Raw genomic sequence first — 103,387 nt, 5'->3', positions numbered from 1 at the left:
GTGTAATCACATCTTCCTATCAAATAATTGTTTGAATCAAAACTACACTCACGAAATGTTTTCCGAAAGTAAATGAGGGCGGTATTGAAGCAAGCATGCCAGAGCCGTATCTCTATATACGGCTCTGTATACGGCTCTGAAGCATGCCAGAGCCGTATATACGGCTCTTAAGCATGCATATACTCCGGATGTGTGACCTGATTAATTCGTACCGCGTAAGATTTGTCACAGGGGTTCTATCACATAAATTTATCTATAAACTCCTGTGGGTTCCACTCGTTATGCCAAGGTTCGCATGTAATATTCATTTTTGATAAGTCGGATGAAAACCTTATTTTCAGAATGCATAAAAAATACCCGTGTGCCTTATACGTCTTCTGTCATGCAAGCAGTTATTTTCGTTATAGATAAATGACCATTTTTGTTATTCTTTAAAGCCAACTTACGTGAATCCCTATATAAATATGGTACTCACCAAAGCTTCCATACATGGACTGTTGTAAAAAAGAGGTAAAAATTCTGTATCAAACACGACATATTTTATCATTTAAATATACATGTTAAGTACATTATATTATAAACATTGACTAATAGTACCAAGTACAATTTTAATGTTTCTTTGATAATTTTATTCTACCTACTATATACTAGCTACTCTGCACAGATGACTATACGCTGTATCAGAAGACAGCGGTAATGGCCAATGTGTATCTTTGTTAATGTTCAATTTTAATTCATATCTGGTTTAAAAGTCTCGATACAGACTATGATAAGCAAATCCTTATTGTAATTGTCTCGCTGTTAAATTCACGGGAATGCTTTCTGCATGTATAATGGGACCTTTTTCCCCCTAAGAATAAATGTTTTGTTATTGTTTGTATTCATAAGGTTATGTGCCTATACGCAAAGGTTGTAAACTGTCGACCCCCAGTCGCTCCTTGGTCGTATGTATCTTTTGAGTGGTTGTTACAAGTCCAAAAGTCCGAACACACGCACTCCAAACTTTCTAACCAATTACAGCCCCTCATCAAATCGACAGGATGAAGATATCGTCCAACAGAGCGTGACTTGAAGTGCGTCAATTTATTGTTTCAAACTGCATTCTTCCCTCTATCGGTCTCTAATGAATATTATTGCAACGTGACCATTCACGGTCGTTTGTTGCGTCGAGGTTATTGAAACAGTCTATTTTGGTACGGCAGACTTTGTTTAAGAAAAGAACCAAAGAGTAAAATTGACTTGACTTCCAGTTTATGAAGTTAAATTGCAAGTCTTCCATTTTTGGTTTATAAGACATATGACAGAGGAGTAAACATATATGTTTGTATGAAGTTAAAAGAACATTTTTTACTTCTTGTATTATAATTAATAAAACAATGGATTAAATTAAATTCATGCCTGCAATCAGTAGCCGACGTCGCCATCAATGTAGTCTTAATGGGGTGTTCTATAGAAACTGATCATATGTTAAAACTGAATAATTTGAATAATGGGATATAACTATAAAGTATTACTATCACTCTTTATTTTTTCTCTCTTTTCCCCCCTCTTTCTTTGGAAACATCAAAGATGAGGCCTGGCACTATTGTAACCTTACTGTAAATCAGGGGTTCCCTAACTGGGGTGCATGAACCCCCAGGGGGTGCGTGAGTCCATCCCAGGGGGTTCGTGAGACGTTTGTGAAAGTCAAAACTAGAGTACTTTTTGTTGAACTAAAATCTGATATATCATATACAGGCGCGTATCCAGGATTTTCAAACCCGGGGGGCGCGAATTACTATCTAAGCGGAGCGCCACCATCGGTTGGCGCGCAGCGTACAAGAAAATTTCTTTTTTTGAAACCCCCCCAGATCACCGGAAACGGCACTTCTCGGGCTTGAAATGACCAACCAGATGTACACTTTTTGCCTGAGAACCAGGTATTTCCTAATAGTTTTTTTTTCTCCATCCATAACCTTTTTGAAGTTTGTCAACCCGGCACACATCATGTTCGACCTGATGGCATCTCCTGTGGGTCTTTGCTTTTGTAGGTGATTCTACGTCGCGGCCCACAATACCCGTCAGCCCCACTTTTCAAGGTTTTAAGCCCCATATTTGTTCAGAATTTGAAAATTCACATTTCTCGTGAATAAACTCACTTGAAAACATACCCATAATGTTGTACAAAATTTCATCTATGGACAACCAATATAGAAAAACTTCCTTCAACCCCTAACAGACCGGTCAAAATTGCACGAGTAGAGGGAAGTGTGATGCAGAATGTTGGTCAGAAATTTTCGAAAATTCAGACACAATTAATTTATCGGTGTACAAACATTAAAACCTCTTATAACGGCTATTATAAAACTTGGTTGAAGGAAATGAAAAAATAGCAGATATTTCCGAAAGCGAACACTACACACATAGGCGTAGGAGGCGCGGCGGCAGTGGCGGAGCTAGGGGTATTGGTCAGGAGGGGCGAGAATGGTCTGTAGGAGCGCTTTCGACACTAAGCGGAGCGCCACCACTGGTTGGCGCGTAGCGTACAGAAAATTTTTGAATAAAGATACTCCCTAGATTGCCGGAAATGACCCTTTCCGGGCCTGGCTAATTTGCAGATAAACGAAGAATAAGGTGTCATCGCCAAATTACAGCAACTAAATGTGACAAATGTCAATAAGTAGATGAGAGCGCAATAAAAAAGTCAATAATCTAGAATAAGTAAAAAGTGATAAAGAGCTGAAAAAGGCGCCAGCAGTCCATTTGAGTCCGTCAGGGGGGGCATCCACCCCCCGACCGTATGGACGCTCCGCCACTGCGCGGCGGGGGTGCAGCCCCTACTTCGCCATTACTAATGTAAAAGAGAGTTTTGACATAATTGGACCTCCATGCTTTTTATACATTTACATGAGACATGTCGTTGTTTACATTAGCATCCCTCGAAATACTGCGCAATTTGAACGGACCGTACGGTACATGATGGCATGCGATGTAATAACCGATGCTTGCTTATATGATATTGACATGGACACGTTGAACGCGCGCTTCGCGCGCGAAAAATTTTTGTTATTTTTTTCAGTTTTGAGGCTTTTCATCCTGGAACGCCATTTTCATGCTCACTGATTATGATGTGATATCTGCTGTTTGCGTTACAAATTCGAACAGGCGCGTAGCGAGGAATTTGCCAAGGGAGGGGCAAAGCCTGTAGGCAAATTATCTAAGCGTAGCGCCACCATAGGTTGGCGCGAAGCGTACAAGAAAATTTTGGCCGAAAATGCCTCCCAGATCGCTGGAAATGGCACTACCCAGGACCATTTGTTAGCGCGAAGCGTACAAGCAAATTTTTGCCGAAAATGTCTCCCAGATCGCTGGAAATGACACTTCCCAGGCCTTGTAAGTTGCCTCTAAGCACTTTCTATTTTGAAATTACTTAGCGATATCATTTAAAAAAAATGCTGAAAGGGGGGGGGGGCGGGCGGTCGCCACCATCCCAAAATGCGTCATGTTCCCCGACGACACGGTCGAGTTCGAGACCAGCCACAGTTGGTTTCATAGCACAATTCTACACACGCGTTATGATAGACCATATATAGTACATATATAGATCATTAGTGAGAGAGGAAAATGGAAACGTCAAAAAATGGAGTTGTCGGTGTAAGGGGTAGGGTGAGTCACACTTTTACGAAATCATTGATCCGTCACTGGCTACCCTTCAGCGCTGTAATGATGTCACTGTTCCTCTTTCTCTCCCCGGTGTCTTCGCGTTTTTCTTTTACTCCCTCCTTTTCTCCTTTTTCTCTCTTTCTTCTTTTTCTTTTCCCTTCCTTCCTCTCCTCCTCCTCTTTTTTCCCCTCTTTTTTCCTTTTTTCTTCTCTTTTTTTTCTCTCCTCTTTTTCTTACCCGGGGGGCGCGCGCCCCCAACGCCCCCCCCCCCTGGATACGCACCTGATATAATTTAGTAATGTACAAAAGTTGGTCGTCATGAAAACAAAGCTGCGGGCACGCCTTGACGTCGGCTCCGACATGAGGGTGGCCCTCTCCAGGACAGCTCTGTGGATCAGACGGCTCGGGGAGGAAAAACAGGAGCATCCGTCTCATCGTGTGTGATCGGTGATCGATGAGTGATACAATTCATGATCTGATCTAAAAGTTTCCAAATAAATATTTGTTCATCTCTTGTTTATTTTTCCCATTACAATATTACACTATGAACTTGATCTTTTACGAAGCACTGTTACGCGTATTATAGTATAATAATAACTCATATCCTGTCTCGAAAAGTTGGGTGTTCGTGGACAACTCTGACATCCACAGGGGGTTCGTGGGGGATAAAGTTAGGGAAACCCTGCTGTAAACGTACCTTACGCAGGACCAGAGTGATGAGTTTTTGCCCTTTTTGCGTTCCATGAACAGTAGATTTAGCCCTACCATGGCCGAATCCATGGACGCGAATGTTGAAAGTGCATCGGTGCTAAAAGATCTCCAAAACCAGATAAAAACAGCAAAAATCAATCTACCCGAGTTGTCAACAATAGCTAAAAAGGGTGAAGAGAAGGTGAGGGTATTGATTTTATGTTCAAATTTATACTGATTGACCTTTCCAAAGAAAATATGTTGCTAGGCTAGGTTGGCTAGCCTAGTAGTAATAAGTTAGGGCTAGGCCTGCAGTATAACAGATAACATAAGGCTTAGGATAGGCCTAGCCTAGGTCTACACTCTGTAGGCTTGAGGTAGCATACGCCCATTAAAAGCCCCATTGACTTACACACTAAATCACAAAAGTAATGTCTTCTCTAAGCCTAGATAGAAGTTTTCACTTGCTAAACGCTACCCATCACTGGATAGCTGACAAGTTGGCCTTTCATGGCACCTTCAATTTTCCGTACCATGACCATGTAGATTTTTTGCTACGAGAGCCGGAACTTTTCGTCACTTGTAAACAAACCTCTCCACTCAATGGTAAACAAATTTCCTACGCTGCTCCTTGGAGGCCTAAAGGGGTCTAAAATTGCCTCAATTGACCCAATTTTTTAACCACATGTGCTTCCATTCATGTTCTTTAACATCAAAGCCACAAAAAAGCACATCCTAATTGATAACATAGCAAAAAATTTGTTCTCCTGTTCCTAATTGGCACTTTTCCTGAAGGAGAACATTTGCTGCGGATTGATATAGAGGCTAATAGGAGTATGCCACCTTAAGTAAAAGTTGAAATTTTTAAACTCTACTTTAAACCTCTTTTAATGACAGTTTGAGAAGTCTGGAAAACCAGAAAATACATAACTTAGACAATTTGTGTTTATATCTGTCTATTTGGTGTCTCTTCATATTGTGCCTCATACAAATTGTATAGGCCAAATGCACAGTGAAATACTGAATATTAAGGAAGCAAGTCTCCACTGGTTAGCATGTTCCCTGGTCTTATAAAAAGCCATCCATAAGCATGAATGTTGTGTACTGCATGTCTAAGGTGCTTTATGGTTTATAGAATGTGTTTTAAGCACAGTAACTCAGTTTGGTGCTACTTAACCCGCCAGGCGGGAGAAATGTTCCTGTGGGACAGGAAACTTGACAAAACTTTGCTTTCCAACCTCTCTTCTTCCCTCTGAAATCTTCATCAATCCCAGCATCCAGTAAACTTTAGAACATAGCTGTGGCCCAGAGATAAAAGAGAAAAATGTACTTGTTACTTTGGCACTATTTTTAAAAGGAATTTTAGCAGATTTTGGGGCCATAAAAGCTCAGTAAAACAGTGTACTGTGCACAGATCTGAAGTGAGGGCGCTGTTCAAACAACGTTCCAAATACGTTGTAGTCGATCATATTGACTAGTTTCTCAGTGTAAATCTTGTTTGATACCAGTCTATGCACAGCTATTCAACTGCTTAGACTTTCACTAATTGCTAACCAACAAAACTATTGAATTAGCCACTGGAAACTATTTATTTTTAAAGGAGTAAATAGGAATACTACTTAAAAGAATGGGTAGAAGGAAAGGCATGTATCGTAGGCGTGCAACAACCTTTAAACCAGGTCACAGGTTCGGTTTTACAGCTTGTACAGCTGATGAAACTGATGCCAATTGCACTGGTAATATGCCTAGCCCTTCTAATACAGATGTGGCAACTATATCCTCTTGCAAACCTGCATATAAAAGGCTCAGCAAGGAAGAGTATGAGAGGGTAGTTAACTCTCCTGTCAAGGGACCTGAGATATTTTCATCTCAGTCCCAACAAACAATGTTACTAAGGCCTACTAAGCACCATGTTGGCCAGCTTAATAACATGGCTCCTGCTAGTGTTGCAGAATCTACAGGCAACAGGGTAGTGAATTTGCAAGTCATAGTAAGAGCCTATCATAGTGCTATGATGGCTCACATGGAGGCAAGCAATGGATGTGCAGGGCTCCTCATATCTGTTTCTGATATGGAGGAATTTGTGGGACTTGGCTCAAAGGTTGTGTTTGGATGCACTCTCTGTAGCTACAGAAGTGAGCTCTTGCCCCTCTATAAAGTTTTAAACCAAAGTAGCAAACCTGGCAGGAATCCCTCAGAGCTAAACATTGCATTGCAGTTAGGCTTGCATCAGACTTCCATCAGTTCAACAGCAGCTCGTAGATTGCTCAGCAGCATCTCTCTTCCCTGTCCTGCTATCAGTACACTGCAAAAGTCAGCCAATCAGTTTGGACCTGTAATGAAAGAAATAAATGTAAATGATATGGCTGAAAAGAGGGGTATAATAAAGAAGACACTGCAACTGCGTGGCCTCTCAAGAGATTCTCCCATTTTTGCAGAATATGATCGGCAGTATAATAACCCTCTGCGTAACTCCAGGAGTAAGACTCCATTTGCTCCTGCAAGCCAATGCAGAGATGTCATTGTAGAGAATGTCACCATGGACAAATTCGTTATTGGTTACCATCACAGTAACAAATTGTGCCTAATGGGTGAAATGAAAAGAAGAAGGGGTCAAAAGGTACAATGCCCAGGCCATAAGGGCTGTTCTGCAAATTTAAGGCAAGATGCCAATATCGGAGATGAACAGAATGGTGGAAAGATTTGTGCTTCAAAATTACTAGCAGGTAAAAACCCAGTAAAGGTCAAGTGCCTCACAACTGATGCTGATGGCAAGGCATGTAAAGGGTTTAATAGTATCATGTCTGCAGCTATTCAGTCTGAAACAGAGAACCTTTTAGACCAGGTGCATCTAAACAGATCTCTACGCAGAGCACTCACTGGAGCAGAATTCTCCTCTGACATGTTTCCTGCAAAGACTGTGACGAAGAAGAGGTTGATACAAAAGCGATTTGCTGAGGACTTGACCTACCGTGTACAGGCAGAGGTGACTGCTTGCAGGAAAGTGCACCAATATGACCACTGCAAAGTTGCAAAAGCTTTGTCAACATGTATGGACTGCCTTACTAAGTGCTACAGTGGAGATCATTCAGATTGCCCAAAGCAGTCATTTGTATGTAAGAGGGGCAGAATCTACAAATTTCCATTTATGCCAAATGCTGCAAAGGGTTCTCTGATAATATCAAACAGTGACAATGCAAAACTTATCGAATTACTTAAAACACGCACCTGCTACAAACGATTATGGTCCACTCGTTTTGAGACTTCCACTCAAAAAGCAGAAGCAGTCAATAACGCTTTCAAGGTGACTAATCCAAAACATAGCACCACATTTGCACGTAACAGTCAGTACAGGGACCACAGTGCCATACACCTCACAAATAATGGGCCTGGTGAATCCATAGCCAGTAAGATGGAAGCTGCTGGGTTAAAGTTAAGCAAAAATAGTCCATGTATCCAGACTCTGAAACAGATGCAGAGAAAACAAGAGTATGATAAATTACGGAAGAGAGGCAGAGCCTACCGAAGGAGGAGAGCACAACTAAGAGAGAGAAAGTACAAGATACATGGCAGAATGAAATACATAAACCAGCACAGTTGTTATAAAAGAGATCAACTGATACATGACCACAGTTATTCTAAGGGGGGATGTGACACTGATGATGATGACAATAATTATCAGTGATGCAAGTTATCATCAAACCAAGTGATAATCCAAAACAGTATCACTCACTCACTCATTCACTCAGGGAACCCTAAGCAATCAGGGTGATGACCATGACCCTGGCAAGCACCATCAAACTTGCAGGACCTTCTGCTGTTGTTGATACTGCGGGATTCTGCAGAGAGGTGTGACACCTCCACACATAGGCTATTGTGGCAAATGTGGGAGATGTCAAATGATTTACTAGTTATAACAAGTTTTCTCTGCAAAATATTCTGAAGAGCATATGCCAGAATGTGGACTCTGATGGCTCTTCTCTTAGCTGCCAGGGGTAGCATTGTGCGGATAATGCCATATGCTGGGGCCCCTGGCTTACTGATGGTGTAGGCACCTGTCCACATTCTGCATCCCCTTGTGCCACTTGCTGTATGTTTGGCCATCTTTTCATTAATGCCATCAGCCCATGCCATCCAATCTTGGTCTGTCATTGTAGAGAAGTTAGGATATTGCCAGTACTGTATACAGGGCCTATGTTTAATCTCAATGCAGCCTAAGCACAGTGCAGCTGATTCTTAAGCCACATGGAAGACTAGTGTATATGCTGTTCAAATTCTGAATGTCACTTTTGCTCTGCTTGTTACACTGTTTAAAAGTATATGCTACTCACCGTATGTACAACTTCAGTCCGTCAGGTTTTAGTTGTTCTCTATTGCCTAACATCGAAATTAGTGGCTCCTTATACCAGCCTTTACTTTAACTACTATACACATCTCAGTAGCAGACAGCTCATAACAACATGCACAGGTGGTACAGTAGCCTATACAAGCCTTGCAGATGTTCTTCAAGTCTAACCATTACTCACCAGTGCATTTTGGAGCACATTGATGTACCAATTTATTATTTCCTCGGCAATCTCATGCCATTTTTCGATATTTTGATGACATTTCGCAAAATTGGACCCAGAAATCGCTCAAGCGTAAAATTTTTAGACGTTTTGTCATATTTCATCGTTACACATCATACCCGACCCCTTCAGCTATAAATAACGCTCATAGAGTCTGAAACGGCAATTTTCACATTTTTGCTTAAGGTAGCATACGCCCATTAAAAGCCCCATTGACTTACACACTAAATCACAAAAGTAATGTCTTCTCTAAGCCTAGATAGAAGTTTTCACTTGCTAAACGCTACCCATCACTGGATAGCTGACAAGTTGGCCTTTCATGGCACCTTCAATTTTCCGTACCATGACCATGTAGATTTTTTGCTACGAGAGCCGGAACTTTTCGTCACTTGTAAACAAACCTCTCCACTCAATGGTAAACAAATTTCCTACGCTGCTCCTTGGAGGCCTAAAGGGGTCTAAAATTGCCTCAATTGACCCAATTTTTTAACCACATGTGCTTCCATTCATGTTCTTTAACATCAAAGCCACAAAAAAGCACATCCTAATTGATAACATAGCAAAAAATTTGTTCTCCTGTTCCTAATTGGCACTTTTCCTGAAGGAGAACATTTGCTGCGGATTGATATAGAGGCTAATAGGAGTATGCCACCTTGATGTAGGGGTGGGCGGTAGGCTGGATGAAGTGCTAGACTGGATGGAGGGATGGATTTATAAAAAAAAAGTTTCAGAAGCATAAAGAGAAACGTTGAAATTCATTAGCCATAAAAATCTAAGTTGATACTACTGTAGGCATAATGCAATCTTCCCGCCAAACAAAGTCATAGGCCTAGCTCCATCAAAGTTAGAACTAGGAGAACTAGCCTATCATTTATAGGTCAGGATGTAAAAGCATACAGTAGAGGGATGGAGATGAATGGGCTGAGGAAATAAACTGCACAGAGGTGTAACATGAAAGTTCAATACTGTAGTAATAGAGGTGAATGAGAAATATGAATGCAAAGGGTAACGAGGAAGGAAAATCTGGTGAGTGTGGATAGTCATCAGTGTAGTGTCCACCGTCCACTCCACCCTGGAGCAAAATATACCCCCAAAAAAATGATATAGGCTGTTTATATTGCAGGTGTGTCTGCTAAGATTATGTATGGCATAAATATCCATTCCAAAAAGCCTTATCTGTAGTAAGATAACCTAGTTGAGAAAATTACGAGGATACTGCATTTGACTAAAGCTAAGTTTTGCTCCAGTTCATATCCCATATATACATTTACTTTCTTTTCTTGCAGTTGGTGGAAAAATTCTTAACTGAAACTGTTGAGGTCAAAGGAAATCCATCCGAAGTGTTACAGAGTCAGCTCTACATAGGTATGTCGGTCATCAGGAGAGGTGAAGCTAACCGTCATGATTAACCTACTTGTGATAACTCTAGATAGGTGGTCCAGGGTATGATTTAACCAGTATCGCATCACAAAATGTGATACAAAATGTTCACACAAACAGCTTAAGAAATGACCTTCTTCCCCTTTGTAGACGTTTCAAGTATTCCTCCATATATGCTAAACCGTAGAATTCATCATATCAAAGTTGCTGCTAAAAAAAGTGAAGTTCGCAATCATATCTAGATCATCCAAAAAGTCATCAGACCACATTCTGATGACATGTTTCATTTTGCTCATGAAGCTTACCTTGCTCTTCAAAGCTGCAGAATTTTAAGGTGACACCTCATAAGCACTTAAAAGATAGCATGACTATCGCTTACTCATGATCCCACCTTTAATATTTCTTGTTTTACTTTACTTTTTTTTTAATTCAGCATCATTTTGGGGATTTCCAGATGTAGTGAAAACATTGCTACAGAATGAGTCATTGGATATCAATTACCAGAATAAAAATACATTGTGGACTCCACTACATGCAGCTGCATTTCAAGAACATGGCAAGGTACACTCCAATCTTTTTGTATATTTAATATTTCAGTCTTAACCATCTGATGAGATTAGATACACATGCATCATCGTTAAAACTCTCAAACTTTTTGGTATTGTAGTGAAGTGAAATTTTGTTGTATGCACCCGTTCAGTATTTACGTGTATTATGTAATAGTTCGTAACGTCAGTTTTTAGCGTTAGTTGTTGCACGTGTGTATTTCTTCAGTTCTGTATACGTCGTTTTAATGGCAGCATCGTCCCTGCAGAGCTCCGGGGTTCGCCTTGTTATCCCTTTCATATCTTCATAATATTCCTTAATCTCGGGTCGTCAATAGCCCAAATTTACCTACATCTTTACTATCTGGAGTCCGTGAGGAGATGTCACCCTTCTTAGAGGCAGGATGTCTCAGGTTTTTGGATGGTTCGGCTTCTGGCTTGAAGCCACTGGTTTCTCAAGATGGCAGACCTACTACAGTATATAGCGAGCTAGCGTTGATGGAGTCTCGATGTCCGCGATCTCCTTTACCGCGAGTGTAGAGTCTTCTTCTTCCTTATCGCGAGCGAGTTGACTTCAGTGTAGTAAGAGATTAAGTAATACATATTATTATTGTTAAATGCCGTACGTACCCTTATTGTTAATTAATAGAATCAGATTTTAAGTGTTTGGCTAGGTTGTACTTGACCGTACAGAGTACACATGTTAGGTTGTGTATTTGGACCTTGGTCCTACGGGTTAATAGCGTGTCTTGTGTATCGTGAAGCACGTGTGTAGTATTGCGTACTTTTATACTGTAGAATTGACAGTTCAGTTGTATTGAAAGATTATTTATTGTACCCGTATTTCAGTATTGTACTGCTCGCAGTGTAAACAGCGTATACTGTATTTTGTATTTTGAACATATTGTTACTGTTTGTTACTTATAGAGTTGTCTCAGAGCTTGTCCTTTAATCTTAGCCTTTTTGGATAGCTATAGAGTGACAAGTCTCTTGAGAGTTTGTGGGTTCAGGAGGTGAAAATTCCTGCTGTCTAGGAACAGTTTAGGTGAAAAGGCCTATAATGTGTTGCAGCTGGCATGTGTTGCCCTAGGCTGACCATTACGAAGGTGTTAAAATTCCTCGCCTGTTGGCAAACATATTGTATTATTCATATGCAGATTATTTCATAATGTTCATTTTACATTATTATTTATACATTTTTATACAATATTGTACGAGTACAGAGCCATTCCACTGTTGTGTTGTATTAATATTACTCTTCTGTGAAGTAATATTATTCATTCTTTAATTGTAATGCGAGATGGATATTTCGTAGTTTCAAGCATAGATTCTTCCTCAAGTCAGGATAGTTTTATTAAGAGTTAAGAGTCCTTTAAGCCATTTAAGTTTATTGAGCCATTTAATACTGTCATGTAACATGATTTGTTCATTTGTATATTTTCATTTTGTAAGAGTCATATTGTTAGAGTTTTGCAATAAATCGTCAGCCGTTGTTTCAACGCAAGAACACTCTTGCATCCTCATTGATAACTTATGAGTTCGAAGCGAAGGACCCCAAATCCAGCAATTTCCCCCGCCATCCGCGGTTCGCTTCAGTATGTTTGTGATGTAACATCTCTCTCTCTCTCCCTCCATCCATCCCCTCCCCATTCAACATACAGTTACACAAATAACAAGCAAGAAAGAAATGGTTAGTTACTTGCAATGTTGTCAGAATGAGCGCTTTATCCAGTCGTCTGCAGAGTTGTATCAACGAGTCATTTCTATTTGCGGTCGAGTCAAGGCACTGCCAGTGATTTTCTGGTTTATCTGTACAGAGGCAAAACTTCTCCATGCCACTTTATGTTTGAAATTTAGTGACCTCGAATCTTGACTCATTCCAAACTGGCTGCTTTTATAACTTACTTCCATCCGAATAACAAGAATTAAATCTTTACATGATTGCATTCATGAATTTCATGTCATGGAGATGTTTACAATTTAACATTTACAAGTTTTTTTTTATTAATACCTTAAGAAATTCCCTAATTTAATTTCCAACTAATTTCAATTATATAATATAGACACTTACTGTGAGGTCTTGTACAATTTGATTGGAGATATATATTTTTTTCCAGTGTCAGCCTGCTTTGTATAGAGAAATGTGGACACTAGTTGATGTGTGCCTCACAAACGGTCACCTAATTGGCATGTGTCATAGCTTTCCTACATTGCCTAGTTTAAGGTCATCAGTATTAGCGTCAAAGTTATGCACGCTAGATATTGCTAGAAGTTTATCAATAGTATTTTTGCTTATAGGCTCTGGTCCTGCACATTATTCCCAGCCAATTGAGTATTAAAATAAAGATGATCAAAGGTCTCAGTGTACATAACTAGTTCCAGAATGGTAGTAAAATGTTTCCTGCAGTGTGACCATTGGTGACCATTATCTGGCTTTTATCTGGCTCTTCAGTCAAACTGACCAGTGGCAAGTGGAATTTGTTAGTATGGACAAAAATTGCAATCAACCGTTTCATTACAGTTGCTGTATTTCTCCTTCTTCCCACAGACAATTTCACTCTAGCATGTGCGCTTGCTCCTTCAGTATACAATTTGTAAAGATAGAAAAAAACAAAAAACATTTTGTGTACATTCTGTGTGTTTTTTTTTAAACAATCCTTTGCAGGTGGTGATGATGCTTTTGCAAAGTGGTGCCCAGCCCGAGCTCCCAGATGCAGAAGGAAGGTAGGCCTGAGTCCAACACGTTAGAACCTCAGGATTATAGAACGTACATGACAGTGTTTTTAGAAACTGGTCGGCCAAAGTGTAAGCGTCATACAGTGAACGGTTAACAATGAGAGTCTGGTTTTACATTTTACAATTCAGAGAAGACCATCAAAGCCAATTCACACAAATTTTTAGCACTCAAATATTTCCTGATGAACTTCTACTTGTTACCACTCTGGATATTTTTAGCAGATTTAATTGCTAGTACTGAAAACCAAGAACTTTTGAACCTTCACTGTTAGAGTTACAGATTTTCCAGTTTCTATTTAATTTTAAATGATGATGAGAATAATGAAATGACACTCTTATCATTTTTGGTTACGATGCGGAAGGCTCAGTAACCTTGGCAAATTGTGATGGCGTGTGAGTGTGTGTGCGTGTAATACTCAGCTGTGATGGCTAGCTTCTAAACACTATATCTCAAGAAGCTCAAGTTGAGTTAGGTCATGGTAGGTAGATGTCCCATGTGTGTAGATGTGCTCTAATGTTTGTGGTTCCCATCTCATGCATATTGATGAGATGGCGCGGCATAATGTAAAAAATTTTTAATGGCTATATCTCTTCAATTGTATATCCTATTTTAGTTCATACTTGGTATGGTGATGTCAGTTGATGATATGTACATTGTCATTAATAAAAAAATTCCTTCTCGTTATTATTTATGAATGGGCGTGGCTAGAGTGTTATATCAGTGAAAAGATTGTAAACATGATATCTCGAGATCAACAAGCTGTTTCAATGTCATACTGCGAATCTCTAAAATTAAAGCTACAATAAATCTGTCAATTATCAAATGCTATGATTTTCTTTTGGTGAACATAGTTTTGTCAAATTCATTTCCGTTAAGTTTGTGAAGAGGCTCTATATGTCTTTAACAGAACATACAGTCTTCCAGGAAAATTGCAGGAAAGTTGATATGTAGTGTTAGTTAAGCACAAGTGGCAGTTATCCAGTTTCACCCTCTGAGCTTCAAGGGGTCAACATGTTATCTCAAACTTGGCTCATGGGTCTAAAGGTATATAAGTCTCAATTGCTCTCAAATAGGCAATTTTGTTTTGTGATTTATACCATATGACTTGTAGGTTGTCAAAATATTTCACAGTGCATTTGCAAAAGTCATGTAGAGCTCTCAGTCTAAAATAACAAATCTTGAAGGGATTTGCAAGCTCAAATTGGTAACAGCAAATTCATACAATCTATGTTTCCACATTAATTTTCACATAGGAATTGACATAAAAAATTCTATACTGTCAAATCCTTATCAGTGAATTAAATGTTGATGCTTTGTCAACATAATAACTGATTCCTGATACCTTACTTTATATGTTGCTGCATTAGTCAATAGATAATCCTCTTCATTTAGTTTGTGCACAAGTTCATGAACATATTAACATGTATAGTTTACCACACTATGAATATGTTTATAAGCATCGCATAATCACTAAATGTTTCGTTTTCTGGTTGTTTCCTTTAATAGGACAGCTACAGACTTTGCATCTGCTTCAGACAAAATATGGGCTCATTTTGCCGCAATGGGTTGTCCAAGGACAACTAAAGAAACCATGATTAGAAAGGACATTATTAAAAAGGTAAGTGGGTGAACAAATACAAGTAAAATGTTCAATTTGAGGATCTCTAAGGTCATGGGAGATGGAGAAGGGAGGTGGGAGGGGAGGGGGGTAAGGTGGGAGGGGGGAGAGGTGGGAGGGGGAGAGAGGTAGGTTTGCTGACATATTCTGTCGCATCCTTTATCACTTTCCGTTTCCGTTGTTTTAGACCTGACCTGACCTAAGTTTCCAATGGTTGGAAAGATCCTTAGTACTTAATACAACAGCCCCCTGCAACTGATTATCTCACACAATGGCTATTTCCTGTTGACAACTGGTTTTTGTTTCCTTGCTGAAAGTATGCAGTGTAGTATGTGTGTGTGACACTTTGCTTGTAAACATGAAACTCAATATTCTAAAGTTGGATGTACTTCAAACTTTGTATGTAGATGCACCATATTGATATCTCTGTTGCTATTGTTTTTGGCTGAGATCAAAGGTCAAACTAGATCTCCAGCGGTCACACTGTGGAAACATTGCAAACTTGATATCTCTATTACAGAAGCTTTGATAAATGTCATACTTGGTATGTTGATGTCCCATATCTAGTAGAGGAACCCGTTTCAAATTGGTGGAGGTCAAAGTTCATTTGAGGTCAACATTTATGTCAAAAGTCTGAAAATGTTGTTAAAACGATAACTCAAGAAGTAATTCTTTCATGAGTTTCATACTTAGTATGGAGATCCAGCTTGGTGAGTGCAAGAACCCTTGTGAAATGTCAAAGGTCAAATGAGGTCAGCAGGTGTCAAAGTCTGAAACCTTTTAAACATGATAACTTCAAATTAAGGCTTCCATTAATCTGTGAATTCTCCATTGCTATGATTTTGTTTTGGTGAACATAGTTGAGTTAAATTCAAGTCAGTTTAGTTTTGTGAAGGGGCTCAACAAGTCTTCAACAAGATAAAACAGTCATACAGGAAATGAAATCTGCTTTAAAGAATCAATAGTCTTGCTTTAACACACTCACACACAGACCCTTCAAGGGGTCAACAGGTTATCCCAAATAGTCACAAAATTGGCCATTTGCTGTATGATAAATACTAGATGATTTTGCTTTGGCAGTATTAAGTTGTGCAATATTTCACAGTCTCTAAACAATGACCTCACCTTCATTAATAACAATGATTAAATGGATGGTTGCAATGTGGCAGAGATGATTGGCTAGCTGCAAAATTGGTAAAAGAATTGTCCTTTAATTCATACATCTGTGTGGTCTATATTTCACATCAAGGAAGCCTGGTCTTTCTGGATATTGAAGCCTTTTGGGATAAACATTCTATACTGTAAAATCCTTACCAGTGAATGAAATGGTCAATGCCCACAAGAGGGTGCTACAAATAAAAGTGGGAAATCTTATTATCTTTTCTAGTTCTCACTTAATTCTTGGACAAATTGAACTCACTTGCTCTACAGTAGTCAGATAGTTTATGTGTAATTTTGAGCAAATTGTGTGGCAAGGAATGTACTATCCACTATGTAGGTTCACTGGTTCAGACTGAAATATCTTTCCTTCTTGTACCATAAACAACTGTTAATTTTGCATGTTTTGATTTCATTGCCAAAAGCTGGTTTTGTATTCTTACTGAGGGCTTGATCAGGGGAATTCCCAGTCCTCAGGCATCACTTGAAAAGAATTACCAGCCCCGCACTAGAATTCTAATTTTACGGTGTAATATTGTTATAAGGTTTGGGAACTTGGAAATTGAACAATGGAAAAGCTAATTGGGTCCTCAGTCCGCGTGGTTAAACACACCTTTGTGTGGGTGGGTGTATATGACACCGTTTGCAAATACAATAACTCTAAAATTGAATTATGACTGGAATTGTTCTTTAGTATGTGGGTTGGTACAAGAACCTTATCGAAATTGGTGGAGATCAATGATCAAGGTCGATAGAGGTCAGACTCCAAAACCATGTAAACAAGATAGCTCAAGAAGGACTACTTGCTTGAACTTCATATTTGATATGTAGATGTTTGTAGTGAGTACAAGAACGCTGTTGAATTTGGTGGAGTTCAAAGGTCATGTAATGTCAACATATTCTCCAAAAGCCAAGTCAAGTGTACTTAACACTAGGTACGTGGATCTCTCCCTGTCCTTCAACTCTTGTGCAACATTTCCATCCTAGTTTTGCTTCCTGTCACTAAATTTTGTCTTCCACTCATTCTGCAGATTTCAAACTTAATGTAGTAGTGAATAAACATGGTATCTGTATTGTTCTGCCATTCTAACTTGTATCTTAACACAGGTATCAGCTCCATCTACCACACGTACGGAAAGACCAACGTCTTCTACCAGGGCAAATATGAGAATGGTACGTAGACATTTTGTGGATGGACAAAAGTAAGCACAATGGTTTCATATCAGGTAAAAAATGAAATTATGGTTACTGTAGTGTTGGTTCCAGGGCAACGTTACTTAAACCACAAAACTCCTGAGTCGAAACAGGAACACAAAGATAAACTGTTCTTATTCGAAGGCTAACGTAATATATTCTGGTAACTCGATGCATGTATACATAAACGAAACCTCGGTTGGCCCAGGGGGTGGCCGCATAACATTCAAATCAAGGTATGCATGTATTATCATTAAAACGTAAACAAACCAAATAAGGTACCTCAGTATTTCAGAGTCCTCTATTGGTGAAATTGGAAGAGTTTTGTTCGACTGGATTAATTTATCTTAGATTTATGTATACCTGGGGTGGGCAACCTTTTCAATGAATGGGCTAGATATAAGGAGTGTAAAATTGACTGGGCCGCACCTATCCAACGACCTGCTGTTGATTTCAAACCTTTGATTTCGAGGACTTTCAAGCAATTGGTGTGTGTACTTACATCTGTATTCACAAAATCATATTGTCAATACAGTACAGTTGATAATTAATGGGGATAATAGGCCTACCTGACACCATCATTAATGCCGATAAATTCTAAGCAGCTAGCTTGCTTTTTGTGATGATGTAAAATAGATTGATTTTTTTCTTTTTCTTGAGACATCTCACAGGCTGCAAAAAAATCTTTGGCGGGCCGCATGTGGCCTGCGAGCCGTAAGTTGCCCACCCCTGATGTATACATACCTATGCCTGTTGTTATATTTATTACACAATTAATTTTCTACTGATACTCTGTTACTTTCTATCACAGGCAGCGTATTCCAGACCTGATTCTGCCTATGTTATCAGACCAGATGCCGGCTTCTCTAAAAGCAAAACTAATAATTGTAAGTTGACATTTTAGGTTTATTGTGAAGAATCTCAGTTGAGATGTAAAAATTATAGAACTGATAAATCATTGTGCAAATTCCCCCCCAACCCCCTCCCCACCCAAAAAACTAGTTTTGGATGCAATTTAACGCTTTGTATATGCACAGCAAAATGGAACATCGTTCAAGATGATTTCTTTGTAGGTGGAATAGGAAACTGCATTTCAAGTGTGGCTAACCTTACCATAAATATCCTAGGGTCTCTACCGTAGAGCAAAAATGGTATTGCTTGTGTCTTATATTTACATCTTTGCCATACTTGTAATAAACCTTACAAAAGTTAACTCTCATAGGGGAAAAAAAAATCAAATTGTCTCACACTTTCTTGGTTGATGTACCTATGGGCAGCGGCATAACTATAGGTCTACTGGAGCCCATGCACAGGGGGGAGGCCTAGTGATGAGGACCATGCTGGAGCCAGCCACTGGGCCCCATGTACTATTTCAGGCATGAGAGTGCCATTTCTAGAGTCACCAAATGTTAATAATTATTTACCCAAGCCCAACTATGGTTTGTGGAATGTGAACTCTCCTGTTGGAGAGGGGGGGGGGGAGAGGGGGGGGCATTTCTATTGCTGTTGCCTCTTGCTGGGCTACTGCCTGCAGGCCTAGCCTAGTTTGCATATAAGGATTTGGGCTGACCTTATTTTTATTATAAACTAGCAATGATAATTACGATCTAACTGGACCTATTTGTGAAGTAATCCTTTATGATGTTCCTATTACAAAAACTCTTTAATAATTCTTTTGTGTGAATCTTGTTTAAGGTTGAACTTAAGTCATGACTTGCCCTGACATGTCCTCCCACCCCCATCCCTCCTCTTTTTGTGTTTTTTATATGATTATTACGGTGCATTTACAAAATGTCCAGGTTTTAACTACAAATGTAAAGTTAAGAAACCCAACATATAAGCTATCTGCTTGAGGTTTTATGAGGATTTTACTTTCATCTTTCATCATCTGTAAAGCGTCCCAGATGTCAGCCCTTCTCGGTGGAGATGTGTTAGCCGGAGAAAACGAAAGTCGCCATCAAGCTCTTAACTCGTCCCAACAGCCAAGCTTCTCTATCTGGAGGACGTGAAGATAGCAGTTTCCTCTCTTCATGATCGTAGTTGTGTGGATCACAGATGGTATTGCTCTCCATGGAACAAATATTCATGCCACTCGCTGGGACCTGCATAGCATTAACCCAAATCATTACTGTCTTGAACATGCTTCAGAAAGCTCACATGACACATAACATGTCGCCAAATGTGGTCAATACCTCATGATAAGTATGGAATTTGGCATACGTACAGGACTAAAGTGACCAGACCTCCAGTGTGATACCTGGCTAGCTTGATCTCTCTTCAGAGAGGTCCTACAAGTCGCAAACTTCAGGAATACTGATTCCTACGGTGGTCCTGAAGGGACGTGCCAGATGTTTAGTTACTGTGTTGCAATTAGATTTAAACACAAAGTTGTGCTAATTAATACTTTTTAATTTGTGAAGATAGTACCCCGACTGATTGTTTCCACCCCTCGACTGAATGCTTTTCACCTGGCGTTGGGGGTGTGTGGGGCTCTGCACTAGCCATTGCTTTGGTAAAGTAGTAATCATGTTTACCAAGTTGGATTACAAACTGTTAGGTTGATTTATGAGCCAACACTCAATTTTGAGGTGGTTGTCATTGTGTGAGGCTGTGAGCAGCATTATTTATTTTCAAGTTTGTTTTCCTTTAAAGACAAAACCTTGAGTGGTTTAGTGCATTTCTCTATTTCCGTTTTCACTGCCAAGGTTTGTAAGTGTGGTTGTGGTAAGCATGTTAGAGATACTTTCTGTACTAATAAGCAAAGATATATGATGTTGCTTGTGATTGATTTATTTTGTGCCAAACTATAAGTTGCGTACAGCCAGTTAGGTTATTAGCACACTCCAGATGCGTTACATTTTGATTACAAAGAAAAGCTACCACATTGTAATGGCAAACCAGATATTTGATTTTGTGTATGTTGCAGTCGGGTGGAGTCTTCAATTATTCATGCAAAAGCCGCTTTGTGATAAAACCATCTAATATGGGCATTATAAATACAAAATTAAATTAAGAAAAAAAAGAAGCATGCTTTAGTTTGTTGTCAAATGTGCCTTGCTTATCATGTGCGAACTGTCATCCAAACGGCAAAAACATCCATCAAAATATAAGAGTTAGGAGGGACAGAAGAAGCTGAGGAATGAAAGACCTGTCACGCTGTCACACTTTGTCAGTGTCAGACCTGTCAGACTTTGTCAGACCTGTCACGCTGTATGTCAGACTTTGTCAGTGTTATAACTTGGCTGTCTTAATTATAGCCAAACCTATTTTAAAGCCTGAATTTTACCAGACATAATTTACTCCTTTTATATTCTTTTTCATTCATTAAGTTTCCTCTTTATTGATGGTTTCAGTAGAGTCAGACCTTCATTTGACAACCAGGACTTCCAAAATATTGCTAATAAGTTCAATGTGTACTACGTATTGTTCTATAATACATGCAAGAGCAGCACGAGTCTATGATTGGACCTTCGTCGACACCTTGTCGCCATTATATATATATATTTTCTTTTCTGTGTAAATAAGAATTTGATCATATGAATGCTAATCCTTATTACTTTATGGCACGATTATGTACAGCTAAACTGCATGCTAAATGACGGTCTGAAATTACTTTAAGAGAGTTACTCGTGGAACTAATGCTATTGACGTGTATATGTGCATTTTTATTTTGTTTAGAATATTTATTTATTTCTTCAGAGTATTATCAATAAATATCTTGGAAATTTGAACTTTTACTGTCTTGTGGATTTTTGACCTGTTTTTTGACATATGCTTTGAAGTGATCTTTCTATGTAATACATTCTAGATGCGTGTTGAACAGAACACATTTTAATACAACAGATGGTTATTTGAGATACACTTTGAAGTGATATTTCTATGTAATACATTCTAGATGTGTCTTGAACAAAACTCATTTTAATATGACAATTCTTTTATCAATTGTATCAAATGACACAGGTGTGAATTTGGTTAAACATCATAAAATGTTACGTGGCTTGTGCCATGAGACCCCCCCCCCCCACCTTTGGTGACAAAGCAACTGTTGCAGGCTGGATAACTCCTGGTTAGTCTCCTGGATAACTCCTGGTAACAGTCCAGCATTTTCTTCATCTGTCAGAACTTGCTGTTCTCCAATTTGTAAGTTTGTTTGGAAGGTCACTATGAGGGATTCCTCATTAGGCCATACACCTAGCTCACCCTTAAATATTCTTGCTAGAATGAAAGTTCACATAGGAAACACGGGCCTCCAAAAGCCACTTTACCAGCATAATTCTAACAAACCTGTAAACAAGAAAGTCCACAGAGAAAAATGGTAAATTCTGTCCCCTTTTTATTGGCTTCATCTCTCAAGCATCACAAAACCTGTAAGCAACTGCAAGCTTTGCTTAATAGTACAGGATTAAATAAGAGGTTATATCAGTTGACTTTCGTTTACGAGAGATATGTAAATCTCTAAACATTATCATCAACAGTTGCAACCAAATGGGGGGGGGGTGGGGAAATAAATATCACTTCAATAATTTCTCACCACATGTAATACACTACCTCCAAAACTGCAGCATAAAGTGAACAAACATGTTGTAACACACAATTGGAAATGTGGAGTAGCAAATTTGTCTACCCAAAAGCCTACCTCTTTGACATGGATATGAAACAAGCTAACCGAGAATGGAACATAATGAACAAGATTTGTATCTTTCCTTTTATATTGGCAAACTCAAAAGATATTGATTTGCATTTCACACAAAGTAGCTGATTAAAACAATATATGACCCCGACCCCCCTCCCCTTAAACAGCTACAAATTACAGCACTTCAGTGTATTGCTTTACCATCATTTGGACACACACAGGTAAGCTCAATAAATTGAATCATCATAACATTTTTTAGTGCAGTGACCTACATTGTCTGAATATCATTCTCAAAGTCATTTCAACTCTCAAAGGACATATTTCATTATTGAATTTGACGAAATATCAACTTTTAGGAAATCATTTTAAGGACCCCTTTATAGGTTAGACATTTTCACGTTGAACCATTTTTGTTGTCAATATTGAACTTTACTTTATTTCTTAAAGGGAATTTCAAATGCAAGACCTACCTGTAAGCATCAATACATTATTACACAATACCTCACACAGTAAGCATCCCAGCAAGGTACCTGGGCTATCAATTAATCGCTATGTTTTTTAAAGATTGACACATTTCTTCAGAGTTGAAACTTCAAGAAGAAGATATTTACACACAACCTTTTCCTTCACAATGAACCAAAAATGATTAATATTGAATTCATGCAGCTATTAACATGAGTTACTGATGAATGTCTGACAGGAGTTGCCCTGTGGGCAGGCCATCCCATTACTGATGACCAAGCAATACTGTAAATACCATCAATATTTCGGAATGATATCTCAGATTTGTGGGCTTTCTCAATGTTTATGTACTATATAATCACAAAAAAGTAGTGGGAAATGTAATAAAAACCAACAAAATATGGTTGTCGCTGATATAAGATATAGACAAGGAAACCATCATTAAATGAATACATTGACCGACTTACAGACACATTATCACTGCAGATCTGCTACAGAAAACATTTCTTTTTTATAAAAAAAATTTGAAAATCAGTAATAACCCCAAACTTGATTTAACAGGGCATGGGATCAAAAGTTCACCTGGGGGACCTAGCACACCACAAAGTCACATGATACTTACTTACTTAGATACAATAATGACAACGCTATTGACAACAGTTGTCTTGGTTACAAATGACATGAAAGAAACATTTAAAAATGAAACAGCTTCACATGAAATGAAACAAGATGTCATCATTCCCATATTTGTCACCTTCCTGTGTTGTTAAAGAAATGTTGACTTTTGCTCAAAAGAAGAACCAGAAGAAATATTTCCAGACTTTTCCTGTAGAAACCAAGTTTTCTTAAAATATATGTACGGTAGATATCATAACGCTGTACCTTGCTCATAATGAAAGAAGATGTTTTTTTTCATCACTTTTGTGACTGCATCTTTTCAAGTCCTTTGTAAGATCAACTGTTTTACATTACAAGAATAATCCAGAGGCAATATTTTTATTTTTAACTGATAAAAATACAAAGCAGTCCTTAGGTTTCTAATGAAATTTGCATGAAATTTCTGCTGTTTTTGTAGTATTGACAAGCTCGTTACAGCTTTTACCACAAAGTGAATTTGAAGCATATTGGTGTGATAAGACAACCTACACACTGACTACAAAATATTTGTGGCTTGCTGTATCTTATAATTATTGCAAGTAATGAGGTGAAAATAAAACTATTTCTTTCAGCAAGCATCTATGACATTAAAACACATCATCTGCCTTAACTTCACTCCAGGCAAGGTTGGTGAACTGTACAGAATTTCGTATTTGCTAATTCTGACGATTTCTCGCCATTTTTTGGGAGAAAAATAGACCAACATGCACTCCTGATACATACACATTGGGTACTTCACAATGAAAGGTAAAGTTCACTCTGCTAAGGTTTGTTATTTTACATCTATTTTAAAAACTCTTGACCCTTTTACATTTGTAGACACTTTAATCTATTTCTTTGTTTTTTTAATATGTGTTTCATTTATCTATATCTTTCTTTTTGTTTGTGCGATGGAACCTGGTTAAGTTTTCCAATCACGACAGAAGGTGTGTTTTCATCTCAAGACGGCCGTCAGAATTAAGAGCATATTTCACTAGGATGATCATCGCCCTGGTTTTAGCAGTCAAACATTAATTAATTCTGGACTGTTTGTTTACAATGGGGGCTCTCCAGCAACACCCCAATTATAGAGGGCGCCACCCCAAATCAATAGAGGGCGCTGTCATATTTGTTCCTATCTAGTTCCACGACCCTTGACCTGCTTCAGTCTCCGGCTACAGATCACTAGTAGCATCTACCAATTTCGATCGTACTTTATGAAGCAGAGATCTTTTTAAACTTATTTTAATAATAGTTTGGAGTCAAGCTAGCTAACTAGCAAGATTTTCTTTTCAAAACAACAGGAGTGGAACCATGAATGAGTCAACCACCCAGCGTGTTCATCAGCTGTATTTGCAACTTAAAGAGTGCTTTCACGCAATTGTGGTTACTTTAATGCATAGATTGGTAAACAGTGCAGATTATGCAGGTTAGAACCGATATGACACCGCCCTCTGTTGACAATCCTAACAATAATAATGGTCTTTTATGTACATAAACCATTTAATACCTGAGAAATGTATTGAATGTTCAGAAATTCCTTTCTAATTGGAGACGAATTAAAACCGGACAAGATGTCAACTTCATTCCTTCATCGATTGTGTGTGACCTTGCCTCTCTGCTGCTGACACATCAAGCTAACTACACCACTCAAAACAGCACAAAAAGAAAGCGAAAAAGCCTTCTACAACCATAGATTTCAGTTACAAACAAAGAATATTGCTCATATCTTTATGAAGTGTTTGTTATTTCTGAGAGCTGAGAGATGAAACAGGCGCTAAACACTCTCCAGTGTATGGACACGATACAGAATGTTGAGAAGACGACCTCTTGACCCGTAGATCACACAGCAAAGGCTTTTTTTCCTTCCTCATTGATGACGCAAATATGCTGCAAGGAAAATGGAGGGAAAGTTTAAGAAAACAGTGGAGCAGCAAGATCAATGTGCTTCTGCTTGCTATTAAATTTATCCAGATTAACTTGGTATTGGTCAAATATCATTGCTGTAACTATTGAAACGCATAACCGTATTTGATCCCTCATCCCCTTGTATGACCTTTATATATATAACATCGATGAAAACATGAGGCAGGGCTGAAATTACATGGTTGTCCGAGACGACTAAAATTTCTTTTGGACAACCAAAATTGCATTAGAGGTTGTCCGAAGGACGACTAAATTATATGTGGAACGTACTATCACATTTATTTCAACTCGACAAAAGCACACAATCAAAATAAACACCCCTTAAAGATCTGATAGTTCATGTTGGTATAACCCTCCATTCATGGTGTGGACAATAAAATAATTAACTAAATAATTTGGTACGTTCCTTGACAGGGCAAATTTTTCTCTCCTTTTTGCAAGTTTATGGTTGGTACAAAGTTGTTATTCTTTTGAAAAAACATACCCCCTGCTACCACAGAGGTAGCCAGTACATTCGATCAACATGCAACTGAACGTCCCATTGTAAATTGCATACATACAATGCATACAGCCATAAGTTAGGCCTAGCCAACATTTTAAAGTCGCATGATAGTGGCATGGCCTACTTAAAGTTGATGACAATATATGTATCATACGTAACAATGTTGGGAGATATGGTTACAATAAATACAAGAAATTTACCGATCTCACCTTGTTAAAATCATTTGATACGAACAGTGAACAGCCCAGCTAGCTTTATTTTGAAATCCACAGAGGTTGTAATTGTAACACAAGCCTCTGCTAACATTACTATGGCCCAAAGTTGACTTCACTGACATGTGAATTACCTGCACGTAAAACCCATCTTATTGGTCCTGTTTTTAAGCCTGCAGCTTTTAATATCCGATTAAGTCATTAAGCAGGTGGCTTTGCAATTTTGGTGTTTTCGTAGTTAACAAAAAAATACATTCTAAAGGCAAAGTAACTTGGTTTTTGATCGTTAGATGTATGGAAGTGCGCAAACTTACCTCTAAATCTCTGTAATACTCGTTATAATCTAATGCATAGCCAACCAGGAATTTGTCAGGAACTTCAAAACCAAAATCTGCAAAAGAGGGGAAGAATAAACAGCACTTACAAAATGAAAGTTTATTTGCCAAATACAGACATATCAAGTTACTCTAATGTCAGTAATAGGTCTGGCCCACATCTGATACACTGACCCCCCAAACAACTAACACCCCCCCCCACCAATCTGGTATTATGCAATACAGTAAATGGAAGGCTGTAAGTGGTCAGGTGGAAAGTCACTTGATCCATAAAATTTCACATCATGTATCAAAAATTAACATATTGACTCTCATTAGCTCAGATTATTGAAATAATATGAAGAATCCTTCAATCACAACAAGAACAGTCGATAAAGATGAAATTTGACTAGACATTTGAACTATATATATGTAACACTCTAAACAACCTACTGCCAGTCCTCAGTTTACTAGAGTTGTTCAACTTTAAGGAGGAGAGTCATTCAGTTTTAAGGAGAGTCATTCAATGAGCAAATTTCACATTGATCTGTCTGTCTGTCAAACTTACTATGTCTACCCATGGAGCTATAAACAGCTCCATGGTCTACCCTAGCTCTTACTTGAAATATATATACATGGTGTTTTGTAGAATATTAACAGTTTGTCAACATTTTTGTTTTTATTTTTACAGATGATATACTGATACTAGTAAGGAAAGAATATAACTACTAACAATCTGGTTTGTAATTGTTACTCCTAGACGTCCTCTTGACTAGCAGACTACAGACTTTTACACTCTTGGGATTATGGTCGCTAACGATCTTCAATAGTTTCATCATGGTGTTACCAGTATCTATAATATCCTGAAATATAGAAAAGGCAAAAAAGTGAGATAACATGATGTGGATTTATTATGTACAATCCTGGGGTGAGTAGGTTCACTGTTCATATTGAGAGAGCATAAAAGAAATGTTAATATATAGTAAATTATGCTTATTAATATTTAACCAAATTAATTTCTGGCACAGGCATTTTATAACCATCCTCTCACATGATGAGACCATTGCTTTCGAAAATTACCTTGTCAATTCTGTTTACATCACACCACCACATATTTCTATACATATACAGTATCATACATGTCATGTAGTACAAGGTAATAAGCTATACGTAGTAGCCCATTCAGGAACAAGGAAAGACAGCGCATCACATAAAAATGAACACAATATTTACAGCTAAGCGTGTGAATGCAATTTACTTAAAACTTCAATGTTTTACAGTGTTTATTCTAACTGATCATAAAACGGAAAAGTCAATCTGATCAAACTACTTTTCCTAATAAATAGTCTACTCCGTTTATTTTTGAGGTCGGGGTCATAGTTTCCCAGACAGATAGCATAGTTGACAACTCAAGGTGTCAATGCAAGCAGCTGATGTGTCTCACTTAATACACAGAATGACATAACTATAACTAAGTGACTGATGTAAGTGACATTGTAGACCAGACAGATGTAACAGTGCAAAAGTATAAACAAGATAGGTAAGAAGGTGGCACAATGGGCTTACGTAACCATAGTTACAAACCTGAACACTTTCTACCTCTTCCATGATCAGAAATAATTTCTTACCTTCATAAAGAATACATAGCTACTTTAATTAAGCAAACAACTGTAGTGAAATTTAGCTATGACCAGAAGTGTATTATCTCTAATGGCTATATTTAATTAGCTTCAAAAGCCATCAGTTTTGGTCCCAATTTTGTAGCATGTTAAAATTGCTGAAATTTAAAAGGTTTGAAAAACATTTTTTCAGGATGTTATGACCATCTAAATAATTTCCAGTCACTGAGGAGACCTCAATTAGACAATTAACTGTGTTGGTTATATAAAGCACTTTACTTTGTTTCGTGAGAGAGGTGGTGGAGAGACTTTCTGGAATATTTGGTGGCAATACTGATCTCCTCTCCTTATATGCAGATCTATAGATTATGAATATTCATTTGGGAATTCCATCCTCACCTCAACAATTAGAATATTTTTATCTTCCAAGGATTGTAAGTTGTCACCACCAATGACCTTGATCTCACCGGTGGACCTGTCATTCTGAAAAATGGAAAGACGGAAACGATGTGACATGTCAACGTGCATTTAACAGCATTACTTAATATGAAAGACTTCAACAACACACTAGAATTAAACAAGGAAACGATTACATTACACAGTGCACAGTGAAACAAACCACCTACACTGCTAACACAGAGTCTATCTGTGTGAACAAACGTCAGTGAATAACAAATTCTGTGTAGCAGTTTTGAAGGATTTAGACTTCCTCTTATAATATACGGTGGTTCCTTTGTACAAAATAAACACTGCTGTACCTATTTGGATTTGTATAGCAATCTGCCACTTTTGCATAGGGGTTTTGCAGTGTTATACCATATGAATTATTCCCTGAATTTTCCTGCAAAATATATATGCTATTGTGAAAGACCTTAACATAGATTAGTTTGCTCTACAACTAGTGATATATAATATATCAGAGTGTTACAGTGTATGGAAAACAAATGTACAGGATGTCTGTACATTCTTGTACATAGAGGAAAAAAATCAACATTTGCTTATTGATTTCAGTCTACAGAGCTCTTCTGTAACATTAAACATGATGTTAACTGCATATATATCATTTTGACAAAGCTGTAAGGAAACGACTACACCATCTTTAATACCCTTATTTTTTGTATTTCTTTAGTATGATACTAATTTACTGCTTGTGATGCCATAGATCTATCAGATCTAGGTCCATCAATGGCAAGGTGTTGTCTACTTCGAAATCACTTTTAGGAGGTGGATGAAGTGCAGAGCAATAATAAGTTCGACTTGACCACACAGAACTACAGCCCTACATCATCATCGATATTGCCTTTCTGGTTTTGCAATGACCCCTAAGACCCTTCTGCTAAGTACAACACTGAGGAGCTAACCAGTTCCACTTGACCACACAGAACTACAGCCTACATCGTCATCGATGTTGCCTTTCTGGTTTTGCAATGACCCCTAAGACCCGAACTGCTAAGTACAACACTGAGGAGCTAACCTAGCTTATAACTGATATTCCTGTTAGGCTCAGGTGCTAGTGCTGTTGCAATATTACCATATTGGTAATGTACAGTACTTATTAATATGAATTTTACATCTCAATATCATTTCCAAATCTAGCCTAAACGTTAATACGATACTTAAACTGACAATCAGAAACAACAACAAGTAAAATCAAATCAGAACAATGCTTGTCAACCATGTTGGCAACCAATCAAAAGTAATTATTTTTGTTTTGCTGGTATCACTACGATGGCATCCTAAGTTGGTGTTTACTAATTGTTGTTGAACTGTTTCCTGTAAGTTGGTTGTAAAAGTGGATTGTCAGATCTAAGAAACTGAGGTCAAAACTTGTGTCTTACTGGCAACGATAGTTTTCCTAACTTAGGTTACATTGTGTGTGCACTGCCCATTGCGACCGAGGAGCACATGCCGTTTTGTAATTTTACATTAAGAATTAAAGATATCGTTTTTTTGTGTGGGAGAACAAGAACTACAACACATCGATATGAAAAATCTCATATCGAAGTAACACCATCAGACACAGGCCCATCTCTTTTAAGCATTCATATAATTAAGGCCACTCTGAGAGCAGAAATTTTGAACATTGTCAAAGTAGTCTGTAGCTGGCTTACCTCATAGCTCTTTAACCTGATAAAATCCACCCTCATTGGTACCGACTTTGAGGCATGACGGTTAAAAGCCTTGATGTAATCCATCAGATCCGAGCAGAACTGATAACCACCCTTCAGGACACAGAGGACCACGATTGGTCTGCCATCTCCTAGGGCATCCCAAATATCCTTAGCCAGTCTCTCTGTTCTGATGATTTAAATAATATTATAATATAATATAATTATTATGATTAATTATCATATTTATTATTTTTATTATTATAAATATATATAATTATTATTATTTATTATCATATAATATTGAGGATTTATAAAGCGCAGACATATCCAACAATAGCAGTGTTTTTTTTTATACTTCTACAGCCCATCCATTACTTGTATGCCCCTACCTAACTCCTTGGGGGGGTGATTACAATTTGGCCCACCCACCTTTTTAAGTCCTGTGCACATCACTGAAGAGCTACAAGTTTACACAAATGATAAAGTTAAATCCAGAATAACAGCAAAGGAAATTTATGTCACATGATAACCAGAGAAAAGGAAGGAAATCCTGAAACGGATGTTTTACCTAAATCAGACTAAAAATCTGATTCATTATGTGTGAGTCGTAGTTCATACCATGACTTTGACTTTGAAAGCACTACAGCTTACCACATCAGACGAAGAACTTGGCAATTTTTGTTGTTGCTATGACTACCCCTCAGGAGGATTATTGCCCAAGATCATATTAAGTATAAATATGAACCATTCCAGTGATGTGGATAGGATGGGAGAATGGGTGGGAGGGGGTTGGCTGGAGAGGCAAGGTAAACTCACCTGTCTGCAATCACACCCCGTGGTATCAAGATGTTTTCAACATAGTTGTAGTAATGTTTAGGAACACAAAACATATCGATTGGATAACCTTCAAAGTCATCATCTATCTGGAAATAAAAGCAAAAAAATTAGAAACCAGTTTTATATTAACATAAAGATTACAGACATGGTACGCCATTGGTACAGCAATTTCTCAACCAAGGTTCAAAATACAAGTACAGTATAAGTATGGGTGTACGGATGCAATTATAGGTAAGTGGCATATGATAGGTAAATAAAATAGGTAGACCTTCACAGCCTACTGTTTGGACTAGTGTTGATAGTCGACTCTTTCTTTTGTAGTCGATGAATCACGATTACTGTACTCGGTTACAGTTATTGCGTCATCACTGTCATTTTTACATTGCAGAAATACAGTCAAAACAAATCTCTCTCCATGGTGCACCGTCTTTATTTGTTCTTTCATGTCTTAACGTGTGGTGTCTAAATCATGTTAATACATCTACCAAACAGAAACTGTTGAACAACTTTCAATAAACAACGTTTCTTAAAATCCTTCATAGTTAATCTAGAACTTTTGAAATTTGAATGAATCTACGAGGCTAATACACTACTAGCACTAATGAAGGCAAACAATGATAGATGTAACACCTTGTAGCGGTGTGATTAGTATGCAAGAGTTTTCTGTAGGATGTTCAACATTCTAGGTTAGGCTCTAGCCTACACGATGGGCTGGCAGGCACATATTTTGCACAATTAAACTACACTGCAATCGACACACTAGATTAGACATTCAATAAATGTGAACCAGGCCAGTAATGAAGTAACTGTAAACATGTTTGAAGAAATGACAAATACTTTGGCAATTATAACTTACAAATTTGCGACTATGCACAATAATCAAACATTGCTTGGACTGAATGTTGCACTGCAGACCTAGCGTATTACTGACAAGCAAACGCATGAATCTAACCGGAGCAGGTGCTTGTCGATTTTTAACACAGCAGTGCTAGTGCAGCATTGTGAGAACCTGTTCTTTTGCCATATTTGCTGACAAACTGCTTTAGTGCTGTCTTTGATAGGTTAGGCTATTTTTCAAAAGCAGATTATGTTTAGTGCTAGCTTGTAGTCCACTTATCGCAATTTAGGGTGTGAGCTGGCCATCAATCGAACTTCCAAAGTGTAATCGCGACTACTGAGGTAAATCGATTATGACTATCAGCACTTGTTTGGACCATATTTATTGAGAGGTAACAATCGTCTAGGCGTATACATCAGGCAAACCCCAAATTCCTAGTTACCTTGGTTCCATTCGTAGAAATTAGTTGGCCAGCTGCAACACATTTATAGATGCTACTGTAGACCACAAACATTCTAAAGCCAGTGGATGAATTTAGCAGCAATCAAATGAACGCTGTAGTTTCACATATAACTCAATGCCTTCTAATCAAATTACAGTAGTTGTTCCATCATCTAATATTCCACTTCCCTTCAGTTTATGCTGAGTTTACCACAATACGATGGTAGCCTCCTTTACCATGGAATTGGAAGGTGGTCAGATACCTGAACAAAGGTACATTAATACCTACAAGAAATATAATTGGTTACTTTTTAAGCCCATCCACCTCATCTATTTTGAGTAGCAATATTTACAAGGTATGGCAACCTACACAAACATTGGTACACAGATCCATACACACATCCCATTCAGCATTGATTCTGTGGTGACGCAACACTATTACGATAGATTTAGCTATTTTAATAGTATGACCTCACTATTTTGGAGTTCTTCCGGTGTACCCCTCTGGGTCATGCATGACCCAGCCTTGTAGTTTTGGTTTAGGATTTCGGAGAAAGGGAATTCATTTAACACTTTTCCATGTGGCTCTGCGAGATAAAGACACTTATTTAACATCATCTTGTCTTTGTTTTATATCCTACTGGAAAAATGCATTTTTCCTTGCAACTTTCACTCGCCACTTATCTTTCCTTAACTGGAGAGTCAAGATCATTACTTTCTCTCATCATTATATTTTGTTATAATTATTTATTTCTTTCCTTATTCTTATTCCTTTTGATGTTTGGACTTTCGCAGATCTGTTGTGAATAGTCAAGAGGCCGTCTAAATAATTGTAATTAGGTGAGTTGCAGTTTAATGACTTAGTATTATTTTTATCCACTAATAGTACCTACAGCCCCTATCACTTAAAATTACATTTGCCTCTGACAAGTACAAACAGACAGCAGTTTTAGTTTTACTTTTGAGAAAGCAAATTTAGAGGGTTTGACTTATGGTGCAAACATCAAACAAACTAGTTGTATCATCACTGCAACTAATACTCTACAACAGGATGGAGGCTCTGTGGACTGTTTCATAGTTGCAACATTACATCTTAAAATGACTGAGACTGTTTTACTAGTGAAACTTGCTTCAACACTTCTGACACATCTTGTGTTCAGAGAGCTTATTTCCGAAATTGGCAAGGTATTCTATAGTGCTCCTGGTACATAACTTCTAGTTACAATTAAAATATGCTTAGACTGGCCTAGGTGCTGTTTATTTCTGCAAATGATTAAAATATCTGTACTCTAGCCTCGGCCTAACCAAGTACTCAGAAGCATGTTATTTAGCATAGGCCATACACTTACCCTAGACCAAAGTAACAGTTACGCTATTTAACATTATAACACTAGTTAACCTAGCTCATTTTAAGGAGGTCTAGCCTATAATAAGAACGGCCAGGCAAGTTAAATTAGGATACTCACTGCAATAAAATTTTTGGCCATTTTCTGTGATAAGCATCGAGCTCGAAGCCTCAATCCAAACAGAAGTGCAGGTAGGAATGTCAAACAATGCTACCGATGAACACAAGTCTTTGTAAAACTGCATATAATCCAGTAATGCGCTTAAGCTGCTCCTAGTCCTAAGTTAAGCTTGGTATGTGAATTGCAATGCACGCCGAGAAGCTTATCCTAATTAACAATCGGCAAGCCAGCTCAACAATGGATACAGGTGCAGAGCATTGCTTTCGGTACCATATGTATTTCTGTAATGTAAGCCCAGCCTAGCCTAGTATTTCAACGGGCTAAAGAACGTGAGTGAGACAGTGGTAGATGTCTATTTACCACAGGTTCCATGCGATGTTACGTGAATTCATAGCTCTTCTCCCGCCAGTACAAATCCCGCGAACTAAGTTGCAATGATTATTCATTATTGCAGGGCGCCCTCAAAAATGTCACCATGGTTACAATACAAGGGATGTTGTGTGTAGAGATGGATTTCGTGGATCCAGTTTATTTCTCTGCAACACGTCTACGTACTGAGATCACTTCAGTTCATCATAACCGTAAAAAAGTTAAAGCTAATGGTATTTGTTTAGTAAAAATAAATAGAAGAAGAAAAAAAAGAAACATTTCGTTTAATATCAACCAATAATACGATGTCTGAGAGCATATACAATCTCATTCCAAGGGAGCAAGTCGCCCCGCCAAAGGAAAAAAGGTAAGTCGTACTGTCGTAGGCCTAGCCTAGGCCCCAAAGTTTAGGCTAGCCTATGCCTTAGCCAAATCAACTCTGTTACTGAACTGAATAACCCTTGTTACATATATGGAAGACTACGACCAGTGAGAGATGGTCTGGATCATCAGTACCGTGTTAATGAAAAGGCATATCAAGAAAAAAAAAGGAACACCTCGTTTGTCTAAACAAGTTATTCTACTGCATAACTCAAGGCTTTTTGCCTGACTGACTCATATTCAATTTCAATTGTACAGTTGAACACTTCTCAATATCTGGAAATAATTAAAATGCTGGAATTGCCCCCACAATAAAGGAACATTTGAAAACTTCAAGCATCCTTAATGGGGTTAATTAAAAGGTTAGGCTCATGCAAGGCTAGTCTACATCATACAGTACTGATTTCGCTTAACTCCCGTTGAAAAAACATCAACGATCGATAACAAAAGTTAAAAATCGATATAAAAAGTTGAAATTCGGTTAATTTCGTTGACAAGATTTAGACTACTGCGGGCACGGTTGTCAACGAAGTTTCAACGAAATTTCCACGAAAGTTATCGCGATCAAAAACCGCAAACGCAATTCTAGACATATCAAGGTTGTGACTTGCGTTGAATCCTTAGTGTAACTACAGCCGTTTTCAGACTCTACCAGAAGTTGCCGAGGAATATTACAAACGTTGCAAAAGTGTGATTGTATATAAGACGGAGTAAAGTTCTGTACTAGGTGTTTGAAAAATGATTTGGCTAGGATAATAAAAACTAGTCTTGGTCGATCGTAGCAAGCACATTCTATGACTCTTAAGTTATAGGCTAGTATTAAACTAGGATAAGTTTAAGTTAACTCACCAAGGAACGCAGTGTCAGAAAAAACAAGAAAAAAATATCAACAATGAAACAGTCGTAGCTGGATATCAAAGAGATCTTTATTTCCAAAAAATTCCTGTGTTACTTGACGTACTACGGTACCGTTTACTACAGAACCGCACTCACTTTCAAACTTTTCTGAGAGCGCATTCCGTCCAAAAAATCTCCCCCGACTTCAATGCACGCAAAAAAAAAAAAAAAAAAAAAAAAAAAAAAAAAAATATTTCCCCCTAACCCGTTACTGTAAGTTGCCCGCGAAAGCAGATGGACTGCCCTGGTAAGGTCGCAGCCTGGGTCTGGGCCACCTGTAGTATGCTGCTTACATGTGCATTCCCTACCCTGGATATCCCCACCACCAAACTTTTTTGAAAGGCTTAGTCCAATCATAAACTTGGCTTTGTCAAATTCACGCCTACCTTATGTTAATTAGCATAGTATTTATCTTCGTGGGGGGTTTAGCACCGCAGAACCTTCATGGCTGGCTGCCTCTAGAAGCAAACATTATTTTACCCCTACTGTTCGTAATGGAATGGATGTTATCTGTTACTTAGTTAATTGAAAACCAAATATTCATTCATATATATATATATAAGTAGAACAATCCAGCAGGGATAGAAAGTTTATCTTGAATGAACCAATCAAAAGTCGTGCTATTAATAAAACTTGAAAACACCTGGCCAGCAAGAGAGTTGCAAACAATTGTTTCCATGACTACTAAGAAAATAAAGCAGTGACTTGGGGCCCACGTTGGGTAGATTTCTGTGGAAAATGAATATATTTTCATTGCTTATTTGAGTATTGTATATTGGGAAGAGCTGATCAAACATTACTGGGGAGGGCTTTCAACTGGCCTGACGGCTTTCAACTGGCCTGACGGCATGTATAAGTTTATTTTAATGAGTAGGGGGAGTTTTTATGAGTCTCCCGGTATGCGTCACATGAGAAGTAAATGTTTTGTTTTTCGGTTTTATCATCGTTTTTCAAGTGGAACAACTCATAAAATCATGTCAAATGAAAATAATATATATTTGAATATCCTTCCTTAGTTTTACTAATCAGGAATGCTTGATAAGGCATGCAATGCATCGTTCGAAAATGTAATTTTAAAGTAGAATTGAAAATGAACGACATAAAACAATATCTGTGAAGCGTGTGGAGCACAACTTTGAATATTCGTTGTGAAAGAAAACATAATGAACGATGTTTACTGCGTAAATAAATTTCGCGGAACTGGTATGGAGAAATTACGTACTGCAGCTTACGTCAGAGAAGCTCATAAATGACACAGGTGGATAGAGCGCATCAAAATTCGGTTTAGGAAATCCCTATACAGCCGACAAAAGTCGATGTCTCCTTCCGTTTTCGAGTTATAAGCGATTTTGTGTTTTTGCGATATGGTTTTCAGTATATTTTCATTGAATAAGGGCGTTTTGTTGTGTGTGTTTAAATAAGGGTGTGACCTATCAGATATTTCGCTAACCGTTTCACTGTATCCCCTGCCGGTCGGTTAAACGTTTAAACGCCGTTTCCCGCCGTCCCCCTCCCCTTAGACCCCTCCCCCATTTCAGTCACCACTTCCAGATCCGTCGGCAAGTCAAATTTGACTTAAATATGCACCAGATTGCATCTAAGGACGTTTCAAAACTAAAAATTTTCCAAAGGCGAGGGGGACACCCCCTCCCCTTAGACCCCTCCCCCATTTCAGTCACCACTTCCAGATCCGTCGGCAAATCAAATTCTCCACACCCCCCCCCCCAACAACAAAAAAACCTTCGCTACGCCCCTGGTCACATACATGATACAGTACCTTACATTTGATACAAAAGTTACTTCAAACAACAGCTTCCAAAAATTTGTGTCGCAATAGGTTAAGATTTAACCACGCTGCGCAGTACCATTCATAATTTGCATATTACACTCGGCGTCCAGATGGCGGGAGAATATAACATCATGTTCAATGTGTTGTGTCGTTCCCATGGTGCGATGAACTTGGGCAAGTTGCCAAGTTCGAATGTCAATGACCTACTTATGTTCTGTGACCAATGTCAGTTGGAATTATGTGTGTAAAAACTCGGGTTTTTCCATTTGTTATATATATAGAAGTTTTTCCGTAAGCGGAGCTAATTTTAGGGCGGCTCGTTGATTGTGAGGAAGCAATTATCTAAGCATCAATATTTGTGAAAAAATATCGTAAGTTTTTCAGTTTCATTCATTTTCTTTTATGTTTGCCGCAATCGCGCCCGCAATGCATGCACAGCATAATATCATGTGTGAAAAAATGGCTGTACACGTGCGGACCTGAGAGAGCAAACTGGCCTTGTGTTGTTAATGTTATGACGGTACTTTCTAGAACGGCCATTTGCGTCTTTTGGAGTCAACATATTTTCACACGGGTTTTCACCATGCCATTGATCGATGTACACGGGTGATATGTCGCAAATATAAACTGAGAAAACGAATTGACGACACTATCATCATGAGCTCATGACGATTGGCCTACTACTTTAGTTATATTAAACACATTATTCATGCCTAAAACATCGTTTTTTTGTTTTTATAGTTTGCAGTACATTACTAAGTTCTTTACATATTTTAAAATAATTTTCATGTTTAAAAGTAAACAAAATAGAAAAAATAAAAAGAGAAAACGCCTTTTCGAAAAATGGAAGCGTCCTCGCAGAATGGGCGGGGCATCTTTATTTTGCTTCAAGTTACATGTTTTCGCTCAGAAACAAAGTTTCATACTCCAACTCTAATAAAAAACCAATTTACATCTCTAAAAAATAACTATTTTTCGTAATCTGCAAGTAAACCAAGTTTATATGTCCATTCATTGTTATTTAAATGGTTAAACAGCACTCATAATTTATCTGGAAGGGTGCCTCGTGGTACATAGCTTTGACTGCAACCTCTCTTACGTCCTGGCGAAGTTAAGACTTATGTCACTGTGTTTGGGGTTCACAGTTAGAAAACGTCCCCCGTCAGTTTCACTACATGTTTCTTTGAGTGTCACTACTCAGTAAGTACAGGAATGTTCTTGAGAAAATTCCTGCCTTCAAACGACTGTTCCAAAGTCTAATCAATACTAATAAACGAAGTTGCTCGTTTTCCGACGTTTCTCGTAACCACACATTGACCTTCTATTTCGTTTAAAAAAGAATTTCAACGTATCGTTGAAAATTCCACGAAGGAAATGACCGAAATAACCAATCGTTAAAATTCGTGGAATTTCGATGACAAAACGTGGAAATTCGGTTATTTTCCTTTTAACGAATTTTAACGGGAGTTAAGCGAAATCAGTACTGTATATGTACTTAACTGTTATGCATGGCTACAAACACACATTTAGAGACAAGCTTGCTCTTTAAAAGTTTGACAGTAGGAAAACTGGCTTTGTGTCTTTAACTGATGTTTCAAACAATTTTACCAATCCTTCTGATCATTCTCAAAGTAAACAACTGCTTGTGACATTGTGGTAGCATGACATAAGTTGGGTCACTCACTTAGTTTAAGGTATGTTGTTAGGCCTGTAAAATATCACTTATATCAATAAGTAAAGTCTTTTGAAATATATGTCAAAAGGTCAACCCAAGCAGTTTTGACACCTTAGCATGTGTCTCTTTAAACCTATATTTTGCACAGCAATATTGTATTTGAGTGGTAGCTTGTGTTAATTATTTGTTTTCATTGTCTCCATGCAATCCTCCAAGCATGTTCACAATGCTCAGTGAGAACTTACACTTGTTCATGTCAATGATTTTCTGAATGAGTGCAGCCTTCAACTTGCAATATTACTTTCAAACAGTACTTAATGGCGATTGATATTGGCAGCAAAATTGGAATAATGTGGACACACATTTCAAACTTGTCTAGATTTTACAAGCATATATTTCCATATTTTTTGTTCTAATGTATTTTTTACAGGTATCAATCCAAATTCAAATCATCTGTAAAAGATGAGTTGAAGACAAATAAGAGTCCAAACAAAACTATGGGACCTGCTAAGGTCAACCTTAGGTCATCGGGTGAATTTCTTACAAAACATTCCAAAGAACCTCAGCTTCCAGAAAAGACCAAGTTTCAGTTTCCAGATGAAGAGACAAGGAAGCCAGGGGTGCCAAGACAAACAGAAAAACCCCTTATGGGATTGAAATCTAATAAAGACTTTGTACAGACAAACGCTGTTGAAAATATCATGTCCGTTCCAAAGAAGCCAGCAGCCAATTTTGTTGATACGCCTTTTGGTTCCACTCATCCACTGGAGCCATCTGGCTTGATGCCAAAGTATATGAAGAAGAAGGTAACGCAAACTGTTATTAATTATTTTGTTATTTTTGTATCATAACTCTATGGCCTCATAGTGATGCATCTACATCATAGAGATGATTTTTTTTGGAGGGGGGGGGGGGGCACAATGGAGGTTGTATGTAATGTTAAATACCATCTTAAGTCTGTAAATCTTGCATCTGGAACGATAGACTCTTGCTTAAAATTGGCTGTGGGTAATTAATCATTGCTATATGTAGAAACAAAAGGTGGAGTGTAGAAATAGCCCCCCCCCCCCCAAAAAAAAACAAAAAAAATTAACCTTTCAGTGTTGGTACAGTAAGATACATCAACAGCTTTCTTAAGCTCTCAAGATCCAAATTTAGTACAATCCTATGTATATACAGGTAAATTGCAGGAATGAACATGTCTAAAGACTTCTAGATTGCCATGGTCAGATTAAGGTTAAGGTAATAAACGATATTTAATTTTTTTGCCACGGTTAGTATTAAATTAACCAGCCACTTTAGGTAATAAACGATATTCAAATTAAGAGAATTGAAAATTTGTGGAAATTTTAAATCATTTTAAATGTACAATTTCCACAAACAATTTAAAGGTATTATTCATTGAACAAATCCTCACTGTTTGTAACCAAAACTTTTGTGGTCCTTGTTCTATGGTTCATTTATAATGTGCATGTTTATTTAATGTGCATGCATGTATTAAACAAAAAATGATGGGCAACAGAGTATAAGTCAGTCAGGTATGGTGATATTCAAGTTAAAAAGGCAAGCACAATACCCAATTACCAGTATAAGGAAAAGATTATTTGACCCTTGTATCTTCAACTCAATGCATTGATCAATTTGGGTTAAAATAGGAAAATATGAAAACTTCATGATTGCGTACTTTTATGTTACTACTCAGAATGAGACTGGACTAGTCAATGGAATGAAATGTTGCATTGAATAGGATCAAGAAAACTGATTTAGTTTAAGTAAGACATTGATCCCAAATAGTTCTGCTTTAAAGTAGATAAAAATATATCAACTCTTTTTTATTTGACCTTGATATGATGATAGGGGTATGGTGAGACTCCGCAGTACCTTCAGAAGCGTAAAGATGAAACGGTGAGGGCGCAGGAAGAGTACAACGAATACGTGCGGGAACACTACAGACGAGGAGCCATGAAGCAACTGACCGAGGCCGAGAGACAGACCATACTAGATGGTCTGAAGAAAAACTGGGAAGAGATCCACCACCAATACCAGGGACTCTCGGTAGTCACGGATACAGCTCCAAAGAAGATGAGGAAAGAACGAATGGAAGCCGAGATGAAACAACTGGAACGAGACATTGAACTCTTGGAGAAACATAAGGCTATCTATATCGGAAACTATTGAGAATATTATATGGCTAGTGGGAGGAGGGATGTATTGAGTCTGGGGAAAATAAAGATAAATAAGGGCGAACTAACAATAATGTTGAGTCTTTACTTTCTAGTTGAATCTACATGTACTGTATGTAAGGATGATGGGCTTTGCGTTGTATCTTGAAGATTCAATGTTGAGGTACTCTACGTTCAGGTTTGTTTTATGTAAGGAGGATGAATACAGGTTTTATAGTCGTGATATAGACTTAAAGGTCAGGAAAGTGAATGAGGGAACTTGCAGCTAAGTTTACAAAGCTGCCATAATCTTCATCTTAGTATTTAATCCCTCCTCCAGTGTGATACCACTGAATTTGTTTTGACAGAAACACAAAAGTTGCTCCTGTGATTTAACTGTGAACACAGGGAGACTTGTAATTTGCTCTTTCACAAGAGTTGGAGAAAGTATCCTGCCCTTCAAGTTTATATGATTTACTTACTCACCACTTCCAATTTTCTGAAATCCCCTCCCTTCAACAAATACTCAAGCCAAATCTTTTCAAATACTGGGAAATAATTTTTGGCTTCACGGTTGTATATATCTACTGGCACGTAGATGGATTATTGTCATACTCTGTGCTACGGTTTTGTGACAGTTGCCTTACATGCTTTCGAAAATATCAAAACGAATGCCGTTAAATTAAGCAGTCCCTTTTAACAATTAAGGAAGGGTTTTATTTTTCAATAATCAAGCTGTTGGAATGAAATGAAGACAGAAACTTAGCGAAATGTACAGTTGTCACTTTACATGGCTTGAATAAAATAAAGTTAATGTAACTTGTTAATGTAACAGGTTTTCATTGAAAGAGCACTTACAACACCAGACACTGGCCGTACAAATATAAAAACTATCTGTGGTATGTTTTTGTTAAGGTATATAGTAAGATGTAATATATGCCAATTACAATGATATCAACATATCTGTATGGATGTTATTTGAAATCGTTAACTAGATTGCCAGTTCCTTCAATGACTTTTCCTTGTAATTATTTTTTAAATTATTCATTTACAAATCCATATTAACCATCCAATAAATTCACCAAAGAAAAGTCCATCCTGTCACATCAGTATTTCAAGTTGACAACTTGAAATAAATTTGAATTCCTAGCATTTATGTTTATAGTGCAAAAGTAACTGTAATATTACTTAATAAAACAGTCATGAAAGTGCTCTTAACATGTATACATACCGAAAAGACATATACATACCGAAAAGACAGAGCAATATATTAAGTTAAGTGTGAAAACATTTCTTTGTCATGCATACAAGATGTATTTTTCTGTCGATAAACTCAAATTAATGTTGTTTTATATTTTAATAATCCTACCTACTGTACAACAAAATGTTTGAATGTGGATGTAATTTGCATTAGCAACAGATGTCTATGACATCATAGCTGAATTTTATGACATTGCAATACATTGCTATGACATCATGATACATTGCTATGACATCGAAGATAAATAGTAAGTCATAAATATGTAGTATTGTTAATGGTTTACAAACTGTAATTTCAGGTCATACTTCAAAGCCCTTGTTGTACTTACAGTATGAATAACCTGTTTCTATTAGATAAAGGTTAAGAACAGTTCATGCTGCTTTCAAGTGGGATAAAAGTAGTGTAGTGTTTGAAACTTGTCTATTATGGCAACTGAAGGTTTGATTCCTCTTCAGCTGGTATTTCTGCTTTAAGAAGGGAATTGTACGATGAAAACAAATCGTTGATGAAATGACCAAAACTTGAGGAAATTAGATTCATTTTCAAGTTTTCAGTCTATCATTTAAATCACAACATTTAACCGACCTTCGTTATTTCTCTTTATGCTTCAAGGTATACATACCAGTGAGTAAATTTTCATTAAAGTTGATGTTACTACTTTTACAATTAACAAATCCGATAGTTCTCTCAAATTCACCTTGATGTTGGCAATATTTGAGTCCATTATTCATTCTGTTACACTGTACGTCCTCGTAATTCGGTAATTAATATAATTAATTAAAATATAAGCTTGTAATTTTTCGAGCCATTTAATTCTTTTTCCTTATGGAGATTAAGTGTTAAATGTGAATTATTATGAAATTTGCCAGTGTATTTGTTCCGACCATTTCCAGCAGTCCATTTTTCTTCAACCAAAAACTTTAAAATGTCATATTTGTAATATAGGAAAACTTTAATTGATAAGGTTCTGTTCAAACAATGAGAATTTGCAAATAAAAATGTAAATATGTGTTACGCTAAAGATCTGACGTTTCTTTTTTTCTCTCCATGCGCTGCATTCATGAATTGGTTGTCTGTCTTTTACGCGGTAGGTCACTATCATCAGTCTTTATGTAAATCTGGTCGACTACGTCAATTAGGAGATGCGCAACAAAAAAACATGTAGCAACCATTGTAGCACTCAGCTATTTTAGTACTCCTTTAATATTCATTCTGCAACAACTAATGTCATGATCTCATAGCCACTTCTATATTCCTTGAGAAGTTACGCGAATAACAGAGTCCAGTAAAGTAAGTTTACCGCAAATTTCACTCTTAATTGTTACTTTGAATAGTTACTTTCAACAAAGTGGCTATTCTTACGACTGTTTGTAAGAATAATTTCCGATTACGCATGCGCAGTTGCTATTTTTATGACAGGAGTACTATTTTTTACGACCAGGAGTAACAATAATTTCCGGTTAGGGTTAGGATTGGGGTTTAGGGTTAAAGTTAGGGTTAGGGTTACCCCTACTACATGCGCAGTTGCTTTATTTACTTTACTGTGCTTGAATTCGCCTTTGTCGTAAGAATAGTTTATAAATAATTGTTACGGCTAGTTGTAAGAATAGCCACGGCCTACTTTCAAACCATCTGTTGCTGGGTATCATGCCACTCATCAGGACTGTACCCAGCGTATGTAAACACGAGAAGCAGACGACAGGATTCGTTGTTCCTTAGCAACACAAGTCTCCATGCCTTTTTGCGCATAAAATTTACAGCGACCACTACATCACATGATCCTCCATAATTGGTACGTTTCTTATCGTGGAGCGAGCCTTCCAGATCATATAAACTTCGATGATCACAATTACACGCACACCTAAATATTAAAGTGAAGATGTGAAGAAATATTGTATACCGAAGTCTTGATCAAAGTTTGTTGTTATTATTATTGTTTGAATCAAATGATTGATTTACGGACGTTTGTATGTTCAATCATAAGCATTAAGTTAAGGCAAATTACATTGTGTGTTACTCCAAACTACAACTGCCCTTAGTACAGACCACTAACGAGAGCGACAACAATGTTGCTCCCTTTTTGTTGTATTGCTTGTTTTCTTTTCAATTGTTGATTGGGGGGGGGGGGGGTGGTTGTGCATGTGTCTTTGTGGCTGGTTGTGGGTCGGTGGGTTATACAATTGACGTAATAATCAGTACATGCCATTCAGAGTCAGACAACTTGTCGTTAGTTTTCGAATATCCGACGAATTTGGCACAGGGCAAATGGATTTGGACATAACCCTCTATATGGGTGCATATATCACCACCACAAGCTTTAACCGTATAAGTTACCGGTTTTCGTGACCAGGCTCATATCTTCACGGGGGACTTTACTTAGAAAGTAACACAGACTCACGATCACATCTTACTGTGAAGGGTGACTTGAGTTGAGAGTGCATTAGTGTGGTGAACTTGGTTTGGTTTTTCGTGTCCAAAGTCTAGCTACCAAGGGCGGCGGAAGCACTTTTAATCTGGGGGGCACCGACGTCGAAGGGCACTTTGCAAAAATTCGATTGGACTGATGCAGCCTGATATTTATTACCCTTTATAACTCGTATTGTATTATCTTATATGCATATACACACCACTCCATCAACGCTCCCCCCCCCCCTCAGTGGCGGAGCTAGGGGTAATGGTCAGGGGGCGAGAATGGTCTGTAGGCCGGGGGCACTTTCGACACTATCTAAGCGGAGCGCCACCACAGGTTGGCGCGGAGCGTACAGAATTTTTTGAGTAAAGATACTCCCTAGATCGCCGGAAATGACCCTTTCCGGGCCTTGCTAATTTGCAGATAAACGAAGAATAAATAGGTGTCATCGCCATTTTGTCAGAAAATTACACCAACAAAATGTGACAAATGTCAATAGGTATTTGAGAGCGCAATGAAATAGTCAATAATCGCGAATAAGTAAAAAGTGGTAAAAAGCTGAAAATGACGCCAGCAGTCATTTTGAGTCCGTCAGGGGGGCATCCGCCCCTCTGACTGTATGGACGCTCCGCCACTGCCCCCTCCCCTCAACTTGAAGGAAAAAATGCATACTAGCACTGCAATATCCACTGTGCAAATTGGAAACAAGTTTTCTTTCGAGACAAAATGAGGTGAAATCATTATAAAGTCCAAGTCCCTGCACACGCGATCGATACATGCATGAAAGCAAATGAAATATATCAAAATACGAAAGGATGGGGTAGGTTATGGGATATTAAAACTAAACTCATTATTCATAGTAGGCTATAAATGGCTTCTGCTTATTACAAAGTCACAATGTAATATAGCGATGTATTTTTGGAAATGTATTAGGATTTTTTTGACAAATTGAATATGCATAATGGCACTCACCAGAATGTTAGAAGCCTTGTGGTAGTAAACATTTGAGTTTGACCCACATAAATTCATTAATACTTCTAAATTAGGATTAGATCTCTTACTGAAATATCGCTGACCTAATAAGGTGATCAAGAGTACAATGTTTTATGTAGAAAAAGGGCACATTTTTATCCTGAGGAAAAGTGGGGGGGGCACGTGCCCCCTGTGCCCCCGGTTCCACCGCCCTTGCTAGCCACAGTTACTTAAATACCATAGATACTCTAAGAAATGTCACCCATGATAGAACCTGGAACCGAATGTCAAACAACTTGATTCACTCTCAACATCCAGTCCTCTAACATCGACATCGCACCGTTATGATCATGTCGACCATAGAAGTACCGTATATCTACCTGTACTAACAGCAAAACCTTGCATGTTAACATAACGCAATATGTTCCACTGGCAGGACATATGTTGACGTCATGCTTGAGAAGGTCTTTTCATCGATTCTATAGTGTGGTGATGGTAGGTAATCGTCACGTGACCATTCGTCCTATTGTATCGTGATGGTTAACAATCGTCACGTGACCAAAGATTATGGATTAGCGTCTGCTTAGTAAGTCCTCTTGTAAATGGAGAAGGAAACTAAAGATAGGTCTCCTGGTAGTATAGAGAAACGACGAACTAGTAAGTGTAAGAATCGTTGTCGGTGGCATTACTTTACTGGAAGAGGTAAGATTTCAATTTATCTAATTCTATATAGATATAATATAGGCTAGTATACTCTTTAGTTTAGTTAGCGTTCTACGTAGCATCCCAGAACGGAAAAGAAGTCCCCAATCGAAAAAAATCTCTACCAAAGTAGACAACAAACAAGAGAGAAGAAACCTAACTTCGTATCGCATTGCTTGAAGCGCTCGTAAAAAAATAATACATCAAACACAGAAGTGACAGAAGGGTGGGGATTGGTAGGAGATCAGGCTGAGTTCTGCTAGTAGCTAGGCCAATACATATGTAGGTCCCTGGAAGTGCCTAATGTAGCACACGACTTCAAGGGCCCGTGGTGGTACGTGAAATTAAACGGAACCGATTTCTCGCTATGATCGAGATATGTAGGTTTCGTCTCATCGCATCCTCTTATACAGTCCTTGGCAAAGTTCTGATAAATTTGTGATCTTCGGTAAAGTTTAATGTGAATCTCAAACACAATTATATGATTGGCTCATTGAATTGCGTTTAATATTTGGACCCTTCTGTGAGAGCTTCAAAAATATTAAACGCAGTATGGACGTTTAACCTCGAATCATTGTTGCCATTTTGAAAGCATTTTGTCAATCGGTATAGTTTTGCTTTATAAACATTCTCAGGGTAGCAGTAGCAAGAAAACAATTATGTTGGCGACCGAAGCCGGCGACAATTCGTCATTACTTGCTTCCCTAGCACACCCAGCTACTGTACCTGTATATATATATATATATGTGTGTGTGTAACTATATACAGTATGTTACCAGTGGCGGAGCTAGGGGTATTGGTCAGGAGGGGCGAGAATGGTCGTTAGGGGCGCTTTCGACACTATCTAACGGAGCGCCACCACTGGTTGGCGCGTATACGCGTACAGAAATTTTTTGAGTAAAGATACTCCCTAGATCGCCGGAAATGACCCTTACCGGGCCTGGCTAATTTGCAGATAAACGAAGAATAAATAGGTGTCACCACCAAATTACACCCAACAAAATGTGACAAATGTCAATAAGGAGATGAGAGCGCAATAAAAAAGTCAATAATCTAGAATAAGTAAAAAGTGGTAAAGAGCTGAAAAGGGCGCCAGCAGTCCATTTGAGTCCATCAGGGGGGGGGGTATCCGCCCCCTGACTGTATGGACGCTCCGCCACTGTTTGTTACATTGTTTTGTCTCTGTACTACCTATATTCAGTGACGATTGTAGCGTCAGGTCGGTCCCATATTAACTGAAAACATCCAGTTTAATCCGATCATACGATACTCACAGATCTAGCTCGTAGTATGAAATTAATTCTCCTAAATGTGCTGAAACTGAAACCTGATTAAACGATCACTGAAACCAGCTCCCTGCTGAAAAAATTTCACATCTCTGGTCACACTTTACTCGGTCTCTTATTTTGCTTGCCAAAGCGATTTAGTCAATGAGACATAGGCGTATGAGTCGGGGGGCTGGGGGGGGGGGGGGCTGCAGCCCCCAACCAAAAGTTGTTGTGAAAATTCGGGCAATATGCTGATAATTTTTCGGGCACCTACTGAAAGAAAAACAAGCAATGTGTTTTTCCATGGTTAAACTGATATTATTATTATTATCATTATTATTGTAACGACTTCCCCAATAATTATAACCAATATGGAAGTGTAATAACTCGGCAAATGATTGTATGTTATTTGCGATGTAATAACCGATGCATGCCTATATGATATGCACATTAAGATTTTTGGTTATATTTTTCGGGCAAATCTTTACAGCCCCCCCCCCCCCCCCTCCCAATCAAAATCTATGCAAGGAGATACCGTTTTAAAGTAATTGCTGATCGTTTTCGAATAATTTAAAGAACTATGACATTTTGATCCCACCAACTGATTTGTTGATGACATTGATTGATTGATATTTTCTACATTTGTTTAACTTTAATCTAGCAATGGACGTCGCGATGTCGTGAAGTCATTATTTCCGCTAAATCTGATGAGTTCGGAAGAGGGTCACGACCTTTGACACAATAACACAATGAATTTCGTCCGTCGAGTAATTTCAACGCTGACAAGTCTATTCTTGTTTATTTTGTTACTACTGGTTTGCGATAAGAAACTCACAAATAAAGCTACATGGAAGAGAAGCAACAAGCAAGAATTTGTTGAGGACTACAGCGACAGCATTGTTGTGACGAAATTTATGGCGCCCGTGTAAGTATATATATAGTATATATACGCGAACCCCCACAGCTCCACTTCCCCTTGTGGGTGCTTCCGGTCTCTTTCTCTTAGTGTAATGCATTAAATAACTTTATTAGTTTGGAAAAGAAGAGCACAGTGATATGTTTCCAACTATTTCTCCCTGCTACCTCTACCTCTCCTCCCTCTCTCCTGCTCATACCCCACCCCCTTTTTCTTCACATCTCGCCCCCCCCCCTCTTTTTTGTTTGGTTGACATTCCCAACGTGACTTTGGTAACCGATGTAATGCCAGTTTTAAGTTACTTGTTTAACAGTTTAAAGTCGTAAAAAGAAACCTATTATTTTCCATACCACAGACTTCCGCTCGATGCTTTTGAAGAAAATCTGACAGATGACGTTAACAATGGTTACGTCATCAAACAATCTGCGCATGAGAACGATAATGACACACGACTCATTTCAAGAGCTGCAAACGACACAGAGAATACTCAACCAGACCAGAAAACTTGTAACCCAAAGAGAAATGTAGTGTTCCTTCGTACCCATAAGACGGGCAGCTCTACCTTACAGGCCATACTATACAGATACGGAGAGCTGAACAATCTAACCTTTGCGTTGCCTGAGATAGGTTCTAACCTTGGAGCTCCTAAATTATTCCATCCTCGTTTTGTTCGTGCTAATTCCAAAAACAAGAGATACAATATGCTGGTTGGACATGCAAGATACGACAAATGGGGTGAGTAAATCAATATTTAATTTACAGTAAGTGATGTATACCCTTTCCATCCCGCTACCACCCTTTTCACCACCCCCGTTCCACCCACCCCTTCCTCCCACTACCACCATTTTCTCCCAACCCTTCCAAACACCCATTCATCACATGCACCCCTTCCTCCGTGTGGGATGACGGTGTGGGATTAAAAGGTTGAAAGCAATCCTCACTATTTGGCATCCCAAAGCACTCAGATATTCTTCAGTGATGGAGATCGACCTAGGGGCCGTGCGCAAAGCATTGGATCTAGCAAACATGTTGCTGCCTCATGAAAAAGATTCAACTGCAAGAATATAAGTTTAAAGCGTAATTACCGATCCAAGTTAAATGCCAGCTTAGAACTGATTTCAAGATAGACTAATCGATTTTTTTTTACTGGTCTGTTTCCTAGCTTTCTCGGTTACCATGCCACCGGATACGGTTTACGTCACCATCCTTAGGGAACCAGGAGATCAGTTTCAAAGTCTTTACAAGTACTACAATTGGTTCAACCGCTTTGGAGTTTCTTTACCGGAGTTTCTCATCAACCCGTTTTTGTACTACAATAAGTTGGAGCGAGACAGTGCGATTGAAAGTGCACTAAATCCTAACTTATTTGATCTAGGATTGGAGAGAAAATATTTGAATGACAGACATAAAATCAGCCAACATATAAATAAAATTGAAAATAACTTTAATTTGGTGATGATTATGGAGTATTTTGAAGAATCTTTAATTTTACTTAAAGATTTACTATGTTGGGATTTGGAAGCAGTGACATTCTTGGTTAAGAATGCTCGGTCCATGGAAGGCCGTCCGCTTAATGACGAAGATTTGGATCGAATTAAATTATGGAACGCCGGGGACGACCTCCTGTATCATCACTTTAATGTCACTCTATGGCAAAAACTTAATCAGTATGACCGAAGGCAGCTAAACGAGGAAATTAATACTTTACGAGAAAGAAATGAACATTTAAAAGAAGATTGTGTAAAGGGTTCCAAAAGTAAAACGAATGGGATAAGTGCATCTAGAGTAAGGAGTTATACGATCAAAGAAACCAAAGCTAAAAACGACACATGCATTCTTCTGGCGTTATCGAATGATGCATTTCAAATCAGAGCAGCTAAACGACAATTTGGAAAACACAAATAACATTGTTGTGCAAGCTTCATACTTGATCGATTTTCTGTTTCTATATATCTAACATCAAGTATCGTCGTGCTGACAAGTAACCATGCGTAGATTTAGAGAAGATGTCATCAAGCAAGAATACTCTCAGGCTCTCAGCTCAAAGTTGATGCTTTACTAAAGCCTTCATATCTACTAAGTCTCGAACTAATTTTGATATGATAAGTAGTATATTTGTGCAGTCTCGACTTGCATTATGTCTGTCATATACGATGATTTACACCGGAACTTTCACAATAGCCCCACCGATCTGCTGAACCACCAGCTACCTTAGAAATAATGTGAATCGCCATTAAAACCCAAGGAGAACAACTTAAGGGGATAACACGTGACGGAATTTAGACTGACAATAAAACTGTAGATACCACATCAACCTGCCACTTTCCTAGCTTTTTTGGTTTCTAAATTAACTTTATTGTATGACATGTATATCTTGACACTATATGAACTATTTATCACAAAAACAAAATCCATTCCGTGTGACAATGCCACGTTAATTTGAAAATAAACTTTGTTACTTTCTTATTGCTTAACCGAGATTCATTAATTTTAATATAAAGGCAATAAAAATTGATTAAATATCAAATATATCCGATAATTAAAATAAGTATAAGTGAAGTGATTATATTCTTATATTCAGTCAGATGATTCTGCCTGCCATCTCATCCAAACAACTCCTTGTATTGACAGGAATCTGTTCACTTACATTTTGATATTGATAAGATACTGTAATTGATTTTATATGGTCCAGTATACCCACCCCCTCCCCACACCCGAAAAACACACCCACACACAAAATACTCACACAAACACACAGACAGGTCATATTTACATTCAAACCAAGTACCACCATTGTTTCTTCCAGTTTCAAATCCACGTATCGAAACACATGTACTTACAGAGAGAGAGAGAGAGAGGGGGGGGGGTAGGTGAAAGGGTCGACGGGTGGAGAGAGGTGGCGGTGGAGAGAGATGGATACACACACTAGTTAGCTTAAGTTGGGAGCATTTTAGCCGTGACCATGAACGTTTGTTTTTATCACTGTAATCAATATTGATAAAGTTATGGGAACATATTGCAGTAAAGATTTATATTTAAAAAAAAGTCCCCCATAATTGTCTGTGTTATGATAACTCAACAAACTTCGTACATTTAGAACTTAACAATTATCTTGAATGACACATGGAAACTTTAAACCAATACCAAACAACCCCTTTTGCATCTCTCCAGCAACAGTTGTCGTGTGTTCCCCGTCTAAGGCGATATATTCCTTTAATTCTGTTGATATTTCTAGAATCTCGAACGAGGCTTCACAGCTGACGGCGTCGCTTGCATGTGTCCAATACTGACACACGTTCGATCCAGCCTCTGTTAATTCTACCCGATATCGGTCCCACACGCTACAGAAGTCGATATCGCAGATACATTCATGTAAGTTTTCACACACCGAAAAATCAGGCGGTGTTTGCGATAAACTTAATTCCTGAGTGTAATCTTCAAACGCTCGAAGATTGTAGTCATTCGGCTCGTGACAACCATCCGATATCTGTCCCTCCATTTTGAGCTTAAAGTCGCCGTGTTGAAAATCGATGGAAACATGCGTTTCATTTCTGTTGTGTACAAGTCTCTCTGCTTGTATTTTGTTAGTTATGGCAACATTTGGGTCGAAATAGACGCCCTCTGTTGACGTGTATCGAGGTAGAACCAATGACAGCTGACCTGGTTGATCAGGTTCAGAACTTAAGAAAGGAAACATGAAAGAGAATGCATCAGAATCTAATGCAACGTCACAATCAGGATCTGAGGATGACTCAGCACGAAGAATGGCCGACACTGTCCCGTAAGCAATCACAACGACAAACTGGTCCTCACATACGAGGTCCTTACAAGAATGATAAGATGGCAGGAAAAACTTCACGTCTAAAAGGATGATAAGAGTTGATTCCATTCTGATTTACAATTTTTACATATGAATGTTACAGACCACTTGCAAACAAAGTCCGACGATGCATGTTGTTCTTTGATAACACATTAATTTGCCGAAAAAATGGGCCCTTGAACAAAAGAGGCTAAAACGTGAAAACGGCTGGGTTACACAGTCTAGAACACATATAATTAGATCAACTCTTAAAGAAGCAAAATCTATTAATAAATTTGGGGTTAAGCCTTCACTTATAAACTACCGTACTTACCACTTTTCTCTGAATTGATCTCATCAATCCTGGATTGAAGTTTGCTTCGATTTACAGGAATAAATGTGATCCAGCCATCGAACACATCCTCAGACAGGTCAACAGTTATAACTTCAGCCTCGTCACCCCATTCCACCACAGCTAAGAGGCAACAGAGTAGATACAACTTTGGAGACATGTTGCGACTAGGAACGGAGAAGGCCAGTACAATAATGTCATCCTCTTACTTTGCGTTGTATTTGATTTCACGGGTAACTTGATGTTTAGTTAGATTTGGAAAATATTTGCTGGTATATGAGACTAATATGACTAATATTAAGTTTGAAGATGTAACCAACTAATTCTCATAAAACTTTCAAAGATTCGAAATGGACGGTCACAGTTAAAACGCACGTTGCTACTTTTTTTTTTTTTTGAATTTGCCGAGATTCATTAAGTTTAATGTAAGGAAACAGTAAAATTTATTTAGATATTTAAGTATATTCGATAATTAAAACAGGCAAACAATGTTATTATCTTCTAATATGCAATGAGACTCCAGTCCATACCGACGCATGTAGTTAACTATTTTGTATTCGATTAATCACATTGTCCATATCCAAGTAACTTGATATTGAAAAAATTACTTGCTTTTCTAATGTCCAGAATGGGCTTGGAAGCCCAATTTGATTGGGCGGGGGAGGGGGGGGGGGATGAGGGCTATTACGACTTGCCCGAAAAACGTATCTAAATATGGAATGGCGTACTGGTGAGATCCCCCTCACCTTTGAAATTCGAATTCGTTATAAGGAATGCCAACAGTGATACATATCACAAAATCGTCTTGGACAAAGAAGGAAAGCATGGAGTAGGAACTGTTGCGCCGCAAAATATAATAATTGAAGCAAAATGTAATCTTAACCAGATAAGTAATAACTTTCGCCAAATATGTTTAATCTTAACGTAAAATGTGATAGCTTTGACGTTAAATGTAATAATCCTTCAACGATTTAAGTAATGACTTTTGGATGCAAAATTAAATAAAACATATGAACTAGAAATGTAATATCACAAAATGTGATAACCTGTGTCAACCAACACAACCGCTATGCGTGCTCTGAATATTAACTGGAATTAACGTAAATACAAGTGATGTAACCAAATTGTTCTATTTATGGAGCTAAAAGGTTCAGTGAGATTTAACATGGAGCAAATATTGTGACTTATAATGTAATAACCACCGACAATGTAATACGACTGATAACGTAACGAACCAAAACGCAAAGTTGAGTTGTGATTCCTTGCCGAATAGCCTATTTCGTGTCAAAACAAGAAACGTGAGATTGTATTGCTGCATAACAAACAGAGTTTGCCAAATATTAATCAGTGCATATACTATCATCTTTGTTAATTTGTTGTGATGTAATAAACAAATCACTTTTTCTTTCAAAGTAATTTTCTCATCTTTACAATATTCTCGTAGAGCCCAGTTTCAAATTCGAATGTGGCCGAATTTATTTGGCCCAAATGGCCTGAATTGTACCAATTTGGGGCTTGGAAATGAATCAACCGAATCTTATAGCTGATTCAAAAGAATCAGCTAAGAGGTGACTAAAATATGAAGTTGTGGTAAGGTTGTGCCGTTAAAAAGGGGCGGGTGGGAGAGACAGAGAGGGGGGATGCGGGTCGGTGATACAACTGGAATGAGGATACGGATGGATTTATGAGGAAAGGGTTTGCAATCGTTGCCGCTAAATGAGAGGTGGTAGATGATACTGATCCTAAAGAAGAGCTTGCCAAAGGCTTGGAAATCGGGATTTGAGGTTTACTATGGTCGCAAAGCTACTGCCGCTTCCACCAAAGGGGTCTCATCTGCAAAAGAGTGGGAAATGGTGTCGAAAAAGCATGAAGAACTGATACAACCCACCCCAAGGATTATAGGCGACACTCGCCACAGGTGAAGAGCATACGTTATAAGCAGCTTCTAAAACAACTGAGAAATGCGCGCAGCGTATGGTGGAGCGAGAGGCCAGGATATATCCCCGGTCTGCATATGATGTAGGGGAAAGGTTCTCAAAAGAATCAGCTAAGAGGTGACTAAAATATGAAGTTGTGGTAAGGTTGTGCCGTTAAAAAGGGGCGGGTGGGAGAGAGAGAGGGGGGATGCGGGTCGGTGATACAACTGGAATGAGGATACGGATGGATTTATGAGGAAAGGGTTTGCAATCGTTGCCGCTAAATGAGAGGTGGTAGATGATACTGATCCTAAAGAAGAGCTTGCCAAAGGCTTGGAAATCGGGATTTGAGGTTTACTATGGTCGCAAAGCTACTGCCGCTTCCACCAAAGGGGTCTCATCTGCAAAAGAGTGTGAAATGGTGTCGAAAAAGCATGAAGAACTGATACAACCCACCCCAAGGATTATAGGCGACACTCGCCACAGGTGAAGAGCATACGTTATAAGCAGCTTCTAAAACAACTGAGAAATGCGCGCAGCGTATGGTGGAGCGAGAGGCCAGGATATATCCCCGGTCTGCATATGATGTATGGGAAAGGTTCTCACTCGTTATCCTGGTAAAAATGGAAAAACTAATGGAAAGAAAAGGGGTTTCATATTAGGTTAGTTGCTAAGATGAAGCGGTAGCCAAAACAGGTATAAAGTCAGGTTTGCTTACCCTCTTTCCGAAAAATAAAGGAGAGGAGTCGTTTTCTGTCAGTAACGTAAAAAGTACAACAACGGTTCCAGAAGGGCACACCGCGAGAAATATTTGAAGCCATACAAGAACGAGGATTTCCCTTTAGATCGCCTAAACTCGGCGCACTTCGTTATTTCGTACATCTCCCAGGTGACGACAACTGTCAGTTCTCTGTGATATGTTTAATGCATTCGTGGTATCGCTTTGTTCATGTCGGCTGAAACTGTCAAAGAAGTCATAGTTGATTATCTCGTAAATCACCCGCATTATCAAGATTTCACTGAACTTTCACTTGTCCTCATATGTCCTCGGCACAGTGGCACAAGGTGGCACTTATGGGGATCACAGCACTCTACAAGCTGCCGCAGACGTACATAATATAGAATTGTAGTCATTTCCTCACTTGGTTCAGCTGCTACAGTTGGTATTTCACCAAGACTGTCAGTACCTACACTCCGCTTTATGTCGAGGGCGCTGGAGAGCACTACGTCGGTCTGAGTAATGACCGAGTGTGAGAGGAAATGTACGAAGACCAAATAACACTGGACTTTATCTACCCCAAATCAATCAACCACCCTCTATATCTACCTGACCCGATATCGACCAGCTATACCCTTTACATATATCTCACCCGATATCGACCAACCACCATGGCATCTACCTCACCCGATATCGACCAACCACCATTGGTATCTTTCTCACCCGATATCGACCAACCACCATTGGCATCTACCGCATCGAATCCACGCCGGTTCTCCTTCGACATTTTGTCACTTTCATGAAGGAGAACAATCGGGAGGATTGATATAGACTCTAATAGGAGTATGCCACCTTATGCCTGTCATATACGATGATTTACATCGGAACTTGACCTATATATAGCAACATCGATTTTCTGAACCACCAGCTATCTTAGAAATTATACGAATCACATTTAAAACCCAAGGAAAACACATTTATTGGATGTAATTTTACGAAATTTTGAATAAAAAATAAAACTGCAGATACTACATCAACCTGCGACTTTCCAAAATGGATGCTGTGTTTTAAACGTTGCTTTAAGACTTAGTTTGGTTGATTTATAAATGAACTTTATTGTATGACATGTATATCGTGACACTATGAATGCTATGAATGAGTCAAAACCTTTATCACAAAAACAAAATCCATATGTGAGACAATGTCAGGTTCATTTGAAAATAAACTTTGTTACTTTCTTATTGAATAGCCGAGACTTAATTTTAATGTAAAGACATTAAAATGGATTAAATATCAATTATATATATTCGAAAATTAAAATCAGTAAGTGAAGTGATTATATTCTTATATTCATTCAGATGATTCTGCCTGCCATCTCATCCAGTCATAAAACAACTCCTTGTATTGACAGGAATCTGTTTGACACTTACATTTTCATATTGATAAGATACTGTAATTGATTTTATATGGTCCGGTATACCTGCAGGGTGGGGTGGGTGGAGGGGTGGAGAGAGGTGGCGGTGGAAAGAGATCGATACACACACAAATTAGTTTAGGTTTGGAGCATTTTAGCCGTGACATGAACGTTTGTTTTATTTCACTGTAATTAATATTGATAATGTTATAGAAACCTTGCTGTCAAAATTTATACAAAAACAAGCGAAGTATTCTTAATTGTCTGTGTGTTACGATAACTCAACAAACTTCGTATTTTGTAGAACCTAGCAATTACCCTGATTGACACATGGAAACTTTAAACCAACACCAAACGACCCCTTTAACATCTCTCCGGCAACAATTGTAGTGTGATCCTCGTCTAAAGCGATATATTCCTTTAATTCTGTTGATATTTCTAGAATCTCGAACGAGGCTTCACAGCTGACGGCGTCGCTTGCATGTGTACAATGCTGACACACGTTCGATCCAGCCGCTGTTAATTCTTCCCGATATCGGTCCCACACGCTACAGAAGTCGACATCGCAGCTACATTCATGTAAGTTTTCACACACCGAAAAATCAGGCGGTGTTTGCGATAAACTTAATTCCTGAGTGTAATCTTCAAAAGCTCGAAGATTGTAGTCATTCGGCTCGTGGCAACCACCCGATATCTGCCCCTCCATTTTGAGCTTAAAGTCGCCGTGTTGAAAATCGATGGAAACACGCGTTTCATTTCTGTTGTGTACAAGTCTCTCTGCTTGTATTTTGTTAGTTATGGCAACATTTGGGTCGAAATAGACGCCCTCTGTTGACGTGTATCGAGATAGAAACAATGACAGCTGACCTCGTTGATCAGGTTCAGAACTTAAGAAAGGAAACAGGAAAGAGAGTTCATCAGAATCTAATGCAACGTCACAATCAGGATCTGAGGATGACTCATCACGAAGAACGGCCGACACTGTCCCGTAAGCAATCACAACGACATGCTGGTCCTCACAGACATGGTCTTTACAGGAATGATAAGATGGCAGGAAAAACTTCACGTCTAAAAGGATGATAAGAGATGATTCCATTTTGATTTATAATTTTTACATTTGAATGTTACAGACCACTTGCAAACAAAGTCCGATGATGCATGTTGTACTTTGAAAACACATTTATTTGCCGGAAAAATGGGCCCTTGAACAACATAGGCTAAAAAGTGAAAACGGCTGGGTTACACAGTATAGAACACAGATTATTAGATCAACTCTTAAAGAAGCAAACCCTACTTTTAAATTTGGGGTTAAGCCTTCACTTATAAACTACTTACCACTTTTCTCTGAATTGATCTCATCAATCCTGGATTGAAGTTTGCTTCGATTTACAGGAATAAATGTGATCCAGCCATCGAAAACATCCTCATACAGGTCAACAGTTATAATTTCAGCCTCGTCACCCCATTCCACCACAGCTAAGAGGCAACAGAGTAGATACAACTTTGGAAACATGTTGCGACTAGAAGCGGAGATGGCCAGTACAATAATGTCATCCTCTTACTTTGCGTGTATTTGATTTCACGTTTAACTTAATGCTTGGTTAGATTTTGAAAAGATTTGCTGGTATATGGGTCTAATATGAATAATATTTAATTTGAAGATGTAACCTAGCTTATTCTCATCAATCTTTTAAAGATTCGAAATGGACGGTGACAGTTCAATTGCACGTTGCCACTTTCTTATTAATTTGCCGAGATTCATTAATTTTAATGTCAGGAAACTATCAAAATTAATTAGATATTTAAATATATTCGATAATTAAAATGGGCAAACAATGTAATTATCTTATAATAAGCAATGAGACTATCCTGTCCATACCGACGCATGTAGTCATAAATTTATTGTTTTCGACTTATCATGTTACGTTGTCCATATCCAAGTAGTTTGATATTTAAAAAAGACTTGCTATTGTAATGTCCAGAATGGGCGTAGGAGCCTAATTTTATTCGGGGGAGGGGGCTGTGACGAATTGCACAAAAAAATGTAACCCTTATGGAATGGGGTTCTGGTGAGATCCCCCGCACCTTTGAAATTCGAAGGAATGCCAACAATGATACATACCATAACATCGTCTTGGACAAAGAAGGAAAGCATGGAGTGCGAACTGTTGCGCCGCAGAATGTAATAATTGACGCAAAATGTAATATTAACCAGATAAGTAATAATTTTCGCCGAAAAAATGTAATCTTAACGGAAAATGTGATAGCTTTGACGTTAAATGTAATAATCCTTTAACGAGTCACAGGTAATAACTTTTTGACGCAAAATGACATCAAAAATATTAACGAGAAATGTTATATCGCAAAATGTTAATACCTGTGTCAACCAACACAACCGCTATGTGTGCTCTGAATATTAACTGGAATTAACGTAAATACAAGTGATGTAACCAAATTGTTCTATCTATGGAGCTAAAAGGGTTCAGTGAGGTTTAACATGGAGCAAATATTGTGACTGATAATGTAATAACCACCGACAATGTAATGCGACTGATAATGTAACGAACCAGAACTCAAAGTTGAGTTGTGATCCCTTGCCGAATAGCCTATTTCGTGTCAAAACAAGAAACGTGAGATTATATTGCTGCATAACAAACAGAGTTTGCCAAATATTGATAAGTGCATGTACCATCATCTTTGTAAATTTGTTGTGATGTAATAAACAAATCACTTTGTCTTTTAAAGTAAGTTTCTTTTCTTTACAATTTTCTGTATTGGTATAGCCATTGTCGTAGAACCCAGTTTCAAATTCGAATGTGGCCGAATTTATTTAGCCCAAATGGCCTGAATTTGTATGTATGTATGTATGTATGTATGTATGTATGTATGTATGTATATGTGATCTTCCCGCAAGCAGGAACTCGCGAAAGAAGCCATGGAGGCTTATAGACTCGCAAGCTGACCGAAGCCAATCTCTCGGCACACATTCATTTAACGTCCATGTCAGGAAGTTGTTATTGAACAACACCCTTGCCAGACGACACACATTGCTATCGGCGGGGAATCGAACCGGGGATCTCATGACTGGGAGACGCCGGCGTTAACCACTAGGCTATACACTCCGCCGAATTTGGGGCTTGGAGATGAATCAACCGAATCTTACCTGATTCAAAAGAATCAGCTAAGAGGTGACTAAAGTATGAAGTTGTGGTAAGGTTTTGCCGTTAAAAAGGGGCGGGTGGGAGAGAGAGGGAGGGGGGATGCAGGTTGGTGATACAACTGGAATGAGGATACGGATGGATTTATGAGGAAAGGGTTTGCATTCGTTGCCGTTAAAGGAGAGGTGGTAGATGATACTGATCCTAAAGAAGAGCTTGCCAAAGGCTTGGAAATCGGGATTTGAGGTTTACTATGGTCGCAAAGCTACTGCCGCTTCCACCAAGGGTGTCTCATCTGCAAAAGAGTGGAAAGGGTGTTTACAAAGCATGATTAACTGATACAACAAGGATTATAGGCGACACTCGACACAGGTGAAGAGCATACGTAAAGCAGCTTCTAAAACAACAGACTGAGAAATGCGCGCAACACATGGTGGAGCGAGAGGCCAGGAAATATCCCCCGGTCTGTCTATGATGTAGGAAAAAGTTTCTCACTCGTTATCCTGGTCATATGAATAAAACTAATGGAAATAAAGTTCATTTCATATTAGGCCAGTTGCTAAGATGAAGCAATAACCAAACCAGGTATAAAATAAGGTTTGCTTGCCCTATTTCCGAACGAAAAGTCGAGAAGTGGTTTTCATACCAATAACGTAACAAGTACAACAACGCAGAAAGAAAGTGAAAAAAACGAATAAGTTATTAAAAAGGGAGAGGGTGGATAACAACAGTTCCAGAAGAGCACAATTCGAGAAATTTTTGAAACCATAAAAGAACGAGAAGAAGGATTTCCTTTTGGACCGAGAGAGGGAGAAAATGTACCAAGACCAAATAACGCTGCACATTATCTCCCCCGAAATCAATCAACCACCCTCTACAGCTCCTTGGAGATCTACCTTACCCGATACCGACCAGCTACCCTTTACATCTATCTCACCCGATATCGACAAACTACCATGGCATCCGACCTCACCCGATATCGACCAACCACCATTGGCATCTAACTCACCCGATATCGACCAACCACCATTGGTATCTACCTCACCCGATATCGACCAACCACAGCACTTTTTTCCAATATCAAACTACTTGGATATGGACAATGTGATTAGTCGAATACAAGAAAGTTATGACTACATGCGTCGGTATAGACAGGATAGTCGGACTGCATATTAGAAAATAATGACATTGTTTTCCTGTTTTAATTATCGAATATATTTAACTATCGAATTAATTTTTAATGTGTCTCTACATTAAAATTAATGAATCTCGGCAAATCAATAATAAAGTAGCAACGTCCATTTAAACTGTGACCGTCCATTTCGAATCTTTGAAAATTTGATGAGAATAAGTTGGTTACATCTTCAAATTAAATATTTTTCATATTTGTCAAATACCAGCAAATATTTTCCAAATCTAACTAAACATCAAGTTACCCGTGACATCAAATACACGCAAAGTAAGAGAATTACATTATTGTACTGGCTTTCTCCGTTCCTAGTCGCAACATGTCTCCAAAGTTGTATCTACTCTGTTGCCTCTTAGCTGTGGTGGAATGGGGTGACGAGGCTGAAATTATAACTGTTGACCTTTCTCAGGAAGAGTTCGATGGCTGGATCGTATTTATTCCTGTAAATCGAAGCAAACTTCAATCCAGGATTGATGAGATCAATTCAGAGAAAAGTGGTAAGTAGTTTATAAGTGAAGGATAAATCCCGAATTTATTAATAGATTTTGCTTCTTTAAGAGTTGATCTAATAATATGTGTGCCAGACTGTGTGACCCAGCCGTTTTCACTTTTTAGCCTCTGTTGTTTAAAGGCCCATTTTTTTTGGGAAATACATGTGTTATCAAAGTACAACATGCATCATCGGATTTTGTTTGCAATTGGTCTGTAACATTCATATGTAAAAATTGTAAATCAAAATGGAATCATCTCTTATCATCCTTTTAGACGTGAAGTTTTTCCTGCCATCTTATCATTCCTGTAAAGACCTTGTCTGTGAGGACCAGCATGTCGTTGTGATTGCTTACGGGACAGTGTCGGCCGTTCTTCGTGATGAGTCATCCTCGGATCCTGATTGTGACGTTGCATTAGATTCTGAGGCATTCGCTTTCATTTTTCCTTTCTTAAGTTCTGAACCTGATCAACCAGGTCAGCTGTCATTGTTTCTACCTCGATACACGTCAACAGAGGGCGTCTATTTCGACCCAAATGTTGCCATAACTAACAAAATACAAGCAGAGAGACTTGTACACAACAGAAATGAAACGCATGTTTCCATCGATTTTCAACACGGCGACTTTAAGCTCAAAATGGAGGGACAGATATCGGGTGGTTGTCACGAGCCGAATGACTACAATCTTCGAGCGTTCGAAGATTACACTCAGGAATTAAGTTTATCGCAAACACCGCCTGATTTTTCGGTGTGTGAAAACTTACATGAATGTATCTGCGATGTCGACTTCTGTAGCGTGTGGGACCGATATCGGGTAGAATTAACAGAGGCTGGATCGAACGTGTGTCAGTATTGGACACATGCAAGCGACGCCGTCAGCTGTGAAGCCTCGTTCGAGATTCTAGAAATATCAACAGAATTAAAGGAATATATCGCCTTAGACGGGGATCACACGACAATTGTTGCTGGAGAGATGCAAAAGGGGTCGTTTGGTATTGGTTTAAAGTTTCCTTGTGTCAATGAAGGTATTTGCTAGGTTCTACAAAGTGCGAAATTATTTGAGTTATCATAACACAGACAAATAAGGGGACTTCAGCTTTTTTGTTATTTATTTTTGGGGGGCTAAAGTTTTGACTGCAATATGTGCATGGTTCTCATAACATTATCAATATTGATTACAGTGATAAAAACAAACGTTCATGGTCACGGCTAAAATTCTCACAGACTAAGCTAACTTGTGTGTGTATCGATCTGTCTCCACCAACACCGCTTTCTACCCCTCAATGCGCCCCACCCACCCTCTCTCTGTCTCTCTCTGTAAATGCATGTGTTTCGATACGTAAATTTTGAAAAATGGAAAAAGCCATGGGGTTACTTAGATTGAATGTAAAACACACCTCACTGTGTGTTTGTGTGAGTATTTGGTGTGTGTGTGTTTTTTTTTGGGGGGGGGAGGGTGGGAGTGGGTATACTGGACCATATAAAATCAATTTGTGTGTGTATCGATCTCTTTCCACCGCCACCTCTCTCCACCCCTCCACCCCTCCACCCTCCCCATCCCACCCTGCATGTATACCGTACCATATAAAATCAATTACAGTATATTATCAATATCAAAATGTAAGTGAACAGACTCCTGTCAATACTAGGAGTTGTTTTATGAATGGATGAGATGGCAGGCAGAATCATCTGACTGAATATAAGAATATAATCACCTCACTTACTTATTTTAATTATCGAATCTATTTGATATTTAATCAACTTTTATTACCATTACATTAAAATTAATGAATCTCGGATATTCAATAAGAAAGTAACACAGTTAATTAAAGCTGGTTGATGCAGTATCTGAAGCTTTATTTTTAGTCTAAATTTTGTCAGGTGTTATACCCTAAAGTTGTTCTCCTTGGGCTTTAAATGTGATTCATATTATTTCTAAGGTAGCTGGTGGTTCAGAAAATCGATGGTGCTAGAGGGAAAGTTCCGGTGTAAATCATCGAATATGATAGACATGAGGTGGCATACTCCTACTAGAGTCTATATCAATCCGCCCGATTTTTCTCCTTCATGAAAAATGACAAAATGCAGTAAGAGAACCGGTGTGTATTATTTCGATAAGGTAGATGCCAATGGCTTCTACACCGCGAGAAATTTTTGACGCCATACAAGAACGAGGATTTCCCTTTAGATCGCCTAAACTCGGCACACTTCGTGATTTCGTACATCTACCAGGTGACGACAACTGTCAGTTCTCTGTGATATGTTAATGCATTCGTGGTATCGCTTTGTACATGTCGGCTGAAACTGTCAAAGAAGTCATAGTTGATTTTCTCGTAAATCACCCGCATTATCAAGATTTCACTGACCTTTCACTTGTCCTCATATGTCCTCGGCATGGCACAAGGTGGCACTTATGGGGATCACAGCACTCTCCAAGCTGCCCCAGACGTACACAATATAGAATTGTAGTCATTTCCTCACTTGGTCCAGCTGCTATAGTTGGTATTTCACCAAGACGGTTAGTCGGTACCTTCACCCCGCTTTACGCTGAGGGCGATTGGGAGCACTAAGTTGGTCTAAGTAATTGACCGAGAGTAGGAGGAAATGTACCAAGACCAAATAACACTGAACTTTATATCTACCCCGAAATCAATCAACCACCCTCTACATCTTCCTCACCCGATATCCACCAACCACCTTGAGGATCGACCTTACCCAATATCGACCAGCTACCCGTTACATCTATCTCACCCGATATCGACCAACCATGCACCCCTGGCATCTACCTCACCCGATATCAACCAACCACCATTGGCATATACCTCACCCGATATCGACCATCCACCCTTCACATCTACCTCACCAGATATCGACCAACCACCCTGGCATCTACCTCACCAGATATCGACCAACTACCATTGGCATCTACCTCGTCGAATCCACGCCTGCGTAATAATTACCAATACCCTTGAAATGTACCTTTTCCTTCGACAACCTCTTAGGCTGGTATAGCGATACTTTCAGGACACTGCAAACATCCTCTCTCCATGATATATATTCCAGAACTGGCCTCTCTGGAAATGACCACCACATAGTAAGCGTCAGAGTAGTCATAAACATCAATGAAAGAGAAGTGATGCAGTTATAGGGTAGTATACTCCTATTATAGTCTATATCAATCTGCCAGGATGTTCTCCTTCAGGAAAAGTGCCAAAATGCAGTTAGGAGAACATCTTTCTTGATATGTTATCAATCAGGACGTGGTTATTTGTGGCTTGCATGTTGAAGAGCATGAGTGGGAGTAAATGTGGTGCAAAAAATGGCTCAATTGAGGCAATTTTTGATCCCTTTAGGGCTCCCAGGATTAGTGAAAGAAAGTTGTTTACTACTTAGTAAAGAGGTTTGCTTACAAGTGACGAAAACTTCAGTCTGATAGCAAAAAAATCTGCGCGGTCATGATACGAAAAATTGATGGTGCCATGAAAGGCCAACTTTTCAGCTATCCAGTGATGGGTAGCGTTTAGCTATAGTGAGAACTTAGAGGCCACAGACTTAGAGGCCACAGACAGAGGCTCTAGACTTAGAGGCCACATTACTTTTGTGATTTATTTGTAAGTCAATGGGGCTTTTAATGGGCGTATGCTACCATATAGTGTTACGAAGATTGAAAGATATCTTATGCTTGGCTTTGCGTTATGCTTGCCAATATGGATGGTTAAAATCGCCAGAATCTTCTGGAAATGCAAAAATTAAACACGAACAGTTGAATAATAGACTATAGTGTTTTTTAATACAACGTATGGGCCTTTGGTGGAATCAACTCCTACCTTTGATAATAAGCAGTGTATGCCAGATTCGCGTTGCCATCAGGATTGGCTTTACGGTTGCCTAGGTGTGAAGTTTGGAATGCAATATTACCGATAATGCTGTGTTTTATTGTTCGAGCAAACGGAGAGATGGATTTTTCAAATGATCACGTGACATATGACGTCTATCTATACAAAGTGTCGCAGCCCCGCTCTGTACGCTTATGATGTCCAGTACCAAACCACACCATCACCGGCCCAAACACACACCGTACAAAAACTCATTCCAGGATGAGCAAATTTCAGGCGTGTGAATTGTTTCTTTATCATTGGGTTCGATATTTTTAAGTTTAGAATAATTATTCCAAGGATGAGCACTTTTTCTAATTACTTTTATAAGATATTCTAATAATCTCGTCAGCTTAATTGAGCTATTCTTAAACTTAACTGAGCTATTCACGATAAAGACAAGTGATAAAAATAATGAACTGTACCGGTATACATAATTATGACGGTATCAAGTTTTTGAATAAATATATACTTTAATTGAAATCTGTATATGTGCATAGTGAACTGTCTCTGAAATACAAGTACTCACGTTTTTCATTTATTTCGTGAACTAAGATATCTTAGTTGAAACTCTGACATTTCAACTCGCGATAAAATCACAGCCGTATCTTTATACGGCTCTGACTAATATGAAAGGAACTCTAGATAATATTATACAAGAGCTCCATCATCTTTAATTTACCGTAATGCACTTGCTCAAAACGCAGACGACAGGGTTAAAAAATAATTACCTGCTGTGTGCACACCATAGAAATCGAAGTAGGGAGAATGACGTCATGCAACATATACTGAAGCCACCCGTCCTAGTGGTGGCGCTTTGTTTGTACGGCAAGAAAGTACCGGCGAGTAATACAAACACTACGTATTTGACATAACTAAAGTGATAAAGTTGACATTAATCACTCGAAATTGTGATATCGTAGTTTCACAGGTAATTCTTAGGGAGCGATAGTAGAAGAAATTACATAGGAATCTTATTACTTTACTAGTGTCGTCTGCTCAGCTGTTGTATTGTTATTCACTGGACCCTGGATATAGTAAACCTAGACCCTTAGACCGGCTACGGCTGTCCTTTCGAATGCGTTATGACTAAAGCCTAATGAAAAAAATATATAACCACCTCATTTTACGTAAAACTGTCTCTAACGATGGATCCACATGCCAGAATAACATGGGATGACGGTTTTGATGTTCTGGGCTTATAAATAACAAATTTAATACTAGGAAAATAGGCTACTACCCACTTTGCAACATTAACATTAAACTGAGAACTGCATGCACATACTAATATGGAAAGTATTATCCAATTGTAAGTGTGTGTGGGAAGGTGGTTGGGAGGAGGGAGGTTTGCTTTTTCACGGCACTTTTCAGGTACAACTATGACACTATTTGAGTGGAGCACTAAAATAAATACAAACAAGTTTTCACAGTTGGTTCTTAAGTCAGGAGTAGAGTACTTACCACTCTAGTCGCCATACATATCTCTGTTGTGCAAAGTACACCTACTCCTTCAATAAGGCGGGTAAAATCAAATTCAGTTTCAAAGTCTAATGCATGTATATGTTGTATATGTTCAATTTCTTTAGTGCACACTCAGATGTGCACACCCACGGTAGCATACGCCAATTAAAAGTGATAAATGAAGTGATTATATTCTGGTATTCAGTCATATGATTCTGCCTGGCTGCCATCTCATCCAAGCATAGAACAACTCCTTGTATTGGCAGGCGTCTGATCACTTACATTTTGATATTGATAATATACTGTACAGGGGCGTAGCGAAGGGGTTTTTGTTGGGGGGGTGTGGAGAATTTGATTTGCCGACGGATCTGGAATTGGTGACTGAAATGGGGGAGGGGTCTAAGGTCTTTGGAAAATTTTTAGTTTTGAAACGTCGTTAGATGCAATCTGGTGTATATTTTAAGTCAAATTTGATTTGCCGACGGATCTGGAATTGGTGATTGAAATGGGGGAGGGGTCTAAGGGGAGGGGGTGTCCCCCTCCCCTTTGGAAAATTTTTAGTTTTGAAACGTCGTTAGATGCAATCTGGTGTATATTTTAAGTCAAATTTGATTTGCCGACGGATCTGGAATTGGTGATTGAAATGGGGGAGGGGTCTAAGGGTAGGGGGTCTACCCCTCCCCTTTGGAAAATTTTTAGTTTTGAAACGTCCTTAGATGCAATCTGGTGCATATTTTAAGTCAAATTTGATTTGCCGACGGATCTGGAAGTGGTGACTGAAATGGGGGAGGGGTCTAAGGGTAGGGGGTCTACCCCTCCCCTTTGGAAAATTTTTAGTTTTGAAACGTCGTTAGATGCAATCTGGTGCATATTGTAAGTCAAATTTGATTTGCCGACGGATCTGGAAGTGGTGACTGAAATGAGGGAGGGGTCTAAGGGTAGGGGGTCTACCCCTCCCCCTTTGGAAAATTTTTAGTTTTGAAACGTCCTTAGATGCAATCTGGTGCATATTGTAAGTCAAATTTTATTTGCCGACGGATCTGGAAGTGGTGACTGAAATGAGGGAGGGGTCTAAGGGTAGGGGGTCTACCCCTCCCCCTTTGGAAAATTTTTAGTTTTGAAACGTCCTTAGATGCAATCTGGTGCATATTTTAAGTCAAATTTGACACGGAAGAAGCTCCCGTTCTCCTTTTCTCTATTGAGCTTTCCTTCTTTCTTCCCCTTCCGCTCTCTTCACCTTTTCTCCTTTTGCCGACAGACCCAAAATTTGCCGACAGCGACCAAATTATTGGGGGTGTGTGACACCCCCCCACCCCCCCCCCCGCTCGCTACGCCCCTGATACTGTAATTAATTTTATATGGTCCAGTGTACCTCCAGGGTGGGATGGGGGAGGGTGGATGAGAAGAGAGAGTTGGCGGTGGAAAGAGATCGATACACATACAAGTTAGCTTAGGTTGGGAGCATTTATAGCCGTAACCATGAACGTTTGTTTTATTTCACTTTAAGCAATATTGATAATGGAACCACATATTGCAGTCAAAATTTATACCAAAAAAAACCCCGAAGTCCCCTTATTTGTCTGTGTTATGCTAACTCAACAAACTCCGTCTTTGTAGAACCTAGCAATTACCCTGATTGACACATGGAAACTTCAAACCAATACCAAACGACCCCTTTTGCATCTCGCCAGCAACAATTGTCGTGTGATCCTCGTCTAAAGCGATATATTCCTTTAATTCTGTTGATATTTCCAGAATCTCGAACGAGGCTTCACAGTTAACGGCGTCGCTTGCATGTGTCCAATACTGACACACGTTCGATCCAGCCTCTGTTAATTCTTCCCGATATCGGTCCCACACGCTACAGAAGTCGACATCGCAGCTACATTCATGTAAGTTATCACACACCGAAAAATCAGGCGGTGTTTGCGATAAACTTAATTCCTGAGTGTAATCTTCTAACGCTTGAAGATTGTAGTCATTCGGCTCCTGACAACCACCCGATATCTGTCCCTCCATTTTGAGCTTAAAGTCTCCGTGTTGAAAATCGATGGAAACATGCGTTTCATTTCTGTTGTGTACAAGTCTCTCTGCTTGTATTTTGTTAGTTATGGCAACATTTGGGTCGAAATAGACGCCCTCTGTTGACGTGTATCGAGGTAGAACCAATGACAGCTGACCTGGTTGATCAGGTTCAGAACTTAAGAAAGGTAACATGAAAGAGAATGCATCAGAATCTAATGCAACGTCACAATCAGGGTCTAAGGATGACTCATCACGAAGAACGGCCGACACTGTCCCGTAAGCAATTACAACGACATGCTGGTCCTCACAGACATGGTCTTTACAGGAATGATAAGATGGCAGGAAAAACTTCATGTCTAAAAGGATGATAAGAGATGATTCCATTTTGATTTACAATTTTTACATATGAATGTTACAGACCACTTGCAAACAAAATCCGATGATGCATGTTGTACTTTGGTAACACATTTATTTGCTGAGAAAATGGGTCTTTGAACAACAGAGGCTAATAAGTGAAAACGTCTGGCTTACACAGTCTAGCACACAGATTATCAGATCTAGTCTAAAAGAAGCAAAACCCATATACAAATTTGGGATTTAGCCTTTATACTTAAAAACTACTTACCACTTTTCTCTGAAGTCATCTCATCAATCCTGGATTGAAGTTTGCTTCGATTTACAGGAATAAATACGATCCAGCCATCGAACTCTTCCTGAGACAGGTCAACAGTTATAACATCAGCCTCGACACTCCATTCCACCACAGCTAAGAGGCAACAGAGTAGATACAACTTTGGAAACATCTTGCGACTAGAAACGGAGAAGGCCAGTACAATAATGTCATCCTCTTACTTTGCGTGTATTTGATTTCACGTTTAACTTAATGCTTGGTTAGATTTTGAAAAGATTTGCTGGTATATGGGCGTAATATGAATACTATTTAATTTGAAGATGTAACCTAGCTTATTCTCATCAAACTTTCAAAGATTCGAAATGGACGGTCACAGTTCAATTGTACGTTGCCACTTTCTAATTGATTTGCTGAGATTCATTAATTTTAATGTCAGGAAACTATCAAAATTAATAAGATATTTAAATATATTCGATAATTAAATTAGGCAAACAATGTAATTATCTTCTAATATGCAGTGAGACTATCCTGTCCATACCGACGCACTTTGTCTTTCAAAGTAATTTTCTTATCTTCACAATTTTCTGTATTGGTATAGCCGTTGTAGTAGGGCCCAGTTTCAAATTCGAAAAACCCGCATTGACACCAGGTCCTCGGAACTACAAGTGGCCGAATTATTTGTTTTTATTTGTTATTCTGTTATTAGTTATGACTATAAACAGTTAAGTAATGACTAAGGTATTTTTTAATACATTGTATTGGCCTATGTTGGATTTAAACCCTACTTTTGATAATAAAAGTGTATGCCAGATTACCATTACCCCCCCCCCCCCATCCGTATACGCCTATGACGTCCAGTACCAAAACACACCATCACCAGCCCAAACACACACAAAATTTGATTCCAGGATGAGAACATTTCAGCCGTGTGAATTGTTTTCTATCACTGGGCTCGATATTAATAATTTTAGAATAATTATTCAAAGGATGGCCCTTTTTCTGATTATATTTAATATTCAATCTTGTCAACTTAATTGAGCTGTTCTTAAATTTAACTGAGCTATTCACGACATAAATAAGTGATAATAATTATGAACTGTAACGGTTTACATAATTATGACGGTATCAAGTTAATTGAGCTGTTCTTAAACTTAATTGAGCTGATCTTAAACTTAACTAAGCTATTCACGACATAAATAACTGATAATAATAATAATAAACTGTACCGGTATACATAATTATGACGGTATCAATTTTTAAAATAAATACTTTAGTTGAATTATGTATATGTGTATAGCGAACTGTTTCTAAAATATAATGAACAAGTACGTTTCTCAATAATTTCGTGAAAACTAAGATATCTTAGTTGAAACTTTGACATTGCAACCCGCGATAAAATCAGATCCGTATCTTTGTACGGCTCTGTCTAATACACGAGCGCCATCACCGTTATGCGCTTGCTCAAAACGCAGACGACAGGTAAAGAACGGGATAACCAGCTGTGTGCACACGCAGAAGCGCACGTTGACGAAAGGACCATTTTCGTATACGGAGTGGGGGGGGGGGGGTAAATGTAAGGTATGCCTATGTCGTCCCGGGATGGCATCCCCTCCCGTTTTCGAGCGTTGGTCAATTGAATGGTGCTTGGACGCACAAATGACACTTTTATTACCTTTGACCTCCACACAAACAATATGATTCTTTTACCAATTATGGGAAAGCCACATGCCAAATATCAGAACTGCAGATGTTAGCTATATTGAGATATCGTGTTTACAAGCTTAGGCATCACACACACAATCACATAAACTTGACTGCATAGGTACCCCTACGGCAAGTAACCAAAAGGAGAAGGGAGGGGTGGGTGGGTTACAATTTGGCTATGCAGGAAAAAGAGGGCTGAGGTTTGCCCATGGACAATATATATCGATGCAAAGACCTGTAAAAGTTTCGAATCGTGTCCATATTTTAATTCTTCTGGGGTATTATGTATTAAATGATGAGTCTCAGTGCACTTCCAAACTTCCATCAAGTCTGCATCTGCACTTCCATCCAGACTTCCATCAAGTCTGCACTTCCAAATAATTGTATGAATTAAAAGTGAACTATAAAACACAAAGAATCACACACACAGTGTATTTATTGTGCTATGTAAGGAGTTTTATTGTCAAAATTATCGACAATTCATTTATCATAAATCATTTCATTTGATGTACTAAAAACTATACAATGAAAAGGAGTGGTATTTTAATTATATATACATTTTTTATGGACAAAACTCAAACAGTAAATACAGCATAAGATGATTCAATATATATACAAATATACAAATTAAAAAGAAATACTCTGAATTTGGTATTTTTACATGCACAAACAGCCCCCCAAAAGAAGAGACAAAAACACTCACATTTTACAAACAACATTATTTCATTATTAGCCTACTACTCCAAAAGCCCTATTTGCTCTTTAATTGTATTTCTATAGATTTATAATGCACTTAATAAACTTTTTAAACCTCTTGTGATAATATATTAACGTCATGAAAATACCTCTGGTCACGAAGGATCAGACCTGCTCAATCAAATTCATCAATTACTGTTTGGATATTTTGTTGCTATTCCAGCATTACATATGGTGGCAGTAGTGGGATTTGAGATGCTTGTACTGCCATCCTGTTCCACATTTGGTGGTACAAGCAGTGGGATTTTCTCATTGATTTACAAGTGTGATTATCACCACGGGAAAACTTTATAAATATATGTTGAGAGAGTGAAGTTTTTTTTTCGATTTAAATTGTAAGGGCCAGTCAATACTGTCCCTAGTAGGTATCAAAGACAACAAAAACAAGTGCTCAAAACTTACTGGATTTAAACCATTGTCGATCCTACTTTATTAAGTTCACATCCTCCAACCTTGAACATGAAAAATTCAAGTTGAGGGAATGTCAACTTTAATGAGCAGACAATACCCTCATCTATTTCACTGGGAATGATATATTAAAATAAATTACTAGACCTGACAACAGCCTGATCTAACTCAAGAAGAAGAACTTTCTTTTTCTTCAGGGCAAACCTTTCAATCTTCAATATCTTCATAGACTTCCTCTAGAATTTCCAATAGGAATTCTTTTACAACACGTAAGTGTCATTTGAAACACACACCATATCCTTTCCGAAAACATGGGACTGAAAAATGTCTTTCCTAAATTTCGATACAGTACAATTTTAGTTTCTTACATTAAGCCCAAATTGTGCCTCGAGACTGCACACTTGATAACATGAATATTCATTATTGTACCCATGTGATCACCCAACTATTCACATCCTTGCTAGGAAGTAACCATTGGAAATGTTCTTATTTTTGTGAAGGAAATATATGTAGGAAAGTGTGCTCTTTTGGATTTATTCATGAAATTTCACATTCTACATGATGTATCCTTGCAATCAAGCCTATTAAACTTTTGATAATAAGGTGATGCGATTATTACCTCAAGTTAGATATTTGATATTCATGATCTGTCCTTTGCTCAAATTAGCTGGTAACTTCACTTATCATGTTTATTGTATTAATGCTGCGGCAACATACTACAATATTACTGTATCATGTAAAGCAAACATGAAGTGTCACTGCAGGTTTCACGTTGAGCTTATCATAAATCATTCTCTTACTACTAATACCACCCTCCAACCATCCTTAAAGGACGACTTTAGGCACAGAATTCAATGTGGTATGTTGTAGACCAATAAAACCACACCGCTTTACTTGTCCAGCTCTGATTTCTAGACTACTTTAAATTTCTGAGAAATGACCCTTTAAACAATACTTTCTCTAATACCTTTCCACAGACCATTATGTCAGTTCCTCAGATGCAACAGAAATCTCAATGGGTGAAATGTAAGACCTTTATTACCTCAAATGACAAGTGACCACCAAGACGGTTAGTCGGTACCTTCACCCCGCTTTACGCTGAGGGCGATTGGGAGCACTAAATTGGTCTTAGTAATTGACCGAGAGTAGGAGGAAATGTACCAAGACCAAATAACACTGAACTTTATATCCACCCCGAAATCAATCAACCACCCTCTACATCTTCCTCACCCGATATCGACAAACCACCTTGAGGATCGACCTTACCCGATATCGACCAGCTACCCTTTACATCTATCTCACCCGATATCGATCAACCATGCACCCCTGGCATCTACCACACCCGATATCAACCAACCACCATTGGTATATACCCCACCCGATATCGACCATCCACCCTTCACATCTACCTCACCAGATATCGACCAACCACCATTGGCATCTACCTCGTCGAATCCACGCCTGCGTAATAATTACCAATACCATTGAAATGTACCTTTTCCTGCGACAACCTCTTAGGCTGGTATCGCGATACTTTCAGGACACTGCAAACATCCTCTCTCCATGATATATATTCCAGAACTGGCCTCTCTGGAAATGACCACCACATAGTAAGCGTCAGAATAGTCATAAACATCAAATGAAAGAGGAGTGGTGCAGTTATAGGGTAGCATACTCCTATTATAGTCTATATCAATCCGCCAGGATGTTCTCCTTCAGGAAAAGTGCCAAAATGCAGTAGGAGAACATCTTTCTTGATATGTTATCAATCAAGACGTGGTTATTTGTGGCTTGCATGTTGAAGAGCATGAATGGAAGTAAATGTGGTGTAAAACACGGCTCAATTGAGGCAATTTTTGACCCCCTTAGGCCTCCCAGGATCAGCGAACGAAAGTTGTCTACTACTTAGTGAAGAGGTTTGTTTACAAGTGACGAAAACTTCAGACTCTGATAGCAAAAAATCTGCGCGGTCATGATACGGAAAAATTGATGGTGCCATGAAAGGCCAACTTGTCAGCTATCCAGTGATGGGTAGCGTTTAGCTAGTGAGAACTTCTATCTAGACTTAGAGGCCACATTACTTTTGTGATTTAGTGTGTAAATCAATGGGGCTTTTAATGGGCGTATGCTACCATATAGTGTTACGAAGATTGAAAGATACCTTATGCTTGGCTTTGCGTTATGCTTGCCAATATGGATGGTTAAAATCGCCAGAATATTTTGGAAATGCAAAAATTAAACACGAACAGTTGAATAATAGACTAAAGTGTTTTTTAATACAACATATGGGCCTTTGGTGGAATCAACTCCTACCTTTGATAATAAGCAGTGTATGCCAGATTCGCGTTGCCATCAGGATTGGCTTTACCGTTGCCTAGGTGTGAAGTTTGGAATGCAATATTACCGATAATGCTGTGTTTTATTGTTCGGGCAAACGGAGAGAAGGATTTTTCAAATGATCACGTGACGTATGACGTCTATCTATACAAAGTGTTGCAGCCCCGCTCTGTACGCTTATGATGTCCAGTACCAAAACACACCATCACCGGCCCAAACACACACCGTACAAAAACTCATTTCAGGATGAGCAAAGTTCAGGCGTGTGAATTGTTTCTTTATCATTGGGTTCGATATTTATAAGTTTAGAATAATTATTTCAAGGATGAGCCCTTTTTCTAATTACTTTCATAATATATTCTAATAATCTCGTCAACTTAATTGAGCTATTCTTAAACTTAACTGAGCTATTCAGGATAAAAAAGCAAGTGATAATAATAATGAACTGTACCGGTAAACATAATTATGACGGTATCAAGTTTTTAAATAAATACTTTAATTAAAATATGTATATGTGTATAGTAAACTGTCCCTGAAATACAAGTACTCACGTTTCTCATTTATTTCGTGAACTAAGATATCTAAGTTTAAACTCTGACATTATATTAAAGGAACTCTAGATAATATTATACAAGAGCGCCATCATCTTTAATTTACCGTAATGCACTTGCTCAAAACGCAGACGACAGGGTTAAAAAATAATAACCTGCTGTGTGCACACCATAGAAAGTGAAGTAGGAAGAATGACGTCATGCGACATATACTGCAGCCACCCGTCCAAGTGGTGGCGCTTTGTTTGTACGGCAAGAAAGTACCGGCGCCTAATACAAACACTACGTATTTGACATAACTAAAGTGATAAAGTTGACATTAATCACTCGAAATTGTGATATCGTAGTTTCACAGGTAATTCTTAGGAAGCGATAGTAGAAGAAATTACAAAGGAATCGTATTACTTTACTAGTGTCGTCTGCTCAGCTGTTGTATTGTTATTCACTGGACCATGGATATAGTAAACCTAGACCCTTAGACCGGCTACGGCTGTCCTTTCGAATGAGTTATGACTAAAGCCTATATGAAAAAATTTAAAACCACCTCATTTTACGTAAAACTGTCTCTCTAAGGATGGATCCACATGCCAGAATAACATGCAGGGATGACGGAAATGATGTTCTGGGCTTATAACTAACAATTTAATACTAGGAAAATAGGCTACTACCCACTTTGCAACATTAACATTAAACTGAGAACTGCATGCACATACTAATATGGAAAATATTACACAATAATAAGTGTGTGTGCATGGGAAGGTGGTTGGGAGGAGGGAGGGTTGCTTTTTCACGGCACTTTTCAGGGACAACTATGACACTATTTGAGTGGAGCACTAAAATAAATACAAACAAGTTTTCACAGTTGGTTCTTAAGTCAGGAGTAGAGTACTTACCACTCTAGTCGCCATACATGTCTCTGTTGTGGAAAGTACACCTACTCCTTCAATAAGGTGGGTAAAATCAAATTCAGTTTCAAAGTCTAATGCATGTATTTGTATATGTTCAATTTCTTTAGTGCACACTCAGATGTGCACCGACGGTAGCATACGCCCATTAAAAGTGATAAGTGAAGTGATTATATTCTTATATTCAGTCAGATGATTTTGCCTGCCATCTCATCCAGTCATAAAACAACTCCTTGTATTGACAGGCGTCTGTTCACTTATATTTTGATATTGACAATATACTGTAATTGATTTTATATGGTCCAGTATACCTGCAGGGTGGGATGGGGGAGGGTGGATGGGAGGAGAGAGTTGGCGGTGGAAAGAGATCGATACACACACACGTTAGCTTAGGTTGGGAGCATTTAGCCGTAACCATGAACGTTTGTTTTATTTCACTGTAATCAATATCGATAATGTTATGGAACACCATATATTGCAGTCAAAATTTATACCAAAAAAACCCCCGAAGTCCCCTTATTTGTCTGTGTTATGCTAACTCAACAAACTCCGTTCTTTGTAGAACCTAGCAAATACCCTGATTGACACATGGAAACTGTAAACCAATACCAAACAACCCCTTTTGCATCTCTCCAGCAACAATTGTAGGGTGATCCCCGTCTAAAGCGATATATTCCTTTAACTCTGTTGATATTTCTAGAATCTCGAACGAGGCTTCACAGTTGACGGCGTCGCTTGCATGTGTCCAATACTGACACACGTTCGATCCAGCCTCTGTTAATTCTTCCCGATATCGGTCCCACACGCTACAGAAGTCGACATCGCAGCTACATTCATGTAAGTTATCACACACCGAAAAATCAGGCGGTGTTTGCGATAAACTTAATTCCTGGGTGTAATCTTCCAACGCTTGAAGATTGTAGTCATTCGGCTCGTGACAACCACCCGATATCTGTCCCTCCATTTTGAGCTTAAAGTCGCCGTGTTGAAAATCGATGGAAACATGCGTTTCATTTCTGTTGTGTACAAGTCTCTCTGCTTGTATTTTGTTGGATATGGCAACATTTGGGTCGAAATAGACGCCCTCTGTTGACGTGTATCGAGATAGAAACAATGACAGCTGACCTGGTTGATCAGGTTCAGAACTTAAGAAAGGAAACATGAAAGAGAATGCCTCAGAATCTAATGCAACGTCACAATCAGGGTCTAAGGATGACTCAGCACGAAGAACGGCCGACACTGTCCCGTAAGCAATCACAACGACAAACTGGTCCTCACATACGAGGTCCTTACAAGAATGATAAGATGGCAGGAAAAACTTCACGTCTAAAAGGATGATAAGAGATGATTCCATTTTGATTTACAATTTTTACATATGAATGTTACAGACCACTTGCAAACAAAATCCGACGATGCATGTTGAACTTTTATAACACATTAATTTGCCGAAAAAATGGGCCCTTGAACAAAAGAGGCTAAAAAGTAAAAACGGCTGGGTTACACAGTCTAGAACACATATTATTAGATCAACTCTTAAAGAAGCAAAATCTATTAATAAATTTGGGGTTAAGCCTTCACTTATAAACTACCGTACTTACCACTTTTCTCTGAATTGATCTCATCAATCCTGGATTGAAGTTTGCTTCGATTTACAGGAATAAATGTGATCCAGCCATCGAAAACATCCTCAGACAGGTCAACAGTTATAATTTCAGCCTCGTCACCCCATTCCACCACAGCTAAGAGGCAACAGAGTAGATACAACTTTGGAAACATGTTGCGACTAGGAACGGAGAAGGCCAGTACAATAATGTCATCCTCTTACTTTGCGTTGTATTTGATTTCACGGGTAACTTGATGTTTAGTTAGATTTGGAAAATATTTGCTGGTATATGAGACTAATATGACTAATATTAAATTTGAAGATGTAACCAACTAATTCTCATAAAACTTTCAAAGATTCGAAATGGACGGTCACAGTTAAAACGCACGTTGCTACTTTTTTTTTTAATTTGCCGAGATTCATTAATTTTAATGTAAGGAAACATTAAAATTTATTTAGATATTTAAGTATATTCGATAATTAAAACAGGCAAACAATGTTATTATCTTCTAATATGCAATGAGACTCCTGTCCATACCGACGCATGTAGTTAACTATTTTGTATTCGACTAATCACATTGTCCATATCCAAGTAACTTGATATTGAAAAAATTACTTGCTTTTCTAATGTCCAGAATGGGCTTGGAAGCCCAATTTGATTGGGCGGGGAGGGGGGGGGGGATGAGGGCTATTACGACTTGCCCGAAAAACGTATCTAAATATGGAATGGCGTACTGGTGAGATCCCCCTCACCTTTGAAATTCGAATTCGTTATAAGGAATGCCAACAGTGATACATATCACAAAATCGTCTTGGACAAAGAAGGAAAGCATGGAGTAGGAACTGTTATGCCGCAAAATATAATAATTGAAGCAAAATGTAATCTTAACCAGATAAGTAATAACTTTCGCCAAATATGTTTAATCTTAACGTAAAATGTGATAACTTTGACGTTAAATGTAATAATCCTTTAACGATTTAAGTAATGACTTTTGGATGCAAAATTAAATAAAAAATATGAACTAGAAATGTAATATCACAAAATGTGATAACCCTGTGTCAACCAACACAACCGCTATGCGTGCTCTGAATATTAACTGGAATTAACGTAAATACAAGTGATGTAACCAAATTGTTCTAAAGGAGCTAAAAGTGTTCAGTGAGGTTTAACATGGAGCAAATATTGTGACTGATGATGTAATAACCACCGACAATGTAATACGACTGATAACGTAACGAACCAGAACTCAAAGTTGAGTTGTGATTCCTTGCCGAATAACCTATTTCGTGTCAAAACAAGAAACGTGAGATTGTATTGCTGCATAACAAACAGAGTTTGCCAAATATTAATCAGTGCATATACTATCATCTCTGTTCATTTGTTGTGATGTAATAAACAAATCAATTTTTCTTTCAAAGTAATTTTCTTATCTTTACAATATTCTCGTAGAGCCCAGTTTCAAATTCGAATGTGGCCGAATTTATTTGGCCCAAATGGCCTGAATTGTACCAATTTGGGGCTTTGAAATGAATCAACCGAATCTTAGCTGATTCAAAAGAATCAGCTAAGAGGTGACTAAAGTATGAAGTTGTGGTAAGGTTGTGCCGTTAAAAAGGGGCGGGTGGGGGAGAGAGAGGGGGGATGCGGGTTGGTGATACAAATAGAATGAGGATACGGATGGATTTATGAGGAAAGGGTTTGCATTCGTTGCCGCTAAATGAGAGGTGGTAGATGATACTGATCCTAAAGAAGAGCTTGCCAAAGGCTTGGAAATCGGGATTTGAAGTTTACTATGGTCGCAAAGCTACTGCCGCTTCCACCAAAGGGGTCTCATCTGCAAAAGAGTGGGAAATGGGGTCGAAAAAGCATGAAGAACTGATACAACCCACCCCAAGGATTATAGGCGACACTCGCCACAGGTGAAGAGCATACGTTATAAGCAGCTTCTAAAACAACTGAGAAATGCGCGCAGCGTATGGTGGAGCGAGAGGCCAGGATATATCCCCGGTCTGCATATGATGTAGGGGAAAGGTTCTCACTCGTTATCCTGGTAAAAATGGAAAAACTAATGGAAAGAAAAGGGGTTTCATATTAGGTTAGTTGTTAAGATGAAGCGGTAGCCAAAACAGGTATAAAGTCAGGTTTGCTTACCCTCTTTCCGAAAAATAAAGGAGAGGAGTCGTTTTCTGTCAGTAACGTAAAAAGTACAACAACGGTTCCAGAAGGGCACACCGCGAGAAATTTTTGAAGCCATACAAGAACGAGGATTTCCTTTTAGATCGCCTAAACTCGGCGCACTTCGTTATTTCGTACATCTACCAGGTGACGACAACTGTCGGTTCTCTGTGATATGTTCATGCATTCTTGGTACCGGTTTGTTCATGTCGGCTGAAACTGTCAAAGAAGTCATAGTTGATTATCTCGTAAATCACCCGCATTATCAAGATTTCACTGAACTTTCACTTGTCCTCATATGTCCTCGGCATGGCACAAGGTGGCACTTATGGGGATCACAGCACTCTACAAGCTGCCGCAGACGTACATAATATAGAATTGTAGTCATTTCCTCACTTGGTCCAGCTGCTACAGTTGGTATTTCACCAAGACTGTCAGTACCTACACTCCGCTTTATGTCGAGGGCGCTGGAGAGCACTACGTCGGTCTGAGTAATGACCGAGTGTGAGAGAAAATGAACGAAGACCAAATAACACTGGACTCTATCTACCCCCAAATAAATCAACCACCCTCTATATCTACCTGACCCGATATCGACCAGCTATACCCTTTACATATATCTCACCCGATATCGACCAACCACCATGGCATCTACCTCACCCGATATCGACCAACCACCATTGGTATCTTTCTCACCCGATATCGACCAACCACCATTGGCATCTACCGCATCGAATCCACGGCGGTTCTCCTTCGACATTTGTCACTTTCATGAAGGAGAACAATCGGGAGGATTGATATAGACTCTAATAGGAGTATGCCACCTTATGCCTGTCATATACGATGATTTACATCGGAACTTGACCTATAGCACCATCGATTTTCTGAACCACCAGCTATCTTAGAAATAATATGAATCACATTTAAAACCCAAGGAAAACACATTTATTGGATGTAATTTGACGAAATTTTGACTAAAAAATAAAACTGCAGATACTACATCAACCCGCGACTTTCCAAAATGGATGCTGTATTTTAAACGTTGCTTTAAGACTTAGCTTGGTTGATTTATAAATGAACATTATTGTATGACATGTATATCGTGACACTATGAATGCTATGAATGAGTCAAAACCTTTATCACAAAAACAAAATCCATATGTGAGACAATGTCAGGTTCATTTGAAAATAAACTTTGTTACTTTCTTATTGAATAGCCGATATTCATCAATTTTAATGTAAAGGCATTAAAAATGGATTAAATATCAATAATATATATTCGAAAATTAAAATAAGTAAGTGAAGTGATTATATTCTTATATTCAGTCAGATGATTCTGCCTGCCATCTCATCCAGTCATAAAACAACTCCTTGTATTGACAGGAATCTGTTTGACACTTACATTTTCATATTGATAAGATACTGTAATTGATTTTATATGGTCCGGTATACCTGCAAGGTGGGGTGGGGGAGGGTGGAGGGGTGGAGAGAGGTGGCGGTGGAAAGAGATCGATACACACACTAGTTAGCTTAGGTTGGGAGCATTTTAGCCGTGACCATGAACGTTTGTTTTATTTCACTGTAATTAATAGTGATAATGTTATAGGAAACTTGCTGTCAAAATTTATACAAAAAAAGCGAAGTATTCTTAATTGTCTGTGTGTTATGATAACTCAACAAACTTCGTATATTGTAGAACCTAGCAATTACCCTGACTGACACATGGAAACTTTAAACCAATACCAAACGACCCCTTTAACATCTCTCCGGCAACAATTGTAGTGTGATCCCCGTCTAAAGCGATATATTCCTTTAATTCTGTTGATATTTCTAGAATCTCGAACGAGGCTTCACAGCTGACGGCGTCGCTTGCATGTGTCCAATGCTGACACACGTTCGATCCAGCCTCTGTTAATTCTTCCCGATATCGATCCCACACGCTACAGAAGTCAACATCGCAGATACATTCATGTAAGTTTTCACACACCGAAAAATCAGGCGGTGTTTGCGATAAACTTAATTCCTGAGTGTAATCTTCAAACGCTTGAAGATTGTAGTCATTCGGCTCGTGACAACCACCCGTTATCTGCCCCTCCATTTTGAGCTTAAAGTCGCCGTGTTGAAAATCGATGGAAACATGCGTTTCATTTCTGTTGTGTACAAGTCTCTCTGCCTGTATTTTGTTAGTTATGGCAACATTTGGGTCGAAATAGACGCCCTCTGTTGACGTGTATCGAGATAGAAACAATGACAGCTGACCTGGTTGATCAGGTTCAGAACTTAAGAAAGGAAACATGAAAGAGAATTCATCGGAATGTAATGCAACGTCACAATCAGGATCTAAGGATGATTCATCACGAAGAACGGCCGACACTGTCCCATAAGCAATCACAACGACATGCTGGTCCTCACAGACAAGGTCCTTACAGGAATTATAAGATGGCAGGAAAAACTTCACGTCTAAAAGGATGACAAGAGATGATTCCATTCTGATTTACAATTTTTTACATATGAATGTTACAGACCACTTGCAAACAAAGTCCGATGATGCATGTTGTACTTTGATAACACATTTATTTGCTGAGAAAATGAGCCCTTGAACACAGAGGCTAAATAGTGAAAACGGCTGGGTTACACAGTCTAGAACACATATTATTAGATCAACTCTTAAAGAAGCAAACCTATATACACATTCGGGATTTAGCCCTAACTTAAAAACTACTTACCACTTTTCTCTGAAGTTATCTCATCAATCCTGGATTGAAGTTTGCTTCGATTTACAGGAATAAATACGATCCAGCCATCGAACTCTTCACGAGAAAGGTCAACAGTTATAATTTCAGCCTCGTCACCCCATTCCACCACAGCTAAGAGGCAACAGAGTAGATACAACTTTGGAAACATCTTGCGACTAGGAACGGAGATGGCCAGTACAATAATGTCATCCTCTTACTTTGCGTGTATTTGATTTCACTTTTAACTTAATGCTTGGTTAGATTTTGAAAAGATTTGCTGGTATACGGGTCTAATATGAATATTATTTAATTTGAAGATGTAACCTAGCTTATTCTCATCAAAACTTTCAAAGATTCGAAATGGACGGTCACAGTTCAATTGCACGTTGCCACTTTCTTATTGATATGCCGAGATTCATTAATTTTAATGTCAGGACACTATCAAATTAATTGGATATTTAAATATATTCGATAATTAAAATAGGCAAACAATGTAATTATCTTATAATAAGCAGTGAGACTATCCTGTCTATACCGACGCATGTAGTCATAAATTTCTTGTATTCGACTAATCATATTGTCCATATCCAAGTAGTTTGATATTGAAAAAAGACTTGCTATTGTAATGTCCAGAATGGGCGATGGAGCCAAATTTTATTTGGGGGTGGGGTGGGGGCTGTGACGATTTGTCCAGAAAATGATACCCTTATGGAATGGCGTTCTGGTGAGATCCCCCTCACCTTTGAAATTCGAAAAAAGAAGGAAAGCATTGAGTGCGAACTGTTGCGCCGCAAAATATAATAATTGACGCAAAATGTATTATTAACCAGATAAGTAATAATTTTCGCCGAAAAAATGTAATCTTAACGGAAAGTGTGATAGCTTTTGACGTTAAATGTAATAATCCTTTAATGAGTCACAGGTAATAACTTTTTGACACAAAATGACATAAAAAATATTAACGAGAAATGTAATATCGCAACATGTTATAACCTGTGTCAACCAACACAACCGATACGTGTGTTCTGAATATTAAATGAAATTTACGTAAATACAAGTGATGTAACCAAAGTGTTCTATCTATGGAGCTTAAACTGTTCAGTGAGGTTTAACATGGAGCAAGTATTGTGACTGATAATGTAATAACCACCAACAATGTAATACGACTGATAATGTAACGAACCAGAACGCAAAGTTGAGTTGTGATTCTTGCCGAATAGCCTATTCCGTGTCAAAACAAGAAACATGAGGTTATATTGCTGCATAACAAGCAGAGTTGTCAAATATTGATCAGTGCAGCATATACCATCATCTTTGTTAATATGTTGTGATGTAATAAACAAATCACTTTGTCTTTCATTTTTTTATTCACAATTTTCTATATTGGTATAGCAATTGTCGTAGGGCCCAGTTTCAACTTCGAAAAACCAGCATAGACAACAGGTCCTCGGAACTACAGATGGCCGAATGATTTATTTGGCCCACATGGCCTGAATTGTACCAGTTTGGGGCTTGAAGATGAATGAACCGAATCTTAGCTGATTCAATAGAATCAGCTATGAGGTGACTAAAGTATGAAGTTGTGGTAAGGTTTTGCCGTTAAAAAGGGGGGTGGGGTGGGGGGTGAAGGTTGGTGATACAACTGGAATGAGGATACGGATGGATTTATGAGGAAAGGGTTTGCATTCGTTGCCGTTTGAAAGGAGAGGTGGTAGATGATACTGATCCTAAAGAAGAGCTTCCAAAGGCTTGGAAATCGGGATTTGAGGTTTACTACGGTCGCAAAGCTACTGCCGCTTCCACCAAAGGGCTCTCATCTACAAAAGAGTGGAAAATGGTGTCTAAAAAGCATGAAGGACTGATACAACCCACCCCAACGGTTATAGGCGACACTCGCCACAGGTGAAGAGCATACGTTAAGCAGCTTCTAAAACAACTGAGAAATGCGCGCATCGTATGGTGGAGCGAGAGGCCAGGATATATCCCCCGGTCTGTATATGACGTAGGGGAAAGGTTCTCACTCGTTATCCTGGTAAAAATGGAAAAACTAATGGAAAGAAAAGGGATTTCATATTAGGCCAGGTCCTAAGATGTAGCGGTAGCCAAAACAGGTATAAAGTCAGGTTTGCTTACCCTATTTCCGAAAAATAAAGTAGAGGAGTGGTTTTCTGTCAGTAACGTAAAAAGTAAAACGACAGTTCCAGAAGGGCACACCGCGAGAAATTTTTGAAGCCATACAATAACGAGTATTTCCTTTTAGATCGCCTAAACTCGGCGCACTTCGTTATTTCGTAAAATCTACCAGGTGACGACAACTGTCGGTTCTCTGTGATATGTTAATGCATTCTTAGAACCAGTTTGTACATGTCGGCTGAAACTGTCAAAGAAGTCATAGTTGATTATCTCGTAAATCACCCGCATTATCAAGATTTCACTGACCTTGCACTTGTCCTCATATGTCCTCGGCATGGCACAAGGTGGCACTTATGGGATCACAACACTCTCCAAGCTGCCCCAGACGTACATAATAAAGAATTGTAGTCATTTCCTCACTTGGTCCAGCTGCTACAGTTGGTATTTCACCAAGACTGTCAGTACCTACACTCCGCTTTATGTCGAGGGCGCTGGAGAGCACTACGTCGGTCTGAGTAATAACCGCGAGTGTGAGAGAAAATGAACGAAGACCAAATAACATTGGACTTTATCTACCCCAAATAAATCAACCACCCTCTATATCTACCTGACCCGATATCGACCAGCTATACCCTTTACATATATCTCACCCGATATCGACCAACCACCATGGCATCTACCTCACCCGATATCGACCAACCACCATTGGTATCTTTCTCACCCGATATCGATCAACCACCATTGGCATCTACCGCATCGAATCCACGCCGGTTCTCCTTCGACATTTTGTCACTTTCATGAAGGAGAACAATCGGGAGGATTGATATAGACTCTAATAGGAGTATGCCACCTTATGCCTGTCATATACGATGATTTACATCGGAACTTGACCTATATATAGCAACATCGATTTTCTGAACCACCAGCTATCTTAGAAATTATACGAATCACATTTAAAACCCAAGGAAAACACATTTATTGGATGTAATTTTACGAAATTTTGAATAAAAAATAAAACTGCAGATACTACATCAACCTGCGACTTTCCAAAATGGATGCTGTGTTTTAAACGTTGCTTTAAGACTTAGTTTGGTTGATTTATAAATGAACTTTATTGTATGACATGTATATCGTGACACTATGAATGCTATGAATGAGTCAAAACCTTTATCACAAAAACAAAATCCATATGTGAGACAATGTCAGGTTCATTTGAAAATAAACTTTGTTACTTTCTTATTGAATAGCCGAGACTTAATTTTAATGTAAAGACATTAAAATGGATTAAATATCAATTATATATATTCGAAAATTAAAATCAGTAAGTGAAGTGATTATATTCTTATATTCATTCAGATGATTCTGCCTGCCATCTCATCCAGTCATAAAACAACTCCTTGTATTGACAGGAATCTGTTTGACACTTACATTTTCATATTGATAAGATACTGTAATTGATTTTATATGGTCCGGTATACCTGCAGGGTGAGATGGGGTGGGTGGAGGGGTGGAGAGATGTGGCGGTGGAAAGAGATCGATACACACACAAATTAGTTTAGGTTTGGAGCATTTTAGCCGTGACATGAACGTTTGTTTTATTTCACTGTAATTAATATTGATAATGTTATAGAAACCTTGCTGTCAAAATTTATACAAAAACAAGCGAAGTATTCTTAATTGTCTGTGTGTTACGATAACTCAACAAACTTCGTATTTTGTAGAACCTAGCAATTACCCTGATTGACACATGGAAACTTTAAACCAACACCAAACGACCCCTTTAACATCTCTCCGGCAACAATTGTAGTGTGATCCTCGTCTAAAGCGATATATTCCTTTAATTCTGTTGATATTTCTAGAATCTCGAACGAGGCTTCACAGCTGACGGCGTCGCTTGCATGTGTACAATGCTGACACACGTTCGATCCAGCCTCTGTTAATTCTTCCCGATATCGGTCCCACACGCTACAGAAGTCGACATCGCAGATACATTCATGTAAGTTTTCACACACCGAAAAATCAGGCGGTGTTTGCGATAAACTTAATTCCTGAGTGTAATCTTCAAAAGCTCGAAGATTGTAGTCATTCGGCTCGTGGCAACCACCCGATATCTGCCCCTCCATTTTGAGCTTAAAGTCGCCGTGTTGAAAATCGATGGAAACATGCGTTTCATTTCTGTTGTGTACAAGTCTCTCTGCTTGTATTTTGTTAGTTATGGCAACATTTGGGTCGAAATAGACGCCCTCTGTTGACGTGTATCGAGATAGAAACAATGACAGCTGACCTCGTTGATCAGGTTCAGAACTTAAGAAAGGAAACAGGAAAGAGAGTTCATCAGAATCTAATGCAACGTCACAATCAGGATCTGAGGATGACTCATCACGAAGAACGGCCGACACTGTCCCGTAAGCAATCACAACGACATGCTGGTCCTCACAGACATGGTCTTTACAGGAATTATAAGATGGCAGGAAAAACTTCACGTCTAAAAGGATGATAAGAGATGATTCCATTTTGATTTATAATTTTTACATTTGAATGTTACAGACCACTTGCAAACAAAGTCCGATGATGCATGTTGTACTTTGAAAACACATTTATTTGCCGGAAAAATGGGCCCTTGAACAACATAGGCTAAAAAGTGAAAACGGCTGGGTTACACAGTATAGAACACAGATTATTAGATCAACTCTTAAAGAAGCAAACCCTACTTTTAAATTTGGGGTTAAGCCTTCACTTATAAACTACTTACCACTTTTCTCTGAATTGATCTCATCAATCCTGGATTGAAGTTTGCTTCGATTTACAGGAATAAATGTGATCCAGCCATCGAAAACATCCTCATACAGGTCAACAGTTATAATTTCAGCCTCGTCACCCCATTCCACCACAGCTAAGAGGCAACAGAGTAGATACAACTTTGGAAACATCTTGCGACTAGAAGCGGAGATGGCCAGTACAATAATGTCATCCTCTTACTTTGCGTGTATTTGATTTCACGTTTAACTTAATGCTTGGTTAGATTTTGAAAAGATTTGCTGGTATATGGGTCTAATATGAATAATATTTAATTTGAAGATGTAACCTAGCTTATTCTCATCAATCTTTTAAAGATTCGAAATGGACGGTGACAGTTCAATTGCACGTTGCCACTTTCTTATTAATTTGCCGAGATTCATTAATTTTAATGTCAGGAAACTATCAAAATTAATTAGATATTTAAATATATTCGATAATTAAAATGGGCAAACAATGTAATTATCTTATAATAAGCAGTGAGACTATCCTGTCCATACCGACGCATGTAGTCATACATAAATTTCTTGTATTCGACTAATCACATAGTCCATATCCAAGTAGTTTGATATTTAAAAAAGACTTGCTATTGTAATGTCCAGGATGGGCGTAGGAGCCTAATTTTATTCGGGGGAGGGGGCTGTGACGAATTGCACAAAAAAATGTAACCCTTATGGAATGGCGTTCTGGTGAGATCCCCCGCACCTTTGAAATTCGAAGGAATGCCAACAGTGATACATACCATAACATCGTCTTGGACAAAGAAGGAAAGCATGGAGTGCGAACTGTTGCGCCGCAGAATGTAATAATTGACGCAAAATGTAATATTAACCAGATAAGTAATAATTTTCGCCGAAAAAATCTAATCTTAACGGAAAATGTGATAGCTTTGACGTTAAATGTAATAATCCTTTAACGAGTCACAGGTAATAACTTTTTGACGCAAAATGACATCAAAAATATTAACGAGAAATGTTATATCGCAAAATGTTAATACCTGTGTCAACCAACACAACCGCTATGTGTGCTCTGAATATTAACTGGAATTAACGTAAATACAAGTGATGTAACCAAATTGTTCTATCTATGGAGCTAAAAGGGTTCAGTGAGGTTTAACATGGAGCAAATATTGTGACTGATAATGTAATAACCACCGACAATGTAATACGACTGATAATGTAACGAACCAGAACTCAAAGTTGAGTTGTGATCCCTTGCCGAATAGCCTATTTCGTGTCAAAACAAGAAACGTGAGATTATATTGCTGCATAACAAACAGAGTTTGCCAAATATTGATAAGTGCATGTACCATCATCTTTGTAAATTTGTTGTGATGTAATAAACAAATCACTTTGTCTTTTAAAGTAAGTTTCTTTTCTTTACAATTTTCTGTATTGGTATAGCCATTGTCGTAGAACCCAGTTTCAAATTCGAATGTGGCCGAATTTATTTGGCCCAAATGGCCTGAATTTGGGGCTTGGAGATGAATCAACCGAATCTTACCTGATTCAAAAGAATCAGCTAAGAGGTGACTAAAGTATGAAGTTGTGGTAAGGTTTTGCCGTTAAAAAGGGGCGGGTGGGAGAGAGAGGGAGGGGGGATGCAGGTTGGTGATACAACTGGAATGAGGATACGGATGGATTTATGAGGAAAGGGTTTGCATTCGTTGCCGTTAAAGGAGAGGTGGTAGATGATACTGATCCTAAAGAAGAGCTTGCCAAAGGCTTGGAAATCGGGATTTGAGGTTTACTATGGTCGCAAAGCTACTGCCGCTTCCACCAAGGGTGTCTCATCTGCAAAAGAGTGGAAAGGGTGTTTACAAAGCATGATTAACTGATACAACAAGGATTATAGGCGACACTCGACACAGGTGAAGAGCATACGTAAAGCAGCTTCTAAAACAACAGACTGAGAAATGCGTGCAACACATGGTGGAGCGAGAGGCCAGGAAATATCCCCCGGTCTGTCTATGATGTAGGAAAAAGTTTCTCACTCGTTGTCCTGGTCATATGAATAAAACTAATGGAAATAAAGTTCATTTCATATTAGGCCAGTTGCTAAGATGAAGCAATAACCAAACCAGGTATAAAATAAGGTTTGCTTGCCCTATTTCCGAACGAAAAGTCGAGAAGTGGTTTTCATACCAATAACGTAACAAGTACAACAACGCAGAAAGAAAGTGAAAAAAACGAATAAGTTATTAAAAAGGGAGAGGGTGGATAACAACAGTTCCAGAAGAGCACAATTCGAGAAATTTTTGAAACCATAAAAGAACGAGAAGAAGGATTTCCTTTTGGACCGAGAGAGGGAGAAAATGTACCAAGACCAAATAACGCTACACATTATCTCCCCCGAAATCAATCAACCACCCTCTACATCTCCTTGGAGATCTACCTTACCCGATACCGACCAGCTACCCTTTACATCTATCTCACCCGATATCGACAAACTACCATGGCATCCGACCTCACCCGATATCGACCAACCACCATTGGCATCTAACTCACCCGATATCGACCAACCACCATTGGTATCTACCTCACCCGATATCGACCAACCACAGCACTTTTTTCCAATATCAAACTACTTGGATATAGACAATGTGATTAGTCGAATACAAGAAAGTTATGACTACATGCGTCGGTATAGACAGGATAGTCGGACTGCATATTAGAAAATAATGACATTGTTTTCCTGTTTTAATTATCGAATATATTTAACTATCGAATTAATTTTTAATGTGTCTCTACATTAAAATTAATGAATCTCGGCAAATCAATAATAAAGTAGCAACGTCCATTTAAACTGTGACCGTCCATTTCGAATCTTTGAAAATTTGATGAGAATAAGTTGGTTACATCTTCAAATTAAATATTTTTCATATTTGTCAAATACCAGCAAATATTTTCCAAATCTAACTAAACATCAAGTTACCCGTGACATCAAATACACGCAAAGTAAGAGAATTACATTATTGTACTGGCTTTCTCCGTTCCTAGTCGCAACATGTCTCCAAAGTTGTATCTACTCTGTTGCCTCTTAGCTGTGGTGGAATGGGGTGACGAGGCTGAAATTATAACTGTTGACCTTTCTCAGGAAGAGTTCGATGGCTGGATCGTATTTATTCCTGTAAATCGAAGCAAACTTCAATCCAGGATTGATGAGATAAATTCAGAGAAAAGTGGTAAGTAGTTTATAAGTGAAGGATAAATCCCGAATTTATTAATAGATTTTGCTTCTTTAAGAGTTGATCTAATAATATGTGTGCCAGACTGTGTGACCCAGCCGTTTTCACTTTTTAGCCTCTGTTGTTTAAAGGCCCATTTTTTTTGGGAAATACATGTGTTATCAAAGTACAACATGCATCATCGGATTTGTTTGCAATTGGTCTGTAACATTCATATGTAAAAATTGTAAATCAAAATGGAATCATCTCTTATCATCCTTTTAGACGTGAAGTTTTTCCTGCCATCTTATCATTCCTGTAAAGACCTTGTCTGTGAGGACCAGCATGTCGTTGTGATTGCTTACGGGACAGTGTCGGCCGTTCTTCGTGATGAGTCATCCTCGGATCCTGATTGTGACGTTGCATTAGATTCTGAGGCATTCGCTTTCATTTTTCCTTTCTTAAGTTCTGAACCTGATCAACCAGGTCAGCTGTCATTGTTTCTACCTCGATACACGTCAACAGAGGGCGTCTATTTCGACCCAAATGTTGCCATAACTAACAAAATACAAGCAGAGAGACTTGTACACAACAGAAATGAAACGCATGTTTCCATCGATTTTCAACACGGCGACTTTAAGCTCAAAATGGAGGGACAGATATCGGGTGGTTGTCACGAGCCGAATGACTACAATCTTCGAGCGTTCGAAGATTACACCCAGGAATTAAGTTTATCGCAAACACCGCCTGATTTTTCGGTGTGTGAAAACTTACATGAATGTATCTGCGATGTCGACTTCTGTAGCGTGTGGGACCGATATCGGGTAGAATTAACAGAGGCTGGATCGAACGTGTGTCAGTATTGGACACATGCAAGCGACGCCGTCAGCTGTGAAGCCTCGTTCGAGATTCTAGAAATATCAACAGAATTAAAGGAATATATCGCCTTAGACGGGGATCACACGACAAGTGTTGCTGGAGAGATGCAAAAGGGGTCGTTTGGTATTGGTTTAAAGTTTCCTTGTGTCAATGAAGGTATTTGCTAGGTTCTACAAAGTGCGAAATTATTTGAGTTATCATAACACAGACAAATAAGGGGACTTCAGCTTTTTTGTTATTTATTTTTTTGGGGGGGCTAAAGTTTTGACTGCAATATGTGCATGGTTCTCATAACATTATCAATATTGATTACAGTGATAAAAACAAACGTTCATGGTCACGGCTAAAATTCTCCCAGACTAAGCTAACTTGTGTGTGTATCGATCTGTCTCCACCAACACCGCTCTCTACCCTTCAATGCGCCCCACCCACCCTCTCTGTCTCTCTCTGTAAATGCATGTGTTTCGATACGTGGATTTTGAAAAATGGAAAAGCCATGGGGTTACTTAGATTTAATGTAAAACACACCTCACTGTGTGTTTGTGTGAGTATTTTGTGTTTTTTTTTTGGGGGGGTGGGTATACGGGACCATATAAAATCAATTTTTGTGTGTATCGATCTCTTTCCACCGCCACCTCTCTCCACCCCTCCACCTACCCCATCCCACCCTGCAGGTATACCGGATCATATGAAATCAATTACAATATATTATCAAAATGTAAGTGAACAGACTCCTGTCAATACTAGGAGTTGTTTTATGACTGGATGAGATGGCAGGCGGATTCATCTGACTGAATATAAGAATATAATCACCTTACTTACTTATTTTAATTATCGAATCTATTTGATATTTAATCAACTTTTATTACCTTTAAATTAAAATTAATTAATCTCGGCTATTCAATAAGAAAGTAACACAGTTAATTAAAGCTGGTTGATGCAGTATCTAAAGCTTTATTTTTAGTCTAAATTTCGTCACGTGTTATCTTCTTAAGTTGTTCTCCTTGGGTTTTAAAAGCGATTCACATTATTTCTAAGGTAGCTGGTGGTTCAGCAAATCGATGGTGCTAGAGGGAAAGTTCCGGTGTAAATCATCGAATATGATAGACATGAGGTGGCATACTCCTACTAGAGTCTATATCAATCCGCCCGATTGGTCTCCTTCATGAAAAATGACAAAATGCAGTAGGAGAACCGGTGTGTATTATTTCAATGAGGTAGATGCCAATGGCTTCTACACCGCGAGAAATTTTTGAAGCCATACAAGAACGAGGATTTCCCTTTAGATCGCCTAAACTCGGCGCACTTCGTTATTTCGTACATCTCCCAGGTGACGGCAACTGTCAGTTCTCTGTGATATGTTAATGCATTCGTGGTATCTCTTTGTACATGTCGGCTGAAACTGTCAGAGAAGTCATAGTTGATTATCTCGTAAATCACCCGCATAATCAAGCTTTCACTGACCTTTCACTTGTCCTCATATGTCCTCGGCATGGCACAAGGTGGCACTTGTGGGGATCACAGCACTCTCCAAGCTGCCCCAGACGTACATAATATAGAATTGTAGTCATTTCCTCACTTGGTCCAGCTGCTATAGTTGGTATTTCACCAAGACGGTTAGTCGGTACCTTCACCCCGCTTTACGCTGAGGGCGATTGGGAGCACTAAATTGGTCTTAGTAATTGACCGAGAGTAGGAGGAAATGTACCAAGACCAAATAACACTGAACTTTATATTTACCCCGAAATCAATCAACCACCCTCTACATCTTCCTCACCCGATATCGACCAACCACCTTGAGGATCGACCTTACCCGATATCGACCAGCTACCCTTTACATCTATCTCAATGAAAGAGAAGTGGTGCAGTTATAGGGTAGCATACTCCTATTATAGTCTATATCAATCTGCCAGGATGTTCTCCTTCAGGAAAAGTGCCAAAATGCAGTTGGAGAACATCTTTCTTGATATGTTATCAATCAGGATGTGGTTATTTGTAGCTTGTTTGTTGAAGAGCATGAATGGAAGTAAATGTGGTGTAAAAAATGGCTCAATTGAGGCAATTTTTGACCCCTTTAGGCCTCCCAGGAGCAGCGAACGAAAATTGTTTACTACTTAGTGAAGAGGTTTGCTTACAAGTGACGAAAACTTCAGACTCTGATAGCAAAAAATCTGCGCGGTCATGATACGGAAAAATTGATGGTGCCATGAAAGGCCAACTTGTCAGCTATCCAGTGATGGGTAGCGCTTAGCTAGTGAGAACTTCTATCTAGACTTAGAGGCCACATTAATTTTGTGATTTAGTGTGTAAGTCAATGGGGCTTTTAATGGGCGTATGCTACCATAGTGTTGCGAAGATTGAAAGATATCTTATGCTTGGCTTTGCGTTATGCTTGCCAATATGGATGGTTAAAATCGCCAGAATATTTTGGAAATGCAAAAATTAAACACGAACAGTTGAATAATAGACTAAAGTGTTTTTTAATACAACGTATGGGCCTTTGGTTGAATCAACTCCTACCTTTGATAATAAGCAGTGTATGCCAGATTCGCGTTGCCATCAGGATTGGCTTTACCTTTGCCTAGGTGTGAAGTTTGGAATGCAATATTACCGATAATGCTGTGTTTTATTGTTAGAGCAAACGGAGAGAAGGATTTTTCAATTGATCGCGTGACATATGACGTCTATCTATACAAAGTGTTGCAGCCCCGCTCTGTACGCTTAGGATGTCCAGTACCAAACACACCATCACCGGCCCACGCACACACCGTACAAAAACTCATTCGAGGAAGAGCAAATTTCAGGCGTGTGAATTGTTTCTTTATCATTGGGTTCGATATTTATAAGTTTAGAAGAATTATTCCAAGGATGAGCACTTTTTCTAATTACTTTTATAAGATATTCTAATAATCTCGTCAGCTTAATTGAGCTATTCTTAAACTTAACTGAGCTATTCACGATAAAAACAAGTGATAATAATAATGAACTGTACCGGTATACATAATTATGACAGTATCAAGTTTTTTAATAAATACTTTAATTGAAATCTGTATATGTGTATAGTGAACTGTTTCTGACATACAAGTACTCACGTTTCTCATTTATTTCGTGAACTAAGATATCTTAGTTGAAACTCTGACATTGCAACCCGCGATAAAATCACAGCCGTATCTTTATTCGGCTCTGACTAATATTAAAGGAACTCTAGATAATATTAAACAAGAGCTCCATCATCTTTAATTTACCACAATGCACTTGCTCAAAATGCAGACGACAGGGTTAAAAAATAATAACCTGCTGCGTGCACACCATAGAAATTGAAGTAGGGAGAACGACGTCATGCGACATATACTGAAGCCATCCGTCCTAGTGGTGGCGCTTTGTTTTTACGGCAAGAGAGTACCGGCGAGTAATACAAACACTACGTATTTGACATAACTAAAGTGATAAAGTTGACATTAATCACTCGAAATTGTGATATCGTAGTTTCACAGGTAATTCTTAGGAAGCGATAGTAGAAGAAATTACATAGGAATCTTATTACTTTACTAGTGTCGTCTGCTCAGCTGTTGTATTGTTATTCACTGGACCCTGGATATAGTAAACCTAGACCCTTAGACCGGCTACGGCTGTCCTTTCGAATGCGTTATGACTAAAGCCTAATGAAAAAAATTTAACCACCTCATTTTACGTAAAACTGTATCTCTAACGATGGATCCACATGCCAGAATAACATGGGGATGATGGAAATGATGTTCTGGGCTTGTAAATAACATTTAAAAATAGTAAAATAGGCTACTACCCACTTTGCAACATTAACATTAAACTGAGAACTGCATGCACATACTAATATGGAAAGTATTACCCAATTGTAAGTGTGTGTGGGAAGGTGGTTGGCCGGGAGGAGGGAGGTTTGCTTTTTCACGGCACTTTTCAGGGACAACTATGACACTATTTGAGTGGAGCACTAAAATAAATACAAACAAGTTTTCACAGTTGGTTCTTAAGTCAGGAGTAGAGTACTTACCACTCTAGTCGCCATACATATCTCTGTTGTGCAAAGTACACCTACTCCTTCAATAAGGCGGGTAAAATCAAATTCAGTTTCAAAGTCTAATGCATGTATATGTTGCATATGTTCAATTTCTTTAGTGCACACTCAGATGTGCACACCCACGGTAGCATACGCCAATTAAAAGTGATAAATGAAGTGATTATATTCTGGTATTCAGTCATATGATTCTGCCTGGCTGCCATCTCATCCAAGCATAGAACAACTCCTTGTATTGACAGGCGTCTGATCACTTACATTTTGATATTGATAATATACTGTAATTAATTTTATATGGTCCAGTATACCTCCAGGGTGGGATGGGGGAGGGTGGATGAGAAGAGAGAGTTGGCGGTGGAAAGAGATCGATACACATGCACACAAGTTAGCTTAGGTTGGGAGCATTTATAGCCGTAACCATGAACGTTTGCTTTATTTCACTTTAAGCAATATTGATAATGGAACCACATATTGCAGTCAAAATTTATACCCAAAAAACCCCGAAGTCCCCTTATTTGTCTGTGTTATGCTAACTCAACAATCTCCGTTCTTTGTAGAACCTAGCAAATACCCTGATTGACACATGGAAACTTTAAACCAATACCAAACGACCCCTTTTGCATCTCTCCAGCAACAATTGTCGTGTGATCCTCGTCTAAAGCGATATATTCCTTTAATTCTGTTGATATTTCTAGAATCTCGAACGAGGCTTCACAGTTGACGGCGTCGCTTGCATGTGTCCAATACTGACACACGTTCGATCCAGCCTCTGTTAATTCTTCCCGATATCGGTCCCACACGCTACAGAAGTCGATATCGCAGATACATTCATGTAAGTTATCACACACCGAAAAATCAGGCGGTGTTTGCGATAAACTTAATTCCTGGGTGTAATCTTCCAACGCTTGGAGATTGTAGTCATTCGGCTCGTGACAACCACCCGATATCTGTCCCTCCATTTTGAGCTTAAAGTCGCCGTGTTGAAAATCGATGGAAACATGCGTTTCATTTCTGTTGTGTACAAGTCTCTCTGCTTGTATTTTGTTAGTTATGGCAACATTTGGGTCGAAATAGACGCCCTCTGTTGACGTGTATCGAGATAGAAACAATGACAGCTGACCTGGTTGATCAGGTTCAGAGCTTAAGAAAGGAAACATGAGAGAGAATGCATCAGAATCTAATGCAACGTCACAATCAGGATCTAAGGATGACTCATCACGAAGAACGGCCGACACTATCCCGTAAGCAATCACAACGACATGCTGGTCCTCACAGACATGGTCTTTACAGGAATTATAAGATGGCAGGAAAAACTTCACGTCTAAAAGGATGATAAGAGATGAGTCCATTTTGATTTACAATTTTTACATATGAATGTTACAGACCACTTGCAAACAAAGTCCGATGATGCATGTTGTACTTTGAAAACACATGTATTTGCCGCGAAAATGAGCCCTTGAAACACAGAGGCTATATAGTGAAAACGGCTAGGTCACACAGTCTATCACACATATCATTAGATCAACTCTTAAAGAAGCTAACCTATATACACATTTGGGATTTAGCCTTTATACTTAAAAACTACTTACCACTTTTCTCTGAAGTTATCTCATCAATCCTGGATTGAAGTTTGCTTCGATTTACAGGAATAAATACGATCCAGCCATCGAACACTTCCTGAGAAAGGTCAACAGTTATAATTTCAGCCTCGACACTCCATTCCACCACAGCTAAGAGGCAACAGAGTAGATACAACTTTGGAAACATCTTGCGACTAGAAACGGAGATGGCCAGTACAATAATGTCATCCTCTTACTTTGCGTGTATTTGATTTCAAGTTTAACTTAATGTATGGTTAGATTTTGAAAAGATTTGCTGGTATATCGGTCTAATATAAATAATATTTAATTTGAAGATGTAACCTAGCTTATTCTCATCAATCTTTCAAAGATTCGAAATGGACGGTCACAGTTCAATTGCACGTTGCCACTTTCTTATTGATTTGCCGAGATTCATTAATTTTAATGTCAGGAAACTATCAAAATTAATTAGATATTTAAATATATTCGATAATTAAAATGGGCAAACAATGTAATTATCTTATAATAAGCAATGAGACTGTCCTGTCCATACCGACGCATGTAGTCATAAATTTATTGTTTTCGACTTATCATGTTACGTTGTCCATATCCAAGTAGTTTGAAATTTAAAAAAGACTTGCTATTGTAATGTCCAGAATGGGCGTAGGGGCCTAATTTTATTCGGGGGAGGGGGCTGTGACGAATTGCACAAAAAAATGTAACCCTTATGGAATGGCGTTCTGGTGAGATCCCCCGCACCTTTGAAATTCGAAGGAATGCTTACAGTGATACATACCATAACATCGTCTTGGACAAAGAAGGAAAGCATGGAGTGCGAACTGTTGCGCCGCAAAATATAATAATTGACGCAAAATGTAATATTAACCAGATAAGTAATCATTTTCGCCGAAAAAATGTAATCTTAACGGAAAATGTGATAGCTTTGACGTTAAATGTAATAATCCTTTAACGAGTCACAGGTAATAACTTTTGACGCAAAATGACATCAAAAATATTAACGAGAAATGTTATATCGCAAAATGTTAATACCTGTGTCAACCAACACAACCGCTATGTGTGCTCTGAATATTAACTGGAATTAACGTAAATACAAGTGATGTAACCAAATTGTTCTATCTATGGAGCTAAAAGGGTTCAGTGAGGTTTAACATGGAGCAAATATTGTGACTGATAATGTAATAACCACCGACAATGTAATACGACTGATAATGTAACGAACCAGAACGCAAAGTTGAGTTGTGATTCCTTGCCGAATAGCCTATTTCGTGTCAAAACAAGAAACGTGAGATTGTATTGCTGCATAACAAACAGAGTTTGCCAAATATTAATCAGTGCATATACTATCATCTTTGTTAATTTGTTGTGATGTAATAAACAAATCACTTTTTCTTTCAAAGTAATTTTCTCATCTTTACAATATTCTCGTAGAGCCCAGTTTCAAATTCGAATGTGGCCGAATTTATTTGGCCCAAATGGCCTGAATTGTACCAATTTGGGGCTTGGAAATGAATCAACCGAATCTTAGCTGATTCAAAAGAATCAGCTAAGAGGTGACTAAAATATGAAGTTGTGGTAAGGTTGTGCCGTTAAAAAGGGGCGGGTGGGAGAGAGAGAGGGGGGATGCGGGTTGGTGATACAACTGGAATGAGGATACGGATGGATTTATGAGGAAAGGGTTTGCAATCGTTGCCGCTAAATGAGAGGTGGTAGATGATACTGATCCTAAAGAAGAGCTTGCCAAAGGCTTGGAAATCGGGATTTGAGGTTTACTATGGTCGCAAAGCTACTGCCGCTTCCACCAAAGGGGTCTCATCTGCAAAAGAGTGGGAAATGGTGTCGAAAAAGCATGAAGAACTGATACAACCCACCCCAAGGATTATAGGCGACACTCGCCACAGGTGAAGAGCATACGTTATAAGCAGCTTCTAAAACAACTGAGAAATGCGCGCAGCGTATGGTGGAGCGAGAGGCCAGGATATATCCCCGGTCTGCATATGATGTAGGGGAAAGGTTCTCACTCGTTATCCTGGTAAAAATGGAAAAACTAATGGAAAGAAAAGGGGTTTCATATTAGGTTAGTTGCTAAGATGAAGCGGTAGCCAAAACAGGTATAAAGTCAGGTTTGCTTACCCTCTTTCCGAAAAATAAAGGAGAGGAGTCGTTTTCTGTCAGTAACGTAAAAAGTACAACAACGGTTCCAGAAGGGCACACCGCGAGAAATATTTGAAGCCATACAAGAACGAGGATTTCCCTTTAGATCGCCTAAACTCGGCGCACTTCGTTATTTCGTACATCTCCCAGGTGACGACAACTGTCAGTTCTCTGTGATATGTTTAATGCATTCGTGGTATCGCTTTGTTCATGTCGGCTGAAACTGTCAAAGAAGTCATAGTTGATTATTTCGTAAATCACCCGCATTATCAAGATTTCACTGAACTTTCACTTGTCCTCATATGTCCTCGGCATAGTGGCACAAGGTGGCACTTATGGGGATCACAGCACTCTACAAGCTGCCGCAGACGTACATAATATAGAATTGTAGTTATTTCCTCACTTGGTCCAGCTGCTACAGTTGGTATTTCACCAAGACTGTCAGTACCTACACTCCGCTTTATGTCGAGGGCGCTGGAGAGCACTACGTCGGTCTGAGTAATGACCGAGTGTGAGAGGAAATGTACGAAGACCAAATAACACTGGACTTTATCTACCCCAAATCAATCAACCACCCTCTATATCTACCTGACCCGATATCGACCAGCTATACCCTTTACATATATCTCACCCGATATCGACCAACCACCATGGCATCTACCTCACCCGATATCGACCAACCACCATTGGTATCTTTCTCACCCGATATCGACCAACCACCATTGGCATCTACCGCATCGAATCCACGCCGGTTCTCCTTCGACATTTTGTCACTTTCATGAAGGAGAACAATCGGGAGGATTGATATAGACTCTAATAGGAGTATGCCACCTTATGCCTGTCATATACGATGATTTACATCGGAACTTGACCTATATATAGCAACATCGATTTTCTGAACCACCAGCTATCTTAGAAATTATACGAATCACATTTAAAACCCCAGGAAAACACATTTATTGGATGTAATTTTACGAAATTTTGAATAAAAAATTAAACTGCAGATACTACATCAACCTGCGACTTTCCAAAATGGATGCTGTATTTTAAACGTTGCTTTAAGACTTAGTTTGGTTGATTTATAAATGAACTTTATTGTATGACATGTATATCGTGACACTATGAATGCTATGAATGAGTCAAAACCTTTATCACAAAAACAAAATCCATATGTGAGACAATGTCAGGTTCATTTGAAAATAAACTTTGTTACTTTCTTATTGAATAGCCGAGACTTAATTTTAATGTAAAGACATTAAAATGGATTAAATATCAATTATATATATTCGAAAATTAAAATCAGTAAGTGAAGTGATTATATTCTTATATTCATTCAGATGATTCTGCCTGCCATCTCATCCAGTCATAAAACAACTCCTTGTATTGACAGGAATCTGTTTGACACTTACATTTTCATATTGATAAGATACTGTAATTGATTTTATATGGTCCGGTATACCTGCAGGGTGAGATGGGGAGGGTGGAGGGGTGGAGAGAGGTGGCGGTGGAAAGAGATCGATACACACACAAATTAGTTTAGGTTTGGAGCATTTTAGCCGTGACATGAACGTTTGTTTTATTTCACTGTAATTAATATTGATAATGTTATAGAAACCTTGCTGTCAAAATTTACACAAAAACAAGCGAAGTATTCTTAATTGTCTGTGTGTTATGATAACTCAACAAACTTCGTATTTTGTAGAACCTAGCAATTACCCTGATTGACACATGGAAACTTTAAACCAACACCAAACGACCCCTTTAACATCTCTCCGGCAACAATTGTAGTGTGATCCTCGTCTAAAGCGATATATTCCTTTAATTCTGTTGATATTTCTAGAATCTCGAACGAGGCTTCACAGCTGACGGCGTCGCTTGCATGTGTACAATGCTGACACACGTTCGATCCAGCCGCTGTTAATTCTTCCCGATATCGGTCCCACACGCTACAGAAGTCGACATCGCAGCTACATTCATGTAAGTTTTCACACACCGAAAAATCAGGCGGTGTTTGCGATAAACTTAATTCCTGAGTGTAATCTTCAAAAGCTCGAAGATTGTAGTCATTCGGCTCGTGGCAACCACCCGATATCTGCCCCTCCATTTTGAGCTTAAAGTCGCCGTGTTGAAAATCGATGGAAACATGCGTTTCATTTCTGTTGTGTACAAGTCTCTCTGCTTGTATTTTGTTAGTTATGGCAACATTTGGGTCGAAATAGACGCCCTCTGTTGACGTGTATCGAGATAGAAACAATGACAGCTGACCTCGTTGATCAGGTTCAGAACTTAAGAAAGGAAACAGGAAAGAGAGTTCATCAGAATCTAATGCAACGTCACAATCAGGATCTGAGGATGACTCATCACGAAGAACGGCCGACACTGTCCCGTAAGCAATCACAACGACATGCTGGTCCTCACAGACATGGTCTTTACAGGAATTATAAGATGGCAGGAAAAACTTCACGTCTAAAAGGATGATAAGAGATGATTCCATTTTGATTTATAATTTTTACATTTGAATGTTACAGACCACTTGCAAACAAAGTCCGATGATGCATGTTGTACTTTGAAAACACATTTATTTGCCGGAAAAATGGGCCCTTGAACAACATAGGCTAAAAAGTGAAAACGGCTGGGTCACACAGTATAGAACACATATTATTAGATCAACTCTTAAAGAAGCAAACCCTACTTTTAAATTTGGGGTTAAGCCTTCACTTATAAACTACTTACCACTTTTCTCTGAATTGATCTCATCAATCCTGGATTGAAGTTTGCTTCGATTTACAGGAATAAATGTGATCCAGCCATCGAAAACATCCTCATACAGGTCAACAGTTATAATTTCAGCCTCGTCACCCCATTCCACCACAGCTAAGAGGCAACAGAGTAGATACAACTTTGGAAACATCTTGCGACTAGAAGCGGAGATGGCCAGTACAATAATGTCATCCTCTTACTTTGCGTGTATTTGATTTCACGTTTAACTTAATGCTTGGTTAGATTTTGAAAAGATTTGCTGGTATATGGGTCTAATATGAATAATATTTAATTTGAAGATGTAACCTAGCTTATTCTCATCAATCTTTTAAAGATTCGAAATGGACGGTGACAGTTCAATTGCCATTGCCACTTTCTTATTAATTTGCCGAGATTCATTAATTTTAATGTCAGGAAACTATCAAAATTAATTAGATATTTAAATATATTCGATAATTAAAATGGGCAAACAATGTAATTATCTTATAATAAGCAATGAGACTATCCTGTCCATACCGACGCATGTAGTCATACATTTATTGTTTTCGACTTATCATGTTACGTTGTCCATATCCAAGTAGTTTGATATTTAAAAAAGACTTGCTATTGTAATGTCCAGAATGGGCGTAGGGGCCTAATTTTATTCGGGGGAGGGGGCTGTGACGAATTGCACAAAAAATGTAACCCTTATGGAATGGCGTTCTGGTGAGATCCCCCGCACCTTTGAAATTCGAAGGAATGCCAACAGTGATACATACCATAACATCGTCTTGGACAAAGAAGGAAAGCATGGAGTGCGAACTGTTGCGCCGCAAAATGTAATAATTGACGCAAAATGTAATATTAACCAGATAAGTAATCATTTTCTCCGAAAAAATGTAATCTTAACGGAAAATGTGATAGCTTTGACGTTAAATGTAATAATCCTTTAACGAGTCACAGGTAATAACTTTTTGACGCAAAATGACATCAAAAATATTAACGAGAAATGTTATATCGCAAAATGTTAATACCTGTGTCAACCAACACAACCGCTATGTGTGCTCTGAATATTAACTGGAATTAACGTAAATACAAGTGATGTAACCAAATTGTTCTATCTATGGAGCTAAAAGGGTTCAGTGAGGTTTAACATGGAGCAAATATTGTGACTGATAATGTAATAACCATCGACAATGTAATACGACTGATAATGTAACGAACCAGAACTCAAAGTTGAGTTGTGATTCCTTGCCGAATAACCTATTTCGTGTCAAAACAAGAAACGTGAGATTATATTGCTGCATAACAAACAGAGTTTGCCAAATATTGATCAG

General features: G+C 38.6%; 9 protein-coding genes and 1 long non-coding RNA gene across 14 annotated transcripts; 4 read left to right on the top strand and 6 right to left on the bottom strand.

The window, feature by feature from the left end:
* Positions 1-4,376: 4,376 nt before the first annotated feature.
* Positions 4,377-22,342, top strand: LOC139958372 (uncharacterized). 2 transcript variants are annotated; one of them, XM_071955385.1, is made up of 8 exons: positions 4,377-4,534; positions 10,187-10,265; positions 10,714-10,841; positions 13,491-13,549; positions 15,069-15,180; positions 17,446-17,511; positions 18,344-18,419; positions 19,429-22,342. In XM_071955385.1, the coding sequence occupies exons 1-8, from the start codon at positions 4,385-4,387 to the stop codon at positions 19,539-19,541; spliced, it is 783 nt and encodes a 260-aa protein (XP_071811486.1). In that variant the 5' UTR covers positions 4,377-4,384; the 3' UTR covers positions 19,542-22,342. The 2 variants fall into 2 exon arrangements, with proteins under 2 accessions (XP_071811486.1, XP_071811487.1); XM_071955386.1 differs by having other exon boundaries at positions 17,446-17,540.
* LOC139958375 (uncharacterized) lies at positions 4,706-9,499 on the bottom strand. 2 transcript variants are annotated; one of them, XR_011789774.1, is made up of 4 exons: positions 8,664-9,499; positions 7,561-7,795; positions 6,513-6,665; positions 4,706-5,630 (listed from the first exon to the last, which is right to left on the bottom strand). It is a non-coding gene; the product is annotated as an uncharacterized lncRNA (long non-coding RNA). The 2 variants fall into 2 exon arrangements; XR_011789773.1 differs by having other exon boundaries at positions 7,561-9,499.
* Positions 21,848-33,993, bottom strand: LOC139958374 (hypoxanthine-guanine phosphoribosyltransferase-like). Of its 2 annotated transcripts, none has more exons than XM_071955390.1 (7): positions 33,890-33,993; positions 30,764-30,870; positions 29,948-30,134; positions 28,236-28,319; positions 26,951-27,080; positions 26,218-26,294; positions 21,848-25,153 (listed from the first exon to the last, which is right to left on the bottom strand). In XM_071955390.1, the coding sequence occupies exons 1-7, from the start codon at positions 33,899-33,901 to the stop codon at positions 25,106-25,108; spliced, it is 645 nt and encodes a 214-aa protein (XP_071811491.1). In that variant the 5' UTR covers positions 33,902-33,993; the 3' UTR covers positions 21,848-25,105. The 2 variants fall into 2 exon arrangements, with proteins under 2 accessions (XP_071811491.1, XP_071811490.1); XM_071955389.1 differs by having other exon boundaries at positions 33,530-33,923.
* A 61-nt stretch (positions 33,994-34,054) lies between these two features.
* On the top strand, positions 34,055-43,084 carry LOC139958373 (enkurin-like). The gene is made up of 3 exons (XM_071955387.1): positions 34,055-34,265; positions 39,071-39,446; positions 40,498-43,084. Exons 1-3 carry the CDS (start codon positions 34,204-34,206, stop codon positions 40,816-40,818), a joined length of 759 nt encoding a protein of 252 aa, XP_071811488.1. The 5' UTR covers positions 34,055-34,203; the 3' UTR covers positions 40,819-43,084.
* A 2,584-nt stretch (positions 43,085-45,668) lies between these two features.
* On the top strand, positions 45,669-50,897 carry LOC139958975 (galactosylceramide sulfotransferase-like). Of its 2 annotated transcripts, none has more exons than XM_071956441.1 (4): positions 45,669-45,940; positions 48,077-48,340; positions 48,687-49,066; positions 49,494-50,897. In XM_071956441.1, exons 2-4 carry the CDS (start codon positions 48,165-48,167, stop codon positions 50,234-50,236), a joined length of 1,299 nt encoding a protein of 432 aa, XP_071812542.1. In that variant the 5' UTR covers positions 45,669-45,940; positions 48,077-48,164; the 3' UTR covers positions 50,237-50,897. The 2 variants fall into 2 exon arrangements, with proteins under 2 accessions (XP_071812542.1, XP_071812541.1); XM_071956440.1 differs by lacking the exon at positions 45,669-45,940 and adding an exon at positions 45,991-46,147.
* Positions 50,898-56,696: 5,799 nt separating this feature from the next.
* On the bottom strand, positions 56,697-58,053 carry LOC139958456 (uncharacterized). The gene is made up of 2 exons (XM_071955546.1): positions 57,866-58,053; positions 56,697-57,598 (listed from the first exon to the last, which is right to left on the bottom strand). The coding sequence occupies exons 1-2, from the start codon at positions 58,041-58,043 to the stop codon at positions 56,838-56,840; spliced, it is 939 nt and encodes a 312-aa protein (XP_071811647.1). The 5' UTR covers positions 58,044-58,053; the 3' UTR covers positions 56,697-56,837.
* Positions 58,054-61,196: 3,143 nt separating this feature from the next.
* LOC139959162 (uncharacterized) lies at positions 61,197-62,439 on the top strand. The gene is made up of 2 exons (XM_071956760.1): positions 61,197-61,374; positions 61,643-62,439. The coding sequence occupies exons 1-2, from the start codon at positions 61,197-61,199 to the stop codon at positions 62,401-62,403; spliced, it is 939 nt and encodes a 312-aa protein (XP_071812861.1). The 3' UTR covers positions 62,404-62,439.
* A 5,732-nt stretch (positions 62,440-68,171) lies between these two features.
* On the bottom strand, positions 68,172-69,531 carry LOC139958461 (uncharacterized). The gene is made up of 2 exons (XM_071955557.1): positions 69,354-69,531; positions 68,172-69,084 (listed from the first exon to the last, which is right to left on the bottom strand). Exons 1-2 carry the CDS (start codon positions 69,529-69,531, stop codon positions 68,324-68,326), a joined length of 939 nt encoding a protein of 312 aa, XP_071811658.1. The 3' UTR covers positions 68,172-68,323.
* A 16,708-nt stretch (positions 69,532-86,239) lies between these two features.
* Positions 86,240-87,707, bottom strand: LOC139958507 (uncharacterized). The gene is made up of 2 exons (XM_071955610.1): positions 87,420-87,707; positions 86,240-87,152 (listed from the first exon to the last, which is right to left on the bottom strand). Exons 1-2 carry the CDS (start codon positions 87,595-87,597, stop codon positions 86,392-86,394), a joined length of 939 nt encoding a protein of 312 aa, XP_071811711.1. The 5' UTR covers positions 87,598-87,707; the 3' UTR covers positions 86,240-86,391.
* Positions 87,708-100,941: 13,234 nt separating this feature from the next.
* Positions 100,942-102,222, bottom strand: LOC139959161 (uncharacterized). The gene is made up of 2 exons (XM_071956759.1): positions 102,045-102,222; positions 100,942-101,777 (listed from the first exon to the last, which is right to left on the bottom strand). Exons 1-2 carry the CDS (start codon positions 102,220-102,222, stop codon positions 101,017-101,019), a joined length of 939 nt encoding a protein of 312 aa, XP_071812860.1. The 3' UTR covers positions 100,942-101,016.
* Positions 102,223-103,387: the final 1,165 nt, after the last annotated feature.

The sequence above is a fragment of the Apostichopus japonicus genome, chromosome 18, assembly GCF_037975245.1.
Source record: "Apostichopus japonicus isolate 1M-3 chromosome 18, ASM3797524v1, whole genome shotgun sequence".
Classification (NCBI taxonomy): domain Eukaryota; kingdom Metazoa; phylum Echinodermata; class Holothuroidea; order Aspidochirotida; family Stichopodidae; genus Apostichopus; species Apostichopus japonicus.
Note: the sequence above shows the minus strand (reverse complement) of the source record. Positions and strands in the feature narration are given on the sequence as shown.

Excerpts from the sequence above, each read along its gene's own strand:
- LOC139958372 (XM_071955385.1), top strand. The coding sequence starts at position 4,385 with ATGAACAGTAGATTTAGCCCTACCATGGCCGAATCCATGGACGCGAAT. Across the intron at positions 4,535-10,186 it reads CTAAAAAGGGTGAAGAGAAG|TTGGTGGAAAAATTCTTAAC; the intron begins GTGAGGGTATTG and ends CTTTTCTTGCAG. Across the intron at positions 13,550-15,068 it reads CTCCCAGATGCAGAAGGAAG|GACAGCTACAGACTTTGCAT; the intron begins GTAGGCCTGAGT and ends TTCCTTTAATAG.
- LOC139958374 (XM_071955389.1), bottom strand. The coding sequence starts at position 33,550 with ATGGCCAAAAATTTTATTGCA. Across the intron at positions 28,320-29,947 it reads TCAGGTTAAAGAGCTATGAG|AATGACAGGTCCACCGGTGA; the intron begins GTAAGCCAGCTA and ends TCCATTTTTCAG. Across the intron at positions 27,081-28,235 it reads AAAATATTCTAATTGTTGAG|GATATTATAGATACTGGTAA; the intron begins GTGAGGATGGAA and ends TCTATATTTCAG.
- LOC139958373 (XM_071955387.1), top strand. The coding sequence starts at position 34,204 with ATGTCTGAGAGCATATACAATCTCATTCCAAGGGAGCAAGTCGCCCCG. Across the intron at positions 34,266-39,070 it reads GCCCCGCCAAAGGAAAAAAG|GTATCAATCCAAATTCAAAT; the intron begins GTAAGTCGTACT and ends TATTTTTTACAG. Across the intron at positions 39,447-40,497 it reads CAAAGTATATGAAGAAGAAG|GGGTATGGTGAGACTCCGCA; the intron begins GTAACGCAAACT and ends ATATGATGATAG.
- LOC139958975 (XM_071956441.1), top strand. The coding sequence starts at position 48,165 with ATGAATTTCGTCCGTCGAGTAATTTCAACGCTGACAAGTCTATTCTTG. Across the intron at positions 48,341-48,686 it reads ACGAAATTTATGGCGCCCGT|ACTTCCGCTCGATGCTTTTG; the intron begins GTAAGTATATAT and ends TCCATACCACAG. Across the intron at positions 49,067-49,493 it reads TGCAAGATACGACAAATGGG|CTTTCTCGGTTACCATGCCA; the intron begins GTGAGTAAATCA and ends TCTGTTTCCTAG.
- LOC139958456 (XM_071955546.1), bottom strand. The coding sequence starts at position 58,043 with ATGTTTCCAAAGTTGTATCTACTCTGTTGCCTCTTAGCTGTGGTGGAA. Across the intron at positions 57,599-57,865 it reads GATCAATTCAGAGAAAAGTG|ACGTGAAGTTTTTCCTGCCA; the intron begins GTAAGTAGTTTA and ends TCATCCTTTTAG.
- LOC139959162 (XM_071956760.1), top strand. The coding sequence starts at position 61,197 with ATGTCTCCAAAGTTGTATCTACTCTGTTGCCTCTTAGCTGTGGTGGAA. Across the intron at positions 61,375-61,642 it reads GATCAATTCAGAGAAAAGTG|ACGTGAAGTTTTTCCTGCCA; the intron begins GTAAGTAGTTTA and ends TCATCCTTTTAG.
- LOC139958461 (XM_071955557.1), bottom strand. The coding sequence starts at position 69,531 with ATGTTTCCAAAGTTGTATCTACTCTGTTGCCTCTTAGCTGTGGTGGAA. Across the intron at positions 69,085-69,353 it reads GATGACTTCAGAGAAAAGTG|ACATGAAGTTTTTCCTGCCA; the intron begins GTAAGTAGTTTT and ends TCATCCTTTTAG.
- LOC139958507 (XM_071955610.1), bottom strand. The coding sequence starts at position 87,597 with ATGTTTCCAAAGTTGTATCTACTCTGTTGCCTCTTAGCTGTGGTGGAA. Across the intron at positions 87,153-87,419 it reads GATCAATTCAGAGAAAAGTG|ACGTGAAGTTTTTCCTGCCA; the intron begins GTAAGTAGTTTA and ends TCATCCTTTTAG.
- LOC139959161 (XM_071956759.1), bottom strand. The coding sequence starts at position 102,222 with ATGTTTCCAAAGTTGTATCTACTCTGTTGCCTCTTAGCTGTGGTGGAA. Across the intron at positions 101,778-102,044 it reads GATCAATTCAGAGAAAAGTG|ACGTGAAGTTTTTCCTGCCA; the intron begins GTAAGTAGTTTA and ends TCATCCTTTTAG.